This window comes from Pristiophorus japonicus, unplaced genomic scaffold (assembly GCF_044704955.1).
Source record: "Pristiophorus japonicus isolate sPriJap1 unplaced genomic scaffold, sPriJap1.hap1 HAP1_SCAFFOLD_839, whole genome shotgun sequence".
In the NCBI taxonomy this organism is placed as follows: Eukaryota; Metazoa; Chordata; class Chondrichthyes; family Pristiophoridae; genus Pristiophorus; species Pristiophorus japonicus.
This window is the reverse complement of record NW_027254761.1, coordinates 34581-178759: the sequence shown is the minus strand read 5'-3', so window position 1 is coordinate 178759 and position 144179 is coordinate 34581. Positions and strand designations below refer to the sequence as shown.

The following is a 144179-nucleotide window of genomic DNA, read 5'->3' as shown; positions in this document are numbered from 1 at the left end:
ACAATGGCATTACATTCGCTGCTTTCCAATCCACTGGTACCTCCCCAGAGTCCAGAGAATTTTGGTAAATTATAACGAATGCATCTGCTATAACTTCTGCCATCTCTTTTAATACCCTGGGATGCATTTCATCAGGACCAGGGGACTTGTCTACCTTGAGTCCCATTAGCCTATCCAGCACTATCTCGCTAGTGATCGTGATTGTCTCAAGGTCCTCCCTTCCCACATTCCCGTGACCAGCAATTTTTGGCATGGTTTTTGTGTCTTCCACTGTGAAGACCGAAGCAAAATAATTGTTTAAGGTCTCAGCCATTTCCACATCTCCCATTATTAAATCCCCCTTCTCATCTTCTAAGGGACCAACATTTACTTTAGTCACTCTCTTCCGTTTTATATATCGGTAAAAGCTTTTACTATCTGTTTTTATGTTTTGCGCAAGTTTACTTTCGTAATCTATCTTTCCTTTCTTTATTGCTTTCTTAGTCATTCTTTGCTGTCATTTAAAATTTTCCCAATCTTCTAGTTTCCCACTAACATTGGCCACCTTATACGCATTGGTTTTTAATTTAATACTCTTCTTTATTTCCTTGGTTATCCACGGCTGGTTATCCCTTCTCTTACCGCCCTTCTTTTTCACTGAAATATGTTTTTGTTGAGCATTATGAAAGAGCTCCTTAAAAGTCCTCCTCAATTGTGCCACTGTTTAGTCTGTGTTCCCAGTCTACTTTAGCTGACTCTGCCCTCATCCTACTCTAGTCCCCTTTGTTTAAGCATAGTACGCTCGTTTGAGACACTACTTCCTCACCCTCAATCTGTATTACAAATTCAACCATACTGTGATCACTCATTCCGAGAGGATCTTTTACTAGGAGATCGTTTATTATTCCTGTCTCATTACACAGGACCAGATCGAAGATAGCTTGCTCCCTTGTAGGTTCTGTGACATACTGTTCTAAGAAACATTCCCGTATGCATTCTATGAATTCCTCCTCAAGGCTTCCCCGTGCGATTTGATTTGACCAATCGATATGTAGGTTAAAATCCCCCATGATCACTGCCGTTCCTTTTTCACATGCCTCTATTATTCAGTGTCGAGTAGTGAGCTACAGATCTCATCCTAGTCCTATGCATTTGTGTCATCACGGCTCCATAGAAGCCTCCCTGGTTCTCACAATATACATGGAACGGGAGATCCATGTTTGGGAGTCCCAGCCCTGGAGCTGACATTAGGGCTTCCTTCAGATTACCGTATGCTGCTTCTTGTTCAGGGCCCCACTCTATAGTTTCTAAGGATGGTCTTCCCCCTTTCATTAGCCGCTGTATTGGTTCTGCAATTGCCGTGGTTCGGTACAAAATTCCTGCAATAGTTAAAGAGCCCCAGTACCTGACACAACCCTCGGACTGATTTTGGTTGGGGAATAACCTTAAAGGCCTCCTTCCTGTCATTGGACATGGTCCTAGTTCCTTGGGATATTTCGTGCTCCAGGTACTGTACCACAGCTCGTCCGATTTGTGCCTTTTTGGGATTTACTTTAAATCCTGCTTTCCGTTATCTCAAATGTCTTTTCCATAACTAGAACAGTGTCTAGCATGTCGGCTTTGAAAGCTGCTTTCCGTTTTCTCAAATGTTCCAGTTTCAAGGCCATTACATCTCTCTTTCTATGGTTCTTCAACCATCGTATCTGAAGTCACAAGTTCAACTTATATTGTCCTTTGTTCTAAACTGCTGAAGCCTGCCGTTTTAACGTTTTAGTTTTTCCAAAGTCCCTTTTACACTTTCGCAGATAGCTCCCCACTTGCCCAGGAGTTTGACCTGATCCCTGAAGGTATTTCTAGATTGTTTCCAAACCTTTTAGTTTTATTTCTTTTTTTTTAAGAGATCAGATTTAACTTTTTATTTTAAATGTATCTCATTTTGTTGTGCCTTTTCTTAACCAGTGGTACTTGAAACCTTCACAACAAAATTAACTCTTCACTGTTCCCATCCTAATTTCTGCTCCCCTTTTGTAGTATTTGTATTTATTGTTGGATTACAAAATGTCAAATATGGTAATACTGTTTTTTTTTATATCGGACTTCTCATTTATGCTTATAGTGATTCACAGATCACAGAATGCAAAGTACTTGTTTTATAATTACATGCCTAACTTCTGTTTTAGAAGCTGAACATCAAACACTCTAATCTTTTGCTCTGTAACTTCAATTTTGTGATACAGTATCTCATAAATTACATTTTTTTAAGCTCCAGCTTCTGACGCAATATGTGTACTTTTATTAAAAGGCGTTCAAACCCAAGATTTTCCAATAAAACCAAAATGTTTATCAAGGAGATTCACCTGAAATATATCAAAATCTCAATTCAAATATTGTACTGCCAATCTTTTATTTAAAACTTTTTTTACTGAGCTAGAAGCTTTCGCGTTAAGGTTTTACACAAAGGAAAATGGGGGCATACTTCCCCAGCCTGCATCCTCGAGAGACCCACGCAGGCTTTTTTAAAAGGCATTACAACTTCCCTTCTCCATTCTTTATCTCATTCCTAGACTAAATTTATTGTCTTTCAACCCAATGTAATCAATGATTACGTGTTTTCTTTTGACAAATAAGTGAGCATGTCTAAATGTTTTTTAAAAAACCAATGGGACCACGCATTTTTTATCTTTTGCTCAACAAACCTATCCTTTGTCCATTTCCTAGCTCCGTAACTTATCATCCGAATAAATCCGCATCTTAAAATGTAATTCAATTCTAGGTTCACACTTTCTTAAAACTTCCCACATACAGGACAACACTGCAAAGGGTTAAAAAAAATCTTCCACTCTGTCTGAAAAAGTGGGTGGAGCTAAAACAAACAGACAGCTCCACCATTTTTTCCAACAGGCTTTCAGACACATGAAAAATCTTTAATTCCCACCTCAAATATTCCGCAGTCAAAAATCACACAAGCACTTTCATTCAAAGACAGACATTCACAAAAGTCTCTCTTCATTCAACAAAACTTATTGTTTGGCTGGCTCCATTTTTGGATCCACACGTCACTTAAGATAGTCACTATCAGGTTTTTTTTAATGGTCGTCCAAAATATATCTACTAAGCGAGCCGTCCGGCCCCCAATCTAGTGTATCTTTACATGCCATACTTAATTTGGTACGTCTACCCTTATATCAGTTTCACTATATTCTCAGATACTGACCGTCTTCCCACTTATATCATTTAACTCCGGTGTTTACGGTCCCACCGACTTCTTATCGATTTAAACTGTATCTCTAGATACTGATTGTCCCTCGAATTGGTTTCCCCTACCCCTAGAGCCTGCAATCCCATCGACACCCTTATTGATTTATGGTTCCTCTACCCGGTTCCCCTTTCTTTGTAACCACCAGTTGAGTTTCCAGGGTATTTTTTTCCCTTCATCATATCTTGCCTTAACCATTTTCTTCTTAACCTTTTCAAATTTATCTCTCAGAAACTCTTCTGGTAGTTTATACCTCACCCCTCCAAGGGCCTTGGCGCTTTCCTTTGTCATTTCTTACACCGGGGCTTTTTCCCCAGTTCCCGTTTTTCCACCTTTACTGATGTGGAACCTCGTTTTTTGGCTGGATAGCTAGTCCACCCTCACCGGGGATTCCCCGCTATCCCGTATACATACTTATTCTCCCGACACATGTATTTACTTACAGGGTCCTGACACGCCCCTCAACTGGATTTACCGGCTGCACGGACTCCGCTTCAGATTCGTTGGATCTGTGGCCGGGACTTTGGGAGGAGAATTTCTCAAGGTAATTCTCTACTCACTCGGTTTTAGGTTGGTTCGGCTTTTTGAGTCGAATCTTCCGTCCAGTAGATCCTGCCCGACTACGCCAAGTTGTTAGGTTTAACTTCAAACCATCACTCGGAGTCGGTTAGCCTTAAAGTAAATGCAGTTTTTATTAATAAAAGATACAAGCCGGCAGGGGAGCTATCCTTGAAGGAATGCTCAAAGAAACTGCCAGAGACATCTTATTTTATACAGTTTCAGATTATAGCATTACATAATTATGCAAGTTACAATTAATACATGCTGATTGATTAATACATGATTGATTGGTCCAGCGCTTCCTCCAATCTGGCTTCTATATGCCTTAATTGGTCATTCCGGATACATGTTGTTATGATTCTTTTTATTTAACTCTTATCTTGTTATACAATTCAAATTCTATGTTATCTGTGTCTGTGCCCGGCTCCCAAGGCCTTTGGTCTATGAATTGGAACATCTGCTCCTCTGTGGAAGGCATCCCACACATGCTTCCCACAGTCTGAAAAACAGGCTGTGGGATCCATTATAAAAACCTGTTAACTCCATTTTAAAACATCCCAATTATTATTATGAATTGTAATTACGATTTGTAATCTGCCCTTTCATCGTGTTGAAATTAATTCATGCCCTAGCCTTTTCCTATTTCTGTATCCTATTTAAGCCCTAAAACCTGTGCATTTACGATGTCCTCCTCATAATTGTGTTGTGTGTTCAGAACTCTCAAAGGAATACACATCCTCACCTCGTGTAAGAGACAACATCAAAGTCAACAGCCAGCAAGAATAATGATGACGATGAAGAAGGAAAGACTTATATTTATAAAGTGCCTTTCAAGCGCTTTACAGTAAATGAAGTACTTTTTGAGTGCAGTCACTGTTGTAATGTGGGAAACATGGCAGCCAATTTGCGCACAGCAAGCTCCCACAAACAGCAATGAGATAATGTCCCGGGGGTAACATTTGCTAATGCAGTTCGGGAGTGTTTAAACTAATATGGCAGGGGGATGGGAACCTATGCAGCGAGACAGGGCGAAGTAATATGGAGTCAGAAACAGATGGTAGAAAGGTAAAAAGCAATAGTGGAAGGCCGAGTTAACAAAGGCAAGAAACAAAAAGGGCCACACTACATCATAATTCTAAAAGGACAAAGGGTGTTAAAAAAACAACCCTGAAGGCTTTGTGTCTTAATGCAAGGAGTATCCATAATAAGGTGGATGAATTAACTGTGCAAATAGATGTTAACAGATATGATGTGATTGGGATTACAGAGATGTGGCTCCAGGATGATCAGGGCTGGGAACTCAACATCCAAGGGTATTCAACATTCAGGAAGGATAGAATAAAAGGAAAAGGAGGTGGGGTAGCATTGTTGGTTAAAGAGGAGATTAATGCAATAGTTAGGAAGGACATTAGCTTGGATGATGTGGAATCTATATGGGTAGAGCTGCAGAACACCAAAGGGCAAAAAACGTTTGTGGGAATTGTGTACAGACCTCCAAAGAGTAGTAGTGATGTTGGGGAGGGCATCAAACAGGAAATTAGGGGTGCATGCAATAAAGGTGCAGCAGTTATCATGGGTGACTTTAATATGCATATAGATTGTGCTAACCAAACTGGAAGCAATATGGTGGAGGAGGATTTCCTGGAGTGCATAAGGGATGGTTTTCCAGACCAATATGTCGAGGAACCAACTAGGGGGGAGGCCATCTTAGACTGGGTGTTGTGTAATGAGAGAGGATTAATTAGCAATCTCGTTGTGCGAGGCCCCTTGGGGAAGAGTGACCATAATATGATGGAATTCTACATTCGGATGGAGAATGAAACAGTTAATTCAGAGACCATGGTCCAGAAATTAAAGAAGGGTAACTTTGAAGGTATGAGGCGTGAATTGGCTAGGATAGATTTGCGAATGATACTTAAGGGGTTGACAGTGGATGGGCAATGGCAGACATTTAGAGACCGCATGGATGAACTACAACAATAGTACATTCCTGTCTGGCGTAAAAATAAAAAAGGGAAGGTGGCTCAACCGTGGCTATCAAGGGAAATCAGGGATAGTATTAAAGCCAAGGAAGTGGCATACAAATTGGCCAGAAATAGCAGCAAACCCGGGGACTGGGAGAAATTTAGAACTCAGCAGAGGAGGACAAAGGGTTTGATTAGAATATGAAAGGAAGCTTGCAGGGAACATTAAAACGGACTGCAAAAGCTACTATAGATATGAAAAGAGAAAAAGGTTAGTAAAGACAAACGTAGGTCCCCTGCAGTCAGAATCAGGGGAAGTCATAACGGGGAACAAAGAAATGGCAGACCAATTGAACAAGTACTTTGATTCGGTATTCACTAAGGAGGACACAAACAACCTTCCGGATATGAAAGGGGTCAGAGGGTCCACTAAGAAGGAGGAACTGAGGGAAATCCTTATTAGTCGGGAAATTGTGTTGGGGAAATTGATGGGATTAAGGGCCGATAAATCCCCAGGTTGATGGACTGCATCCCAGAGTACTTAAGGAGGTGGCCTTGGAAATAGCGGATGCATTGGCAGTCATTTTCCAATATTCCATAGACTCTGGATCAGTTCCTATGGAGTGGAGGGTAGCCAATGTAAAGCCACTTTTTAAAAAAGGAGGGAGAGAGAAAATAGGGAATTATAGACCGGTCAGCCTGACATTGGTAGTGGGTAAAATGATGGAATCAATTATTAAGGATGTCATAGCAGCGCATTCGGAAAGAGGTGACATTATAGGTCCAAGTCAGCATGAATTTGTGAAAAGGAAATCATGCTTGACAAATCTTCTGAAATTGTTTGAGGATGTTTCCAGCAGAGTGGACAAGGGAGAACCAGTTGATGTGGTGTATTTGGACTTTCAGAAGGCTTTTGACAAGGTCCCACACAAGAGATTAATGTGTAAAGTTAACGCACATGGGATTGGGGGTAGTGTGCTGACGTGGATTGAGAACTGGTTGTCAGACAGGAAGCAAAGAGTAGGAGTAAATGGGTACTTTTCAGAATGGCAGGCAGTGACTAGTGGGCTACCGCAAGGTTCTGTGCTGGGGCCCCAGCTGTTTACGTTGTACATTAATGATTTAGACGAGGGGATTAAATGTAGTATCTCCAAATTTGCGGATGACACTAAGTTGGGTGGCAGTGTGAGCTGCGAGGAGGATGCTATGAGGCTGCAGAGTGACTTGGATAGGTTCGGTGAGTGGGCAAATGCATGGCAGATGAAGTATAATGTGGAGAAATGTGAGGTTATCCACTTTGGTGGTAAAAACAGAGAGACAGACTATTATCTGAATGGTGACAGATTAGGAAAAGGCGGGGTGCAACGAGACCTGGGTGTCATGGTACATCAGTCATTGAAAGGTGACATGCAGGTGCAGCAGGCGGTTAAGAAAGCAAATGGCATGTTGGCCTTCATAGCGAGGGATTTGAGTACAGGGGCAGGGAGGTGTTACTACAGTTGTACAGGGCTTTGGTGAGGCCACACCTGGAGTATTGTGTACAGTTCTGGTCTCCTAACTTGAGGAAGGACATTCTTGCGATTGAGGGAGTGCAGCGAAGGTTCACCAGACTGATTCCAGGGATGGCGGGACTGATATATCAAGAAACACTGGATCAACTGGGCTTGTATTCACTGGAGTTCAGAAGAATGAGAGGGGACCTCATAGAAACGTTTAAAATTCTGATGGGTCCAGACAGGTTAGATGCAGGAAGAATGTTCCCAATATTGGGGAAGTCCAGAACCAGGGGTCACAGTCTAAGGATAAGGGGTAAGACATTTAGGATCGAGATGAGGAGAAACTTCTTCACCCAGAGAGTGGTGAACCTGTGGAATTCTCTACCACAGAAAGTTGTTGAGGCCAATTCACTAAATATATTCAAAAAGGAGTTAGATGTAGTCCTTATTACTAGGGGGATCAAGGGATATGGTGAGAAAGCAGGAATGGGGTACTGAAGTTGCATGTTCAGCCATGAACTCATTGAATGGTGGTGCAGGCTCGAAGGGCCGAATAGCCTACTCCTGCACCTATTTTCTATGTTTCTATGTTTCTATGACCAGAGAAGCTGTTTTAATGATGTTGATCGAGGGATAAATATTGGCCAGGTCACCGGGGATAACTCTACTGCTCTTCTTCGAAATAGCACCATGGGATCTTTTACTTCCACCTGAGAGAGCAAACAGATCCTCGGTTTGAAGACGGCACCTCCGACAGTGCAGCACTCCATCAGCACTGCACTGGAGTGTCAGCCTAGATTTACGTCTTCAAGTCCCTGGAGTAGGACTTGAAACCACAACCTTTTGACTCAGAGGCGAGTGTGCTGCGCACTGAGACTGATGGGACCATTCGTATATTTACAATATCACTAAATTCCATTCTGGCACCAGAACAGCCTCTTCGCTGCCATTTGTGTGCAAACTATTCTAACCTGTGCCACGGTCTATTTCTGAGTTGAGATCTAAAGCTTTTCTTCCATTCGAGTTCCACAGATGTTTAGTGAATTGAAAGCATCAAATGTTGATTTCAAGATGGAACTTTCCCAGATAAAGAATGACAGAAAGTGTTTAATGATAATTAGGATCTCCACGTCAAAGGGGTCTCTAGTTTTTCAGACGGTCTGCTCATTCTTCAAGGATTGATCTTCAGTGCAGTGTATTTTGATTGGTTCAAAATTTGAACCAATGAAGTACATGTAGATTTGATTGGTTTGCGTTTCCCAATAACCGATTATAAAAGCACGACAGATTTTTATGCTGTGAACACATTGGGGGAATTTCCAGAGAAGAAAATAAGAACATAAGAACATCAGAAATAGAAGCAAGAGTAGGTTTACGGCCCCTCCAGCCTGCTCCGCCATTTAATACGATCATGGCTGATCCGATCATGGACTCAGCTCCACTTCCCTGCCTGCTCCCCATAACCCCTTATTCTCTTATCGGTTAAGAAACTGTCTATCTCAGTCTTAAATTTATTCAATGTCCCAGCTTCCACAGCTCTTTGAGGCAGCGAATTCTACAGATTTACAATCCTCTGAGAGAAGAAATTCTTCCTCATCTCAGTTTTAAATGGGCGGCCCAGATTATGCCCCCTAGTTCTAGTCTCCCCCATCAGTGGAAACATCTCTACATCCACCTAGTCAAGCCTCCTCATAATCTTACACGTTTCGATAAGATCACCTCTCAATCTTCTGAATTCCAATGAGTAGAGGCTCTTCCTCCTCAACCTTTCCTCATAAATCAAACCCCTCATAAGAACATAAAAAATAGGAACAAGAGTAGGCCATACAGCCCCTCGAGCCTGCTCCGCCATTCAATAAGATCATGGCTGATCTGATCATGGACTCAGCTTCACTTCCCCGTCCGCTCCCCAAAACCCCTTATCATTTAAGAAACTGTCTATTTCTGTCTTAAATTTATTCAATGTCCCAGCTTTCACAGCTCTCTGAGGCAGATAATTCCACAGATTTACAACCCTCTGAGAGAAGAAATTTCTCCTCATCTCAGTTTTAAATGGGCGTCCCCTTATTCTAAGATCATGCCCTCTAGTTCTAGTCTCCCCCATCAGTAGAAACATCCTCTCTGCATCCACCCTATCAATCCCTCTCATAATCTTACACATTGCGATAAGATCACCTCTCATTCTTCTGAATTCCAATTAGTAGAGGCCCAACCTCCTCAACCTTTCCTCATAAGTCAATCCCCTCATCCCCGGAACCAACCTAGTGATCCTTCTCTGAACTATCCAAAGCAAGGTTATCCTTTCGTAAATATGGAAACCAAAACTGCTCGCAGTATTCCAGGTGTGGCCTCACCAATACCTTATGTACCTGTTTTTCCCTGCAATATTTCTCTGCTTTTATACTCCATCCCCTTTGCAATAAAGGCCAAGAAACCATTGGCCTTCCTGATCAGTTGCTGTAACTGCATACTATCCTTTCGTGTTTCATGCACAAGTATTCCCAGATCTTTGTTTTCTGTTAATTAGCCAATCCTCTATCCATGCTAATATATTACCCTGTAGGCTGTGGTCTCAGAGGTCAGGTCCACCTCTGACCTTCTGAGCAGTTCGAATGGCTCCCACTCCCTGAGTTCTAGACTTTGGATTTATTTGGGGATGTGACAAAGTGCAATAGACAACTGGTTTTGGTGCAAAGAACTTTGATTTTATTAAGGGCAAGAACGTACAATGTCAAGCTTGTAATTACTAGAATAAAGAACACTTTATCACACATTCAAAGGGGTTACAGAAAAAATATACACCTCCCACCTCCCAATGCCTAACTCTGACTAGGTTGAACTCCAGGGCAAACAGGGATCATGCTCACTAGTCCTGAGATTGTCAGTTGCCGCGGTTCACGATTTCAGGGTTCGCTGGACTCTGTAGGTTCTGCTCGCCGTACCCCGAATGTTGTAGAAGACTACTTGCTGCGTAATCTTTAGTTGGGTGATGTCCGCTGATGAGGTAGGGCGTATATTGGACTTGTGGGGTGAGTACTCACTTTTCTTCTGTCAGCAATAGGTTTTAAAGTTCTTTAGGTAATGTTTCACCTGTTGGTAGCTAGGAACAGATTGTAGAGTGGAAACGTTCAAATCTTCGGTTTCTTCTTGAGGAGTTTTGTTCTTGGAGTTCATCGATCGCGGTGGTTTCGATGTTACCACGTTGGCTGTGGTCAGTTGCTGCCGCGATGGTGATGTGGGAAATTACTGGAACTGCTTTTCTCTGCCTTGGTGATGTTCTTCCTTCTTCTTCGATAGCAGAGCAGTGTAGCCCAGGAGTGTCGTCGAGGCAGAAGAGCTGCATAGAAGGCTGTGTAGCAAACTCTCTGGAAGTCTTGTTAAAACTGCTGCGGTGGTCTCTCTCCTCTTTCCCTTCTTCCCCTCTCCTTTCGTTAAAAAACAGGGCCCCAGTTATACTTTGGGAGTCGTTCTAATCTGTGCGCCAAATCAGCCCCGAGTCTTTGTTTTTATTTTGGCGGGCTTGATATCTCTTAGTTTTAATTTTGGTGGGCCTGTTAATGGTAATCTGTCTCGGATGTGTCGATCTTTCGAATTTGTTTCATGATCGGAAAAATTAGTTTTTGGTATTTGCAATGTCTGCCTAGGCCTGGGTTTTCCATTCGGACTGGATGGGCCATTATCATTATGTATGCGCTGGATGGGTTTCCTGCTCAGAGTGATGGCTGGCTATCTCTGGGTTGATTGTTGCTATGTTAATGTCTCCTGGGGAGAAGGCTTTTCGAGTTTACACAATTCCCCTGACAATTTGTTCAGCTTCAATACCCCAGACAGCTTCAATACCCAAAACTGGTTTCCTTGAAGGATAGTTATCCTTTAGTTCCCCTTTCCACACGGACCCAATTTGCCTTGTAATATCCCAAATTCAATTAAAACTCGTAGTTTCTTCCATGTGGATTTTAGGATCACAAACTTTCTGGTTGATAGTTCCAAATTAAATTTCCTTTCCAATGAGTCCAAACACTGGGATGGTTTTCCCACAAATTTTGCAATCCGACAACCACCAACCCCATGAACTTTTATCTTGTTCAGTAACTTTTTTTGTGGCACCTTGTCAAATGCCTTCTGGAAGTCCAAATACACCATATGCACTGGTTCCCCTCTATCCACCCAGTTCGTTACATCCTCAAAGAACTCCAGCAAACTTGTCAAATATGATTTCACCTGCATAAATCCATGCTGACTCTGCCTGACCGAATTTTGCTTTTCCAAATGTCCTGCTATTGCTTCTTTAATAATGGACTCCAACATTTTCCCAATCACAGATGTTAGGCTTACTGGTCTATAGTTTCCTGCTTCAACTCTGCCTCCTTTTTTAAATAGGGGCGTTACATTTGCAGTTTTCCAATCTGTTGGGACCTCCCCAGAATCCAGGGAATTTTGGTAAATTACAACCAATGAATCCACAATCCCTGCCGCTACTTCTCTTAAGACGCTAGGAAGCAAGCCATCTCCGGAACCTAGTGAACCTTCTCTGAACTGCCCCCAAAGCAAGTATATCCTTTCGTAAATATGGAAACCAAAACTGCACTCAGTATTCCAGGTGTGGCCTCACCAATACCCTGTATAACTGTAGCGAGACTTCCCTGTTTTTATATTCCATCCCCTTTGCAATAAAGGCCACGATTCCATTGAATAGATAATAAATGCATGTCCATGTACTGTACAATTTAAAAACAATAGAATTTTACAGCACAGGAGGAGACCATTCAGCCCACGACGTGAGCTGGTTCTCAGAGAGAGCTGTTCACTCTGTCTCATTCACCTGTCCCTTCTCCATACCCTTCGAAATATTATTTTTGTAAAATCTAACCAAGTCCCTTTTAAAAGCTGAATTCTGATCTGGTTTCAGCTTCCATCACTATTTCTGGTCGGGAATTCCATGTCTTAAAAACAGTTTGCACAAAACAGTTCCTAACCTCTCCCTCAACTTTGTCGGTGATCATCTTCAATTGAGGCCCTCGAGTTCCCAACTCACCAACCAGCGGAAATAGTTTTGCCTGTTTTCTCTGTGAAAATCTGTCATAATTCAAAAGCAAAATTGATCTTGCTCTACAAACAGTGCCACATGATCTAAAGTCTTGTTCCTCTTTCAGTTGCAGGATTGTCTGGGCAGACAGGAAGCTCACTCACTGAACTCAGGACTGACACTTCACAGCTGAAGGAGAGTAAGTTTAATAACCATCAGAGAGACCTTTGATCTCCAATTATTCATGCTGGAAACTATCTGAATGGTGACACTGAGATCAGGTGATTGATAATACTGCACAGCTACTTATCACCGGCTCCGGTTACTAAATACATTTGGATCAGGTGTGATCATCAAACGATTCTGAACAGCGAAAAGGAGATGTGGATTCTGATCTCTAAAACACCAGACATTTACAGTTTTACATAGCGGTACAGTTGCTGTACCTTTTGTTGAGAATGTACTAGAGGGGCTGACACTGGTGCAGGGAGGGTGTGTGTTGGTATGGCTGTACATTCTGGTATTGTAGTGCTGCTGATACACATTTCAGCACATTGGGTTTGGCTGACAGTGGGCACAGACAGGGTCTGGCTATGTAGGGGGCACTTGGGACCACACTACCTTGTCCTGACTTATTGCTGTTGCACTTGTGACACATCTGACTGTGGGCCTTTACATTGTTGAGATGGAATGGTGTCAGGATCAGCTGCACTCCCTATCAGATAAGATATAAGTAGCAGAGTTTTCGACGAACTGAAGGTTATGCAGGGTGGAAGGCCGGCCAGGAAAGCATTGGGATAATGGATGGTGGAGGTGACAAAGTCATGGATGAGGGGTTCAGTAGCAGGTGGGCTGAGGTGGGGATGGAGGTGGCAATGTTGAATTCGGCAGTCTATGTGATGGAGAGGATACGGGGTCAGAGACTCAGCTCAGGGTCGAATTGGATGTTGAGGGTGTATTGGCTGGTGACCCTGCAATGTTAGTTGGCAGGATTATCAGTGTTGGTCTTCAGCTGCATGTAGTTTAATTGATGGTGGAAAGGCTGGGAGAAATGATTGTTCCTTTCCCACCTTTCAGTGCCTCTGCTGCTTGACAGACTCCAGTTGTCGCCCTTGTGCTGAGTCTGCACATTCCTTCTCCTTTCCCACTGCCACCAATCAATCTAATGTTGGATCTCCACCATGTCTATCTGAACCCCTCCCTCTGTCCTCTTACATTCTCTAGATCTCTTCATTGCAAACTGCCGACGGGACATTGGCCATCTCAATTTCTCTGCTCCACTCACTCACTCCAAACTACCTCCCTCTGAACTTGCAGCACTCCGCTCTGTCAGATCCAATACCAACTTCGACATTAAACCTGCTGACTACCAATGCATTCACTATTTCTAGGGCCACTTCCTTAAGTACTCTTGGATGCAGACTATCAGGCCCCGGGGATTTATCGGCCTTCAATCCCATCAATTTCCCGAACACAATTTCCCGCCTAATAAGGATATCCTTCAGTTCCTCCTTCTCACAAGACCCACTGTCCCCTAGTACATTCGGAAGGTTATTTGTTTCTTCCCTCGTGAAGACAGAACCGAAGTATTTGTTCAATTGGTCTGCCATTTCCTTGTTCCCCATTATAAATTCACCTGAATCCGACTGCAAGCGACCTACGTTTGTCTTCACTAATCTTCTTCACTTCACATATTTATAGAAGCTTTTGCAATCAGTTTTTGTGTTCCCGGCAAGCTTCCTCTCAAACTCTATTTTCCCACTCTTTATTAAACCCTTTATCCTCCTCTGTTGAATTCTAAATTTCTCCCAGTCATCAGGTTTGTTGCTTTTTCTAGCCAATTTATATGCCTCTTCCTTGGTTTTAACACTATCCTTAATTTCCCTTGTTAGCCACGGTTGAGCCACCTTCCCCCATTTTATTTTTACTCCAGACAGGGATGTACAATTGCTGAAGTTCATCCATGTGATCTTTAAATATTTGACATTCTCAACCCTTTAAGTATCCTGTGACAGTCTATTCTAGCCAATTTACGCCTCATAGCGTCGAAGTTACCTTTCCTTAAGTTTAGGACCCTAGTTTCCGAATTAACTGTGTCACTCTCCATCTTAATAAAGAATTCTACCATATTATGGTCACTCTTCCCCAAGGGGCCTCACACAACAAGATTGCTAATTAGTCCCTTCTCATTACACATCACCCAGTCTAGGATGGCCAGCTCGCTAGTTAGTTCCTCGACATATTGGTCTAGAAAACCATTCCTAATACACTCCAGGAAATCCTCCTCCACCGCATTGCTACCAGTTTGGTTAGCCCAATCAATATGTAGATTAAAGTCGCCCATGATAACTGCTGTACCTTTATTGCACACATCCCTTATTTCTTGTTTGATGCTGTCCCCAACCTCACTATTACTGTTTGGTGGTCTGTACACAACTTCCACTCGCGTTTTCTGCCCTTTGGTATTCCGCAGCTCCACCCGTGCCGATTCCACATCATCCAGGCTCATGTCCCTCCTTACTTTTGCATTAATTTCATCTTAAACCAGCAACGCCGCCCCGATTCCTTTTCCTCTCTGCCTATCCTATCCTTCCTAAATGTTGAATACCCCTGGATGTACGGTAGCACTGCCGATTACAGGAATCAGTTCTTTTGTGTAATTTCTTAGTTTCGTGCGAACTGGAGTTAAGACTGGTCTTGAGGCCTTGTTGCACCACAACCTTTGAAAGTCTTTTTGCCCGTGTCCAGCTCCATTGACACTGGGAGTCCATTGAATTCAACATTCAGCATTATCGGGGGACAATTCGTGGTGAATGTGTGCACCTCATGTACCTCTTCCTCCTCTATCTGAGGCTCTGGTTTGTTGTGATCCTCCATGGATCTGTCCTCCTCTGCAACATGGTGGTTTGCAGATTTAACAGGCTTAGCAGCTCACCTGCAAACTCATTGGAGGTGTCTCATTATTCCACAGTCCTTGCAAACATACTCTTTGAATCGGCATGAATGGAAATGATGATCACCCCCGCAGGGCCAACAAGGTGTTAATGACCTTGCATTCTACGCCCTTGATGTTGGACTCTGAGTCATCAGCGGACATGTAGCTGCAGGTATGTGTGACCTGCTCTGTACGTTACGATTCGAAAACAACATTGCTTTGTTCACAGTAATTGTAGCAGCACTTGTGTGCTGAGAGATTTGTTTCATATTGTCACTAGTGGCAATGAATGCCTAGACTGTCGCTATAGCCTGACTCAAGGTTGGGGTCTCTACAGTCAAAAACTTGCGATGTATGGTTTTGTAGCCAATGCCAAGTACGAAAAAGTCTCTGAGCATGTGCTCCAAATGTCCTTCAAATTCGCAATGTCCTGCAAGGCGTCTTCGCTCAGCGACATAACTCGCCACTTCCTGACCTTCAGAACTTTTGTAGCTGTAGAACCGGTACCTCACCATCAGAACGCTTTCCTTCGGGTTCATATGCTCTCGGACCAGTGTGCACAAATTGTCGTACGATTTCTCCGTGGGTTTCGCTGGAGTGAGAAGATTCTTCATGAGGTCATACGTTGGTGGCCCACAGACAGTGAGGAGGATCGCCCTTCATTTGGCAGCGTTCTGTTCCCCATCTAGCTTGTTGACCACGAAGTATTGGTCAAGTCGCTCAACAAAAGTTTCCCAATCATCTCCCTCTGAGAATTTCTCCAGGATGCCCACTGTTCTCTGCATCTTTGGGTTCGCTATCTATATCTCGTCGCCAGTTGTTGTGTATGGAGAAAGAATCAGACTGAATACTGTGAGCTCAAAGTAAAGTGTCTTTTATTGCAGGTCTCCAGAGTGCCTCTCCAACCTGTGAAGCCTCCTTAAATACCTGTGCTCCCAAGGGTTTATGGGATCCCTTGGGACTCCAGGGAATGAGCCCTCTGGTGGCTGTACAGAGTAAATACAAGTCAACATATATAACAGGGGGCAAAGACAGGATCTAGCTATGTAGGGGACCCTAGGTGCTATACTACCTTGTCCTGACTTGTTCCTGTGACACGTGTAGCTAATCCGACTGTAGTCCTTTACATTGTTGTTAAGGAGGCCCTGGCTTCATTGGAGCCAGAACTACATGGAGTGTGGATAAAGAGAAACCAGCATGGTAAAATTTCAAATTTAGTTTGAGGATGAGAAAGCTAGGTCTCAAACTAGTGTCCTAATTACAACGGTATGAAGGCAGAGTTGGTTAAAGTGGACTGGCAAGATATATTAAAAAGAAAGAAAGACTTGGATTTATATAGCACCTTTCACAACCACCAGACGTTTCAAAGCACTTTACAGCCAATTAAGTACTTTTGGCGTGCCGTCACTGTTGTAATGTGGGAAACGCGGCAGCCAATTTGCGCACAAGCAAGCTCCTACAAACAGCAATGTGATAATGATCAGTTAATCTGTTTTATGTTGATTGAGGGATAAATATTGGCCAGGACACCAGGGATACATCCCCTGCTTTTCTTTGAAATAGTCAAGGGATCTTTTACGCCCACTTGAGAGAGCAGATGGGGTCTCGGTTTAGCATTTCATCCGAATGACGGCACCTCCGACAGTGCAGTGCTCCCTCAGTACTACACTGGAGTGTCAGCCGAGTTTTTTTGTGCTCAAGTCCCTGGAGTGGTAAGATTGTAGAAAAGCAGTGGCAAACATTTAACGAGATATTTTATAACTCTCAGCAAAGATATAGTTCAGTGAACCATCCGTGACTAACTCAGGAAGTAAAATATGGTATCAGATTGAAAACAAAGGCATACAATGTTGTGAAGAACAGTGGAAGGCCAGAGGTTTGAGCAAAGGAACACTAAAAAATTGATAAAGGGAGAGAAGATAGCTTATGAGTGTAAACTAGCAAAAAATGTAAAAACAGACAATAAAAGCTTCTACAGATATCTAGAAAGAAAATGAGTAGCTAAAATAAATGTTGGTCATTTAGAGGAACCAATAATGGGAAACAGGGAAATGGCAGAGTCTTTGAACAAATATTTTGTATCAGTCTTCATGGCAGAAGACACTAAAAGCATCCCAATAATTGATCATTAAGGGGCTATTGGGGGGGAACTTAAAACAATCACTATCACAAGAGCAAAAGTACCCGGCAAACTAATGGGACAAAAGTTGGACAAGCCCCCTGGACCTGATGGCTTACATCCTAGGATCTAAAAAGAGGTGGCTGCAGAGATAGTGGATGCATTGATTGTAATCTACCAAAATTCCCTGGATTCTGGAGAGGTCCCAGCGGACTGTAAAACCGCAAAAGTAATGTCCCTATTAAAGAAAGGAGGGAGACAGAAAGCAGGAAACTATAGACCAGTTAGCCTAACATCTGTCATTGGGAAAATGCTGGAATTCATTATTGAGGAATTAGTGGCAGGACATTTAGAAAATCATAATGCAGTCAAAACAGAGTCAGTATGAATTTATGAAAGAGAAATCTTGTTTGACAAATTTGCTGGAGTTCCTTGAGGAAATAACGAGCAGGGTGGATAAAAGGGAATCAGTAGATGTCGTGTATAATATTTGGATTTCCAGAAAGCATTCGATAAGATGCCACATAAAAGGTTACTGCACAAGATAAGAGCTCACGGGGTTGGGGATAATATATTCGTGTGGATAGAGGATTGGCTAACTGTAACTAGTGAGGTGCCACAGGGATCACTGCTGGGACTTCCACTAATTACAATTTATATGAATGACTTGGATGAAGCGGAGACAGATTTGCTGATGATACAAAGATAGGTGGGAAAACAAGAATCTACAAAGGGATATAGATAGACCAAGTGAGTGGACAAAAATTTGGCAGATGGAGTATAATGTGGGACAATGTGAGGTTATCCACTTTGGAAGGAAAAATAAAAAAGGGAATTATTATTTAAATTGGGAAAGATTACAAAATGCTGTGATACAGAAGGATCTGAGGGTCCTTGTACATGAAACAGAAATACTTAGTATACGGTTACAGCAAGTAATTAGGAATGCAAATGGAATGTTGGTCTTTATTGCAAGGGGATGGAGTATAAAAGTAGGGAAATCCTGCTACTACTGCAGAGGGATTGGTCAGACCACAACTGGAGTACTGCGTACAGTTTTGGTCTCCTTATTTAAGGAAGGATATACTTGCATTGGTGACAGTTCAGAGAAGGTTCTCGAGGTTGATTCCTCAGATGAAGGGGTTGTCATAGGAAGAAAGGTTGAGCAGGTTGGGTCTATACTCATTGGAGTTTAGAAGTTTGAGAGGTGATCTTATTGAAACATCAGATTCTGAGGGGTCATGGCATGACCGGGTAGATGCAGAGAGGATGTTTCCCCTCGTGGGATAATCTAGAACTACGAGGCATAGTTTCAGAATAAGGGGCCGCCCATTTAAAACGGAAATGAAGAGGAATTTCTTCTCTCAGAGGGTCATGAATCTTTGGAATTCTTTAACCCAGGGAGCTGTGGAGGCTGTGTCACTGAATATATTTAAGGTGGCGATAGACAGATTTTTGAACGATCAGTGAGTCAAGGGTTATGGGAGCGGGCGGGGAAGTGGAGTTGAGGCCAGGAAGAAATCAGCCATGATCTTATTGAATGGTGGAGCAGGCTCGAGGGGCCAAATGGCCCACCCCAGCTCCTATTTCTTATGTTCTTCTCACGATGACATGCACTCAGAGGACTCCTCAATGACTGCTGCAAAAAGCATCAGAGAACAGCTCATCACTGAAGCCCTCTCTTCTGTATAACACTGTCTACCATTGAGACCAGGGCCTGACCTCCTTCTCTCACACTTTCAGATTAAGGAACATTCCCTCAATCCACTACCCATCTACAGCATGACAAAACATTAGTCCTCTTTGCCCCAACAGCAGCATGTCAATACTCGTCACATGAGTGAATGTCAGCACCAAATGAGTGTAAGCTGAGGGCCAGTATTGGAAGAGGTGATTGGTTGCTCCTGCTCTACTGAAGGATCATGGGACTGAGATGACCCTCCTGTTGTGGTGGCTTGTTCCTGGAATGGAGCCTCTGCTGGCTGTATCTCTGGAGCTTGTTCCTGGAATGGAGTCACTGCTGGCTGTATCTCTGGAGCTTGTTCCTGGATTGGAGCCTCTGCTGGCTGTATCTCTGGAGCTTGTTCCTGGAATGGAGCCGCTGCTGGCTGTATCTCTGGAGCTTGTTCCTGGGGAGCCTCTGCTGGCTGTATCTCTGGAGCTTGTTCCTGGGGAGCCTCTGCTGGCTGTATCTCTGGAGCTTGTTCCTGGAATGGAGCCTCTGCTGGCTGTATCTCTGCAGCTTGTTCCTGGAATGGAGTCACTGCTGGCTGTATCTCTGGAGCTTGTTCCTGGATTGGAGCCGCTGCTGGCTGTATCTCTGGAGCTTGTTCCTGGGGAGCCTCTGCTGGCTGTATCTCTGGAGCTTGTTCCTGGGGAGCCTCTGCTGGCTGTATCTCTGGAGCTTGTTCCTGGAATGGAGCCTCTGCTGGCTGTATCTCTGCAGCTTGTTCCTGGAATGGAGTCACTGCTGGCTGTATCTCTGGAGCTTGTTCCTGGATTGGAGCCTCTGCTGGCTGTATCTCTGGAGCTTGTTCCTGGATTGGAGCCTCTGCTGGCTGTATCTCTGGAGCTTGTTCCTGGGGAGCCTCTGCTGGCTGTATCTCTGGAGCTTGTTCCTGGGGAGCCTCTGCTGGCTGTATCTCTGGAGCTTGTTCCTGGAATGGAGCCTCTGCTGGCTGTATCTCTGCAGCTTGTTCCTGGAATGGAGTCACTGCTGGCTGTATCTCTGGAGCTTGTTCCTGGATTGGAGCCTCTGCTGGCTGTATCTCTGGAGCTTGTTCCTGGATTGGAGCCTCTGCTGGCTGTATCTCTGGAGCTTGTTCCTGGAATGGAGCCTCTGCTGGCTGTATCTCTGGAGCTTGTTCCTGGAATGGAGTCGCTGCTGGCTGTATCTCTGGAGCTTGTTCCTGGAATGGAGCCTCTGCTGGCTGTATCTCTGGAGCTTGTTCCTGGGATGGAGTCGCTGCTGGCTGTATCTCTGGAGCTTGTTCCTGGGGAGCCTGGTCTCACCTCCCATGTCTGGCCTGGTGCTCTGAGGGGGAAGGCCGGAGGCCTGGCATGTGTTGCTGTCCTGAGTCGAGTAAATGGAGTAGAGGTACAGACCAGAGAAGACCACCATTGACTGCAGTGAAACTATTGATGAGGCAGCCAATAAAAGTGCAAGACGAGCTGCAGCTTGCTCTGTTTACAGAAACAGAACTTTCCAATTCTGGATGAACAACTTGAGATGGCAAACCAGCAAGTAACATGTGAGTACTGCATGATCCATTGAAATAGTGCTGGTGAGGGGTCCTCCCTGCTGGTTATCGCCATGTTGTGCTGTGTGAGGGCAGCATGTGGTGAGTGAAGCGCTGGGACAATCGAGAACAGAAAACGGGTCCTTCAAACTGTGCAGGGCCTAATTTAAATAACACATTTTGTCCCTTTAGTAATCTGAACGGGAGCTCCTGATGCCAGTGCATCCACCTGAACCAATATGGCTGAAAATGTGCCTGCGCTTCCTGCCCGCCATATTGGGACCTTAGTCGGCCGGTTAGCGCCCAAAAACTGTGCTGCGCAGACAAATTTCCAGGCCCTCGTCTTTAATTTAAATGTCTGAACAATTTTCAAGCACTTTTAGCGAAAGCACAAAAGTCATTTCCAATTTCTAACCTTTCTTACCCGGCAGCACCACAGGTACAACGTGTAACTAAATAAGTAGAAGAGTTCCAAGACTTACATCCTCATAAAAAGCAAAACTCTTCAAAGAAGTTGAAACCATTTGATTGATTACGTTATCGGCATTGTTAATCTTCATTGTGTAACACAGTACTGTTGGGGCAGACAGAATTAAAGGTTGTTCATCTCATTTAAAATGTAAAGTGTTGTTTCCTAACCCTGTCTTATGTGTGCACAAGGATCTGAGACAGACCTTATGGTTTTGGGGAATGATATTAAGTTGAAATTAATATCTTGCACCTCAACTAGTTTTTCTTAAATCTCACATATATATTCACGTTCCCCAATAATTAACGTAACAACCCCAGATACAGGTTGAACTTCTCTTATCCGACACCCTTGGGACCTGGCCTGTGCTGGATAAGGGATTTTGCCGGATATGGGGAGGTCACGTTAAATTGGATGATACAGGTACTGAGTAAGGGGATATCAGGACTGGTTGGCTTGGGGCTAGGAGTGCGGCAGAGAGATCGTGGAGGGGACGGGGTTGGGGATGGCGGTGGATCGCGGGGTCAGGCCAGCGATTGCGGGAGTCAACAGCGAGGAAGGACTTCAACCTGTTCATGTCGGAGTTCTGCGCATGCGCCACCTGGTGGCCGGGAATGGTGCCGGACGAGGGGTAGTGCCGGATAAGGGAGTTCTGGACAAGGAAGGTTCGACCTGTACCTTAATTGCTGTCAACATTCATTCCTTATTGCAAAGTCCTGACCCTGCAGTACAGACTTACACGAGGCATATGTTGAAGTCAAGGTCAGTCTGGACCTGCTTATTTCACAGCTCTCGAGTGCCACACTTGCCTGAGACCTGCCTTTATATACCTGTGTGGAACAGGTATGCAGTGTCTCCTGCAAGTGCACCCCTGGTGGTAAAGTATGCTTGTGGTTACAGGTTATATCTAGTTACAGTCATGTATAGCATGTTAAGATACAGTTATATAGAGTCGTGTGAGATACATGACACTTATTTACTCTCATACCCCTTAAAGCATCAATTCCCTGTTATGGGTGATGAGCTCGGCAGTGCCAATTGCCACGTGACAATCACGTGTTGTGAACTCAGGAATGTTGACATCATTTACTGCAGTAGTTTACTGCAGTGGCCACTGTAGAAAACCAGTTTCATAATTTAATCAGACCCTCGGCTGTAAATTCAGGTGAGTTGGCCTCAGTTCCACCAATTCAGTTCAAACCCAAAAACGGAGAAAGTCAATGAGGCAGAAATTGCTGGAGTGGGGCATCTCGCGTGCTCCATTTGTGAGACTTTGTCCTCACCCTTCAGTTTGTGAACTGCTGGAAGTGCGAGTTGATAACGGTGAGTTAAATGTACACGGCATTATTAGCGTGTTGTGAGGACAATGAGCGTCTCGAGCCTCAGTGAATGATGGGACCAATAATCTGTCTCCTTAAACAATGAGATTTAAGGATTGGGAAAGAAACAGGGACAACAGAGTAGGAGAGCGAATTAGAGCCAAATTAGGCCCAGAAATAGATAGAGAGGGAAAAAAAAGACTGGATTAAAGAAAGAGAGATAAAAAGTGACAAAGGAAAAGTAAGAAAATAAAATTAAAATTTTTAATTTTCAAAATCTCTGAGGACAATTTACTCCCTGCAGGAATGAGAATCCACAGTTTAAATGTTTGCCTTTCTGGGCTGGATGGGTTGAGTGGTATTGCAGGAACATAAATCTCATCATTAAAAGGGTCCTTATGTTGTTAGTTCTTACTGCCCTAATGCAGCAATTTCTTGACCCACACGGGGCCGTGGTTTCTCCTGAGACAGGCACATCACACTTTAAAAAATCACTTTCGATTCCTGGTTTCGCTCGCCACTAAGATTCTGTGTAAGATTCAAGCTGATCCCTTGTCTTACTAATTACGAGATCCCAGAGTCTAGTGTCAGCAAAATTAACACTTTATTTATACAAGACGTATCTTGTCCACCAATTATAGTAAAATGCAAGTCCTGCACATCCACGGTAACTTATATCAGATCAGGTCAGCTCGCTGCATGAAACCTTGGTGTCCCACGTTCAATCTGCCCCCTGACACCAAGACTCTCACTATTTATACCCTTCAGTGAACAATCCATGTCACCGGTCCGACCCCTGACCTCACGCATGGTCACAGTGAAAAACTACAGCTCGTCCCCTTTCCTATCTGTGCTTCACAAGGACACATTCCTTGGTACCTTGCAGCTTCCGTTACATTCCTCATTCCTTCAGTCATTTTCTCATTACCCTGAAACTAACTTCCTGACTGTTTAGTTATTATTGATTATAATTTCACAAACATAAGTATAAACAACCACGTTATAATCTAATCTATTCGATTAGCCACTCTTGCTGAAGCAAATATTTCCTTATCTTGTTACAACAATTGTTTTATCCGTGGTGCCGTGATAAACTATCTGCATCTTTCTATCCAGCTCAGGCTTGCTTCTCTTTTCCATAATGCTGATTATATCAACCACTTTATATCAATGTATTTAGCCTTTTTATGTTAATGTACATATATACTCAATGGAATGGGAGTGCACACTCAATGGAATGAGAGTACACATTCAATGGAATGAGAGTACACACTCAACGGAATGGGAGTACACAGTCAATGGAATGGGAGTACACAGTCAACGGAATAGGAGTACACAGTCAATGGAATTGGAGTCACAGTCAATGGAATGGGAGTGCACACTCAATAGAATGGGAGTGCACAGTCAATGGAATGGGAGTGCACACTCAATGGAATGGGAGTGCACACTCAATGGAATGGGAGTGCACACTCAATGGAATGGGAGTGCACACTCAATGGAATGGGAGTGCACACTCAATGGAATGGGAGTACACACTCAATGGAATGGGAGTGCACAGTCAATGGAATGGGAGTACACACTCAATGGAATGGGAGTGCACACTCAATGGAATGGGAGTGCACAGTCAATGGAATGGGAGTACACACTCAATGGAATGGGAGTGCACACTCAATGGAATGGGAGTGCACACTCAATGGAATGGGAGTGCACAGTCAATGGAATGGGAGTACACACTCAATGGAATGGGAGTGCACACTCAATGGAATGGGAGTACACACTCAATGGAATGGGAGTGCACACTCAATGGAATGGGAGTACACACTCAATGGAATGGGAGTATACACTCAATGGAATGGGAGTACACACTCAATGGAATGGGAGTACACACTCAATGGAATGGGAGTGCACAGTCAATGGAATGGGAGTACACACTCAATGGAATGGGAGTGCACACTCAATGGAATGGGAGTGCACACTCAATGGAATGGGAGTACACAGTCAATGGAATGGGAGTACACACTCAATGGAATGGGAGTGCACACTCAATGGAATGGGAGTACAGAATTAATAGAAAGATGCTGAAAGGTTGTGGATGAATGGAAAGACTTGGGGATTCAGATTCAAATACAGAATTCTGTGAAAATCTGAGTGCAGGTAAGTCAAGCTACAAAAAAGGCCAATAGCATTTGGGGCAAAACCCATTATTGAAGAGACGGTAAGGCCATAGAGAGAGTGAAGAGATTCACCAGGGTCACCGGTGGTGGAGGCGGTGGATACGAGTCCAGTGGCAGAGGCAGCAATCACCAAACTACTGTGTCCTGGATGGTGTTGAGCTTCTTGAGTGTTGTTGTACTGCACCCATCCGAGTGAGTGGTGAATATTCCGCCACACTCCTGACTTGAGCCTTGTAGATGGTGGAGGCTTTAAAGGCTGAGCAGGTGATCCCTCGTCCTAGACAATCCAGCCTCTGTCCGCGCAGCACTCTGGGTTGGTTCAGGTTTGAGACCAATGCCGAAGTTAATGGACACATCTTATCTTAGAGTTCTGCAAAGTTGGGAAGTTAAATGTATGGTAAAGTGACACTGGGTTTAATAGGACTTGATGCAAATCCACTACCCATTTGCCACATATATGAGGGACTGAAGTTTGTGGTGTGTAACTGGTTACACTGCACTGAGAAACTAAACAACACCTGAACTAACTCTCTTTATTGGCACACTTAATGTACCCAATAGGTCCAGGGAGCTGAAGGCCACTTTCACCCATGGGCTCCTGCCGACAGCAGGAAATATTTACAGTTGTGGTTTTTCAGAGAAACAGAGAGCGCAGGAAGAGGAACTGTGTGAGATAAAAGGTCGCATTTCGCTAACTGCCTCTCACATGTTCTTCAAAGACCAGAAGTTCTTCCAGCTGATGACATGGAGCTCGACGATTATCAAACTCTCGACAATTTTCGTCCTGACCGACTGAGAGGAGACAGAGGAACACAGGAAGCGTTGAAGCCAGGTACCCATCAGTGATCTGATCATTATTGTATCATTTATTCAGTTTGAGTTAATCAGCTCAAATTCACTAACAGCCTCAGATCAATTAACAACAGCGAAAAGGTCATTTCTCATTGGTTGAGAGAGCATGTTGTCAGGAAATTCAATTTCTTCAGAAAAACTGATGGATTTTAGAGCTGAATAGTGAATAAAGCAGTGGGGTCATAAATCCCTGTGACCATCCCTTTAACTGATGGTGTTAACACACAGTGAATAAAGCAGTGGATTCATAAACCCCTGTGACCATCCCTTTAACTGATGGTGTTAACACACAGTGAATAAAGCAGTGGAGTCAGAAACCCCCTGTGACTATCCCTTTAACTGATAGTGTTAACACACAGTGAATAAAGCAGTGGGGTCAGAAACCCACTGTGACCATCCCTTTAACTGATGGTGTTGTTGGCTCACACTGAAATCTGTGAGGAAGGTTTTGAAGTAAAGATGCTGGATGAGGGATGGTGAAAAGTTGAAGAAATGATGAGGATAGAGGTGTGAGCTGAACGAATGGTCTTTATTCCTTGTACCTTGCAGATTACCCGAGTCAATGATACTTTGTGACTGCTATTTGTAACTGTCCGTAACTTGTGTCACTTCAATTTCCTGCCCAGTTTAGGGGCCGAAGTTGTCCCTCCCGACAAGGCCTCTGGCCACCTGAAAGTGTCTGCCACGGGGCAGCGCTGTATAGCCGCCGAAACCCTCCCTTGTGGGCCGGTGGACCGAACTTAAAATATACAGAGCTCGCAGCGGCTCTCCCCTTTAACTGAAGGGCACCTCCGCTGCGGTGAAAAACTTATAAAAACAGAAGGTGCACCTCGTTTCGGGTGGAGGTGAATTTTTAACCCCTCGATCTCTAACCTGCTGTTGATGAATGTTCTTGAATAGACGAAATATGTGTTCGATCGGCCCAATCATGCAAAGTTTAAAAAATTCTCGTGTTGACAACAAGACTCGGCTCCTCTGCCTCTTCTCCAGGTCCAAATGAGAAAAGGTTTGGAGCCTTTTCCACAAGATGGTTCCCTCTCATCCTTTCAGTGATGACTTGCACTTACACTTTGCAGAACATGGTGTGCGATCAGCAGAGCCTGTCCGAGGAAAACAGTCATCTCTGGTCATCTACATTCTCCTGGGTCTCTCCATCCTGCTGTCTGTAGTGATTCTTGGCACTGCAGTTATACTGTGTAAGTTTTGTGAAATTTTAAACTTTGGAACTTATTGTTGTGAATTCTGCAATGACAGTTAACAAAGCTAATACAGCGATGTGCATGAAGCAGCATGTATTAATAATGTAGATACTGGGCCGGAATTTGCTGAAACAGTAACTGTGTGAATGCCGCACGCCACTATTAATGTACAAATCGGCCAATAACTTGTGGCGGGGAAGGGACACCCTGGATGATTTGCGCTGCTCTGACGTTACCTTCGCAAAAAACGATATCTCGCCCTTAATCTCCCCGTGAGTTTCCTGAGGTTACTTCATAGGTACCCTGTTAACAATGTGATATTTGTGAATGAGTGCTCGTCAACCTCCCTGGCCTATAAAGTGAACAATTAAATGTCTGGAATCTTATTCCGTCAATTAGTGAATTGTTGTTGGAGATTTTAAAAATGTCAAATTTAAAATTTTATTTTTTTCCTACTTTTCCTTCCTGTCTCCTTCCTCTGTCTCTCTTAAACCGATCTTTTGCTGACATTGAATTCACTCTCAGTCATTCCTAGTTCACTTCTCTGTGTTTAAATCTCATTAGTTAAGGAGTTAGCCTGTTGTTCCCGTCCTTCACTCAGGTCCTAGATGCCCCTTTGCCCTCGCCACGCTGCTATGAGCTTGAACTTCCAGCAAGTTACAGCACAAAAACCCTTTGAGCTGAAGGGGGCAGGAAAAGTCCAACTAACGGCACATGGTGCGAGTTGCCCCACTCCAGCAAAATTTGGCCCAATATTAATTCAGTAGTGGGACCGGGGACCAGTAACAGTAAAGGTGATCCTACTCGACAGTGTGGGGCAGGACACATAACCACACCTTGCAGTAAATACAAGCTCACTGGTCGAACAGGGAATTGGTCACATCCTTACACTCCTGGGTTGAACTTCCTTACAGCATTAGAGCAAAGATACACACATAGGGCTAGATTTTCGGTTCTGCTCATTTCAGAGTGGTAATGGCGGCAGGGCGGTAAAGTGAGCCTGGGTACAGTTTGCGTCTCAGTTAGCAAAATTCATCAGCTGGGCCCTGAGTGTGAGGCAGAGCGATAAGGGAGGCGTTACACCTCTTTTAAGCCGGCTGACCAACTGAAAATCCATTGCCAAAGAGCCGGCCTCGGAGTGCTCCAGGAGAGGATTCTGTGGCAAAAAAAAAATCACACCTGAAAGCACAACAAACATTCCCAATACCTTAAACATCCCACAATAAGCTACATCACAAAAATAGAACAAAACAAAACCATCACACTTACCTCATTCACCAATTCCAGCACTCACCGCTGCTGGGACAGCTCTGATCACCTGGTTTTCCAGGCCGTCCCACCGTGGCACACTACGGGACGCTATACGGTGAGCACACAGCAAATTTCAATGTACGAGCAAAATACTGTGGATGCTGGAATCTGAAATAAAACCAGAGAATGCTGGAAATCTCAGCGGGTCAAGCAGCATCTGTGGAAAGAAAAACAAAGTTAACATTTCAGGTCGACGACCTTTCGTCAGAACTGCCAAATGTTCGAAAAGAACAGGTTCTCAAGCACTGAAAGGGGGAGAGTGAGAAAGAACAAAAGGGAAGGTCTGTGATAGGGTGGAAGGCAGGAGAGATTAGAGAGACAAAGGGGATGTTGGGTCGAATTGAAATGGTAATGGTAGAAGTTAGAAAAAAGTCAATCTGGATCATCATATGCAGTCTCTCGAAATCGAGGAAGACTTGCTTCCACTCTAAAAGTGAATTCTTGGGTGACTGAACAGTCCAATATGGGAATTACAGTCTCTGTCACAGGTGGGACAGACAGTCGCTGAAAGAAAGGGTGGGCGGGACAGGTTTGCCGCACGCTCCTTCCATTGCCTGCGCTTGATTTCTGTATGCTCTCGGCGACGAGACTCGAGGTGCTCAGCGCGCTCCCAGATGCACTTCCTCCACTTAGGGCGGTCTTTGGCCAGGGACTCCCAGGTGTCGGTGGGGATGTTGCATTTTATGAAGGAAGCTTTGGGTGTGTCCTTGAAACGTTTCCTCTGCCCACCTGGGGCTCGCTTGCCCTATAGGAGTTCCGAGTAGAGCCTTGCTTTGGGAGTCTTGTGTCAGGCATGCCAACAATGTGGCTTGCCCAACGGAGCTGGTCGAGTGTGGTCAGTGCTTCGATGCTGGGGATGTTGGCCTGATCGAGGACGCTAACGTTGGTGCGTCTGTCCTCCCAGGGGATTTGCAGGATCTTGTGGAGACATCATTGGTGGTATTTCTCCAGCGATTTGAGGTGTCTACTGTGTATGGTCCACATCTCTGAGCCATACAGGAGGGCGGGATTGGTGTGAATGGCAGAGTAATGACCAGCTGCCATTAGAGACAAAGATTAAAAAAACGGAGAAGAACAAAACATAAGATGGGGGGGGAAGACAGCCAAAGATGGCCAGAGGTTATGCTCTGAAATTGTTGAACTTGATCTTGAGCTCAGAAGGCGGTAAAGTGCCTAAACGAAAGATGAGGTGCTGTTCCTCGAGCTTGCATTGAGCTTCACTGGAACAGTGGAGGAGTCCGAGGATGGAGATATCAGAGTGGGAGTGGAGTGGAGGATTAAAGTGACAGGCGACCGGAAGCTCAGGGTCACACTGAACGGAGGTGTTCAGCAAAGCGGTCACCCAATCTTCGCTTGGTCTTCCCAGTGTAGAGGAGACCACATTATGAGCAACGAATACAGTATACGAAATTGAAAGAAGTGCACGTAAATCGGTTTCACCTGGAAGGAGTATTTGGGACCCTGGATAGTGGGAAGGGAGGAGGTAAAAGGTCAGGTGTTACATCTCCTGCACTTGCACGGGAAGGTGCTGTGGGATGGGGAGGGGCTGCAGGGGGTGACTGCGGTGTGGACCAAGGTGTCCCGGAGGGAGCGGTCCCTTCAGAGCGCTGAGAGGGGAGGGGAGGGGAAGATGTGATTGGTAGTGGGATCACACTGGAGGTGGCGGAAATGGCGGAGGATGATCCGTTGAACGTGCAGGCTGATGGCATGAAAGGTGAGGACAAGGGGAATCCTGTCATGGTTCTGAGGGGAAGGGGTGAGAGTAGAGATGCAGGAAATAGAACGGGCACGGTCGAGGGCCATCTTAACCACGGCGGAGGGGAATCCTCGGCTGAGGAAAAAGACATATCAGAGGCACGAGTGTGAAAGGTGGCGTCATCAGAGCAGATGCAACGGAGACGGAGAAACTGGGAGAATGGAATGGAGTCCTTATAAGATGTGGGGTGGGAGGAAGTATAGTCCAGGCAGCTGTGGGAGTCAGTGGGCTTCTAGTGGATACTGGTCGAAAGTCTATCCCCAGAAATAGAGACAGAAAAGTCGAGGAAGGGAAGGGAAGAGTCGGAGATGGATTATGTGAAGGTGAGGGAAGGGTGGAAATTGGATGCAAAGTGAATAACATTTTCTAGTTCAGGGCGAGAGCAGGAAACGGCACCGATACAGTCATCAATGTACCGGAAAAAGAGGTGAGGGAGGGGACCCGAGTAGGACTGGAACAAAGAATGTTCCACATATCCCACAAAAAGGCATAGATAGGACCCATGCGGGTTCCCATAGCAACACCTTTAATTTGGAGAAAGTGAGTGGAGTTAAAGGAGAAGTTGTTCAATGTGAGAACAAGTTCAGCCAGACGGAGGAGGGTGGTGATGGATGGGGACTGGTTGGGCCTCTGCTCGAGGAAGAATCGGAGCGCCCTCAGGCCATCCTGGTGGGGGATGGAAATGTAGAGGGATTGGACGTCCATAGTGAAAAGGAGATGGTTGGGGCCAGGATACTGGAAACTGTTAAAATGACGAAGGGCGTCGAAGAGAGTGGACAAGGGGAGAAGAAAATAGAGTCGAGATAAGAAGAAATAAGTTCTGTGTGGCAAGAACAGGCTGAAACGATGGGTCTACCGGGGCAGTCCTGTTTGTGGATCTTAGGCAGGAGGTAGAAGTGGGCTGTGTGGTGTTGGGGAACTATGAGGTTGGTGGCTGTGGAGGGAAGATCTCCAGAGGAGATGAGGTCAGTGACAGTCTGGGAAATGATGGCTTGACGATCGGCAGTGGGGTCATGGTTCAGGGGGTGGTCGGAGGAGGTGTCAGAGAGTTGGCGATCAGCCTCTGCAAGGTAGAGGTCGGTTTGCCAAACAACAGCGCCGCCCTTGTCAGCAGGTTTATTCACAAGGTTGAAGTTGGATCTGAGCGAGCGGATTGCTGCAAGTTCAGATAGAGGTAGGTTGGAGTGAGTGAGTGAGGGGAGCAGAGAAATTAAGATGGCCGATGTATCATCGGCAATTTGCAATGAAGAGGTCTAGAGAGGGTTCGAGGCCAGAGGGAGAGGTCCAGGTAGAGCGAGATTTCTGAAAGCGTGAGAAAGGGTCGGCTGTGTGGGGGGAAGACTCCTGGCCGAAGAAGTGGGCAAGAAGGCGAAGGTGGCGGAAAAAGAGCTCAGCATTGTGCCGAGCTCGGAATTCATTGAGGTAGGGGCGTAAGGGGATGAAGCTCTGACCTTTGCTGAGGACTGATCGTTCGGGGTCAGAGAGAGGAAGGTCAGAGGCGATAGTGAAAACATGGCAGGGGATGAGATTGGAAGAAGGGATGGGATCAGGGGGAAGTGTCGGGGAGAAGGTTTCGGAGGGGCATTGGTGTCCAAGAGTTGTTGGAGTTTACAATCCTTGATACCTGAAAGGAAGGAAAAAAGTTTTTGGTGAAAGCGCCAGATTTCAAAGGATGCCGGTTTAATGCTCCCAGGCAGTGCTGCTCTGTGCCCCCGGCGGGACACTGGGATCTGGCCGGCCGCCCGGAAACCATCCCCGCCTCCATTACCGCCCCCTGGGGCACAAACATAGGCGGCAACATAGTGAAAATCCAGCCCCTACTAGGGAGACTCTTACCTCCTTCTGCCTGACAGTAACTGGACGGAATGGGACTGAAAAAAAAGACCTGGATTTATATCACGTCTTTCAGACCACCGAACCTCTCAAAGTGCTTTTCAGCCAATGAAGTACTTTTTGGACTGTTATAAACACAAACAGTAAAGTTCCTGCTCGTTCACTGGCCCGCGGACATTTTAATGCTGATGTTTTCTTGGGTGGTTGAGGCACTTGTTTGACTCAGACGGGAGCCTCATGAATAAATGTAATTCGGAGTCCTGTGATGTACAAAAGAAGGCTAAACTATTTTAATAACTGACTGAGCAGAGCCTATTGAGCCACATCAGCCACCTGTTCTAATCCCATCGCTGTTTGCACCCCGCACTCTTTGCAATCTTACTCTTTTTCCCTAAAAGTCTAATTCCCTTTTAAAAGGATTTACGAGGGTAGATTCTGATCTGTGGAGATGTGAAGAACTGCAATGTGACTGCTGGCTGCTATTAGTGTGGAGGCCATTTCAACTTCCCTGGGAAACTGTGCTCAATGGAGGGGCTGCCCCGCTCAGACCTGCCCCGTTACATCGCACTGACTGGGGGCATGTCTGGGGCTTTCCAGGACACGCCCAGGAATTCTGCCCATTGTGCCCGATAGACCCAGTGATAGGCACACTGCTGAGAGCGGGCACGGGTCCAGTTGTGTCCTGAAGAAGTCCCATGAATAATGAACACGGAGGTGATTGATCCTGAAGGGACTTATTACCTTCACAGAGTTTACCCTCTGATCCCACACGGGCAGGACAACATTTTCAAACATTTATCTTTGCTTTTAGCCTCTGGGCCTTGTCATGGAGTTGCAGGGAGTTGCTCCTCAGTTCACCTGCTCAGTGCGGTGGACACCTCCATTGGGGAACTACAACTGTGTGTGCCCACCTTGGATATCCCAATGACCCCATCCACAGGATTTGGGAAAGGATCAAGGAGACAGAAAAAGAGCAGCGAGAAGTCCCACCCCGCTGCACTTCTGTCCCCTCAAAGGGTCAACGGGAGCTTTGGGCCAAGGACTCTCTCTCCATTCTCTTTGCAGCTCTTCACATCCCCACAGATCAAACCCAAGCCCATTACTTCCATCTCCATTTTTGTCTCTTCGCTCCTCTCTGCTCTCCTGTCTACTCCCCTTCCTATCACCCAGTCATGTCACCTTTCATTTTTCAAATGTCATTTGACCCCTCAATTCCTTCTCCAACCCAGCCTACTGTCCTGGCAGTGTCAGGTTTGATCCCCCTTTGGATAAGCCCACAGCTTTCCCCTGTGCCTCTGTCGAAGGGTCTATTGAGGAACCCGTCACTGCCTCCTTACAAGTAGCAGCCTTCGCTGCCGCATCCTTCTCTTCCTTCCCACCCAGGCCATCCCTCGGGGCAAAGCTCATGACCCACCTTCCCATCCCGATCACAACAACAACAACAATAACTTGTGTTTATATACTGCCTCAAACATAGTAAGACGGTCCGAGTTGCTTCACAGAAGCGTTATCAAACAACATTTGACTCTAAGCCACATAAGGAGATATTAGGGCAGATGACCAAAAACGTGGCCAAAAAGGTAGGTTTCAAGGAGCATCTTAACGGAAAAAGGAGATGTAGAGAGGCAAAGAGGTTTACGGAGGCAATTCCAGAGCTTAGGGCCGAGGCAACAGAAGGTACGGCTGCCAATAATTAAGCATTTAAAATTAGGGATGCCCAAGAGGACAGAAATAGAGGAGTGTAGATAGCTCGGGGAGTTGTGGGGCTGATGGAGATTATAGACATTGGGAGGGGCGAGGCCATGGAGGGATTTGAAAACAAGGATGAAAATTTTAAAATCGAGCTGTTGCTGAACTGGGAACCAATGTAGGTCAGCGAGCACAGGGGTGATGGGTGAGCAGGACTTGGTGTGAGTTAGGACACAGGCAGCCGACTTTTGGATGATCTCAAGTTTACGCAGGGTAGAATGTGGGAGGCCGACCAGGAGTGTGTTGGAATAGTCAAGTCTCCAGGTAACATAGGCATGGATGAGAGTTTCAGCATGGATGAGCTGAGGCAAGGGCGGAGACAGGCGATGTTACGGAGGTGGAAATCGGCTGTCTTAGTTACGGCGCAGATATGTGGTCGGAAGCTAATTTCAGGATGAAATATGACACCAAAGTTGCGAACAGTCTGGTTCAGCCTCTGACAGATGCTATGGAGAAGGATGGAGTCAGTGGCTAGCGAACGGAGATTGTGGCCGGAATTTTCTGTGGGAAGAGTGGGTGGGTTGGAAATGAAAGTTGAAACAAATGTAAAAGCCGACCCCAATCAGCCTCCAACCCGCCCACTTTCACCGAGGTGGGATAGGGGCATGGGGCCAACCCACTGCCAAGAGGAGGGTTGGCAATTTAAATATTATAATGAGGCCTGAAGCCTCTACTTTAACCAACTTGGCCAGTTTTACTGCAGACGGCTGAGATCCCGGGGCTTGGGATTCCGGGTGGCTGCAATGAGGCGGCCTCAGCCTCGGGGAGCAATGCTGATGGGATGGGAGGAGCAGGAATGCTTGCTCCTGGCCCCCCCCGCTCCCCCAGCATCAGCCCGCAACACCCCAACCCCGGGGTCAGGGATCCGACCTCCCGAGGGGTCATACCCTGGGCCTGGAACACACCCACCCCCCCGGGGTCAGCGATCCGACCTCCCGAGGGGTCATACCCTGGGCCTGGAACACACCCACCCCCCCGGGGTCAGGGATCCGACCTCCCGAGGGGTCATACCCTGGGCCTGGAACACACCCACCCCCCCGGGGTCAGCGATCCGACCTCCCGAGGGGTCATACCCTGGGCCTGGAACACTTACCGCCCCCCCCCCCGGGGTCAGGGATCCGACCTCCCGAGGGGTCATACCCTGGGCCTGGAACACTTCCCCCGGGGTCAGGGATCCGACCTCCTGAGGGATCATACCCTGCGCCAGGAACAATTACCGCCCGCACCCCCCACACCCCCGGACACAGGGATTGGAACCCCCGTCCCCACTATCCTGGGCCCACCTGTTGCTGCGGTCTCCTTCTCTGAGTTTCCCACACGACTGGAAGCCAGCCCACCACTCAGGGAACCCACCCCTGAAGTCGCTCACGATCTGTGAAGTCACTCCACACTTGCGGGTTTCCCACCATATCCCGGGTCTCTCCGCACTGTGTGGGTGGGACTCAGGAAAATCCAAATATTTAATTGCAGGAAATTTCAGCTGATTAAGTATTGGATGTCAGATAAGCAGTCTGACAACTTAGAGACCATGGAGGGGTCAAGAGAAGTGAGGTAGAGCTGGCTGTCACAGCATACATGTGGAAACTGATGCTGTGTTTTTGGATGATGTCGCTGAAGGGCAGCACAAGGATGAGAAATAGGAGGGGGCCAAGGATAGATCCTTGGAGGACACCAGAGGTAACGATGTGGGAACGGGAAGAGAATCCATTGCAGGTGACTCTCTGGCTACAATTAGCTGGATAAGAATGGAAGCAGGCGAGTGCAGTCCCACCCAGCTGGATGAAGGTGGGAAGGCGTTGGAGGAGGATGGAGTGGTCAACCGTGTCAAAATCTGCAGGCTGGTCAAGAAGGGAAAGTTTATCTTTGCCACCGTCACAAAGGCTGTCATTTGTAACTTTGATAAAAGCTGTTTTGGTTCTGTGGCAGTGGTGGAAACCTGATTGGAGGGATTCAAACCTGGAGCTCCGGGGGAGGCGACAACACGATGAAAGACTCTGGAAGGGAAAGGGAGGATGGAGATGGGCAGGAAGTTTGCAAGCTCGTTGAGTCCAGAATTGGTTTTTTTGAGGAAAGGGAGACAATACCCGAGGAGAACCGTTAACAATATCAGCTACATATTGATCCTGGAATAGTGATCAGTTTTGGAAGGCGAGAGCAAAACCCGATAATGCTTTATATGGCTCAGCCATATCGGACAGTGAATGGCTAAACCAGTTGTCTGCCATATCCATTCAAGTACCAGGCAGAACGGACAGGGTGGGAGTGTAATGGTTTTAACAGAGACGGGAGCATCAACGGTGGTGGTCAGGGTGTGGTTGAGCAGGTCGGTAGCTGCAGAAATGTCAGATTGAATCGAGGGCCAAAGGCTGGACAGTTTGGATTTTGTAAGTGCAGTTGTAAGTGATGTGGGTGAGAGTTTTTTTCCCGGGGCGGACACAGAAGGAAGTAGGGTCAGGGCGGGCCTGGGGCAGGGGGGGCAGGGGTCAGGGGGGGGAGGGGGTGATGTGGTGGAGAGCAATACAAGGAAGTGGTCAGAGATGGCCTTATCTGTGAGTGACACGATGGGAGTAGCGAGGCCACGAGAGATCAAGGTGAGACCAAGGACGTGGATATGTGTTGGGGAGTTTATGTGGAGAAAGAGATTAAGGGAGGAGGGTGGTGAAATCATAGGAGAGAAAACATGATGGATTGAGATGGAGGTTAAAATCATTGGGGATGAGAAATTGCTTGGTGCAGAGGCTGAGGGAGGGAGCACTAAAGATAATCTCGCTGATAAAATGTTTATGGTGCTTGGCTGGGTGGTGGAGAACGAGAATTTTAAATGAGATGTGAGGCGGGTGGAACGAGGTGAGATGCTCAAAGGAGGAGAAAGTACCAGAGGAGTAGGAGGACAGACCAAGGGGCACTTCCCTGCCCATTTACCATAATCTCTTATCCCCATATCATTCAAGAAACTGTCTATTTCTGTCTTAAATTTATTCAATGTCCCAGCTTCCACAGCTCTCTGAGGCAGCGAGTTCCACAGATTTACAAACCTCTGAGAGAAGAAATTTCTCCTCATCTCAGTTTTATATGAGCGGCCACTTATTCCAAGATTATGCCCTCTAGTTCTAGTCTCCCCCATCAGTGGAAACATCCTCTCTGCATCCACCCTGTCAAGCCCCCTCATAATCTTATATGTTTCGATAAGATCACCTCTCATTCTTCTGAATTCCAATGAGTAGAGGCCCAACCTACTCAACCTTTCCTCATAAGTCAACGACTCATCCCCGGAATCAACTGAGTGAACCTTCTCTCAACTGCCTCCAAAGCAAGTATATCCTTTCGTAAATATGGAAACCAAAACTGTACGCAGTATTCCAGGTGTGGCCTCAGCAATACCTTATATATCTGTAGCAAGACTTCCCTGCTTTTATACTCTATCCCCTTTGCAATAAAGGCCAAGATACCATTGGCCTTCCTGATCACTTGCTGTACCTGCATACTATCCTTTTGCGTTTCATGCACAAGTACCCCCAGGTTCCGCTGTACTGTGGCACTTTGCAATCTTTCTCCATTTAAATAATAACTTGATCTTTGATTTTTTTCTGCCAAAGTGCATGACCTCACACTTTCCAACATTATACTAATTCTGCCAAATTTTTGCCCACTCACTTAAACTGTCTCAGTCCTTTTGCAGATTTTTGTGTCCTCACACATTGCTTTTCCTCCCATAGAAACATAGAAGCATAGAAACATAGAAACATAGAAACATAGAAAATAGGCGCAGGAGTAGGCCATTCGGGCCCTCGAGCCTGCACCGCCATTCAATAAGGTCATGGCTGATCATTCCCTCAGTACCCCTTTCCTGCTTTCTCTCCATACTCATTGATCTCCTTAGCCGCAAGGGCCATATCTAACTCCCTCAAGGCCCTGTCCAACTGCAGTAAGACCTCCCTGCTCCTGTACTCAAATCCCCTAGCTATGAAGGCCAACATACCATTTGCTTTCTTCACCGCCTGCTGTACTTGCATGCAAACTTTCAATGACTGACGTACCATGACACCCAGGTCTCGTTGCACCTCCACTTTTCCTAATCTGCCGCCATTCAGCTAATATTCTGCCTTTGTGTTTTTGCCCCCAAAATGGATAACCTCACATTTATCCACATTATACTGCATCTGCCATGCATTTGCCCACTCACCTAACCTGTCCAAGTCACCCTGCAGCCTCTTAGTGTCCCCCTCACAGCTCACATCGCCACCCAGTTTAGTGTCATCTGCAAACATGGAGATATTACACTCAATTCCTTCATCCAAATCGTTAATGTATATAGTAAAGAGCTGGGGTCCCAGCACTGAGCCCTGCGGCACTCCACTAGTCACTGCCTGCCATTCTGAAAAGGACCCGTTTATCACAACTCTCTGTTTCCTGTCTGCCAACCATTTCTCTATCCACGTCAGTATATTACCCCCAATACCATGCGCTTTGACTTTGCACATCAATCTCTTGTGCGGGAACTTGTCAAAAGCCTTTTGAAAGTCCAAGTACACCACATCCACTGGTTCTCCCTTGTCTACTCTGCTGGTTACATCCTCAAAAAATTCAAGAAGATTTGTCAAGCATGATTTCCCTTTCATAAATCCACGCTGACTTGGACCGATCCTGTCACTGCTTTCCAAATGTGCTGCTATTTCATCCTTAATGATTGATTCCAACATTTTCCCCACGACTGATGTCAGGCTAACCAGTCTATAATTATCCATTTTCTCTCTCCCTCCTTTTTTAAAAAGTGGTGTTCCATTAGCTACCCTCCAGTCCATAGGAACTGATCCAGAGTCGATTGACTGTTGGAAAATGATCACCAATGCATCCACTATTCCTAGGGCCACTTCCTTAAGTACTCTGGGATGCAGACTATCAGGCCCCAGGGATTTATCAGCCTTCAATCCCATCAATTTCCTTCACACAATTTCCCGCCTTATAAGGATATCCTTCAGTTCCTCCTTCTCACTAGACCCACTGTCCCCTAGTACATTCGGAAGGTTATTCGTGTCTTCCTTCGTGAAGACCGAACCGAAGTATTTGTTCAATTGGTCTGCCATTTCTTTGTTACCCATTATAAATTCACCTGAATCCGACTGCAAGGGACCCACATTTTTCTTCACTAATTATTTTCTCTTCACATATTTATAGAAGCTTTTGCAGTTCTTTGTATCGTCAGCAAACTTGGCTTACACTCAGTCCCTTCTTCCAAGTCGCTAATATAGATTGTAAATAGTTGGAGTCCCAGCACTGATCCCTGCGGCACCCCACTAGTTACTGGTTGCCAACCCGAGAATGAACCATTTATCCTGACACTCTGTTTTCTGTTAGTTATCCAATCCTCTATCCATGCTAATATATTACTCCCAACCCCGTGATCTTTTATCTAGTGCAGTAACCTTTTATGTGGCACCTTGTCAAATGCCTTCTGGAAGTCCAAATACGCCACATCCACTGGTTCCCCTTTATCCACCCTGTTCGTTACATCTTCAAAGAACTCCAGCAAATTTGTCAAACATGACTTCCCCTTCATAAATCCATGCTGACTCTGCTTGACCGAATTTTGCTTTTCCAAATGTCCTGCTACTGCTTCTTTATTAATGGACTCCAACATTTTCCCAATCACAGATGTTAGGCTAACTGGTCTATAGTTTCCTGCTTTTTGTCTGCCTCCTTTTTTAAATAGGTGCGTTACATTTGCAGTTTTCCAATTTGTTGGGACTTTCCCAGAATCCAGAGAATTTTGGTAAATTACAACCAATGCATCCACAGTCCCTGTCGCTACTTCTCTTACGACCCAAGTGTTATATATGTATACTTGTATTTACTCTGTATAGCCACCAGAGGGCTCATCCCCTGGAGTCTCAAGGGATCCCATAATCCCTTGGGAGCACAGGTATTTAAGGAGGCTTCACAGGTTGGAGAGGCACTCTGGAGGCCTGCAATAAAAGACTAAGATCACACTTTACTTTGAGCTCACAGTGTTCAGTCTGACTCTTTCTCCATACACAACAACTGGCGATGAGATACAGATAACGAACCCAAAGATGCAGAGAACAGTGGGCATCCTGGAGAAATTCTCGGAGGGAGATGATTGGGAAACTTTTGTGCAGCGACTCAACCAATACTTCATGGCCAACGAGCTAGATGGGGAAGAGAGTGCTGCCAAATGAAGGGTGATCCTCCTCACCGTCTGTGGGGCACCAACGTATGGCCTCATGAAGAATCTGCTCACTCCAGCGAAACACATGAAGAAATTGTACATGAAGACTGGTCCGAGAGTATTTGAACCCAAAGGAAAGCGTTCTGATGGCGAAGTACTGGTTCTACACCTACAAAAGTTCTGAAGGCCAGGAAGTGGCGAGTTATGTCGCCGAGCTAAGATGCCTTGCAGGACATTGCGAATTTGAAGGACATTTGGAGCACATGCTCAGAGACTTTTTCGTACTTGGCATTGGCCACGAAACCATACTTCGCAAACTTTTGACTGTAGAGACCCCAACCTTGAGTAAGACCATCGCGATAGCCCAGGCGTTCATGACCACCAGTCACAATACGAAGCAAATCTCTCAGTACACAAGTGCTGCTCCAAGTACTGTGAACAAAGTGATGTTGTTTTCGAATCGTAACATACAGGGCAGGTCACACATACCTGCAGCTGCACGTCCGCAGATGTCTCAGAGTCCACCATCAAGGATGATGAATGCAAGGCCATTAACACCTTGTCGGCACTGCGGGGGTGATCATCGTTTCCATTCATGTTAATTCAAAGAGTATGTTTGCAAGGGCTGTGGAACAATGGGACACCTCCAACGAGTGTGCAGGCGAGCTGTAAAGCCTGTTAAACCTGAAAACCACCATGTTGCAGAGGAGGACAGATCCACGGAGGATCACAACGAACCAGAGCCTCAGATCGAGGAGGCAGAGGTACATGGAGTGCACATATTTACCACGAATTGTTCCCTGATAATGCTGAATGTTGAACTAAATGGACTTCCGGTGTCAATGGAGCTGGACACGGCACGAACCAGTCCATCATGGGCAAAAAAGATTGTGAAAGGTTGTGGTGCAACAAGGCCTCAAGGCCAGTCTTAACTCCAGTTCGCACAAAACTAAGAACTTACACAAAAGAACTGATTCCTGTAATCGGCAGTGCTACCGTAAAGGTCCCCTACGATGGAGCGGTGCACAAGCTACCACTCTGGGTTGTACCGGGTGATGGTCCCACGCTGCTCGGCAGGAACTGGCTGGGAAAGATACGCTGGAACTGAGAAAACATCAGAGCGCTATCGTTCGCTGACGAAACTTCATGTGCCCTGGTCTTAAACAAATTTCCTTTGCTGTTTGAACCAGGCATCGGGAAATTCGAAGGAGAAAAAGTGCAGATCCACCTAATTCCAGGGGCACGACCCATCCATCAAAAGGCGAGAGCAGTACCATTCATGATGAGAGAAACGGTAGAGATCGAGCTAGACCGGCTGCAAAGAGAGGGTGTCATTTCCCCGACCGAGTTCAACGAGTGGGCCAATCCTATCATCCCAGTCCTCAAGGGAGACGGCACCATCAGAATCTGTGGCGATTGCAAAGTAACTATCAATCGTTTCTCCCTGCATGACCAATACCCACTACCAAAGGCCGACGACCTCGTTGCAACGCTGGCAGGAGGAGAGACGTTCACGAAGCTGGATCTGACTTCAGCCTACATGACGCATGAACTAGAGGAATCATCGAAGGACCTCACCTGCATCAACACACATAAAGGTCTTTTTGTTTATAACAGATGCCCGTTTGGAATCCGATCGGCAGCGGCGATATTCCAGAGAAACATGGAAAACTTACTGAAGTCGGTCCCGCACACCGTGGTCTTCCAGGACGACATCTTGGTCACAGGTCGGAACACAGTCGAGCATCTGCAGAACCTGGAGGAGGTTCTGAGTCGACTCAACCGCATGGGGCTCAGGTTAAAATGCTCGAAGTGCGTTTGCTGGCACCTGAAATGGAGTTCCTGGGAAGGAGGATTGCGGCGGACAGCATCACGACCACCAACGCGAAAACGGAGGCAATCGAGAACGCACCGAGACCACAGAACGTGATGGAGCTGCGTTCGTTTCTGAGACTCCTGAACTACTTTGGTAACTTCTTACCGGGTCTCAGCACACTGTTTGAGCCACTGCATGTCTTACTATGAAAAGGGGATGAATGGGTTTGGAGCAAAAGCCAAGAAAATGCCTTTGTAAAAGCGAGAAAATTGTTATGCTCAAACAAATTGCTTGTGTTGTATGATCCATGTAAGCGTTTGATACGAGCATGTGATGCATCGTCATATGGCGTCGGGTGTGTATTGCAACAAGCTAATGATTTCGGGAAACTGCAACAGTTGCTTATGCATCCAGGAGTCGGTCCAAGGCTGAGAGAGCCTATAGCCTGATTGAGAAAGAAGCGTTAGCTTGTGTTTATGGTGTAAAGAAAATGCATCAATACTTTTTTGGGCGAAAATTCGAATTGGAAACGGACCATAAGCCACTTGTATCCCTGTTTTCCGAGAGTAAAGGGATAAATACCAACGCATTGGCCCGCATCCAGAGATGGGCGCTCACGATGTCCGCATACAACTACACCATCCGCCACAGGTCAGGCACAGAAAACTGCATCGATGCTCTCAGTAGGCTGCCATTGGTGGAAATGGCGCAGCCCGCAGATCTAACCATAGTTATAGAAGCATTTGAGAGTGAGCAATCACCCATCACTGCCCGGCAGATCAAAACCTGGACAAGCCAGGACCCCTTATTATCTCTAGTCAAAAGCTGTGTGCTTCACGGGAGCTGGTCCAGTGTCCCAGTGGAAATGCAGGAAGAGATAAAACCGTTCCAGCGGTGCAAGAATGAAATGTCTATACAGGCAGACTGCCTTCTGTGGGGCAATCGAGTAGTGGTCCCCAAGAAGGGCAGAGGTACCTTCATCAATGACCTCCACAATACCCACCCAGGCATCGTAATGATGAAAGCAATCGCCAGATCCCATGTGTGGTGGCCCGGTATCGATGCGGACTTAGAGTCCTGCGTTCACAGATGTAATACATGCTCGCAGTTAAGCAATGTACCCAGGGAAGCGCCACTAAGTTTATGGTCTTGGCCCTCCAAACCATGTTCTGGGTACACATCGACTGTACAGGCCCGTTCAATGTTCCTTGTGGTTGCAGATGCGTACTCCAAGTGGATTGAATGTGAGATAATGTTGGCTAGCACGTCCGCTGCCACTACGGAAAGCCTGCGGGCCATGTTTGCCACAAACGGCCTACCCGATGTCCTGGTGAGCCACAATGGGCCATGTTTTACCAGTGCTGAGTTCAAAGAATTCATGACCCGTAACGGGATTAAACATGTCACATCTGCCCCGTTTAACCAGCGTCTAATGGTCAGGCAGAGAGAGCAGTGCAAACCATCAAGCAAGGCTTGAAGAGGGTAACTGAAGGCTCACTGCAGACTCGCCTTTCCCGAGTCCTGCTTAGCTACCGCACGAGACCCCACTCGCTCACTGGGATCCCACCTGCTGGACTGCTCATGAAAAGAGCACTTAAGACAAGGCTCTTGTGAGTTCACCCTGATCTACATAAACAGGTAGAGAGCAGGTGGCTTCAACATAGTGCATACCATGATAGCGCAAATGTGTCATGCGAGATTGAAGTCAAAGATCCTGTATTTGTATTAAATTATGGACAAGGTCCCAAGTGGCTTCCCGGCACTGTCGTGGCCAAAGAGGGGAGCAGGGTGTTTCGGGTCAAACTTTCAAGTGGACTCATTCACCGGAAACACTTGGACCAAATCAAACTCAGATTCCCGTACTATCCTGAGCAACCCACCTTGTACCCTACCTTTTTTGATCCCCCTACACACCAGTGGCAACCAGCACCACGGTTGACCACAAAACAGAACCCATCATCCACAGCAGCCCAGTAGGGCCCAACACACCAGGCAGCCCAGCAAGGCCAGCTGCACAGCAGCCCAGCGAGGGCCCAAAAAATGATTCAACAACATCAGCTTTCACACCGAGACGATCAACCAGGACAAGAAGGGCTCAGATCGACTCACATTGTAAATAGTTACACTATTGACTTTGGCGGGGGTGGGGGCAGGGGGCGGAGTGGTGTTATTGTGTGTGTACTTGTATTTACTCTGTACAGCCACCAGAGGGCTCATCCCCTGGAGTCCCAAAGGATCCCATAATCCCGTGGGAGCACAGGTATTTTAGAAGGCTTCACAGGTTGGAGAGGCACTCAGGAGACCTGCAATAAAAGACTACGGTCACACTTTACTTTGAGCTCAGTGTTCAATCTGACTCTTTCTCCATGCACAACACCATAGATGCAAGCCATCTCCGGAACCTACTGAACCTTCTCTGAACTCTCCCCAAAGCAAGTGTATCCTTTCGTAAATATGGAAACCAAAACTGCACGCAGTATTCCAGGTGTGGCCTCACCAATACCCTGTATAACTGTAGCAAGATTTTCCTGCTTTTATACTCCATCCCCTTTGCAATAAAGGCCAAGGTTCCATTAAATAAATAATAAACGCATGTCCATGAACTGGACAATTTAAAAACAATAGATTTTTACAGCACAGAAGGAGGCCATTCAGCCCACGACGTGAGCTGGCTCTCAGAGAGAGCTGTTCACTCTGTCTCTTTCACCTGTCCCTTCTCCATACCCTTCGAAATATTATTTTTGTAAAATCTAACCAAGTCCCTTTTAAAAGCTGAATTCTGATCTGGATTCAGCTTCCACCACTATTTCTGGTCGGGAATTCTATGTCTTAAAAACAGTTTGCATGAAACAGTTCCGAACCTCTCCCTTCACTGTGTCGGTGATCATCTTCAATTGAGGCCCTCTCGATCCCAACTCACCAACCAGCGGAAATAGTTTTGTCTGTTTTCTCTGTGAAAATATCTCAAAATTCAAAAGCAAAATTGATCTTGCTCTACAAACACTGCCACACGATCTTAAGTCTTGTTCTTCTTTCAGTTAGAGGATCGTCTGGGCAGACAGAAAGCCCACTCGCTGAATTTTTTTTTTCTTCTTTTTTTCTTTTTTTCTTTTTTTCGTAGCCAATCTTTCCAATTCTTTGTCAGATCACAAACGCCAGAGGTCACCTTGCACACATCAAGGATCACCCTGCGCTAATGCTCTTAGCCAAAAGGCCTAGAGCCCAAGCACCGTTCCTGGAAGTACTGCAATACCAGGTTCGTGCCATGGAGGTGGATGGGTCAGCCACCCCACCCACCTCACACTTCACAGCTGAAGGACAGTAAGTTTAATAACCAGCAGAGAGACCTTTGATCTCCAATTATTCATACTGGAAACTATCTGAATGGTGACACTGGGATCAGGTGATTGATAATACTGCACAGCTACTTATCACCGGCTCCGGTTACTAAATACATTTGGATCAGGTGTGATCATCAAACGATTCTGAACAGCGATAAGGAGATGTGGATTCTGATCTCTAAAATACCAGACATTTACAGTTTTACATAGCGGTACAGTTGCTGTACCTTTTGTTGAGAATGTACTAGAGGGGCTGACACTGGTGCAGGGAGGGCGTGTGTTGGTATGGCTGTACATTCTGGTATTGTAGTGCTGCTGATACACATTTCAGCACATTGGGTTTGGCTGACAGTGGGCACAGACAGGGTCTGGCTATGAAGGGGGCACTTGGGACCACACTACCTTGTCCCGACTGATTGCTGTGACACTTGTGACACATCTGACTGTGGGCCTTTACATTGTTGAGATGGAATGGTGTCAGGATCAGCTGCACTCCCTATCAGATAAGATATAAGTAGCAGAGTTTTCGATGAACTGAAGGTTATGCAGGGTGGAAGTCGGCCAGGAAAGCATTGGGATAATGGATCCACAACCCTCAGAGAAGAAATTCCTCCTCATCTCAGTTTTAAATGGGCGGCCACTTATTTGAAGATTATGCTCTCTAGTTCTAGTCTCCCCTATCAGTGGAAACATCCTCTCTGCATCCACCTTGTCAAACCCCCTCATAATCTTATACGTTTTGATAAGATCATCTCTCATTCTTCTGAATTCGAAGAGTAGAGGCCCAACCTACTTAACTTTCCTCATGAGTCAATCTCCTCATCCCTGGAATCAACCTTGTGAACCTTCTCTGAACTGCCTCCAAAGCAAATATATCCTTTCGTAAACATGGCAATCAAAACTGCATGCAGTATTCCAGGTGTGGCCTCACCAATACCCTGTACAAATGTAGCAAGACTTCACTGCTTTTATACTCCTTCCCCTTTGCAATAAAGGCCAAGATACCATTTAAATAATAACTTGCTCTTTGATTTTTTTCTGCCCAAGTGCATGACCTCACACTTTCCAACATTATACTCCATCTGCCAAAATTTTTGCCCACACACTTAGCCTGTCTATGTCCTTTTGCAGATTTTGTGTGTCCTCCTCACACATTGCTTTTCCTCCCATCATTGTATCGTCAGCAAACTTGGCTACGATACACTCAATCCCTTCCTCCAAGTCGTTAATATAGATTGTAAATAGTTAGAGTCCCAGCACTGATTCCTGCGGCACCCCACTAGTTACTGATTGCCAACCCGAGAATGAACCATTTATCCTGACACTCTGTTTTCTGTTCGTTAGCCAATCCTCTATCCATGCTGATATATTACCCCCAACCCCGTGATCTTTTATCTTGTGCAGTAATCATTTTTATGGCACCTTATCAAATGCCTTCTGGAAGTCCAAATACACCACATCCACTGGTTCCCCTTTATCCACTCTGTTCGTTACATCCTCAAAGAATTCTAGCAAATTTGTCAAACATGACTTCCACTTCATAAATCCACACTGACTCTGCCTGACCGAATTTTGCTTTTCCAAATGTCCTGCTACTGCTTCTTTAATGGGTGTCCTCGCAAGGTAGGTCGGAGTGAGGAGTACAGTAATGGAGTAGGCTTGACAAGGTAGAGTGGGTTTGGGGGGGGGTGGGGGGGGGAGGGGGGGAGTTGGTGGGAGATAATGTGCACAACAGGGTGTCGGTGAATGTGGAACTGTACTCACCTTTCCTGACCTGGTTAGGTTATTATAGCACTTTCTGCACTGAATCCAGGAGCATGGCACAATGCTGCTGCTGCTGACCTCCTGGGCCACCTCCAGCCATGCCTCCTTTCTGCCAGCAGATGGTTTCTTCTGTCTGTTGCTGGCAAATGGGATCTCTCTCTGGCTCCTGACAGCATTCTCTGTACATCGAGTGATGCATCATTAAAGTGAGGCACAGCCTTTGAGGGTCCTGAGCCCATCTTGTACGATGGCCATCCCTCTGCAAAATCTCCCAACTTCTCCAAATTCCATCTTTGGATTGGATCTTTAAATACTGGAGTTGGGATAATGTCAGTTGGGCCCACACCACTCCCGGTACCGCACATTCAACCCCAAACCCGGAAGTAAAATGATAAAGAGGTGGCTATGTTAAAATGCCACAGACAGACGGACTGAAATTCCTTCTCGGTTTCCCACCCGATATTGCAGTCCCCGCTCCAAACACAAGTTATTATCAGGGTCATTGTCTCAGGGACCCAAAATATTCACAACCTCAGCATTCTATTGGACCCCGAGTTGAGCTTCCAACCCCATATCCTTTGCATCACGGAGACTGCCTACTTCCACTTCTGTAACATCACCCACCACCTGCTGCAGAGACCCTCATCCATGTCTCTGCCCCTCCAGACTCCGCTGTTCCCCTGCCCAGCCTCCAATGTTGCACTCTCGGTAACCTTCAGCTCATCTAAAACACTACTGCCCATATCATGTCCCACATCCCAAGTCTCACTTTCTTATCACCCCTGTCCTTGCTGAACTACATTGGCTCCAGGTCCCCCAATGCCTCCAATTTAAAATTCTCATATTCGTATTTTAATCCATTCATGACCTAGCCTTTCCTTATCTCTGTATCCGATTTAAGCCCGAAAACCTGTGCATTTACCATGTCCTCCTCACAATTGTGTTGTGCGTTCAGAACTCTCAAAGGAATACACATCCTGACTTTGTGGAAGAGGCAACATCAAAGTCAACTGCCAGCAAGAATAATTAGCCTATTAACGATATCATTAAACTCCAATCGAGCACCAGAACAGCCTCTTCGCTGCCATTTGTGTACAAGCTATTCTCGCCTGTGCTACAGTGTTTTTCTGGGTTGAGATCTAAAGCTTTTCTTCCATTTCAGTTCCACAGATGTTTAGTGAAATGAAAGCGTCAGTGGCTGATTTCAAGATGGAACTTTCCCAGATAAAGTGTAACAGTAAGTGTTAAATGACATTCAGGATCTCCAAGTCAAAGGGGGTCTCTAGTTTTTCAGATGGTCTGCTCGTTCTTCAAGGATTGATCTCCAGTGCATTTGACACTGACGTGTGTTTTGATTGGTTGACATTATGAACCAATCAAGTATAGGTGGATTTGATTGGTTCACATTTCCCAGGGACCAATTATAAAAGCACGACAGATTTTTATGCTGTGAACACATTGGGGGAATTTCCAGTGAAGAAAATGAATAAGATAATAAACCAGTGTCCATGTACTGTACAATTAAAATCAATAGAATGTTACAGCACAGGAGGCCATTCAGCCCACTGTGTGAGCTGGCTCTTTTACCTGCCCCATCTCCATACCCTTCTAAATTTTCTTTTTGAAATATCTAATCAAGTCCCTTTTAAAAGTTGGATTCTGATCTGGATTCAGCTTCCATCACTATTTCTGGTCGGGCATTCCATGTCTTCAAAACCGTTTGCATAAAACAGTTCCGAACCTCTCCCTTCATTGTGTCAGTGATCATTTTCAATTGACACTCTCTAGTTACCAAGTACCAGTGGAAATAGTTTTGCCTGTTTTCTCTGTGAAAATCTGTCATAATTCAAAAGTAAAATTGATCTTGCTCTACAAACAGTGCCACATGATCTAAAGTCTTTTTCCTCTTTCAGTTACAGGATCATCTGAGAAGACAAGAAGCTCACTCGCCGAACTCAGGACTGACATTTCACAGCTGAAGGAGGGTAAGTTTAATAACCAGCAGAGAGACCTTTGATCTCCAATTATTATACTGGAAACTATCTGAATGGTGACACTGGGATCAGGTGATTGATAATACTGCACAGCGACTTATCACCGGCTCCGGTTACTAAATACATTTGGATCAGGTGTGATCATCAAACGATTCTGAACAGCGATAAGGAGATATTAATTCTAATCTCTCAAACACCAGACATTTACAGTTTTACATATCGGTACCGTTGCTGTACTTTTTGTTTTGAATGTACTCGAGGGGCTGACACTGGTGCAGGGAGTGTGTCGGTATGGCTGTACATTCTGGTATTGTAGTGTTACTGCTACACCTTTCAGCACAGGGGGTTTGGGTGACACAGGGCACAGACAGGCTATGTAGAGGGCCCTAGGGGCTACACTACCTTGTCCCGACTTATTCCTGTAACATTTGTGGCCGATCCGACTGGGATCTGATGGACGGATCACTTGCACTCCCTATTGGATAAGATATAAGTAGCCGGCCAGGAAAGCATTGTATAATCAATAGTGGAGGTGACAAAGTCATGGATGAGGGGTTCAGTAGCAGGTGGGCTGAGGTGGAGATGGAGGTGGCAATGTTGAATTCGGCAGTCTGTGTGATGGAGAGGACACGGGGTCAGAGACTCAGCTCAGGGTTGGATTGGACGTTGAGGGTGTGCACACTTCAGTTGAGCCTGAGACAATGGCTGGGAGGGAGATAGAGTCGGTGGTGAGGGAGCGGAGTTTGTAATGGGGACCAAAGACATGCATAAAATCTTCAGAGTTTTGTTGTTGTAAGTTAACAATCATCCAAAACTGGATGTCAGACAAGCAGGCTGTCAACACAGAGGCAGTGGAGGGGTCAATAGAAGTGAGGGATAGAGAGATAGAGCTGATGTCAATTGGTTGCAACTATGCTGGAAAACTTCCAGTTCATGCCTCTCAACAGCTTTTGACAATATAAATTGAGCAAAGGCCTGGCCTTGTAAACATGTCCCACCGAGTTGCTGCAGTCTGCAGCCGGTCCCTCTTGGGATCCAGCTCCTAGAGGTCACCGACCACGAACATCTCAGGAACCCTTGAGTTTGCTTTGTTGCACAAACTTGGCTTCTATTCGCTTGAGCATATTGGATTGGGAGATGATCTGATCAAAGCATTTATGATGTTAAAAGGATTTGATAGGGTAGATGCAGAGAAACTAGTTACCCTGGTGGGTGAACCCAGAACAAGGGGGCAAAATCTTAAAATTACAGATAGGCCATTGAGGAGCAAAATCAAGAAAGACTTTTTTTACACAGTATTAATGGAAATCTGGAACTCCATCCCCAAATTGGAGCTTTCAAGACTCAGATCAATATATTTTTGTTAATTTAGTGTACTAAGGGATATGTTGCAAAGGTGAGTAAATGGAGTTGAGGTACAGAATAGCTATGATCTAATTGAGGGTCTGAATGGCCTACTCCTGTTCCCAATGTTCCTTTGGGTGACAGCAGCCTTCCACCTCCCATGCTGCGGCCACTGAGAGAGCACCTCGTAGGAGCACTATAGTAGGTCAGAGATCAATTAGGTCAGGCACTGGGGGCTGACACCATGATGATAATTAGTGTTGAGGCAGTTCTGGAAGCCAGGAAAATAATAAACCTTTTTGGAATCTTTCATATGCAGAATTCCTGTAGTGGCTGCTCATCCTGCAATGTTCGTTGGCAGGATTATCAGTGTTGGTCTTTGGCTGCATGCAGTTTAATTGATGGTGGAAAGGCTGGGAGAAATGACTGTTCCTTTCCAGCCTTTCACTGCCTCTGCTGCTTGACAGACTCCAGTTGTCGCCCTTGTGCCGAGTCTGCACATTCCTTCTCCTTTCCCACTGCCGCCAATCAATCTAATGTTGGATCTCCACCATGTCTATCTGAACCCTTGTCAACATCTTTAAACATTGCGGCTTGCTTCTGCTTGTTCAATTGATTTATTTAATTTCATTAATTTGTTTACAGTCTATTGGACTGGGTGCTGCCAATAACTGTTCCAATTCATGATTCCACCAGATTCCTGCACCCGACAGAAAAATCAGCTCCCACAATCAGGCATTCTCGCTGCCTGTCAAAGAATGAGCAAAGCCTTTCATGTCCACAGAACCTCACCAAATTAATTGATTTTTTTAAAAGCAGTCACTGTGCTTTAGGAAATAAACACAGCAGCCATTATACACACAGGGAGAGTTAATTTTTATTACGGGAATATCAAGCAGAAGCCATTTCCGCCATTTGGCAAATTTAACGAGTGATTTCTGCAGCTTGGAAATACTTGGTTTTACACTGGTCTCTCTTTTACCATTCAGTTTACACACGTCCATCTGGACCTGCGTCTCACTGATTCTGACAGGGTCGGCTCACAGGCAGATTGTCCCCTTCACCCACCCCCCGGCTCCCCCGCCCAAAAACCATACTCTATTTACAGGGAGACTTTTGAGGAGGAGGTTATGGTATTCCCTATGGGCATAACCTTGTCTCCCATTATCATGGAGGAGGAAGTAGCTAAGGAACAAAAGAGAATTAATAAGCACCAGATATTACCCTCTCAACACCCCCATTGAATATCCAGGCAGTACAGGTCATCTGAGAACCTTACTGAGGAGATTTATATAAGAAGGGTGCACGTCATCAAAGAGGCAATGCTGCAGTCCCTCTACTAAATTGGTCATCGTGAGAATCAACAGGGTTTTAAAGGCACATTTTCACTACCTGGACAGGTCAGGAGGGGTTCTCCGGGGGCTCCAGATCTTATGCTGGGCCCATCACAACTTCACCATTGAAAAAGGGCAGGACCCTGACATTGCTGGTGAGAAGGCCCTGGCCTCAGTGGAGCCAGAACTACATGGAGAAGAGCATCACGATAACCAGTAGTGCTACAAGAACGAAAGTCTTGTTCCTCTTTCAGTTCCAGGAATGTCTGAGGAGATAAGAAGCTCACTCGCTGAACTCAGGACTGAAATTTCACAGCTGAAGGAAAGTAAGTTTAATATCCATCAGAGAGACCATTGATCTCAAATTACTCATTCTCATCATCGCAGGCGGTCCCTCAAAACGAGGATGACTTGCTTCCACGCCAAAAAAGGATGAGTTCACAGGTGTCTCAATGAAGGACCCGAACTACATCCTCAAGGGTGGAAGATGCCTGTGCGTGGATTTTTTTAATGTGTGGTGGCCGTTGCACACCAGCCACCACACGGGCTTGACAGAGCCAGGTCTTGGTCCAGTGGCAAGAGTTAACCAAGACCACTGGAGACCAGCTCTGCTGCATGCACATCGCAGTGTGGGCTGGCCCGTGCTGCCCCTGGCCTATAACATCCCTCAACCCCCCCCGCACCTTATCACCCAATGCAAACCTGTTGCAGTTAAAGACAGTGAAGGGAGAAATGATGAGCCTCTGACCATTGTGAGGATACGCTCACAATCCTCACAATCACAACTAGATACACTACTTGGAGGGCAGGAACTAAACACAATAAATAGGTGCACTCAACATTAAAGAAAATGAGCATGCATCAATAATGCCTCACAAAATTCTACGAGACCCATAACCAATCATTCGAGGTTTACAAATAATTATACAGCTTACTGTATTGCAATATCTGTGGATCTAAACTAAGATTTAGTCTTTGCAGTTCAAGAAAAATCAGATGTATTAAAGCACCATGAATAATTGAAATCATTCTAATTCTTAACTTGCTCAACTGAGCAAATCCTGCATCAAATATAATTTAACTGGATTTATTCCAAGCATCATTCAACAGCCCACAATGATGCTGTGCCCTTTGTTCCACTTGTGAATAATGTTTGTGGGGGAAACAGAAAATGAAATCTTCTGCATTTGTCGGGGACACGCTGCATGAAACGCACGGAATTAACTATGAATGACAGAAGCAGAGTACAAGAGCAAATCCCCATCTGCACAGTCACCCAGGGCCTGGAGCACAGTTGCTGCCATTTACAGCGCTGAATGGGAATCCATATTAAGGCAATCAATTGAAAAGTTAAATGACTGTTCAATACAAACTCAAATAGATCCAGCAAACTTTCAGTGCTACGTGTTCAAACAAAGCTCATTCCAGCCCCTAAAGATCACCTTAACAGAATGTAGATCATCTCACACTTTAAAAATAGAAAGGCAGAGGTCAAACACTTGCATGATTTTAAAGCATATTGGAAAGATATTTCAGGTATTACCTTAATATGGTCATTCAGGATATTATTGCAGAGTAATTTATCGGAATAAACTTGGTTCCTTGGCCTGAGGAAACGCAGTATGGGATCTCCTTCACTTTCTCTCTCACTCTGCAAGCCATTGAAAATCATTACTTTGCAACTTATTCTAAAACTAATGCTATTCTATTGATGTCTAGCTCAATCTAGTCACCATATTGACAAGCACTGAAATTCAAAGTCATCTTTCAATAACCCTTACTTCCTACACCAGAAAAAAAAACAATAAAAGCAGTTCTGCAAGAGCTCCTTATCCGAGTGAATGCTTCACCAATGAAGGTGTCACCAAGACCAATAAACACAAAGGGCCAGACTTTGCTGAAAACAGAGCAGTGTGTGAGCGACGCACGCCATTATTAACACGCAAATCGGCCAGCAATTTGTGGCGAGGGAGCGATACCCTGTCAGTTGCGAATCGCCACAAATGTTTCGAAAACAACAACTCGCGTTTGACTTCTGTGATTTTCATGAAGTTGCTGGATTTGCACATCAATTGTCCATTAAACTCATCGCAGAAAGTCAAGTCTAGTCATTAACAGTACATAATCTCTGATAATTGGTAATGACTGCCAAACAACCTCTCTTCCCCAGAAAGTAAACAATTACAAGCACGGAGTCTCATTCCTTCAAACTGTGAATTTTGAGATTTTTTAAAATGTCATTTTTTTTTAATTCTTACTTTTCCTTTCTCTCTCTCTCTTAATCCAAACTTTCTTTCACTCTCCATTTCTCTTTTTGTACCTGATTTCACATTGAATTCACCCACTCTAATTCCCCCTCCCCAGTCCTTCCGCTGTTTATTTCTCAATCCTTAAATCTCATTGGTTGAGGAGATGCACTGTTGGTCCCTGCACTCACCAAGGCCCCAGATGCCCTGCTGCCCCTGTTATCAGCACGCACTTCCAGCAACATTGGGCAAAAAAATGTAAAAATCTAAACTTGCAGTTGTAAGTCCAACGGGACAGGCCACTCGATGCCCCACTCCAACAAAATCTGGCACAATGTAGTTATCATCATAGGCAGTCCCTCAGGGTCGAAGATGACTTGATTCCACGCTAAAAATGATCGTCATTTTAAACGGTGGAAGATGCCTGTATGTGAATTCTTTTAAACTACGTGACACGCCCATTCATTACAATACTCAAGGATCAGTTGTGGTGAAATTGTATTCAAAAGATACAGACACAAAAAAGTGTGTTATCACCGGGCTTACTCGGTATATTGGTAGCAGTGCACAATACCCCAAAAAAGGCCATGAGCCAACATATCTCAACCACTCCGTTCCATGGTTGAAAGCTCCATACTTGCGTCAGAACCAGTCCACGTTTGGTCGACCAAAATCTAGTGCCATAGTGCCGGGTTTTATTACAGCTCAAGTAGGAACAGCACAGAAAGTTCAAACATACGCCATTGCACATCGCAGACATTCTAATGACAGCACTGCAGTATCGTTACTACCTGGAAGTCTGTACAACTATACTGCAGCTGCTGTTACAGAAGATTGGAGCAGGGAAATCCAGCACACCTCTGTAAAATTCAAGGATTACTAAATGAAACACTGCTACAGTACTTGGGAGTTAGCACTGTATAAAACCGACATCACTTTAGTGACCCATACAAACACACCCAAGGGCACTTGCACACGTGCATGCACGCCCTAATGGAAAGCTTAAAGTTTGTGAAATGAGTATTCATATTGGAAACTATCTGAATGGTGACACTGGGATCAGGTGGATTGAAAATACTGCACAGCTACTTATCACTGGCTCTGGTTACTAAATATATTTGTATCAGGTGTGATACAGCAAATGATTCTGAACAGCGATAAGGAGATGTGGATTCTAATCTCTAACACACTCCAGATTTTTACAGATTTACATATCGGTGCAGTTACTGTACTTTTTGTTTAGAAGGTACTGGAGGAGCTGAAACTGGTGCAGAGAGTGTGTCGGTATGGCTGTACATTCTGGTATTGTAGTGCTACTGCTACACATTTCAGCACAGTGGGTTTGGGTGACAGCGGGCACAGACAGGGTCCAGCTATGTAGGAGGCTCTTGGGACTACACTACCTTATCCCGACTTGTTCCTCTGACACTTGTGGTTTATCTGACTGTGGGCCTTTACATTGCTGTTAAGGAGGCCCTGGCTTCATTGGAACCAGACCTACATGGAGGAGAGCATCACGATAACCTGCACTCAGAGAACTTCTCAGTGACTGCTGCAAAAAGCATCAGGGCACAATTCATCAGTGAAGCTCTCTCTTCTGTATAACACTGTCTACCTTTGAGACCAGGGCCTCACCTCCTTCTCACACACGTTCAGATTAAGGAACATTCCTTCAATCCACTACCCATCTGCAGCATGACAAAACAATAGTCCTCTTTGCCCCTACAGCAGCATGCCAAAACTCATCACATGAGTGAATGTCAGCACCAAATGAGTGTAAGCTGAGGGCCAGTATTGGAAGAGGTGATTGGTGTTCAGTCCTGACTCTAATGTACTGACTTACACGAGACATATGCTGAAGGTCACTCAGGACCTGCACCTTTAATTCCAGCTCTCCAGTGCTGCACTTGCCTGAGACCTCCCATTATATACCTCAGTGGGACAGGTATGGAGTGTCTCCTGCAAGTGCACCCCTGGTGGTAAGGTATGCTTATTGTTACAGGTCATATCCAGTTACAGTCATGTATAGCATGGTGAGATACAGTTATATACAGTAATGTGAGATACATGACATCACCCTCCCCCAAGGTCTTATTGCCTTTATAGATTCAGTCTCTCAGGTGGTCTGTGCTCTCGCGTGGAGCGTCTTAGTTGTGGTTCAGTTGTTTTCCTTGGTGCCTGTTTTTCGTTTGGTGTGATTGCTGGTATCTCGCCTGGGCTGTCTGTTTCATTTGGTGTGATTGCTGGTATCTCGCCTGGGCTGTCTGTTGAGACTGCCCTTTCCTCAGGTTGTTCCCCCTGTCTGTCCATCAGGTATGGTGTGAGTTCCACATTGTAGTCTGCCTCTGGTTCTTCAGTGTTATCGGTGAATCTACTTTTTACTTGGTCTACATGCCTCCGGTAGGTTTGGCCATTGTCCATTTGTACAACCAGTAGCCTGTTTCCCTCTTTGTCTGTTACTGTCCCTGCAAGCCATTTGGGACCCCGGCCATAGTTTAGCACAAACACTTTGTCCCCTATCTCATGCCACCTCCCCCTTGAATTTCGGTCATGTCCTCAGTTAGCTTTTGAAGCTTAGCCTCAACAATTTCATGCATGTCTGGGAGGATTGACGAGAGCCTGGTCTTTAAGGTTCGTTTCATCAATAGTTGCGCGGGGGGAACCCCAGTCAACGAATGCGGACGAGATCTGTATGCTAGCAGCAGTCGTGACAGGTGGCTCTGCAGCGTGGGACCTTGGATTCTAAGCATGCCTTGTTTCATGATCTGCACTGCTCGCTCCGCCTGGCCATTGGAGGCGGGCTTGAAAGGTGCCGTCTTAACGTGATTTATACCGTGGTCAACTATAAAATCGTGAAATTCTGCGCCGGTGAAGCACGGACCATTATCACTGACCAATATGTCAGGAATTCCGTGCGTTGCAAACATGGTTCTAAGGCTCTCCACAGTGGTGGAGGTGGTGCTCGAGTTTAAAATGGTGCACTCGATCCATTTTGAAAATGCATCAACGATTATGAGGAACATTTTGCCCATGAATGGGCCCGCATAGTCTACATGCACCCGCGACCAAGGTTTGGTGGGCCAGGGCCAGGGGCTCAGGGGGGCCTCCCTGGGGGCATTACTGAGTTGGGCACAAATGGTGCACCGACGGACGCAGAGCTCCAAGTCCGCGTCAATGCCAGGCCACCAGACGTGGGATCTGGTTATGGCCTTCAAAAGGACGAGCCCCGGGTGATCGCGGTGGAGCTCCCGGACAAACGCCTCTCTGCCTCGCAAGGGCATAACTACTCGGCTGCCCCACATCAGGCAGTCTGCCTGGAATGAGAGTTCATGCATGCGCCTATGGAAGGGTTTGACCTCCTCGGGGCAGGCATCGCGAGCCCCTGCCCAGTCACTGGTTAAAACGCATCTTTTAACTAGAGATAACGTGGGGTCGCTGGTCGTCCAGGCTCTGATTTGGCGAGCTGCCATGGGCGAACCTGTGGATTCAAAGGCATTGATTGCCATGACCATCCCACAGTCCTGTTCGTCGGACCCTTCTGTGGTTGCCAGGGGTAGCCTGCTAAGCATGTCGGCACAATTGTCTGTGCCTGGTCTGTGCCTTATCGTGTAGTCGTAAGCCGCCAGCATGAGTGCCCACCGCTGAATGCGCGCCGAGGCGTTGCCATTGATTGCCTTGCACTCGGATAGTAGGGACGTGAGGGGTTTGTGGTCGGTTTCTAACGCAAACTTGGCCCCGAAAAGATATTGGTGCATCATTTTGACACCGTATACGCACGCGAGCGCCTCCTTCTCAACCATACCGTACCCGCGCTCTGCCCAAGAAAGTGACCTGGGGGCATAAGCAACGGGCTGCAATTTACTCGCATCATTGATGTGCTGTAAAACGCACCCGACCCCGTACGCTGACGCATCACATGGAAGGACTAACTTTTTACCTGGGTCAAAAAAGGCTAAAACACTCTTGGAACATAGAAGGTTGCGTGCCTTATTGAAGGCACGTTCTTGGGCGTCCCCCCAGAACCAATCGCACCCCTTTCTGAGTAGCACGTGAAGGGGCTCCAGCAGCATGCTCAGGTTCTGCATAAAGTTCCCAAAGTAATTGAGTAGCCCAAGAAAGGCGTGCAGTTCCGAGACATTCCGGGGCCTGGGTGCTAGGCGAATCGCTTCAGTTTTGGATTCGGTTGGGCGGATTCCATCAGCGGCAATCCTTCTGCCCAAAAATTCAACCGCAGGCGCGAGAAACAGACACTTGGATTTCTTAACTCTTAGGCCTACGGGATCCAATCGACTTAGTACTTCCTCAAGATTGCAGAGATGAGAGTCAGTGTCCCTGCCCGTGATGAGTATGTCATCTTGAAACACAACCGTCCCCGGGATGGACTTGAGCAGACTCTCCATGTTGCGCTGGAATATAGTAGCTGCCGACCTGATGCCGAATGGGCATCGATTGTACACAAAAAGGCCTCGATTTGTGTTGATGGTGGTGAGTAACTTAGACTCTTCGGTCAGTTCTTGCGTCATATACGCGAGGTCAAGTTTCGAGAAAAGTTTTCCTCCAGCCAACGTGGCAAGTAGGTCCTCCGCTCTGGGCAGCGGGTATTGGTCCTGTAGGGAGACTCTGTTTATGGTAGACTTGTAATCATCACAGATTCGCACGGATCCATCAGGCTTCATGACGGGGACGATGGGGCTTGCCCAGTCGCTGAATTTCACGGGAGAAATTATGCCTTCCCGCAGAATCCGGTCCAGTTCGTTGTCAATCTTTTCCCTCATCACATAAGGCACAGCTCTCGCCTTGTGATGGACCGGCCTGGCATTCTTTGAAGGTGCCCACACCTGGCTGAAAGAGATGTTCAAAACGGCTTAGAACTGTTGAGCAGGAGGTCCGTTCCTCTGACGACATGGCGTGAACATCCCATTTCCAATTAAGTTCTGCTAGCCAGCTTCTCCCCAACAGGGCTGGGAGCTCCCTGGGGACAATCCACAGGGAAAGTCGGTTCACCATCCCTTTGTGCGTGACTGAGAGTATGGCGCTGCCAAGGACTGGGACGATTTCTTTAGTATAGGTCCTTGGTTTGGTGTCGATCTTTGTGAGTTTTGGTCTGTTGCTTTTGTGCGGCCACAGCTGTTCAAATTGTTGAATGCTCATGAGGGATTGACTGGCCCCCGTGTCCAGTTCCATGTTGATGGGTATCCCGTTGAGTAGAACCCTCATCATAATTGGAGGCGTCTTGGTGTAAGAACAGTGGACATTGATCGTGTTAACCCGCTGTCCCTCGGTGTGCCGTGCACTGTTCCAACCGTCTTCTGGTCCGCTTTCCGACCCTTCCGATTCATATACTAGCCGAGCTGCTGTATTTCTGCACATGCAAGTCAGATGCCCTGTGTAGTTTTAGTTTCTGCAAACGGCATGCTGAAATCAACACACCCTGGTTGAGTGCCTTCCCCCACATCTCCAACACAGACCGTTTCCATTGTTTCCGAAGGATGAGCTGCGTCTGGCTTCTCTCAATCTGTTGTTGATTGCTCGCATTGTGGGTTGATGAGGAATGATCCGCCGTTCATGTGACCCTTGATTTTGATGCCTTCTGGAGCCACTCTCTGCTGTTGAAGGCCTGCTCTGCTGCCTTTGTCTGTGTGTGGGGGTAGCGGTTTGTTTCACAATGTGAACCCCTTGTTCCGATGCCTCGTTGGTTGTCGTACCCGAAGTATAGATCAGCCTCGTTTCTTCTTCGCCTGCCAAGAACATCTGTGTGACCAGTGCTGCTGCCTCTAGAGTCAAGTTCTTAGTCTCTATAATCTTTCGGAATATGCCTGCGTGGCCTATTCCTTCAATAAAAAAGTCTCTCAGTACTTCTCTCCTTAGTTCATTGGGGAACTCACATGAACTAGCCGGCCTCCGAAGTTCCGCCATGAAGTCGGATATGCTCTGGCCCACATAGCGTCTGTAGTTGTAGAACCTGTGTCTGGCCATGTGTAGGCTGCTCGCTGGCTTGAGGTGGTCTCTCACCAGTGTGCTCAACTCCTCTAACGACTTGTTTGCTGGTTTCTCGGGTGCCAGCAGGTCTTTCATTAAAGCGTATGTTTTCGAGCTACAGCTGGTCAAGAGATGGGCTCTTCTCTTGTCTGCCTTATCGTCGCCCAGCCAGTCTTTGGTCACAAAGCGTTGCTGGAGCCTTTCTATAACGTCATCCCAATTGTCTCCAGCATTGTATTTCTCATCTGAGCTGTTGGTACCATTCTGTGGATTTTCTGATCCCGTAACTCGTCGCCACTGTAAAGTCCTGACTCTCATGTACTGACTTACACGAGACACATGCTGAAGTCAAGGTCACTCAGGACCTGCACCTTTAATTCCAGCTCTCCAGTGCTGCACTTGCCTGAGACCTCCCTTTATATACCTCAGTGGGACAGGTATGGAGTGTCTCCTGCAAGTGCACCCCTGGTGGTAAGGTATGCTTATTGTTACAGGTCATATCCAGTTACAGTCATGTATAGCATGGTGAGATACAGTTATATACAGTAATGAGAGATACGTGACAATTGGTTGCTCCTGCTCTACTGAAGGATCATGGGACTAAAGTGACCCTCCTGTTGTGGCGGCTTGTTCCTGGAATGGAGCCTCTGCTGGCTGTATCTCTGGAGCTTGTTCCTGGAATGGAGCCTCTGCTGGCTGTATCTCTGGAGCTTGTTCCTGGAATGGAGCCGCTGCTGGCTGTATCTCTGGAGCTTGTTCCTGGAATGGAGTCGCTGCTGGCTGTATCTCTGGAGCTTGTTCCTGGAATGGAGCCTCTGCTGGCTGTATCTCTGGAGCTTGTTCCTGGAATGGAGCCTCTGCTGGCTGTATCTCTGGAGCTTGTTCCTGGAACGGAGTCACTGCTGGCTGTATCTCTGGAGCTTGTTCCCGGAATGGAGTCGCTGCTGGCTGTATCCCTGGAGCTTGTTCCTGGAATGGAGTCACTGCTGGCTGTATCTCTGGAGCTAGTTCCTGGAATGGAGCCTGGGGTCCCCTCTCATGCCAGGCCTGGTGCTCTGAGGGGGAAGGCGAGAGGCCTGACATGTGCTGCTGTCCTGAGAGACAATAAGATCAGACACGTGGGTTCCAGCTGCCCCATTCCACAGGGGCCTGGGTCTGTCACCCCATTGATCAGTGGAATGACTGGTGTAATGGTAGCTCTCAGATCCTGAAAGCCCTGAGACAGCAGCCTGTATCGCAGACTCCATGGTCTGGAAGCTGCTTTGTGGGATGATGTCTATTCTCTCTCGTACTGCCGCCAGAGCTGCAGTCTCTGCCTCTGTAGAGGAGGAGGCACTGATTGGTCCCTGACTGCTTCTTAGCTGGGGATCTACTGCAGGATCCAGTGATGCTGCCACACACTCCACTGGTGCCTGCAACGAAAATAAAGCGTCCTTCCTGTTATAAAGCAGAGATTAGGAACTCTGGAGGAGTGAAGGGCTTTGGGTGTCCATGGTGTAAAGTTAGGATCACAGGTCACACACAGATACCCAAAGGAGTTATATGGCATTTTACTAAGAGAACAGTAGTTCAAATATAGTCAAACACAACACATAATCTGGACAGACATAGCGGGGCTGAAATTGAGCCCCGACCCAAACGGGCACACCGACCATTTTTTAAAGTTTTTCTCTGCCCCAATCCATGGGGTGGAGAATCTGAAGAAAAAAATCATCACAACGTCCCTCCCCTTCAGTTAAAGCGGGAGTCATTGCGAACTCTGCAAAGTTTTTAGTTAGGTCCACTGGGCCACCAGGGAAGGTTTTGACCAGGCCAGCGGCCAGGCACCAAGAGGATTTTGTGGCGCCCTCATTCCGACGTGTGTGCAATCGATGGCCCCCTACACCTGCAATCTGTACTAATCCAGCCTGCCGCTCCACCTGCTTCTCCCTGGTCTACGGGAAGGAGATATATTGCAGTCTTCTCTCATAGAGAGCATCGGTTACCTGCCGGATGGAACGAAGGGTGGAGAATTGTGATATATCAGAAATCAGACTGGAAAGAGCAGCAGCGTAGAAGTTGAGAGCTATGGTCACTTTTGTTTCACTGCTGAGCCTCAGCTGTCCTCAGCCTTATGTGAGGCTCCAGATCTGGCCGCAGTAAATTGCACAGCTCCCTCAGGGTGTCCTTCCTAAATCGGAGCCTTCGCACACATTGCTCATCACTGTGCTCCAGGAAGGAAAACTGATGGCGGTACACCCTTGCACTGTAGGTCCTCCTTGCCACAGGTCTGTGTTGGGCCACTCCGATGGCAGCTGGCTGAGCGCCTTCTCCCTCTTCCTGCTGATGTTCCTGAGCCTCTGTAGGCTGCTGCTGCCAAGGCTCCTCGCCCACTATCTGGTGCAGGGAGTCAGCATACCTGATCCTCCTCCTCACGCCATCTCCCTCCTGGCCAGCCTCTCGACGTTGAGGTCTGTGACTAGAAACATAGAAAATAGGTGCAGGAGTAGGCCATTCGGCCCTTCTAGCCTGCACCGCCATTCAATGAGTTCATGACTATGTGCAGGCCCTTCTCCATGTTGGGTTGCCATGGCTGCTGCCTCCCTTGCCCACTGCCTCTGGACACATTGCTGACGGTGCTGCCTTCTCCTGTGTGCCTCCCTGCTAACACTGAGCCCATTAAGCCTGCAGGCCCGATTCTCACTAGGAGGCCTCTGTGGAGCAGAGAATGACGCCCACAGGCCACGACTAATCACTGAGAACGAAAAACTTTTCCAAACTCTCCAAAACTTCTCAGAAATCCGCTGCTGTTTTTGCAAATCTCGACAAAGAACTCCGCAAAATTTTGGTCAACAAAAACCCGTTCCCAACACACCTCCTTTCTCCTCCGCTGGTGGTCTCGAGCTGCCCGGCAAAGTGCACCGACTTAAAAAGCTGGCGGGGGCAGTGTCAGTAAATAGGCAGCTTTTTTACTGAATATAGGAGCCGGAGCGGCAGTGCTGTGCATTCTGATTGCGTCATCATGGGCGCAAGCTCCATACCGCCGCGGGAGTCAGGTGATCGGGGCGGAAGTGGGTACCGCCCCAATAACTCCCGCGCTAAATATCGCTCGTGGCGGCCATTCGACTCCAAAGCGGCAGCCATTGATTCCGCCTCCTGGCCGCCACATTCCGGCGGGAACGGGCCTTATCGGGACCCTGAATTTCAGCCCCCTTTACTCTCATACTCAAATCCTCTTGTAAGAAAGGCTATCATACCATTTGTTTTCTTAATTGTCCCTGTCTGCTGTACCTGCTGTACCTGCATATTAACTTTCAATGATTCTTGTACAAGGACACCCAGGTCCCTCTGAATACCAACATTTCGCAATCTCTCACCGTTTATAAAATACTCTGGGCTGGACGTTTCTCTTCATTTTCAGCGGTTTTCTCGGTGGTACAGCTCTTTTTTGGTGAAAAACCGCCTGGCGAAAGTTTCCTCTTTATTTTATAAAGAGTTCCACTGACATTTTGAAAATACCGCTGGGGAGCAAACCGCCTCCGTGCATCTGTGTGCACCGTCGAGGAAACCGCCATGATCCAAGTTTTGCCTCAACGGGGACCATACACACCGCCGAGGAACCGCCCACGAAACGCTGTCGGAAACAGGGCGGTCGGTGAGTATCCTGCAAAGAAAGGGAAGTTACAGGTTTTTTATAATTAGTTTCAAAATTCTATAACGACGATTACATTAAAAAGGGTCTTGAGAATGTTTTCTAACTTTTTATTTTTTGTTTAATTAAAAAACTATTTTTGAGTTTTCCCCCCTCCCTCGGCCCAACTTCAGCCTTTGTCTAAATTTTAAGTACTTACCGTCCAGTCCGGTAAGAACCGTCTATTTTATCTAGTTTCGCCTTTAACCGCCGAGAATCTTGGTGAAAGATCCATTTTCTCGCCGGTGGTATTTTTTTACCTTTTTTATGGAAATTTTCACCAGTGGGGGGCTTTAAGGAAAGTCTAACCCTCTGCTTTTCTATTTTCCCTACCAAAGTGGATAACTTCACGTTTCTCCACCTTATATTCCATTTGCCACGTTCTTGCCCACTCACTTAGCCTGTCTGTATCCCCTTGAAGCCTCTTTGCATCCTCCTCACAACTTACATTCCCACCTAGCTTTGTATCACCAGCAAACTTGGAGAGATTACATTTGGTCCCCTCATCCAAATCATTGATATAGATTGTGAACAGCTGAGGCCCAAGCCTCCAGTGAGAAAGAAAGACTCTAAGAGAAGGATGAACCATCCGTGGCTAATTAAGGAAGTAAAGGATGGTATCAAATTGAAAGCAATGGCATACAACGTTGCAAAGAACAGAGGAAGGCCAGAGGGTTGGGAAATTTTTAGAAACCGGCAAAGGACGAATAAAAATAATGATAGAGAGAAGATAGCTTATGAGAGTAAACTAGCAAGAAATATAAAAACAGACAGTAATAGGTTCTACAGGTATCCTGCACAAGATAAGAGCTCACAGAATTGGCGGTAATATATTAGCATGGATAGAGGATTGGCTGACTAACAGAAAGCAGAGAGTCGGGATAAATGAGTCATTTTCAGGTTGGCAATCTATAAATAGCTGGGTGCCGCATGGATCAGTGCTGGGCCCTCAACCATTTACAATTTATATTAATGATTTGGATGAAGGGACTGAGTGTAATGTCGGCAAATTTGCTGATGATACAAAGGTCGGTAGGAAAGCAAGTTATGAGGAGGATGCAAAAAATCAACAAAGGGATATATAACAGGCTAAGTGAGTGAGCAAAAATTTGGCAGATGGAGTAAATTGTGGGAAAATGTGAGGTTATCAACTTTGGTAGGACAAATAAAAAGTAAATTATTATTTAAATGTGCAGAGATTACAAAATGCGGTGGTACAGTGGGATCTGGGGTCGTTGCACATGAAACACAAAAAGTTAGTTTGCAGGTACAGCAAGTAATTAGGAAGGCAACTAGAATGTTGGCCTTTATTGCAAGGGGGATGGAGTATAAAAGTAGGGAAGTCCTGCTACAAATGTACAGGGCATTGGTAAGACCACACCTGGAGTATTGCATGCAGTTTTGGTCTCCTTATTTAAGAAGGGATATATTTGCATTGGAGGCTGTACAGAGAAGTTATTGTACATCCTTGTCTGGAGTAAAATTAAAACAGAGAAGGTGGTTCAACCGTGGCTAACAAGGGAAATTAGGGATAGCATTAAATCCAAGGAAGAGGCATATAAATTGACCAGAAAAAGCAGCAAACCTGAGGACTGGGAGAAATTTAGAATTCAGCAGAGGAGGACAAAGGGTTTAATTAGGAGGGGGAAAATAGAGTATGAGCATAAGGTTGCAGGGAACATAAAAACTGACTGCAAAAGCTTCTATTGATATGTGAAGAGAAAAAGATTAGTGAAAACAAATGTAGGTCCCTTGCAGTCAGAATCAGGTGAATTTATAATGGGGAACAAAGAAATGGCAGATCAATTGAACAAATACTTTGGTTCTGTCTTCACGAAGGAAGACACAAATAACCTTCCGGAAATACTAGGGGACCAAGGTTCTAGCGAGAAGGAGGAACTGAAGGAAATCCTTATTAGTCGGGAAATTTTATTCGGAAAATTGATGGGATTGAAGGCCGATAAATCCCTAGGGCCTGATAGTATGCATCCCAGAGTAATTAAGGAAGTGGCCCGAGAAATAGTGGATGCATTGGTGGTCATTTTCCAACATTCTATAGACTCTGGATCAGTTGCTATGGATTGGAGGGTAGCTAATGTAACCCCACTTTTTAAAAACAGGGAATTATAGACCGGTTAGCCTGACATCGGTAGTGTGGAAAATATTGGAATCAATTATTAAAGATGTACTAACAGCGCATTTGGAAAGCAGTGACAAGATCGGTCCAAGTCAGCATGGATTTATGAAAGGGAAACCATGCTTGACAAATTTTCTAGAATTTTTTGAGGATGTAACTAGTAGCGTGGACAAGGGAGAACCAGTGGATATGGTATATTTGGACTTTCAAAAGTCTTTTGACAAAGTCCCACACAAGAGAGTGTGCAAAATTAAAGCACATTGTATTGGGGTAATGTATTGATGTGGATAGAGAACTGGTTGGCAGACAGGAAGCAAAGAGTAGGAATAAACGGGTCCTTTTCAGAATGGCAGGCAGTGACTAGTGGGGTACCACAAGGTTCAGTGCTGCGACACCAGCTATGTACAATATACATTAACGATTTGGACGAAGGAATTGAATGTAATATCTCCAAGTTTGCAGATGACACTAAGCTGGGTGGCAGTGTGAGCTGTGAGGAGGATGCTACGAGGCTGCAGGTTGACTTGGACAGGGTAGGTGAGTGGGCAAATGCATGGTAGATGCAGTATAATGTAGATAAATGTGAGGTTATCCACTTTGGTAGCAAAAACAGGAAGGCAGAATATTATCTGAATGGTGATAGATTCGGAAAAGGGGAGGTGCAACGTGACCTGGGTGTCACAGTACATCAGTCATTGAAAGTTGGCATGCAGGTACAGCGGGCAGTAAAGAAGGCAAATGGCATGTTGGTCTTCATAGTGAGAGGAATTGAGTATAGGAGCAGGGAGGTCTTACTGCAGTTGTATAGGGCCTTGGTGAGGCCACACCTTGAATATTGTGTACAGTTTTGATCTCCTATTCTGAGGAAGAACATTCTTGCTATTGAGGGAGTGCAGCGAAGGTTCACCAGACTTATTCCCGGGATGGCAGAACTGACATATGAAGAAAGACTGGATCGACTGGGCTTATATTCACTGGAATTTAGAAGAATGAGAGGGGATCTCATAGAAACATATAAAATTCTGACGGGATTGGATAGGTTAGCTACAGGAAGAATGTTCCCAATGTTGGGGAAGTCCAGAACCAGGGGTCACAGTCTAAGGATAAGGGGTAAGCCGTTTAGGACCAAGATGAGGAGAAACTTCTTTACTCAGAGAATTGTGAACCTGTGGAACTCTCGACCACAGAAAGTTGTTGAGGCCAGTTCGTTCGATATATTCAAAAGGGAGTTAGATGTGGCCCTTATGGCTAAAGGGATCAAGGGGTATGGAGAGAAAGCAGGAATGGGGTACTGAGGTTGCATGATCAGCCATGATCGTTTTGAATGGTGGTGCAGGCTCGAAGGGCCGAATGGCCTACTCCTGCACCTATTTTCTATGTTTCTGTGTTCACGAGGTTGATTCCTGAGATGAAGGGGTTGTGATATGAAGAAAGGTTGAGCAGGTTGGGCCTATACCCATTGGAATTTAGAAGACTTAGAAATGATCTTATTGAAATGTATAAGATTTTGAGGGGGCTTGGCAGGGTCGATGCAGAGAGGATGTTTCCTCTCATGGGGGAATATCGAACTAGGGGGTATAGTTTCAGAATAATTGGTCGCCCATTTAAATGGAAATAAGGAGGAATTTCTTCTCTCAGAGGGTCGTGAATCTCTGGCATTCTCTGTCTTAGAGAGCTGTGGAGGCTGGGTCATTGAATATATTTAAGGTGGAGATAGACAGATTTTTGAAAGATAAGGGAGTCAAGGGTTATGGGGATGCAGACAGGAAAGGCAAGGATCAGATCAGTCATAGACATAGAAACTAGGAGCAGTAGTAGGCCATTCGGCCCTTCGAGTCTGCACCGCCATTCAATACGATCATGGCTAATCCTCTATCTCAACACCATGTTCCCGCTTTTTCCCCATACCCCTTGATGCCTTTTGTTTCTAGAAATCTATCTATCTCCCTCTCAAATATATTCAGTGACTTGGCTTCCACAGCTTTCTGTGGTAGAGAATTCCACAGGTTCACCACCCTCTGAGAGAAAAAGTTTCTCCTCATCTCGGTCCTAAATTTCCTACCCGGCATCCTGAGACTGTGACCCCTTGTTCGAGACTTCCCAGCCAGGGGAAACATCCTCCCCGCATCCAGTCTGTCCAACCCAGTCAGAATTTTATACGTCTCAATGAGATCCCCTCTCATTCTTCTAAACTCCAGTGAATACAGGCTTAGTCGACCCAATCTCTCCTCAAACGACAGTCCTGCCACCCCAGGAATCAGTCTGGTGAACCTTCGCTGCACTCCCTCTATGGCAAGTATATCCCTTCTGAGGCAAGGAGACAAATGTGTCTCTGCTTATCTGTAGAATGTCTCCACGAGGCCTAGTGCTGTGCTTGAACTGCTGTGACCATAGTCTCTTTAATGTAACCCAGAGTGAGGCAGCAATATGGTGACTAGCCTTTTTTTACAGCTGCTGCCTGGGCCTCCCACAGTTGCACCCTCTAGTGGTACCAGCATAGTATGTACAGAGTATACATATATGACAGAGACTAAAACTGCACACAATACTACAGGTATGGTCTTACCAAGGCCCTGACTAACTGTTGTGAAACATCCTTGCTCCTATACTCAAATTCTCTTGCAATGAAGGCCAACATACCATTTGCCTTCCTAACTGCTTGCTGCACCTGCATGTTTGCTTTCAATGACTGGTGTGCAAGGACACACAGGTCCCTCTGTACATCGACACTTCCCAAGCCATCACCATTTAAATAATACTTTGTCCTTATGTTTTTCCTACCAAAGTGGACATTTATCCACGTTATACTGCATCTGCCATGTGTTTGCCCACTCACTCAACCTATCTAAATCGCCTTGCAGCGTCTTTGCATCCTCCTCACAACTCACAATCCCACCTAGTTTGGTGTTGTCAGCAAACTTAGAAATATTACATTTGTTTCCTTCATCCAAATCATTTATATATATTGTGAATAGCTGGGGCCCAAGCACTGATCCCTGTGGTACCCCACTAGTCACTGCTCGCTACCCCGAAAAAGACCCGTTTATTCCTACTCTCTGTTTCCTGTCAGTTAACCAATTTTCAATCCATGCCAATACATTACCCCCAATCTTATGTGCTTTAATTTTGCACACTAACCTCTTATGTGGGACTTTATCAAAGGCTTTCTGAAAGTCCAGATACACTACATCCACTGGTTCTCCCTTATCTATTCTATCAGTTATTCATCAAAAATCCAGTTAGTTTGTCAAACATGATTTTCCTTTCATAAATCCAAGTTGACTTTTTTAATCGCGTTGATATTATCTAATTGTGCCGTTATCACATCCTTTATAATAGACTCCAGCATTTTCCCTACTACTGATGTCAGGCTAACCGATCTGTAGTTCCCTGTTTTCTCTCTCCCTATTGTTTGAAATCCCCTATTGCTTTTGCACTTCTCAGAAACTAGCCTACATATTTGCTCTTCTAACTCCCTCTGATTATTTGGGGGTTTATAGTATACTCCCAGGAGTGTGATTGTCCCTTTTTTATTCTTCATTTCAACCCATATGGCCTCATTTGAGGATCCTTCTAACATATCATCCCTCCCTCCTCACAGCTGTAATTGTTTCTTTAGCCAATATTGTGACCCCCACCTTCTTTTTATACCCCTTGGTGGTCGGAAAATTATTGGAAAAATTCCTGAGGGACAGGATAAACCTTCATTTGGAAGGACACGGATTAATTAAGAGCAGTCAGCATGGGTTTGTCAAGGAAAGGTGGTGTCTGACTAACTTGATTGAATTTTTCAAGGAGGTAACCAGGAGGGACAATAAGGGCAGTATATATGATGTAGTGTATATGGATTTTAGCAAAGCGTTTGACAAGGTCCCACATGGCAGACGGGCCACCAAAGTAGTAGCACATGAGATCGAGGGGAAAGTGGCAAGTTGGATCCAAAATTGGCCAGAGGCAGGAAGCAGAGGGTAAAGTTTGATGGGTGTTTTTGTAACTGGAAGGCTGAATCCTGTGGGGTTCCGCAGGGTTCAGTGCTGGGTCCTGAAAGGTCAAAATTCACAGGAACCCGCCAGTGTTTAGACTCATTGGAAAGGAAATTTAATTTTGGACTATCTACCAGAAAGTTTGAAATCCTAAAGTGCTTATGGAAGAAACTACGAACTTCAATCGAACTTTGAACTTTTACAAGACAAATTCATGTCTGTGGGCGGGCCTAAGGATCTGAAGGAGCCAGCTTGATTATTGGAACTGTCTGGGTGTTGTGACTAAGGTAAATTGTATGGAGAAATGGATATTCGAAAACCCTTCTCCACAAGAGGTATTAACATTTCAACAATAACTCAGAGATGGCCAGCCATCAAACTAAACTGAGAAAAGCCATCTTCAACATGAATAAGAACAAAGGGCCCATTTCAGCCTGTATGCAAAAACCAAGCACAAAAGGACATTACCAAGCTAATATTTCCATCAGGAAACAGAATTAGAAGAACCACCCACCCAAGACATTAACTTTTAATGAGCCCTCCAAAATATTACAAAGAAATGTCAAGCCTGCCAAATTTAAACAAAGAATTTGAGACTGATTTGGTGCGAAGATTCGGACAAGTCAAACCGTATAACTGGCCTCCTGTTTTAACAAAGGGTATGCCATACTACGCCAGGTGCCATACTACGCATGTGCCATACTGTGCCTATGTCATCAAGAAAGGAGAGAAACCAACGCGACAGTTCTCCAGCCTTGAAGTCCTGAAGTCCAAAAGGAAGGAAGAACATCACCATCGCGACAGCAACCAACCAGAGCCAACTTGGTACCACCGAAAAACCACAGCGATTGACCAAAATCGAAACAAAACTCCAACAGAAAGAAACCGAAAAATCGAAAGTTTCCACTCTACAATCTAAGTCCTGACTACCAATAGATGAAAACATTACCGAAAGAGACTTTGAACCTATTTCTAACGAAGGAAACCAGATTATTACCCCATAAGTCCAAAACGCGCCTTACCGCATCAGCGGACTCAACCCAACTGAAGATTGCACAGTAAGAAGTCTTCTCCGACATTCGGGGTACGGCAAGCAGCACCTACAGAATTCAACGAACCCCGAAATTGCGAACTACCGCTAACTGACCAGAAAGGATTGGTAAGCATAGTCCCTGCCTGCCCTGGAGTCTAACCAAGCTAGGATTAGGTATTGGGAGGTGAGAGGTGTAATTTTTACTGTAACCCCCTTTGAATGTGTAATGTATTGTTCTTTATTAGAGTGATTATAAGTTTGACATTGTATTTTCTTGTCTGTAATAAAATCAAAGTTCTTTGCATCAAACCTGTTGTCCTTTGCACTTTATCACAGCCCCCAAATAAACCCGGAGTCAAGAACCCAAGGGAGTGGGAGCGATTCGAACCGCTCAAGTAGGTCAGAGGTGAACCTGACCCCTGGGACCATCCCTTACAGTCCCCTGCCTTTTGTGATATATATCAATGACCTGCACTGGAATGATGGGGGTATGATTATGAAGTTTTCAGATGACACTAAAATAGAGTGTGTGGTTGATAATGAAGATGAAAGCTGTGGACTGCAGGAAGACATCAATGTACTGGTCAGGTGGGCAGAACAGTGGCAAATGGAATTCATTCCGGATAAGTGCGATCTAATGCATTTGGGGAGATCTAACAAGGCAAGGGAATACACAATAAATGGTATGACACTAAAAAATGTAGATGAACAAAGGGACCTTGGAGTGCAGGTCCATAGATCCCTGAAGGTAGCAGGCCAGGTAGATAAGATGGTTAAGATGGCATATGGAATACTTGCCTTTATTAGTTGAGGCCTTGAGTACAACAGCAAGGACGTCATGTTGGAACTGTATACAACACTGGTTAGGCCACAGCTGGAGTACTGCGTGCAGTTCTGGTCTCCACATTACAGGAAAGGCTGCAGAGGAGATTTACAAGAATGTTGCCTGGATTAGAGAATTTTGGCTATGAGGAATGATTGGAAATGCTGGGTCTGTTTTCTTTGGAACAGAGGAGGCTGAGGGGAAATCTGATTGATGTGTATAAAATTATGAGGGGCCTGGATAGAATGGATAGGAAGGACCTGTTTCTCTTGGCTGAGGGGGTCAACAACCAGGGGGCATAGATTTAAAGTAATTGGAGGGAGGTCTAGAGGAAATATGTGGGGAAATTTCTTCACACAGAGGGTGTTGGGGGTCTGGAACTAACTGCCTGAAAGGGTGGTAGAGGCAGAAACCCTCACCACTTTAAAAAAATACTTGGATGTGTACTTAAAGTGGCATAACCTGCAGAGCTACGGACCAAGAACTGGAAAGTGGGATTAGGCTGGATTGCTCTTGGTCGGCTGGCGTGGACACAATTAGCCGAAATGGCCTCCTTCCGTGCTGTAAATGTCTTTGATTCTATCTCATCTGAAAACCCTGTAACCAGGAATGTTGAGCTGCCATTCCTGCCCTTCTTTCAGTCATGTTTCAGTAATAACTACAATATCATCCTTCTACATGTCTGTCTGTGCTCTCATCCGACTTATTTACTAGACTCCTTAAAGCACTGCCAAACTTCTTATCTATTTTCTAGCCTTTGTTTCCTTTGCCGTCCAAACCCACATGCTAATTTACTGCTTCCATTTCCATCTTGCATTCTCTCCCTCTGAATCTATGCCCAGGTTTGCACCCCTCTGCCAAGCTAGTTTAAACCCTCCGCAGCAGCAATAACAAATCTCCCTGCGAGGATATTGGTCCCAGCGTTGTTGAGGTGGAACCCGTCGACTTGTACAGGTCCCGACTCCCCAGAAGGAGGTGGGACCTCGGGAATCTAAAGCCCTCTCTCCTGCAACATCTCTCCTGCTCTGCATTGATCTGTTCTATCCTATTTCTGTACTTCGCAGAGACTCGTTCCCAGGGTCCCAACCAATGGAGCCTGTTCAATCAAAAACTTTATTACTTTTCAACAAGTAAAAAAACTTGGAATGAAGCCCAGGAATCCTGTAAATCAATGGATGCCAATCTTGTTGTCATTAACAGTGCTGAGGAGCAGGTAGGAGCTATCTTTTTATTATATTCACTGGCTGTCAAATTTCAGTCTCATTTACGGCAGATTGTTTGTTACAGTTTTTACTCCTACATTATAAATAAGGGGCTGAAATTGTTGGGGACTTGCACTAGTAATGATACATTCATGGAGTGCGCTATTACGTCAACCTCAAGAATCCAGTAAATAATAGCGCGACCGAGATTTGTCATCCTACATAATTTGCTGGATCATTTGTGCCACGACATTGACAGATTCTCCTCAGCCGTTAAAGTTTTGTTGATGCCACTCAGCCAGCCAGCCTTTGAAGGCAATGGCGATCGCCAATTTGTTGGATTGATATCTGGATCTCTATTCTGGTCCAATACTTCAAATATATTCCCATTTATCCCATAATCTACATCAACCAATGGCATTGGGCGAAATCTTACCTTACATTTCCCTGTATTAAACTGCATCTGCCATTTCTCTGCCAACTGATCGAGCTTGGCAAGATATTTTTGAATTTGTGCGCATTGATATTAATTTTCCTTCACGTAATTTGGTATTGGCTGAAAATTTGAACACGTTGGACACAATTCCTTCCTCAAAATTATTTAGAAAACTTACAAACAACCGTGGCCCCAACACTGAACCCGCTGGCACTCCACTGGTAACTGGTCACCGACCAGATACTTGCCCATCCTCTACTACTTGTTGTTGTCTATCCACCATTTGCCAATCCATTTTAATACATTCCCATCCATCCCTTGGGCTTTATGTAGTTGCCTATTATGTATCAAAGGCCTTTATAATATCCAAGTAGATAACATCCATGGTCTCTCCTATCTACTAGGTCTGTTATCTGCTAAAAGAATGCTAATTAACTCATCAAGCAGAACATCCCATTCCTAAAACCATGCTGACCATCTCGGATTGTTTTCTGCCCCTCAAGATATTCGCTTATATTATCACTCATAAAACTTTCAATTTCCCAACAATGGATGTAGGACTTATACTTAGGAGTCACGCTTCAGCCCATTGTTTGGAAATGGAAGCCACATTTGCTATTTCCCAGTCCTCTGGGATTTAGCCTTTATCCAGCAAACTCTGAAAAATGTTTAGAGAACACTCAGAAATGTGCGAGCCAATTCCCGTGTGCGAGACATATTGGCCCTGATATTAGCTCGGAGGAGGATAGGGAATGGGGAGTAGGGGATGCTGTTTTGCTTTCGGGAAATAAGAAAGAATGAATTTCCCCCCGGGATTTGCAAAATTTAATGGCAAGGCCTAATAAACATTTTTTGTTTCCGTTTCCTGGCGGCATCCAGCAAAATTGAGAGGCTGGCTGGCTGTCAATGGGAAGGCCTGACGGGGAGTGGAGAGGAGGGAAGGTGAAATCATGGGCTGGTGGCCGTGGATCGATCGGAGAGTCGGAGACATGGCGGGTGGGTGGGCAGAGACACATCGGCGGAGGGGGGTGGGGGAGAATGGTGGGGGGAGTGCGGCGAGGGGCGGAGGTGGGGTAGAGACATATCTGTGGGCGGGCCTCAGGCGGGTGCAGTCACATCAGGCAGGGTGTCTCAGGACACATCGAGGGGCCGGAGGCAACGATCAGAAAGGCTGGGGGATTACAGATCAGGGGTTGGAGGGGTAATCACGGGGGTTGGAGAAATCGGAAGGATCGGGTTGGTGGGAGATAGTGGCTGTGTGGGAGTTCAACCGTAGGGGTGGGGTAGGTGTCGGAAGGAAGTAGTAGCAGGACATTTAGAAAATCAAAATGCAGTCAAGCATGGTATTATGAAAGGGAAATCATGTTTGACAAATTTGCTGGAGTTCTTTGAGGATGTAACGGACAGCGTGGATAAAGGGGAACCAGTAGATGGCATGTATTTGGATTTCCAGAAAGCATTCGATAAGGTGCTACATAAAAGATTACGGCACAATATGAGCTCACGGGGTTGGGGGTAATATGTTGACATGGATAGAGGATTGGCTAACTAACAGAAAACAGAGATTCGGGATAAATGGGTCATTTTCCAGTTAGCAAACTGTAACTAGTGGGGTGCCACAGGGATCAGTGCTGGGACCTCAACTATTTATAATTTAAAGTGATGACTTAGATGAAGAGACCGAGTGTAACATAGCCAAATTTGCTGACAATACAAAGATAGGTGGGAAAACAAGTTGTGAAGAGGCCGTAAAGAATCTCCAAAGGGCTATAGTGAGTGGGCAAAAATTTGGCAGACGGAGTATAATGTTGGAAAATGTGAGCTTATCCACTTTGGTTGGAAAAATAAAAAAGCAAATTACGATTTAAATGGGGAGAGATTACAAAATGCTGCAGTACAGAGAGATCTGGGGGTCCTTGTACATGAAACACAAAAAGTTAGCATGCAGGTATAGCAACTAATCAGAAAGGCAAATAGAATGTTGGCCTTTATTGCAAGGTGGATGGAGTATAAAAGCAGGGAAGTCCTGCTCCAACTGTACAGGGTGTTGGTAAGACCACACCTGGAGTACTGCGTACAGTTTTGGTCTCCTCATTTCAGAAAGGATATACTTGCATTGGAGGCAGTTCAGAAAAGGTTCACGAGATTGATTCCTGAGATGAAGGGGTTGTGATATGAAGAAAGGTTGAGCAGGTTGGGCCTATGCTCATTGGAGTTTAGAAGAGTGAGAGGTGATCTTATTGAAATATATAAGATTCTGAGGGGGCTTGACAGGGTAGATGCAGAGAGGATGTTTCCCCTCATGGGGGAATCTAGAACATAGGGTGTTATGTATGTAAACCTATAAATACCTTGTCTAACCACCAGAGGGCTTATCCCCTGGAGTCCCAAGGGAGCCCACAATCCCTTGGGAGCACCTGTATATAAGGAGGCCTCGCAGGCTGGAGAGGCACTCTGAGATCTGTAATAAAGGACTACGGTCACACCTTACTTTGAGCTTGCAGCATCTAGTCTGACTCTTTATTCAAGACATAACATAGGGGACATAGTTTCAGAATAATGGGTCGTCCATTTAAGACAGAAATAAGGAGGAATTTCTTCTCTCAGAGGGTCGTGAATCTTTGAAATTCTCTACACCAGGTTGCTGTGGAGGCTGGGTCATTGAATATATTTAAGGTGTAGGTAGACAGATTTATGAATGATAAGGGAGTCAAGGGTTATGGGGTGCAGGCGGGGAAGTGGAGTTGAGGCCAGGATGAGATCAGCCATGATCTTATTGAATGGCCTACTCCTGCTGCTATTTCTTATGTATGTGTGGGGTCGTAGTTGAGCTGGATCCAGTCGGTAAATAGAAAGATACTTGTAAGGCATTTACCAGCTGGATCCAGTAGTCCTCGCCTCCCTTTAACTACCATGTTAATTTTAAAATGGTGATTAAATCTAAGGCACGCAGCCTCATTATAATATCTAAATGGCCAACCCACCTCCTGGGAGCCTCTAATCAACCCGGAAGTGGGCGGGTTCGAGGTGTGTTTGGTTTGGGTTTGAGATTTGTAACATTTTAACATCCCATCCAAGAGATGCATAGGACACTTGGAGTAATAGCTATAATGATAAAGGATGGGATAAAGACAGTCAAGAGAAAGGATCTTAGCTTGGAAATTTAAGATATAGAATCACTTTGACTGGAGCTAAGAAACAACAAGGGGCAGAAAACATTGGTGGGAGTAGTTTATAGTCCCCTAACAGCAGGTGCACTGTTATGCAGATTATAAATCAGGAAATTAGAGGTTCATGCAACAAGGTTAATACAAGAATCATGGGGACTTTAATTTTCAAATAGGCTGGGCAAACCGAATTTGCAGTAACTACGGAAGATGAGTTCATGAAATGCATTCCAGATAGTTTTCTAGATTGGTATGTTGAGGAACCAATTAGGGAACAGGTATTTTAGATCTAGTATTGTGCAATGAGAGAGGGTTAATTAATAACCTTGTAGTAAAGGAGCCTCTGGGGAAGAGTGATCATACTATGATAGAATTTATAAAACGCTGGTTCGGCCTCAACTAGAGTATTGTGTCCAATTCTAGGCACTGCACGTTAGGAAGGATGAGAAGGCCTTCGAGAGGGTGCAGAAAAGATTTACAAGAATGATTCCAGGGATGAGGGGTTTCAATTATGTGGATAGCCTGGAGAAGCTGGGGTTGTTCTCCTTAGAGCAGAGAAGATTGAGAGGAGATTTGAAAGAGGTGTTCAAAATCATGAGGGATTTGGACAGATAGAGAGAAACTGTTCCCATATGCAGAAGGGTTGAGAACCAGAGGACACAGATTTAAGGTGATTGGCAAAAGAACCAAAGGCGACATTCGAAAAAACATTTTTACATGGCGAGTGGTTTGGATCTGGAATGCACTGCCTGAAAGAAATCATAGAATGGTTACAGCACAGAAAAAGGTTATTTGGCCCGTCAAGCCTGTGCCAACTCTCTGCAAGAATACCTCAGCTAGTCCCACTCCCCCACCCTTTTCCCATAACCCTGGAGGCAAACTCAATCGCAGCTTTTAAAAGGGAGTTCGATAAGAACCTAAAATAAAAAAATTAGCAGTGTTACGGAAAAAGGGTGGTGGGGTGGGACTAGCTGAGGTATTCTTGCAGAGAGTTGGCACAGGCTCGACGGGCTGAATAGTCTTTTTCTGTGCTGTAACCATTCTATGATTCCTTTTAGCATTTTTAGTTGTAGAGAAAGGGGAAATCTTAATCATGTCTCTATATATGAATAACATGGAAAACATAGAAAACATAGAAAATAGGTGCAGGAGTAGGCCAATCAGCCCTTCAAGCCTGCACCACCATTCAATATGATCATGGCTGACCATGCATTTCAGTACCCTATTCCTGCTTTCTCTCCATAACCCTTGATCCCTTTAGCCGTGAGGGCCACATCTGACTCCCGAACGAACTGGCCCCAACAACTTTCTGTGGTGGAGAATTTCACATGCCCACAACTCTCTGAGAGAAGAAGTTTCTCCTCATCTCGGTCTTAAATGGCTTACCCCTTATCCTGAGACTGTGACCCCTGCTTCTGGACTTCCCCAACATCGGGAACATTCTTCCTGCATCTAACCTGTTTCTCTGAGATCCCCTCTTATTCTTCTAAATTCCATTGAATACAAGCCTAGTTGATTCAGTCTTTCTTCATATGTCAGTCCTGTCATCCCGGGAATCAGTCTGGTGAACTTTCGCTGCACTCGCTCAATAGCAAGAATGTCCTTCCTCAGATTAGGAGACCATAACTGTACACAATATTCAAGGTGTGGCCTCACCAATGCTCTGTACAACTGTAGTAGGACCTCCCTGCTCCGATCCTCAAATCCTCTCGCTATGAAGGCCAACATGCCTTCTTCACTGCCTGCTGTACCTGCATGCCAACCTTCAATGACTGATGTACCATGACACTCAGGTCTTGTTGCACCTCCCCCTTTACCAATCTGTCACCATTCAGATAATAATCAGCCCTCCTGTTTTTACCACCAAAGTGGATAACCTTACATTTATCCACATTATACCGCATCTGCCATGTATTTGCCCACTCACCAAACCTGTCCAAGTCACCCTGCAGCCTCTTAGCATCCTCCTCACAGCTCACACTGCCACCCAGCTTGGTGTCATCTACAAACTTGGAAATATTACATTAAATTCCTTTGTCTAAATCATTAATGTATATTATAAATAGCTGGGGTCCCAGCACTGAACCTTGTGGTACCCCACTAGTCACTGCCTGCCATTCTGAGAAGGACCTGTTTATTCCGACTCTCTGCTTCCTGTCTGCCAACCAGTTCTCTATCCACGTCAGTACATTACCCTCAATACCATGTGCTTTCATTTTGCAGACTAATCTCTTATGTGGGACCTTGTCAAAAGCCTTTTGAAAGTCTAAATACACCACATTCACTGGCTCTCCCTTGTCCACTCTACTAGTTACATCCTCAAAAATTTCTAGAAGATTTGGCAAGCATGATTTCCCTTTCATAAATCCATGCTGACTTAGACTGATCCTGTCACTGATTTCCAAATGTGCTGCCATTACATATGTAATAATTGATTCCAATATTTTTCCCACCACTGATGTCAGGCTGACCGGGCAATAAATCCCTGTTTTCTCTCTCCCTCCTTTTTTAAAAAGTCGGGTTACTTTAGCTACCCTCCAGTCCATAGGAACTGATCCAGAGTGTTGGAAAATGACCACCAATGTATCCACTATTTCTAGGGCCACTTCCTTAAGTACTCTGGGATGCAGACTAACAGACCCTGGGGATTTATCGGCCTTCAATCCCATCAATTTCCCTAACACAATTTCCTGACTAATAAGGATTTCCTTTAGTTCCTCCTTCTCGCTAGACCTTTGTTCCCCTCGTATTTCCGGAAGGTTATTTGTGTCTTCCTTAGTGAAGACAGAACCAAAGTATTTGTTCAATTGGTCTGCCATTTCTTTGTTCCCCATTATGACTTCACCTGATTCTGACTGTAAAGGACCTACTTTTGTCTTCACTAATCTTTTTCTCTTCATGTATCTGTCGAAGCTTCGGCAGTCAGTTTTTATGTTCCCTGCAAGCTTACTCTTATATTCTATTTTCCCTCTCCTCATTAAACCCTTTGTCTTCCTCTGCTGAATTCGAAATTTCTCCCAGTCCTCAGGTTTGCTGCTTTTTCTGGCCAATTTATATGCCTCTTCCTTGGATTTAACACTATCCCTAATTTCCCTTGTAAGCCACGGTTGAGCCACCTTCCAGACAGGATGTACAATTATTTTTATGCCAGACAGGATGTAGAATTGTTGAAGTTTATCCATGTGATCTTTAAATGTCTGCCATTGCCTATCCACCGTCAACCCTTTAAGTATCGTTCACCAGTCTATCCTCGCCAATTCATGTGTCACACCGTCAAAGTTACCTTACAGGCAGTTTGAAAACACAAATGCAGAGAATGAAAACATCCAGGTCTAGGGTACGGGATAAACATTTGGCCTAAGCACTTGCTGTGCTATAAACAAAACTGGTTGCGCAAAGGTGAAGGTCTGAAAGAGATAAGCTGGGCAAACAACTAAAAATGCAGCCTGAGCTAAACCTGCAAACTACATATTGGTACCCACGTATTATGTAGGCACAGGCCAAAGTTGCATTATAGTATAAGAATAGAACCTAGTTCCCTTTAACGTCAGAATGTTCTTGAGGGTCAGGAGTCAGGACCTGGTGGGCAGGAGCTGGTCGCTCCAGGACTTGTGTTGTTCTCTAGGGTCGGAGCGTGCTCTCAAGGTGGTCGGAGCCTGGGAACCAGGTTGCATTACTTGCATGTTATTTAATATAAATGGAAAGACCAAATCAATCAGTGTAATAAAGCTCATTATAAAAAATCCTCATGAGTGAATCATAAGCAGTTATTGTCACCGAACTAACAACCCCTTCTTGTGATGGTAACGGCTAAGACATCCGTTAACACAGCTACATCGTTATTTACCCGACAGGAATATTTACAACAGAGTAAACTGGATAGTCTTTGGATTGGACTCGATGACCGTGTTGAAGAAGGGAAGTGGCGCTGGGTGGATGGTACAGATTATGCTTCAACTGTCAAGTGAGTATGGGTTTTGTATCACACAGTAAGGTCATTTTCACTTTCACTGTCTGGACAGTAATCTGACAGAGTGCATCGCCCAACATATTGAACCCACTCATAAATTTTATCTCCTGCGGTAACCGGGTCCAAGTATACTGTTGTCCTTGGACTGTGAAAGCAAAACACTGTCGAACCTCCGGTGCCAGAGGCACTGACCAAAATCCGTTGGCCAGATCTATAACCGAGAAATATTTATGTTCCGGTTTGAGGGCATTAAAAATGGTGGAGAGATCTGCGACCAAAGGAGCTTTTTGATCAATACACTGGTTAGCTTTCCTATAATCGACAGTCAAACGCCAAGTCTCATTAGATTTCTGTACCGGCCACACGGGGCTATTGGAGGAGCTATGCGTTTTAATAAGCACCCCTTGTTTCTCCAATTGCTGAATAACCGGTAAGATTCCCGCGATGGCAGTTGGACTGATGGGATAGTGTTTAGTGCATGGAGGCTTGGTCCCGGTAAATTCCGCAGGCTCCATCTGGAGTAGGCCACAATCGTTCTTATCTTTAGCCCATATCGGGTGTTCCTTCAATTCTTCTTTCTTCAAAGTTCTCATTGACCATGCCACCTGACCATCCTCGAAATGCAACGATGAATCTACTTGGATTAGAACATCCATTCCCAAAAAGGGGTTGATCTACTGGGCCTATCCAGACCGGCGTGGTTAGTTCATGTGGACCCAGCCCTATAAGTATTGGTGTTGTCCTTTTAATTTCCATTTTATGGCCCCCAACTCCAAGGCTGTACGTGCCCTACCATCCAACGGCATATTGTAGGGGTAAGCATGTTAATTCCGCCCCTGTGTCGAAAAGACAGTCCACATCCTTATCGTCCACCCTCAGTTATATATAGCCCATCTCCCCTTTGTTGTATTAGTGTGAGGAGGGGGGCCAGGGCGGGCTCTAATCGTTTTTTGCTGTCCCAAGTAACTCCTTCTGTTGTTGTATTGTCAGTCACTTAAGTGCTTCTATGAGGTCATTATCTTGTGACAAGCCGAGTTTGTTGGCTGAATTGTATCCCTGGCTGCGTCCTCTTCCCCGGCCACGACCTTGCTGTTTTGCCCTGCACGTCTTGGCCTAGTGACCTTCTTTCCCACAATAATGACATTTTCCGGGTAATTTTCCTAATAACTGTTTATCGGAATCCTGGGATTTCCATCCCATAGCCTGTACAGCTTTAGCTCCCATATCCCTGTCGAATTGGTTACATCGATCCACCAATGCTGCAAAGGTAGTTCCTCTACCTTCCCAGTCCGGTAACACTACCTTAAGCATTTTGGACAGTTCTGGCTTTAGACCTGCCACGAAAGCTGCTTTCAGGGGTCCAAACACTTGTTCATCCATTTCCTCATCTGTATTATTCATACCCGAATGTTCAAGCCACGTGCATCGAAACCGCTCGTCATACTCTAGGACCTCCTCTGTTGGCAGGCTGCAATTTTTCCCCAGTCTGTTTTAGCTGGACTAAAGGCTTGCAGCCAGTGTTTAATCGCCTCCCATCCTGCGTTTAATTCTTGCTCATCCTGCCCCAAAGCTTCTTCTACCTTGTCGTGCAATTTTCTTCCCTGTGTTTTTGACACCATTATGGTCAAAATTTGCACTCCGTCCCAGGGATGAAGTTGATATATGTTTCTTAAGCGGTCCAATTGGTCCCACGTTTTCACTCCCCCTTTCTTTGGATTGGGCAATTTCTTGGACCATTTATCAATTTTCTCTGGGTCTGCCGGATCATGCAATAAGTATTCTGCATACACGCTTTTCCTCGTTTTTTTGGTTCCGCCCTCATCCGCAGTCTCTTCTGATTTGACTACAACTCGTCTTTTTTTAAATGGGGCAAAGCGCACCCCTAATTCTTCATCCTCCGACCCTGTATCGTCAGAGAATTCAGAATCCGTATCTATTCCTCGGCCGTGTCCTCGGGTTTGCACTTTTAATTTATCCAAACATGGGTACCCTGGGAATTGACCGATACATTTTCCTTTTCCTATTACTGTCTCTTGACCGAATTATTTTTTCCATTCTTTAATTTCACCTTTAAGATCTTTAACTTCCACTTCCGACTTTTCAAGTTCAAGTCTTTTCTGTTGCAGCTGTGCACAAACAGCTTGCAATTGGTCCTTTGTACTGGTCAGGTCCCTATCATGTTGGGAACACATTATAATTTCATTCTGCTTTCGGATCTGTCCCATAATGGCTAGGGACCATCGGATTCGCTCTTTATTTTTCATACAGGTCGTTTTTCCCCAGACCCTTTTAATCTCGTCCAAGGACCATTGTCCTTTGGAGGTTCCGTACTTTTGTTCGATCTTAACACAGGTTTTAGATAAGTCGAATTGTTGCTCTATGTATTCTTTCAACTGTTGGAGGATTTCATCCATCGAAACCTCAAGTGGTGCCTGCCCACCTTTAACAGTTGTAGGCAATTCTTTGCTCTTATCTCCTGCTGCCATAATACTTATTTCTTTACTGGGGTCTCGAGTCGTAGGCTTTCCAGCCGATCAGTGGGTCGGTGATTAATTAACTAACACACCGCCGAAGTTAGAGGTCTATGGGACCTCGAGCCGACTACCAACCGGAGGGTTCGCAAACCGGATGCTTTCGGAATCGCGTAGAAGGAGAGGCCAATTTAGACTTTTGACTGAGGACTTTTATAAAGAGGAGTCCTGACCTCAGTATGTAGGTCCGATGTCCAAAATTCAGTTTCTTTCCTCAGCGATCGTGTTCGTGATGCCAAAATTGTTAGATCTCTTAATTTTCAATGAAATGCGAACTCCGGTTGCAGTTTTAATGTCATTTTATTCTGGCAGCAGCAACAAGCGTCTGGTTGATTGCCAGTTCCTTTGTCTTTGTGAGGCCACATGGCCAAAATGGCTGTTCTTATACCTGACACAGTTTACAGAAAAGAACGCGCCTTCTTTGACCTATTGGCTCAATTGATATACTGTTAACCTTTAATTGGCTCGCTACCAAAGGTCCTAAAATGTCAAGTTGATTAATGACTTAATGCAACATGCTGAGTTGCACATAGCAGCTTTGGCTTGGGGTCTGTGAATTCTCACATCCTGTCTGAATGCAGCCTGTTTGAATTCTCTATCAGTCTGATCCCGTCTGCTGCTACCCTCCTCCCCAGGAATTCTACCTCTGGAGCTAAGAAGATGCACTTCGCCTTTTTTAGTCGCAGCCCGACCCGGTCCAGTCTGCGTAGCACCTCCTCCAGGTTGTGGAGGTGTTCTTCAGTATTGCGACCCGTGATGAGGGTGTCGTCTTGAAAAACCACTGTCCTTGGAATCGACTTGAGGAGGCTTTCCATATTTTGCTGAAAGATCGCACTGGCCAAACGAATCCCAAACGGACTCAATCCCAAATATACTCAAACAATCCCTTGCATGTCGTCATGGTGGTCAGCTTCTTCAATTAACTTGCCAGCTCCTGGGTCATGTAAGCTGAGGTCAGGTCCAATTTTGAAAAAAGTTTGCCATCAAATAGCGTCGCAAAGAGGTCTCGGTAGCAGTTACTGGTCTTGGAGTGACACCCGATTGATGGTGGTCTTGTCATCGCCATATATCCTGACCGACCCATCCGCCTTGAGCACTGGCACGATTGGGCTCACCCAGTCACTGAATTCGACTGACGAGATGATGCCTTCCCTCAGCAGGCAGTCCAATTCGCATTCTATCTTTTCCCGCATCACGTATGGCACCGTTCTGGCCTTGTGGTGTACTGGCCTGGCGTCCGGGTTGATGTGAATCACTACCTTGGCCCCCATGAAAGTGCCGGTACCAGTTGAAATAATGAGTCAAATGTGTCCAGGATCTGTGAGCATGATACTCGCTCCACAGAAGAAATTGCATTGACATCGCCCCATTTCCAGTTCATGACAGCAAGCCAACTCCTCCCCAGTAGTGTGGGACCGTCCGCTGGGACAATCCAGAGTGGCAACCTGTTCTCTGAATCTTTGTGGGTCATGACTCCCGTGGCCCTGCCGAGCACCGGAATGATCTCCTTTGTATATGTCCGCAGCTGTGCGTCAATCGGCAATAATTTTGGCCTCCTGGTCTTGGAAACCCACAACCTTTCGAACTGTTTGATACTCATCAGGGACTGGCTGGCCCCCATGTCTAGCTTCATTAATACTGGGATGCCATTGAGGAGCACTTTCATCATTATTGGTGGTGTCCTGGTATATGAACTCTATATGTGCTCCACATGAACTCGCTGAACTTCAGCTTCCAGCGATTTCCCCCAGTATTCATTTGGCCTCGTAGGGCTGACATCAGGCCCGTCCTCCTCGTACATCAACCTGGCTGCAGGCTTCCTGCACATACGCACCAAGTGACCGTTGACATTGCAGTTTCTGCAGGCATATTGCTGACACCTACAAGCTCTGGCTGGGCCTCCACCCCCGCTATTGGAAACAAAAGGTCCATTACCAGTCGATCGTCTCTGACTGTCTCTGTAAATGTCCTTAAGTGCACCATTAACAGGTGTTGCTGGCCCCATTACTGGCCACATTGTCTATTGCGATGGCATGAATCGCCGTTCAGCTAGCCATTGTCTCTGTTGAATTCCCCCTTTGGATTCGACTACATGCTGGGGCATGTCCGATTGCCCTTGTCTGCCTAGAGAACTGTGTGCCGCGTCAACAATGTTGACTCCCTGGTTGTTTGCCGCATTTGAGCCAAGATTTTTGACATACATCATTCTGGTCTCTTCCTCCCCTGAGATAAATGTCTGGGCTATCAGAGTCACCGCCTCCAAGGTCAAGTCTTTGGTCTCAATCAGTTTCCTGAAAACCCCAGCGTGCCCGATGCCCTCAATAAAAAAGTCTCGCAGAATCTCCGCCCTGCATGCATCTGGGAACTTACATAGGCTCGCCAGTCGCCGGGAATCTGCCACGATGTCTGGAACGCTTTGCCCTTCTCGCCGCTGGTGTGTGTAAAACTGGTGTCTCGCCATGTGCATGCTGCTCGACGGTTTAAAGTGTTCCCCGATCAACTTACTGAGCTCTTCGAATGTCTTGTCCGCCGGCTTCTCTGGCGCCAGAAGGTTCATCATCAGGGAGCACGCCCTGGATCCACAAACCATCAGGAGATGAGCCCTGCATTTGTCGGCCGAATCCTGTCCCAGCCATTCCTCAGTGACAAAAAACTTTGCTGTAGTCTCTCAATAAAGTCGTCCCAATCATCACCAACACAGTACTTCTCTTCTGTGCTGCTAATGGCCATGTTCGCATGGTTTAGATCCCAGTTTCTTGTCGCCAATGATATGTCCTTACTATACAGTATAAATGCACATGAGGCCCATACTTGATAGAAGGTCACTCTGTGACCAGTTACCTTTATTACCAAGATCTCAAGTGATGAAGGTGGGTGGAGTCTCCCCTTTTATACCTAAAAGTTCAGGTGAGGAGTGTCTCCCACAAGTTCACGCCCTTGTGGTCAATGTTCTCAAGGTGTACAACTTAGGTCAGCTTTCCATGGGTTACACTGACAGTTGAATACATGACATAAAGATCCACCTGAAGCTGTTGAGCAGTGTCTTCCTAACACTCGCACACATCTTGGTATCATCTGCGAATTTGCAGATCAAGCCTGACGGGATATTTTCAGATGGGATAGAGAGGGGAAAAGAAAGGAGGGGCGGTCACAGTATTGATTAAAGAAACAACTCCAGCTGTGAGGAGGGGTGATATGTTGGAAGGATCATTAAATGAGGCCCTATGGATTGACCTGAAGGACAAAAAGGGACGATCACACAGCTGGAGTGTACTATAGACCCCCAAACAGGGGGAGATAGAAGAGGGAGATAGAAGAGCAAATATGTAGGCAAATTTCTGAGAACTGCAAAAACTATCATCTATCATCATCATCATCATAGGACTTGCTTCCACTCTTAACATGAGTTCTTCGGTGGCTGTACAGTCCAATACGAGAACCACAGTCCCTGTCACAGGTGGGACAGATAGTCGTTGAGGAAAGGGGTGGGTGGGACTGGTTTACCGCACGCTCCTTCCGCTGTCTGCGCTTGATTTCTGTATGCTCTCGGCGATGAGACTCGAGGTGCTCAGCGCCCTCCCGGATGCACTTTCTCCACTTAGGGCGGTCTTTGGCCAGGGACTCCCAGGTGTCGGTGGGGATGTCGCACTTTATCAGGGAGACTTTGAGGGTGTCCTTATAACGTTTCCGCTGCCCACCTTTGGCTCGTTTGCCGTGAAGGGATTCTGAGTAGAGTGCTTGCTTTGGGAATCTCGTGTCTGGCATGCAAACTATGTGGCCTGCCCAGCGGAGCTGATCAAGTGTGGTCAGTGCTTCAATGCTGGGGATGTTGGCCTGGTCAAGGACACTAATGTTGGTGCGTCTGTCCTCGCAGGGGATTTGTAGGATCTTGCGGAGACATCGTTGGTGGTATTTCTCCAGCGATTTGAGGTGTCTACTGTACATGGTCCACGTTTCTGAGCCATACAGGAGGGTGGGTAGCACTACAGCCTTGCAGACCATGAGCTTGGTGGTGACTGGGCCTCCCGACTGGGCCTCCTGCGACGGTGACTGGGCCTCCTGCAGCGACTGGACTTGGCTATCGGGCCTCCACCCTCCCTACAGCGGTGACCGGAACACTTCCAGCTGCGGCAGATGGGCAAAAATAGGGCAGTAATAGCAGGGGATTTCAAATACCCTAATATTAACTGGGATAAAATTAGTGTGAAGAGTATAGAGGACGCAGAATTCCTAAAATGCATTCAGGAGAACTTTTTAGTCAGTACGTAGCAAGCCCAACAAGGGAGGGGCGATTCTGGACTTAGTCTTAGGGAATGAAGCTGGGCATGTGGAAGGGGTACCTGTGGGAGAATATTTTTGTGCTGGTGATCATAATTCAGTTCGATTCAGTGTAGTTATGGATAGACCAGGAATATAAGTCCTCAATTGGGGAAAAGCCAATTTTACTGAACTGAGATATGATTTAGCCAAAGTGGACTGGAAATAGCTACTTGAAGGTAAATCGGTGTCAGAGCAGTGGGAGGCATTCAAAGAGGAGATCCTGAGGGTTTAGAGCAAGTATGTTCCCATAAAGAAAAAGGGTGGGACTAACAAACCGAGAAGCCCTGGATATCAAGGGGCATACATGGTGGGATAAAGGAAAAAAAAGGGAGGCTTATGAGGGCTCAATACTGCAGAAACCCAAGGAGTTTCGAAACTGCAGGGGTGAAATTAAAAAGGAAATTCGGAAAGCGAAGAGAGTGCATAAAAAAATATTGACAAGTAAAATCAAGGAAAACCTAAAGATGTTTTACAAATACATTAAGAGCAAGAGGATGACTGCATAAAGAGTAGGGCCTATTGCAGACCACAAAGGTCATCTGTGTTTGGAGTTGGAAGATGTGAGTATGGCTCTGATTAAGTATTTTACATCATTTTTCACAAAAGAGAAGGCGATGCAATCAGGGAGGAGGTGCGTGAAATATTAGGTGAAATAAACATAGTGAGAGAGGAAGTATTAAAGGGTTTAGCATCTTTGAAAGTGGATAATCCCCAGGCCCGAATGAAATATATCGCAGGCTGTTAAGAGAAGCAAGCGAGGAAATAGCAGAGGCTCTGACCATCATTTTTCAATCCTCTCTGGCTGCAGGTATGGTGCCAGAGGACTGGAGGACTGTTAAAATTGTACCGTTGTTTAAAAAGGGAGAAAGGGACAGACCGAGTAATTACAGGCCAGTCAGCCTAAACTTGGTGGTAGGAAAATTATTGGAACAAATTCTGAGGGACAGGATAAATCTTCATTTAGAAAAACAGGGATTAATCCAAGTACAGTTATAAAGGTCATGTCTGACTAACTTGATTGAATTTTTTGAGAAGGTAACAAGAAGGGTCAATGAGGTTAGTGCGTTTGATGTACTGTATATGGATTTTAGCAAAGCTTTTGCTAAGTTCCCACACGGCAGACTGGTCACGAAGGTAAAAGCCCATGGAATCCAAGGCAAAGTGGTAAGTTAGATCCAAAATTGGGTCAGAAGCAGGAAGCAAAGGGTAATGTCGATGGGTGTTTTGTGACTGGAAGGCTGTTTCCAGTGGCTTTCTGCAGGGCTCAGTACTTGGTCTCTTGTTTTTTGTGGTATATATCAATGATTTAGACTTGAATGTAGTGGTATGATTAAGAAGTTTGCAGATGATACAAAAATTGGCCATGTAGTTGATAATGTGGAAGAAAGTTGCAGACTGCAGGAATGGACTGGTCAGGTGGGCAGAACAGTGGCAAATGGAATTCAATCCAGAGAAGTGTGAGGTAATTGGGGAGGGCTAACAAGCTCAGAGAATAGTATAGTATTAGGCAGTCCCTCGTACCGAGGGTGACCCACTTCCTCACCAAAAAGGATGAGTTCACAGGTTTTTCAATGAGGGACCTGATAAGAGAATACACAATAAAGGATAGTACACTGAGAAGTGTAGAGGAACAGAGTGACCTTGGAGTGCATGTCCACAGATCCCTGAAGGTAGCAGGACAGGTCGACAAGGTGATTAAGAAGGCATACGGGATACTTGCCTTTATTAGCCGAGGCATAGAATATAAAAGCAGAGAGGTCATGCTTGAACTGTATAAAACACTAGTTAGGCCACAGCGAGAGTACTGCGTGCAGTTCTGGTCACCACATTACAGGAAAGATGTGATTGCACTCATCATCGTCATAGACAGTCCCTCGGAATCGAGGAAGACTTGCTTCCACTCTAAAAGTGAGTTCTGAGGTGACTGAACAGTCCAATACGGGAATTACAGTCTCGGTCACAGGTGAAGGAAAGGTTGGGTGGGACTGGTTTGCCGCACGCTCCTTCCGTTGCCTGCACTTGTTTTCTGCATGCTCTTGGCGACGAGACTTGAGGTGCTCAGCGCCCTCCTGGATGTTCTTCCTCCACTTAGGGCGGTCTTTGGCCAGGGACTCCCAGGTGTCGGTGGGGATGTTGCATTTTATCAAGGAGGCTTTGAGGGTGTCATTGAAATGTTTCCTCTGCCCATCTGGGGCCCGTTTGCCTGTAGGAGTTCCGAGAAGAGCGCTTGCTTTGGGAGTCTTATGTCAGGCATGCAAAGAATGTGGCCCTCCCAACGGAGCTGGTCGAGTGTGGTCAGTGATTCGATGCTGGGGATATTGGCCTGATCGAGAACACGAACGTTGGTGCATCTGTCCTCCCAGGGGATTTGCAGGATCTTGCGGTGACATTGTTGCTGGTATTTCTCTAGCGATTTGAGGTGTCTATTCTATATGGTCCACGTTTCTGAGCCATACAGGAGGGCGGGTATCACTACCGCCGTAAACCATAAGCTTGGTGACAGATTTGAGGGCCTGATCTTCGAACACTTTCTTCCTCAGGTGGCCGAAGGCTGCGCTGGTGCACTGGAGGCGGAGTTGAACCTCGTCGTCGATGTCTGCCCTTGCTGATAATAGGCTCCCGAGATATGGCAAGTGGTCCACGCTGTCCAGGGCCATGTCATGGATCTTGATGACTGGGTGGGGGGGCAGTGCTGTCTGGTAGGAGTTCCGAGGAGAGCGCTTGCTTTGGGAGTCTTGTGTCAGGCATGCAAAGAATGTGGTCCTCCCAACGGAGCTGGTCGAGTGTGGTCAGTGATTCTGATACGTCCTTACTATATAGTATAAATATACACGAGGCCCATTCTTGAGAGAAGGTCAGTCTGTGACCTGTCCTTTATTCCTTGGCACTCAAGTGATGAAAGTGGGTGGAGCTTCCCCTTTTATACCTGAAGGTCCAGGTTAGGAGTGTCTCCCACCTAGTGGTCATTGTTCTCACAGTGTACAACTTAGGTCAGATTATACATGGGTTACAATGCTGGTTGAATACATGACATCACCTCCCCGCCAAAGTCTTATTGGGATCACAGGTTGAGTCTCTCTGGTGGTTTACGCTCCCTTGTAGAGCGCCTGAGTTGGGGCTCCGATTGTTGGGCGCTGGCCTGAGTGTCTGCTGTTTGCGGTGCCTCAGGCCTGTCCGGACTGCCCACAGTGACTGGGCTCTCCTCCCTTTGGTTCCGGTGTTCGGTCACCTGTGGTGGAGTGAACTCTATGTCGTGTTCTTCCTCTGCTTCTTCTATGGGGTTGCTGAACCTTCTTTTTGTTTGATCCACGTGTTTGCGGTAGATTTGTCCATTGGTAAGTTTAACTACCAGAATCCTATTTCCCTCTTTGGCCTGCGAGCCATTTGGGCCCTGCAGCGTAGTTGAGGACAAAAACAGGATCATTTACATCAATACATCGCGCCCTCGCATTCCTGTCATGGTAGTCATATTGTGGCTAGCGCCTGCTCTCGACAATTTCTTTCATGTTGGGGTGTATAAGGGATAGCCGGGTTTTGAGCGTCCTTTTCATGAGCAGCTCTGCGGGTGGAACCCCTGTGAGCGAGTGTGGTCGGGATCGAAAGGCCAACAGGAGGCGTGATTAGCGCCATTGTAGGGAACCCCCTTGGATTCTGAGCATCCCCTGTTTGATTATCTGCTCTGCTCGTTCCACCTGGCGGTTTGAGCCCGGCTTGAACAGTGGGGTTCTGACATGGTTAATTCCATTGCCTGCCATGAAGTCCTGGAATTCAGTGCTTGTGAAGCAAGGGCCATTGTCGCTGACCAAGACGTCCGGTAGACCGTGGGCGGTGAACATTGTCCGTAGACTTTCTACCGTGGCAGAGGATGTGCTTGAATTTAAAATGTCACACTCGATCCATTTGGAGTAGGCGTCTATACAACCAAAAACATTTTCCCCATGAAAGGACCTACGTAGTCCACATGGATGCGTGACCAAGGCTTGGCGGGCCATGGCCAGGGGCTAAGGGGGGCTTCCCTGGGCGCATTGCCCAGCTGGGCACACGTGTTGCACCTGCGAACACAAAGTTCCAGATCTGCGTCTATCCCTGGCCACCAAACGTGTGACCTGGCAATTGCCTTCATCATGACAATGCCCGGGTGCTCATTGTGGAGTTCTCTGATGAACGCCTCTCTTCCCATCTGGGGCATGACTACGCGGTTTCCCCACACTAGGCAATCGGCCTGAATCGAGAGTTCATCCCTGTGCCTGTGAAATGGTTTAAATTCCTCAGGGCATGCCCTGTACGTGGCTGCCCAGTCCCCATTCAGGACACATTTCTTGACGAGACAATAGCGGGTCTCTATTTGTCCAGTCTTTAATCTGATGGGCTGTCACGGGTGAGCATTCGCTTCCAAAAGCTTCAACAGCCATGACCATCTCAGCACCATGCTTGGTAGCCCCCTCAGTGGTGGCTAGTGGGAGCCTGCTGAGTGCATCGGCGTAGTTTTCAGTGCCCGGTCTGTGCCGAATTGTATAGTCATCGGCGGCTAACGTGAGTGCCCACCTCTGTATGCGGGCCGATGCGTTTCCATTTATGGCCTTGTTGTCGACCAAAAGGGACATTAGGGGTTTAGGATCTGTCTCCGGCTCAAATTTCCTGCCAAACACGTACTGGTGCATTTTCTTTACTGCATATACACATGCGATGGCCTCCTTTTCTACCATCTCGTAGCCCCTTTCTGCCTGGGACAGACTTCTGGAGGCATAAGCGACCGGCTGTAACTGACACTTGGCATTAACATGCTGCAACACACACCCAACACCATAGGATGACGCATCGCACGTTCACACAAGTTTCTTACGTGGGTCGTATTGTGTTAACAGAGTGTTGGAACATAACAAATTGCGTGCTCGATTAAAAGCCCTTTCCTGGCTGTCCGCCCAGACCCATTCGCGACCTTTGCGTAGGAGCACGTGTAGCGGCTCGAGCAGCGTGCTCAATTTGGGAAGAAAGTTACCAAAATAGTTCAGGAGCTCCAGGAACGAACGCAGCTCCGTCGTGTTACGAGGTCTGGGTGCTCTCTGGATCGCTTCCGTCTTGGACGCAGTCGGGCTGATCCCGTCTGCTGCTACCCTCATCCCCAGGAATTCTATCTCTGGAGCTAGGAAGACGCACTTTGCCTTTTCAGTCGCAGCCCTACCCGGTCCAGTCTGCGTAGCACCTCCTCCAGGTTGTGGAGGTGTTCTTCAGTATCGTAACCCGTGATGAGGATGTCGTCCTGAAAAACCACCGTCCCTGGAATCGACTTGAGGAGGCTTTCCATATTTCGTTGGAAGATCGCGGCGGCCGAGCAAATCCCGAACGGACATCTGTTGTACTCAAACAACCCCTTGTGTGTCGTGATGGTGGTCAGCTTCTTCGACTCACTCGCCAGCTCCTGGGTCATGTCAGCTGAGGTCAGGTCCAACTTTGAAAAAAGTTTGCCACCGGATAGCGTCGCAAATAGGTCCTCCACTCTCGGTAGCAGGTACTGGTCTTGGAATGACACCCGATTGATGGTGGCCTTGTAATCACCACATATCCTGACCGACCCATCCGCCTTGAGCACCGGCACGATCGTGCTCGCCCAGTCACTGAATTCGACTGGCGAGATGATGCCTTCCCTCAGCAGGCGGTCCAATTCGCCTTCTATCTTTTCCCGCATCATGTACAGCACCGCTCTGGCCTTGTGGTGTACTGGCCTGGCGTCCGGGTTTATGTGAATCACTACCTTGGCCCCCATGAAAGTGCCGATGCCGGGTTGAAATTATGAGTCAAATTTGTCCAGGATCTGTGAGCATGATACTCGCTCCGCAGAGGAAATTGCATTGACATCGCCCCATTTCCAGTTCATGACAGCAAGCCAACTCCTCCCCAGTAGTGCGGGACTGTCCCCTGGGACAATCCAGAGTTGCAACCTGTTCTTCGAATCTTTGTGGGTCATGACTACCGTGGCGCTGCCTAGCACCGGAATGATCTGCTTTGTGTAAGTCCGTAGCTGTGCGTCAATTGGCGATAATTTTGGCCTCCTGGCCTTGGACGCCCACGACTTTTCGAACTGTTTGATACCCATCAGGGACTGGCTGGCCCCTGTATTTAGCTCCATTGATACTGGGATGCCATTGAGGAGCACTTTCATCATTATCGGTGGCGTCCTGGTGTATGAACTGTATACGTGCTCCACATGAACTCGCTGAACTTTAGCTTCCAGCAATTTCCCCCAGCGTTCATTTCTGCAATTTCTGCAGGTAATTTGCTCATCTCTGCAAACTCCGGCTGAGTGTGTGCCTCCACGCTTCCAACATGATCTGCTGTTGGAAACAAAAGGTCCCTTGCCAGTCGATCGTCCCTGACTGCCCCTGTGACTGTCCTTGAGTGTGCCATTAACAGGTGTTGATGGCCCCATTACTGGCCGCATTGTCCCTTGCAATGGCGTGAATCACCGTTCAGCTTGCCATTTTCTCTGTCGAACTCCCCCTCTGGGTTCGATTACATGTTGGGGCATGCCCGACTGCCCTTGTCTGCCTGGAGAACTGTGTGCTGCTTTAACAATATTGAATCTCTGTCCCAACCATTCCTTAACACAGTACCTCTCGTCTGTTCGACAAGTGGCCATGCTTGCGTGGTTTAAATCCCAGTTTCTTGTCGCCATTGATACGTCCTTACTATATAGTATAAATGCACACGAGGCCCATACTTGAGAGAAGGTCAATCTGTGACCTGTCCTTTATTCTTCAGCACTCAAGTGATGAAGGTGGGTGGAGCTTCCCCTTTTATATCTGAAGGTTCAGGTTAGGAGTGTCTCCCACCTGGTGGTCATTGTTCTCACAGTGTACAACTTAGGTCAGATTATACATGGGTTACAATGCTGGTTGAATACATGACAGATTCGATGCTGGGGATGTTGGCCTGATCCAGAACACTAACGTTGGTGCATCTGTCCTCCCAGGGGATTTGCAGAATCTTGCGGTGACATTGTTGCTGGTATTTCTCCAGCGATTTGAGGTGTCTACTGTATATGGTCCACGTTTCTGAGCCATACAGGAGGGTGGGTATCACTACAGCCCGTAAACCATAAGCTTGATGACAGATTTGAGGGCCTGATCTTCGAACACTTTCTTCCTCAGGTGGCCGAAGGCTGCGCTGGTGCACTGGAGGCGGAGTTGAACCTCGTTGTCGATGTCTGCCCTTGCTGATAATAGGCTCCCAAGATATGGAAAGTGGTCCACGTTGTCCAGGGCCGCACCGTGGATCTTGATGACTGGGTGGGGGGGCAGTGCTGTATGGTGGGGTCAGATTGGTCGAGGAACTTTGTCTTACAGATGTTTAGTGTAAGGCCCATGCTTTCATATGCCTCGGTGATTGCACTAGAGAGGGTGCAAAGGAGATTTACGAGGATGTTGCCTGGACTGGAGAATTTTCAGCTATGAGGAAAGATTGGATAGGCTGGGATTGTTTTCTTTGGAGCAGAGGAGGCGGAAGTGTATAAAATTATATTCCTTATTGAGGTGTCTTCTTCTTCTCAGGCAGTCCCTCAAATCGAGGAAGACTTGCTTCCACACCAAAAAGGGATTCGTTCGATGAGTTCACAGATGTTTCAATGAAGACCTAATATTCCAGGTCCCGAACTGCATATTGAAAGGTGGAAGCTACATGTGCGTGGATTTTTTTAACGTGTGATGGACGTTGCACACCAGCCACCACACGGGCTTGACAGAGCTGGGTCTTGGTCCAATGGCAAGGATTAACCAAGTCGAATGGAGACTAGCTCTGCTGCAGACCGAGGACGTGCACATATCGCACTGGGAGCAGCGTGGCAGCTCCGAGGTGTATAAAATTATCAGAGGCCTAGATCCTCATAGGCGGTCCCTCGAACGAGGATGACTTGCTTCCACGAGAGTTCACAGATGTTTCGATGAAGGACCCGATGTTCAAGTCCTGAACTCCAGTTGAGGGAGTGGAAGATGCCTGTGCGTGAATTTTTTTTAACGTTTGGTGATCGTTGCACATCAGCCACCACACGGGCTTGACAGAGCTCGGCCTTTATACAGTGGCAAGGATTAACTAGGACAACTGGAGACCTGCTCTGCTGCATGGACCTAGTGCGCACACATATCGCAGTGTGGACACAGATAGAGTGGATAGGAAGGACCTATTTCCTTTAGCAGGGGGGTCAATAACCAGGGGGCATAGTGTCATGTATTAACCAGCATTGTAACCCATGTCTAAACTGACCTAAGTTGTACACCGTGAGAACACTGACCACTAGGTGGGAGACACTCCTAACCTGGACCTTCAGGTATAAAAGGGGAAGCTCCACCCACCTTCATCACTTGAGTGCGAAGGAATAAAGGACAGGTCACAGACTGACCTTCGCTCAAGCATGGGCCTTGTGTGCATTTATACTGTGTAGTAACGACGTATCACATAGATTTAAAGAGAATTGATAGGAGGTTTTGAGGGGATTTAAGGGGACATTTTTTCACCCAGAGGGTGGTGAACATCTGGAACTCACTGCCTGAAAGTGTGGTAGAGGCAGAAACCTTCACCACATTTAAAAAGTACTTGTATATACACTTGAAGTGTCAAAATCTACTACAGACCAAGAGCTGGAAAGTGGGATTATGCTGGAAAGCTCTTTGTCGGCTGGCATGGACACGATGGGCCGAATGGCCTTCTTCTGTGCTGTAAATTTCTATGATTCTACTCCTGTACTTCCATACTCACACCGACTTACCTTACACCTCCACCCATCCTTCTCTATCTACGTTATCACCTCCCCATCTCACTACCCACCCCTCACACATACCCTCATCCTTGTCCAATCATTCAAACTAACAATACACAAGGGGAGACACTTGGGTGCTTTAGCGAATGTATGAGTAAAGTTTCTGTTAATTGCTGTCAAGCATTGAAATCTTTATTTTCACCACTTTGCCTTCTTGGACAGATTTGTGTGCATTTTTCAATGTGTCTTCGTGAGTTCCAGTGAATGGTACCCCTCTCGCCCCCACCCCCAATCGTGATGAGTGTGAAAGGAATGACTTGGACATTGTAGGGATGCTTTATGGTGCTGGTATGGGGTGGTCCCAACTGGGCATATGTGGCAGCCAGGGTGCAGTGTTAAGTGAAGCAAATCTGGACATAGTGCAGCATCAGTTGATTGTGGAGAAGGCTGGTGTGGATGTTTGTGCTGCTAGTGTGCCTGGTGATGCTGGTGTTGGGAATCTGAGGACCAAGGTGAGATTATTTTCAAGGGCACCGATGCTGATGGAATAGATGGCAGGTGAGGTTGAGATGACAGAAGCGATCCGTCAATGGTGAGAGCTTGTTCCAATGAAGTGCAACTGGATATAGAGTTTACTCCAACACTTGCTAGCTGCATAAAGGTCAATCTATCTTCTAACTGCAGTAAGCAACTGCTTCTAACCTTGGAAAGTGAAGACCTATGAAATGGGAGCTTTCATGGACCATTTGCAGCTGTCAGGTTAGTGAATTATTCACAACACCCAACCCTACTTACCTGACGTGATAACTGTGCTGCGGGAAACTCATTAAAAACCTGCTAAAATGGTAAGTACATGGTAAAATCCTGCTTAACTATCGTTTAACTATCTTTTAACTATCTAACTTGGCTAACCAGCCGCTTGGTGTTGGGTCTGTTCAGGAATGACAGACCCAACACTTGGGAAACCGACAAGGAGACCGGTTTACAGCAGGATACCGACCCGCTGTCAATCTTTTTGATTTGGACAGTGGACCCGCCTCCAAACCCGCACTCTGAGCGTCGGCAAAATTCCAGCCTTTGTGTCCAACCGTCCATTCATTCTGTTCTATTCATCTCTTTTCTCATTCAGGTTTTGGGCGAGTGGACAGCCCAATCAAAATGGAGATGAAGACTGTGCCGTGGCCTATAAAACTCACGGATGGCACGATTGGCCGTGCAGTTCCAGACATTCCTCCATCTGTGAGAAATCACCATAATGCTATTTTCCTTAACGTTACAGTCAGTGCGAAGTGGAAAGTGAATCTATTTTTAAATGTTCAGTACGTGTACATTGGGCACGCAGCCCTGAGCTAGTATTGGGTGGGTGTGTGGCCAGGGCTCTCAGATTCAAGAGTCACATTCTAAAATGAATTGGATAAATACTTCAAGGGAAAATATTTACAGGGCTGTGGGGATAGAGCAGGGGAGTGGGATTAATTGCATAGCTCTATCAAAGAGCCGGCACAGGCACGATGGACCGAACAGCCTCCTTATGTGCTGGATCATTCTATGATTGTATGATTGCATGAAATCTGATCCTAGACAGGCAAGCTGCCAGCCCAGGTCCATCCCCCTCCACGTCTACTGCCGCGCTGCCCATTCCTCCCCTCGCCCCTCCCTGCTCCCCCTCTGCCCCCCACCGTCCTCTCCTCCAACCAACTTCCTCCTCACAGCTCTCCCTCCGGGCCCCTCCGCCCCACCTCTGCCCCACCCCTTCCCCCTGCCCAGGAGCCGTGGGCCGACTGAGTGTCGGAGGCTGACGGGATTGGTCAGGCCGCGACTGGCGAGCTGACTGACGTCCCCAGCTCACCGTGTTAGAGCCAGTGAGGCCAGAGTTCCAATTCTGATTGAGCCACAGGACGCCGAGACCAGCTCACCAACCAACCACTTCACCATTTTTTGCCAGTTTCTCAGCCGTGTCTCTCTTTGCAGCTGATGGGCACTGCCCATATTAAACCACACGGCTGGTACAATGTGATCCCTTGACCCTCTGACACACAGCAATGCAGTAAATATAAGAACAAAAACATCGGACAAGTGCAGGCCATACCACACATCGAGCTGCTCCGCCATTCAAAAAGATCACGGCTGAACTTCTACATTAAATCCACTTTTCCGCACTATCCCTATACAGGTATCTCTTGATTCCATTTGTGCCCAAAAACCTATCAATCTGAGACAAGTATATCGTTCTTTAGGTAACGAGACAAAAACTATACACAGTATTCCAGGTGTGGTCTCACCAATGCCTATATAATTGCAGCAGGACCTCCTTACTCTTATAGTGCAACCCCCTTGCAATAAGCGCTAACATACCATTTACCTTCCTAATTGCTGCTGTACCTGCAAATTAACGTGATTCGTGTACAAGGACCCCCAAATCCCTCTGAATATCAACATTCACTTGTCTCCCACCTGATAAAAAATATTCTGCTTTTCCATTCTTCCCACCAAAGTGGATAATGTCACAGTTCCCCACATGTGACAGGTTAAAGATCTGTCCATCTCCAGATTTTGCGAATCAACAATGATTCTCTGCCGTGGCTGGTGAGAAGCACCTGCCCAGTGAGGGAGTGAGGTAGAGATTTGAGCAGATCCATGTCCCTGCTCAGTATGTTCATGCTATGTCCTGGGGAACTGTCACACCTCTGTTTATGTCGGTCGATTTACAAATGATAAAGACACAAAGTCCAACCTCATTAAAGAAATGTTCAATATTGAGCGCTGGGCAATGCATCACCCATCCTTCTGCTTGTGGCATTTGCAATCATCTCATCAGGAATCCTGCAGTGAGACTCTCGCAGTTTGTGCCTTGAAGGTGTGTGAGCTGCTCGCCTGGTTTCTGGGAGACTACCTGGTACCTGGGCCATCTAATTAGATTGATGGGCCTGTAACGGCAAGTTCGTGTTCTAGTTCTTTAGGTATTATAATCTTTGTGAAATCTGCTGCTTGCTTTATCTTGTTTCTGATAACCTTAATTCTTAATAAAAAGTGATTTGCATTTCTGAATTGGTGTGTTGTTTATCAGCAGTCAGAGGGTTCACGGAGGTATGGTGAGATTTTTGCTATTGCTAATGTCCATCTTAATCGTATAAGAGGTTCGTTGTTCACCCTGAGGCCTGTAACCCCAGAATAATTTGTACACCAGGCCATGTTTCAGTCCAGAAGGAGTAAACAATATATTTTGAATTGAGTACGAGAAAAATTGTCTGGAGCAAGTTTGAATCAGAACAGAAACCACTTCCTGTCCGCTTTTGTGATTATATTTCTTTTAAGGTGCATAATGGGAATTCTCAGTTAACAGTGCAGTGCATCATGGGAATTGTTATTAGGTGTCTAGTGCATCATGGGAATTCTTTAGTAAGTCTGGTATCACTGTAGTGTCATCAGTGCGTGCACCCCTACACTCGATGCAACGGATGAGGCTGAAGAGGGTTTTTATTCCAACCTCGAGGCATCCTTGTCCCGCGTCTCCACGGGTGACAAATTGATCCTCTTGGGTGATTTTAATGCCAGGGTCGGCAAAGACACATCCCTCTGGGGAGGCGTGATTGGCAGAGAGGGAGTAGGGAAAGCCAACTCCAGCGGTCCCCTACTCCTGACAAAATGTCTAGAACATGAACTCCTCATCACCAACACCCTGTTCCGCCAGAGGGACAAATACAAGGCATCGTAGCAACACCCTCGCTCCAAACACTGGCACTTGCTTGACTATGTCATCGTCCGAGCCAGGGATCGCAAGGATGTGCGCATCAGCCGTGCCATGACAGGAGCTGAGGACTGCTGGAAGGACCAGCGCCTAATCCGATCCATCATCAACATTAACATTGCCCCAAAGCAGAGGGGACAGCAGAAGCAGTTCCGTAAAAAAGTTAATGCCAGGCCACTTAGAGACCCAGCTAAGAGAGCCCGATACAGCCAGCGCCTCACAGCCAATCTGGCGTGCCTTGATGACCCTGAGATGCTGAATGCCCATAGTGCTTGGTCTGCCTTCCAGGCCTCTATAACCAATGCCTGTGAAGAGACACTTGGTCACTCAACCAGAAAATATCAGGACTGGTTTGATGAAAATGATCAGGAGATCGAAGAACTAATAGATCACAAGCACAAAGTATTTCTGAGCCTCAAGCAACAACCCAACTCGAGAGCTGCAAAACAACATTACAGAGGGCTCAAGGCTCAGGTCCAACAAAAAACTCGGGACCTAAAGAACAGATGGTGGATGGAGAAAACACAGGAGATACAACAACTGGCCGACAGCCATATGATGCGAGGATTCTTCGCTGCAATCAAGGCCACCCACGGTCCAAACTCCCAAGGCCCGACCCCACTCCTGGCCAAGAATGGGGAAACACTCATCAAGGACACTGAGGCTGTCAGGGCCTGATGGAAGGAGCACTTTGAAGATCTCCTCAATCCAGACTCTGCCTTTGACTCGAGTGTTCTCGATTCCATCCTGCAGCACGCGACCTGCCACCAACTCAGTGAAACCCCAACGCTGCACGAGGTAGGCAAAGCCAAAAAACAGCTCAAGAATAACAAGGCTACGGGTGCGGATGGAATCCCTGCTGAGGCGCTAAAGTATGGCGGAGAGGCGCTGTTGGTGCGGATACATGATCTCATCTCTCTCTCATCTGGAGGGAGGAGAGCATGCTGGGAGATCTCAGAGATGCAGTGATTGTGACCATTTTTTAAAAAGGGGACAAGTCCGACTGCGGCAACTACAGGAGAATCACCCTGCTTTCAGACACTGGGAAAGTTGTCGCTAGAGTTCTCCTCAATCGTCTTCTCCCTGTGACCGAGGAGCTCCTCTCAGAATCACAATGCGGATTTTGTCCCCAACGGGGCACAACAGACATGATCATTGCAGCGCGACAGTTGCAGGAAAAATGCAGGGAGCAGTGCCAGCCCTTAATCATGGCCTTTTTCAATCCGACAAAGGCCTTTGACACTGTCAACCATGTGGATCTCTGGAGCGTCTGCCTCCGTTTCAGATGCCCCCAAAAATTTATCAACATCCTTCGCCTGCTTCACGATGACATGCAGGCCGTGATCCTTACCAACGGATCCATTACAGACCCAATCCACGTCCGGACCGGGGTCAAACAGGGCTGCGTCATCGCTCCAACCCTCTTCCTTGCTGCCATGCTCCATCTCACAATCAACAAGCTCCCTGCTGGAGTGGAACTAAACTACAGAACCAGTGGGAAGCTGTTTAAGCATGGATGAATTACAACAATTGTACATTCCTGTCTGGCGTAAAAATAAAAAAGGGAAGGTGGCTCAACCGTGGCTATCTAGGGAAATCAGGGATAGTATTAAAGCCAAGGAAGTGGCATACAAATTGGCCAGAAATAGCAGCGAACCTGGGGACTGGGAGAAATTTAGAACTCAGCAGAGGAGGACAAAGGGTTTGATTAGGGCAGGGAAAATGGAGTACGAGAAGAAGCTTGCAGGGAACATTAAGGCGGATTGCAAAAGTTTCTATAGGTATGTAAAGAGAAAAAGGTTAGTAAAGACAAACGTAGGTCCCCTGCAGTCAGAATCAGGGGAAGTCATAACGGGGAACAAAGAAATGGCAGACCAATTGAACAAGTACTTTGGTTCGGTATTCACTAAGGAGGATACAAACAACCTTCCGGATATAAAAGGGGTCAGAGGGTCTAGTAAGGAGGGGGAACTGAGGGAAATCTTTATTAGTCGGGAAATTGTGTTGGGGAAATTGATGGGATTGAAGGCCGATAAATCCCCAGGGCCTGAGTACTTAAGGAGGTGGCCTTGGAAATAGCGGATGCATTGACAGTCATTTTCCAACATTCCATTGACTCTGGATCAGTTCCTATGGAGTGGAGGGTAGCCAATGTAACCCCACTTTTTAAAAAAGGTGGGAGAGAGAAAACAGGGAATTATAGACCGGTCAGCCTGACCTCAGTAGTGGGTAAAATGATGGAATCAATTATTAAGGATGTCATAGCAGTGCATCTGGAAAATGGTGACATGATAGGTCCAAGTCAGCATGGATTTGTGAAAGGAAAATCATGCTTGACAAATCTTCTGGAATTTTTTGAGGATGTTTCCAGTAAAGTGGACAAAGGAGAACCAGTTGATGTGGTATATTTGGACTTTCAGAAGGCTTTCGACAAGGTCCCACACAAGAGATTAATGTGCAAAGTTAAAGCACATGGGATTGGGGGTAGTGTGCTGACGTGGATTGAGAACTGGTTGTCAGACAGGAAGCAAAGAGTAGGAGTAAACGGGTACTTTTCAGAATGGCAGGCAGTGACTAGTGGGGTGCCGCAAGATTCTGTGCTGGGGCCCCAGCTGTTTACATTGTACATTAATGATTTAGACGAGGGGATTAAATGCAGTATCTCCAAATTTGCGGATGACACTAAGTTGGGTGGCAGTGTGAGCTGCGAGGAGGATGCTATTAGGCTGTAGAGTGACTTGGATAGGTTAGGTGAGTGGGCAAATGCATGGCAGATGAAGTATAATGTGGATAAATGTGAGGTTATCCACTTTGGTGGTAAAAACAGAGAGACAGAATATTATCTGAATGGTGACAGATTAGGAAAAGGGAAGGTACAATGAGACCTGGGTGTCATGGTACATCAGTCATTGAAGGTTAGCATGCAGGTACAGCAGGCGGTTAAGAAAGCAAATGGCATGTTGGCCTTCATAGCGAGGGGATTTGAATACAGGGGCAGGGAGGTGTTGCTACAGTTGTACAGGGCCTTGGTGAGGCCACACCTGGAGTATTGTGTACAGTTTTGGTCTCCTAACTTGAGGAAGGACATTCTTGCTATTGAGGGAGTGCAGCGAAGATTCACCAGACTGATTCCCGGGATGGCGGGACTGACCAATCAAGAAAGACTGGATCAACTGGGCTCGTATTCACTGGAGTTCAGAAGAATGAGAGGGGACCTCATGGAAACGTTTAAAATTCTGACGGGTTTAGACCGGTTAGATGCAGGAAGAATGTTCCCAATGTTGGGGAAGTCCAGAACCAGGGGTCACAGGCTGAGGATAAGGGGTAAGCCATTTAGGACCGAGATGAGGAGAAACTTCTTCACCCAGAGAGTGGTGAACCTGTGGAATTCTCTACCACAGAAAGTAGTTGAGGCCAATTCACTAAGTATATTCAAAAGGGAGTTAGATGAAGTCCTTACTACTCGGGGGATCAAGGGTTATGGCGAGAAAGCAGGAAGGGGGTACTGAAGTTTCATGTTCAGCCGTGAACTCATTGAATGGCGGTGCAGGCTAGAAGGGCTGAATGGCCTGCTCCTGCACCTATTTTCTATGTTTCTAACCTATGCCGCCTCCAGGCCAGGTCCACGATCACCCCAACCTCTGACGTTGAGCTGCAGTATGCGGACGACGCCAGCGTCAGCGCACATTCAGAGGCTGAACTCCAGGATATAGTCAATGTATTCACTGAGGCATATGAAAGCATGGGCCTTGCACTTAACATCCGTAAGACAAAGGTCCTCCACCAGCCTGTTACCGCCGCACAGCACTGCCCTCCAATCATCAAGATCCACGGCGCGGCCCTGCACAACAGAGACCATTTCCCATATCGCAGGAGCCTCTTAACAACAAAGGCAGACATTGGTGCGGAGATTCAACATCGCCTCCAGTGCGCCAGAGCAGCCTTCGGTCGTCTGAGGAAAAGAGTGTTTGAAGACCAGGCCCTCAAACCTGCCACCAAGCTCATGGTCTACAGGGCTGTAGTAATACCCGCCCTTCTGTATGGATCTGAGGCATGGACGATGTATAGAAGGCACCTCAAGTCGCTGGAGACATATCACCAACGATGTCTCCGCAAAATCCTGCAAATCCCCTGGGAGGACAGGCGCACCAACATCAGTGTCCTCGACCAGGCTAACATCCCCAGCATTGAAGCACTGACCACACTCTATCAGCTTCGCTGGGCAGGCCACATAGTTCGCATGCCAGATACGAGACTCCCTAAGCAAATGATTTATGCGGAGCTCCTTTGTGTTAAACGAGCCAAAGGGGGACAGCGGAAATGTTATAGGGACAGCCTCAAAGCCTCCCTGGTAAAGTGCGACATCACCACTGACACATGGGAGACCCTGGCCGAAGACTGCCCGAGGTGGAGAAAGTACATCCGGGAGGGCGTTGAGCTCGTCGACTCCCAACGCAAAGAGAATGATGAGTCCAAGCGCAGGCAGCGGAAGGAGCGCGCGGCAAACCAGCCCCACCCACCCCTTCCCTCGACAAGTATCTGTCCCACCTGTAACAGGGTCTGTGACTCTCGTATCGGACTGTTCAGCCATCAAAGCACTCAATTTGGGAATGGAAGCAAGTCTTCCTCGATTCTGAGGGACTACCTATGATGAGTAGCTTTCTCGCCTCCAAGTCAGAAGGTCATGGGTTCCAGCCCCACACCAGAGACTTGAGCACAAAAATCTAGGCTGACACTCTAGTGCAGAACTGAGGGAGCACTGCATTGTCGGAGGTGCTGACTTTCGGATGAGACATTAAACCGAGGCTCCGTCTGCTCTCTTGTGTTGATCCCATGGCACTATTTTGAAGAAGAGCAGGAGAGTTATCCCCAATATTTATCCCTCAACATAACAAAGACAGATGATTTGGTCATATCACATTGCTGTTTGAGTGAGCTAGCTGTGGGCAAATTGGCTGCTGCGTTTCCCACATTGCAACAGTGACTACTTTGTACGTCATTGGCTGTAAAGCACTTTGGAATGTCCGGGTGATCATAAAAGGTGCTCTATAGACAGGCACAATGATAAAGGAGGGGGCGGGGGGGTTAGCCCTGATAATAAAGGATGACATAAGGACAGTAGAGAGAAAGGATCTGGGCTCAGAAGATCAGAAGTAGAATCAGTATGGATGTAGATAAGGAATAACAAGGGGCAGAAAACACTGGTGGGAGTAGTGTATCAGCCCCCTAACAGTAGCTATGCTGTTGAACAGAATATTAATTAAGAAATAGCAGGAGCTTGTAACAAAGGTAATGCAATAATCTTGGGGGCTTTAATCTTCATATGGACTGGACAAAACAAATTGGCAAAAGTAGTCTGGAGGCTGAGTTCATGGAATGCATTCAGGACAGTTTCCGAGAACAATCCTTCATGGAACCAACCAGGGAACAGGCTATTTTAGATCTTGTATTGTGTAATGAGACACGGTTAATTGGCAATCTCATAGTAAAGGATCCTGTCGGGCAGAGTGATCATAATACGTTGAATTTCACATTACGTTTGAGAGTGACTTGCCCAAGTCCGAAACTAGAGTCTTAAAATTAATTAAGGCCAATTACAGAGGTATGAAGTGTGAGTTGGCTAAGGTAATTGGAACAATAGATAACAAGGTATGGCAGTAGATAAGCAGTGGCTAGCGTTTAAAGAAATATTTCATCATTCTCAACAAAAATACATTCCATTGAGAAACAAAAACTACACAGGAAAAGTGATCCATCCGTGGCTAAGCTTATCAGGTTGCAAAGAATATCAGTAAGGCTGAGGATTGAGAGGGTTTCAGAAACCAGCAAAGGATGACCAAAACATTGATAAAAAGGAAAAAATAGACTATGAGACAAAACTAGAAAGAAATATAAAAACAGATTGTAAGAGCTTCTACAAGTATGTAAAGAGGAAGAGAGTAGCAAAAGTAAACATTGGCCCCTTAGAGGCTGAGGCAGGAGAAATTATTCTGGGGAATGAGGAAATGGCAGAAACGTTAAACAAATATTTTGTGTCTGTTTTCACAGTAGAAGATGCAAAAACCATACCTAAAATGGTGGGGAACCAAGGGTCTAATGAGGGTGAGGAACTTAATGTAATTCATATAAGTAGAAAAACGTACCAGAAAAACTAATGGGACTATAAGCCGACAAATCCCCTGGACCTGACTGCCTACATCCTGCAGTTCTAAAAGAGGTAGCTGCAGAGATAGTGGATGCATTGGTTTTGAACTTTAATAATTCCTGAGATTTTACAATGGTCCCAGCAGATTGGAAGGCAGCAAATGTACACTGCTATTCAAAAAAGGAGGGCGAGAGAAAACAGGCCACTTAGCCTGACATCAGTCATTGGGAAAATGCTGGAATCCATTGTTAAGGAAGTGGTATCAGGGTACTTAGAGAGTCAACATGATTTTATGAAAGCGAAATCGTGCTTGACAAATTTATTCGAGTATTTTGAGGATGTAACTGGCAGGGTAAATAAAGCTGAACCAGTGAATGTAGTATATTTGGTTTACAAAAGGCATTTGAAAAGATGCCACATAAAATGTTCTTACACAAGATTATGGGATTGGAGGTTGTGTATTATCATGGATTGAGGTTTGGTTAACGGACAGAAAATAGAGAGTTTGGATAAACAGATCTTTTTCAGGCTAGTAGGCTGCAAATAGTGGGGTGCCGCAAGGATCAGTGCTGGGGCCCCAGCAATTTATAATCTATATTAATGACCTGGATTAAGGGACCGAGTGTCATGTATCCAAGTTTGCTGACCATACAAAGCTCGGTGGGACAGTAAGTTGTGAGGAGAACACAAAGTGTCTCCAAAGGATATAGATAGATTTATGTGAGTGGGCATTAAGGTGGAAGATGAAGTATAATGTAGAGAAATGTGAGGTTATTTACTTTGGTAGAATAGAAAAAGAGAATATTTTTTAAATCACGAGAAACTTTTAAATGTTAGTGTTCAGACAGATTTGGGTGTCCTTGTGCAAGAAACATAGAAAGCTAGCGAGCAGGTAGCGAGCAGCGAGAAGAAACATAGAAACATAGAAAATAGGTGCAGGAGCAGGCCATTCAGCCCTTCTAGCCTGCACCGCCATTCAATGAGTTCATGGCTGAACATGAAACTTCAGTACCCCCTTCCTGCTTTCTCGCCATAACCCTTGATCCCCCGAGTAGTAAGGACTTCATCTAACTCCCTTTTGAATATATTTAGTGAATTGGCCTCAACTACTTTCTGTGGTAGAGAATTCCACAGGTTCACCACTCTCTGGGTGAAGAAGTTTCTCCTCATCTCGGTCCTAAATGGCTTACCCCTTATCCTCAGACTGTGACCCCTGGTTCTGGACCTCCCCAACATTGGGAACATTCTTTCTGCATCTAACCTGTCTAAACCCGTCAGAATTTTAAACGTTTCTATGAGGTCCCCTCTCATTCTTCTGAACTCCAGTGAATACAAGCCCAATTGATCCAATCTTTCTTGATAGGTCAGTCCCGCCATCCCGGGAATCAGTCTGGTGAACCTTCGCTGCACTCCCTCAATAGCAAGAATGTCCTTCCTCAAGTTAGGAGACCAAAACTGTACACAATACTCCAGGTGTGGCCTCACCAAGGCCCTGTACAACTGTAGCAACACCTCCCTGCCCCTGTATTCAAATCCCCTCGCTATGAAGGCCAACATGCCATTTGCTTTCTTAACCGCCTGCTGTACCTGCATGCCAACCTTCAATGACTGATGTACCATGACACCCAGGTCTCGTTGCACCTTCCCTTTTCCTAATCTGTCACCATTCAGATAATAGTCTGTCTCTCTGTTTTTACCACCAAAGTGGATAACCTCACATTTATCCACATTATACTTCATCTGCCATGCATTTGCCCACTCACCTAACCTATCCAAGTCACTCTGCAGCCTAATAGCATCCTCCTCGCAGCTCACACTGCCACCCAACTTAGTATCATCCGCAAATTTGGAGATACTGCATTTAATCCCCTCGTCTAAATCATTAATGTACAATGTAAACAGCTGGGGCCCCAGCACAGAACCTTGCGGCACTCCACTAGTCACTGCCTGCCATTCTGAAAAGTACCCGTTTACTCCTACTCTTTGCTTCCTGTCTGACAACCAGTTCTCAATCCACGTCAGCACACTACCCCCAATCCCATGTGCTTTAACTTTGCACATTAATCTCTTGTGTGGGACCTTGTCGAAAGCCTTCTGAAAGTCCAAATATACCACATCAACTGGTTCTCCTTTGTCCACTTTACTGGAAACATCCTCAAAAAATTCCAGAAGATTTGTCAAGCATGATTTCCCTTTCACAAATCCATGCTGACTTCGACCTATCATGTCACCATTTTCCAGATGCACTGCTATGACATCCTTAATAATTGATTCCATCATTTTACCCACTACTGAGGTCAGGCTGACCGGTCTATAATTCCCTGTTTTCTCTCTCCCTCCTTTTTTAAAAAGTGGGGTTACATTGGCTACCCTCCACTCCATAGGAACTGATCCAGAGTCAATGGAATGTTGGAAAATGACTGTCAATGCATCCGCTATTTCCAAGGCCACCTCCTTAAGTACTCTAGGATGCAGGCCATCAGGCCCTGGGGATTTATCGGCCTTCAATCCCATCAATTTCCCCAACACAATTTCCCGACTAATAAAGATTTCCCTCAGTTCCTCTTCCTTACTAGACCCTCTGACCCCTTTTATATCCGGAAGGTTGTTTGTATCCTCCTTAGTGAATACCGAACCAAAGTACTTGTTCAATTGATCCGCCATTTCTTTGTTCCCCGTTATGACTTCCCCTGATTCTGACTGCAGGGGACCTACGTTTGTCTTCACCAACCTTTTTCTCTTTACATACCTATAGAAACTTTTGCAATCCGCCTTAATGTTCCCTGCAAGCTTCTTCTCGTACTCCATTTTCCCTGTCCTAATCAAACCCTTTGTCCTCCTCTGCTGAGTTCTAAATTTCTCCCAGTCCCCAGGTTCGCTGCTATTTCTGGCCAATTTGTATGCCACTTCCTTGGCTTTAATACTATCCCTGATTTCCCTAGATAGCCACGGTTGAGCCACCTTCCCCTTTTTATTTTTACGCCAGACAGGAATGTACAATTGTTGTACTTCATCCATGCGGTCTCTAAATGTCTGCCATTGCCCATCCACAGTCAACCCCCTAAGTATCATTCGCCAATCTATCCTAGCCAATTCACGCCTCATACCTTCAAAGTTACCCTTCTTTAAGTTCTGGACCATGGTCTCTGAAATTACTGTTTCATTCTCCATCCTAATGCAGAATTCCACCATATTATGGTCACTCTTCCCCAAGGGGCCTCGCACAATGAGATTGCTAATTAATCCTCTCTCATTACACAACACCCAGTCTAAGATGGCCTCCCCCCTAGTTGGTTCCTCAACATATTGGTCTAGAAAACCATCCCTTATGCACTCCAGGAAATCCTCCTCCACCGTATTGCTTCCAGTTTGGCTAGCCCAATCTATGTGCATATTAAAGTCACCCATTATAACTGCTACACCTTTATTGCATGCACCCCTAATTTCCTGTTTGATGCCCTCCCCAACATCCCTACTACTGTTTGGAGGTCTGTACACAACTCCTACTAACGTTTTTTGCCCTTTGGTGTTCTGCAGCTCTACCCATATAGATTCCACATCATCCAAGCTAATGTCTTTCCTAACTATTGCATTAATCTCCTCTTTAACCAGCAATGCTACCCCACCTCCTTTTCCTTTTATTCTATCCTTCCTGAATGTTGAATACCCCTGAATGTTGAGTTCCCAGCCCTGATCATCCTGGAGCCACGTCTCCGTAATCCCAATCACATCATATTTGTTAACATCTATTTGCACAATTAATTCATCCACCTTATTGCGGATACTCCTTGCATTAAGACACAAAGCCTTCAGGCTTGTTTTATTAACACCCTTTGTCCTTTTAGAATTTTGCTGTACAGTGGCCCTTTTTGTTCTTTGCCTTGGGTTTCTCTGCCCTACACTTTTCCTCATCTCCTTTCTGTCTTTTGCTTTTGGCTCCTTTTTGTTTCCCTCTGTCTCCCTGCATTGGTTCCCATCCCCCTGCCATATTAGTTTAAATCCTCCCCAACAGCACTAGCAAACACTCCCCCTAGGACATTGGTTCCAGTCCTGCCCAGGTGCAGACCGTCCGGTTTGTACTGGTCCCACCTCCCCCAGAACCGGTCCCAATGCCCCAGGAATTTGAATCCCTCCCTGCTGCACCACTGCTCAAGCCACGTATTCATCTGCGCTATCCTGCGATTCCTACTCTGACTATCACGTGGCACTGGTAGCAATCCCGAGATTACTACTTTTGAGGTCCTACTTTTTAATTTAGCTCCTAGCTCCTTAAATTCGTTTCGTAGGACCTCATCCCTTTTTTTGCCTATGTCGTTGGTACCAATGTGCACCACGACAACTGGCTGTTCTCCCTCCCATTTCAGAATGTCCTGCACCCGCTCCGAGACATCCTTGACCCTTGCACCAGGGAGGCAACATACCATCCTGGAGTCTCGGTTGCGGCCGCAGAAACGCCTATCTATTCCCCTCACAATTGAATCCCCTATCACTATCGCTCTCCCACTCTTTTTCTTGCCCTCCTGTGCAGCAGAGCCAGCCACGGTGCCATGAACTTGGCTGCTGCTGCCCTCCCCTGATGAGTCATTCCCCTCAACAGTACCCAAAGCGGTGTATCTGTTTTGCAGGGGGATGACCGCAGGGGACCCCTGCACTACCTTCCTTGCTCTACTCTTCCTGTTGGTCTTCCATTCCCTATCTGGCTGTGGACCCTTTCCCTGCGGTAAGACCAACTCACTACACGTGATACTCACGTCATTCTCAGCATCGTGGATGCTCCAGAGTAAATCCACCCTCAGCTCCAATTCCGTAACGCGGACCGTCAGGAGCTGGAGGCGGATACACTTCCCGCACACATAGTCGTCAGGGACACCGGAAGCGTCCCTGAGTTCCCACATGGTACAGGAGGAGCATAACACCCGACCGAGCTCTCCTGCCATGTCTTAACCCTTAGATACACTTAAACTGGTAATAACAATGTTAAAAGTTACTGACCAATATAAGAAGAAAAAGAAAAACTACTCACCAATCACCAGCCAATCACTTACCCCCTAGGCTGTGACGTCACCTTTGTTTTTTTGCCTTCTCCCTGTAGCTGCACCGGTACGCCTCTCGCCGACCCCGGACTCACGCTGCTCCGAGCTCCCGCCTCCTCGACTGACTGCTCGAACTGCCTGACTCCCGCTGGCCTTTATAGGCCTCTCGCCGACCCCGGACTCGCGCTGCTCCGAGCTCCCGCCTCCTCGACTGACTGCTCGACTCCCGCTGGCCTTTATAGGCCTCTCGCCGACCCCGGACTCGCGCTGCTCCGAGCTCCCGCCTCCTCGACTGACTGCTCGACTCCCGCTGGCCTTTATAGGCCTCTCGCCGACCCCGGACTCGCGCTGCTCCGAGCTCCCGCCTCCTCGACTGACTGCTCGACTCCCGCTGGCCTTTATAGGCCTCTCGCCGACCCCGGACTCGCGCTGCTCCGAGCTCCCGCCTCCTCGGTAAGGAAGGGTAAGGAAGTCATTCTTCAATTGTACACAGGGCCTTGGTGTGTGGAAATATATTTTTATCTAAGCTGTACCACACTGTATTTTTGTGCCCTTTTAATATAAAACAAAATGAAGTCCTGGTCCTTCCAGAAATTTCTGCAACAGACAGTCTGCTTGCATAAACAGTTAAACCTGGCTTGAAAGAGCTGAGAACTCATAAATGGCCACCAGACTGCTAGGATACAAGTCCTGCTGAGACAGGTACCACCCATGGTGCTCTCCTATTGTCCATACAACACCAGTTCCACTCCGCCCCACCCTTTTCGAGATACTCAAACCACCAGCCATTATCTCTTGTACAGACCTCATCCATTTGATGCAAAAAGATAACTGACCAGGAAAATGGACAATCCTGACACAATGCAATGCCAGTAATAGCTCATTACCACACTCTCATCGAGTAATGGCCGACGAGCCAACTGATAACCCTGACAAAAGGAAATATTTGGAAACCATGTCAGGACAAGGATGTAGTAATTAACTCTTTATCTGTATTCACTGACTGCAAGACAGAGCCAATAGACAGGAAGAGGTAAAAAGAGCGCTATTCGATCGACGGTTCTTATGTGATAAGAGTTAAGGTAATGGGACCATAAGTTTTATAAGTTTTATTGGGATAAGTTAAGGACTCGGTCTGTAGTGACGTACAACGCAGACTGAGAATTGATTATTTATTTAGATAGAGTTTGAGGTTAAGATTTGGATACTTGCGTGAATATTGTTTGTCCTAGTTGTCCTTGTTATACTGTTGTGTTCAATACCTTTGTGCGACATTGCAATTGAAGAAACGGGAAGAGTCACTCGGGAAAATTGTGATTCAGAAAAACAAGGATTGATTGAGAAAAGAAACAGTAACTGATTGATCAACTACGGTTGGTTCATGCCAACATATCTCACACACCCAGACTGAGCCCGAATTAAGAGCCTTTTCAGGCCACGTAACGGCCAGGAGAAATGGGCGTAGAGAACTCGTTGACCGAAAGGATTGTGAGATCAGGAACTGTGGAAAATCTTAATCATCCAGAATGGGTGCCGGAGCAAGTAAACCACCACAAAAGGGCACACCAGCCGATGTTATGCTCCAGAATTGTGGTCAGTCTTCAATTGACCACCCAAAAAAAAATGGGTAAAGTGGACTAAGGGTGAAAACAGGCCATTTCCACCAGATGGTTCATTTAATTTAGAGAGAAGAACATGTCCAGAGGAGTGTCTTATAAACAGAGACCCAGGTAAAAGAGGTAAAGAAAAAAAGGGAAAGAAATAGAAAAGGCCTGGGTTCCGATTCTTCGAGCTCACATAAAATTAACAGAGGAAGTAAATCAATAAGTGAGAAAAAAAAAGAGAACCTGATAGTGACTTATGGATCCAAATATTCAAACAATAAGCTTTATTGAATGAAGAGAGACTTTTGTGAATGTCTGTCTTTGAATGAGAGTGCTTGTGTTTTTTTTTTGACTGCGGAATTTTTCATGTGTCTGAAAGCCTGTTTGGAAAGGTGATGGAACTGCCTGTTTGTTTTAGCTTCACCCACTTTTTCAAACAGAGTGAAGGTTTTTTTTAACCCTTCGTAGTGTTGTCCTGTATGTGGGAAGTTTAAGACATTTTAAGTTAGAAACGCAGGTGTGGATTTATTCGGATGAGAAGTTACGGAGCTTGGAAATGTACAAAGGATAGGTTTGTTGAGACATGGTCCCGGTGGCTAAAAAAAAAGAGAATTTATTTGACATGCTCACTTACTTGTCGAAAGAAGACACGCAATCATTAATTACATTGGATTGAAAGACATAAATTTAATCTAGGAGTGAGATAAAGAACGGAGAAGGGAAGTTGTCATGCCTTTTTTTTAAAAAGCCTTTGTGGGTATCTCGAGGCTGCAAGCTGGGGGAGTACGCTCCCATTGTCCTTTGTGTAAAACCTTGATGCGAAAGCTTCTAGCTCAGTAAGAAGATTTTTAAATAAAGATTGGCAGTACAATATTTGAATTGGGATTTTGAGATATTTCAGGTGATTCTCCTTGATCAACATTTTGGGTGCATTGGAAAAACCTTGGGTTTGAAAGCCTTTTAATAAAATTATAAAACAAGTACTTTGCATTCTGTGATCTGTGAATCACTATAAGCATAAATGAGAAGTCCGTGTAACACACCAATTCTTCCGGTTCAGAAGCCCAATAGTGACAAATGGAGGTTTGTCCAAGACCTACGAGCTGTGAATGAATCTACTATATTCTCACAGTGCTAAAAGAAGGATTGGAATGAAGTATCCCGGAATGCTTTCCAGAGTCTTAAGCAGTCCCTCACTTCAGCACCAGCCTTGGGATTACCAGATTACACGAAGACATTCAACTTATTTGTTCATCACAAGTCGGGTTTTGCACAATCGGTTTTGACTCAGTTACATGGGGACAGGCAGCGACCGATAGCGTATTTCAGCACCCAACTAGACCCAGTGGCACGCGGACTACCAGGATGTCTTCCTTCGTTGGCAGCAGCTTATTACGCTGTACAACAGGCTCAGACAATAACTCTAAATCATCAAACCGCTTTATATATCCCACACTCTGTCGAGATTTTACTTACTAAATGTGCCACCCCACACCGAACTTCTGCAAGAACCACTAAATATGAAGTCGAACTGTTATCAAAATCCGAACCTTATCATTAAAAGATGTACTACCTTAAATCCAGCCACTCTACTCCCCACGGAAGACGACGGCGAACCCCATTCATGTGAAATGGTAACCGAATTAGTGACTAAACCACGTATCAATTTAACAGATGTACCAATGTGTAACCCTGATCTAGTGTACTCTGTTGACGGATCAGCCTTACGAAATGATCGGGGCCAACCTAAAGCGGCTTATTCAATTGTAACCCAGTTTAATGTTGTTGAAACAGCCTCTCTTCCAGACTCCTTTTCAGCCCAACAAGCCGAATTGTTTGCGTTAACTCGAACCTGTAGCCTGGCTGAAGGACAAACAGTTAATATCTACACCGACTCCAGGTATGCTTTTGGGGTATCACATGACTATGGACAAATTTGGAAAATTCGCAGGTACCTGACTTCTTCAGGAACCACTATCAAAAATGCAGAACAAGTGGAAAATCTCCTGCGAGCCATTCAATGCCCCTTGAAACTTGCCATTATCAAATGCCAAGCACATACAGGCCAGTCGAATGAAGTGGCACTTGGGAATGCCAGAGCTGATAATGCAGCTAAGTCAGCAGCTCTATCAAAAGGGGGGATGCAGGTGTCATTGTTCCCACTAAGGAAAAATAATTGCTCAGACCCGCCACCCACTATTAATGATGTGCTGGCCTTTCAGACACAGGCCAGTACGGAGGAGGTGTTGACCTGGACGAAGGATCAATGTTATAAAAATCCAGAAGGAATATGGGTTCACCACGACGGCCATGTGGTGGCCCCCAGATCCTTACTTCCATGGATTGCCCGATGTGTTCATACATTCACGCATACGGGCAAAGGGAGGGTGGCAGATTATATTTTGGCAACTTGGTATGCACCAGGTATTTCGGCAATTGCAAAACGAATCTGTGAAAATTGTGTTACCTGTCAGACAATGAATCCGGGTAAGACGGAAAAAGTAGAATCTGCCTCCCACCCAAATCCAGTGGGGCCTTTTGTACATTTACAAATGGATTTTATTGAATTACCTATGTGTATGGGATTTAAGTATGTATTAGTTATTGTAGATGTGTTCTCTAGATGGATTGAAGCCTTTCCATGTAAAAAGGCCGATGCCACTACTGTTGCTAAATGTTTGTTAAAAGAAAACGTACCGCGCTTCGGAATCCCTGCTAAGCTTTCTATGATAATGGATCACATTTCACGGGAAATGTTATAAGAGAAATGTGTAAAGCTTTACAGATTAACCAACGTTTTCATTGCAGTTATCATCCACAATCAGCTGGACTTGTTGAAAGATATAATGGAATGCTAAAAAAATAAGCTGGCAAAATTATGTATTGACTGGACTGAAATGGATAGAACTGCTGCCCTTAGCCTTGATGGTAATGCGATCTGCAACCAACAGAACAACAGGCCTGTCACCGCATGAGAAAGTTATGGGACATCCCCAACGATTACCTTTTACAGCACCATTTACTGCAAAACAAATGGACATCCACAAAATGGAGGAAAGTATGTTGAATTATTGTATTGCACTAATCAAATGTATTTCCAGCTTTCATTCACAGTTAAAAGAAGCTCAAGTCAAGCCAGCGGAAGGGAAGTGTCATAACCTGGAGCCCAGGGAATTCGTTTACATCAAAAGAAAAAGCAGTCTACAGCCAAGATTTGAAGGACCATACCAGGTCTTGCTGGAGACTAATACTGCAATCAAGGTAAAGGAAGACCAACATGGATCCATACGTCCCATTGCAAAAGGGCACCCGACCAGTAGGAAGGGAAGAAGGAACCAAAGGAACAGAAAAGGAAAGACTGAATAAAGAACTGTACGGACTATGGGGACTGATGGTGCTGGGCTTGACAGGGTTTTGCTTTGCATTCTTGATTATACCAGGGGTACAGACACGCCACCGAAGGGAACTGCAAGTAAACGTATTTATGGCACTGAGTCATAAGTATGCTCAAGAAAGAAACTTATCTAGTTGTTGGATATGTTCCCATGTACCTGTCCACTCCGAAGGGGGTATTCACCTCAGATCCGTCCCCTTTAACGAATCAGAAATGGTAGAATGGTTGATAGTGCAAAATAGGACAAACCTAACCAAGGTGTCAGAAACGAAGGATCTAACAGAATGGAAGTCAGCGGGGCATAAACTTACAGCCTTCCAGGGATGGTACGAGCCAAATTATAATAATAACCGTCAGCCACCCTTCCTAAGTATTACTCCCAGAATAGGAAATCCTGAAGGTATAATATACCTAGTGAGTAATGAGACTAAAGGACCAGAAATGGGACGCAGCAAGTGTTCCCAAATGACTAAATGGCAAGCCACAGCAAATCTCACTGATAGGAGAAAGATAGCAACCGTTGGCTGGACAATGGGTCATAACAAAGCTCCAGGTGAGACCACTCGAGTATGGATGGCACGAAAGGACCAGGAGCTGACGTCCTGTAATTGCACCTACTTTATTTGTGGCCATAAAGCCAATCCATGGTTACCAGCCAACTGGACAGGGTTCTGTTACTTAGGATATGTGGTACCCTTTATTAGATCGACAAAGACTCTAAGGGATGCCTCTGGAAGTCATAGATTTAAACGGGATTTGACATGACTAAATAGGTGGAGGATGCTGTACATATATCCCGGATAAGTCAGAAGAAATCGGCAGTCTAGCTGAAGACATTAGGAGCAAGGTAATAGAGTATAAACAGACAGTTGGCCAGGACAGTATCACCTTGTGGGATTGGGCATCGGGATGGGTGGGATCCCTAGGGAGATCTATGGTACAGGGTTTGATCATATTCCTGCTGATAGTCTTCACCCTATATCTTTTATTTGTCTTGGTTAAGTGTTACTGTGCCAGGCTGGGAAAAACCGTGTTACCTACCGAGACCACGGCTAGAGTTATGGTAGCGACAACTACTGAAGGCTCTTGTGTGGAAATGGAAATAGAGAGACTGTGCAAGATCAGAATGGATTAAGTTGTCCTTGTGAAGGACAAAATGGGGGAATGTGGAAAGGTATTTTTATCTAAGCTGTACCACACTGTATTTTTGTGCCCTTTTAATATAAAACAAAATGGAGTCCTGGTACTTCCAGAAATTTCTGCAACAGACAGTCTGTTTGCATAAACAGCTAAACCTGGCTTGAAATGGCTGATAACAAATCAATGGCCACCAGACAGCTCGGAAACAAGTCCTGCTGAGTACCCCCGCCATGGTGCTCTCCTATTGTCCATACAACACCAGTTGCACTCCGCCCTAATCTTTTCGAGATACTCAAACCACCAGCCATTATCTCTTGTGCAGACCTCATCCATATGATGCAAAAAGGTAACTGACCAGGAAACTGAACAATCATGACACAATGCAATACCAGTAATAGCTCATTACCACACTCTCACCGAGTAATGGCCGACGAGCCAACTGATAACCCTGACAAAAGGAAATATTTGGAAACCATGTCAGGACAAGGATGTAGTAATTAACTCTTTATCTGTATTCACTGACTGCAAGACAGAGCCAATACACAGGAAGAGGCCATAACTTGGGTTATTACTGTATAAATATCTTGTGAAATTGTACCATTTCGAAGGTGTTCACTTAGCCGTTGACTGAGTGTGACCTTTCCCTTGCTAGCAAGTAAAATTAAAGAAACATCTGCCGGGCTGAAGGTATCTGAGTCATATATTGTGAGTCGAGTTTCGACAGGAGGGAGAGGAGGGGTGGGAGACGGAGGGAAAGGAGGGAGGGGAGGGGAGGGACAGAAGGGAAGTGGAGGGGAGGGGAGAAATAATTGAGGAGTCCCAGGAATGACTGCAGCTCCGTCACGTTCTGTGGTCTCGGCACATTCTTGATCGCCACCGTCTTGGCGTCGGTGGGTCTGATGCCGTCTGCCTCGATTCTTCTCCCTAAGAACTCGACCTCTGGTGCCAAAAAAACACACTTCGAGCGTTTCAACCTGAGTCCCACACGATCTAGCCGACTTAGAACCTCTTCCAGGTTCTGCAAGTGTTCGATGGTGTCCCGACCTGTGATAAATATGTCATCCTGGAAAACCATGGTGCGCGGAACCAACTTTAGCAGACTCTCCGTGTTTCTTTGAAAAATAGCCGCGGCCGATCGAATCCCAAAATGGGCATCTATTGCAGATGAACAGACCTTTGTGCGTGTTGATGCAGGTGATGCCTTTCAAAGATTCCGGCAGCTACTGCGTCATGTAGGCCGAGGTCAGGTCCAACTTGGTAAACGTCTTCCCTCCTACCAGCGTCACAAAAAGGTCATCTGCCTTTGGGAGCGGGTACTGGTCCTGCAGCGAAAAACGGTTAATCGTTACTTTACAGTCCGCACAAATTCTGACCGTGCCATTGCCCTTGAGAATCGGAACAATCGGACTGGCCCACTCGTTGAACTCAACCGGCGCGATGATTACCTCACGTTGCAGCCTGTCCAGCTTGATCTCCACTTTCTCTCACATCATGTATGGCACCACACGTGCCTTGTGGTGGATGGGCCATGTACCGAGAACCAAGTGGATCTGCACCTTAGCCCCAGAGAAATTTCCGATGCCTGGCTCAAACAAAGACAGGAATTTGCTCAAAACCTGGGCACATGTGGCGTTGTCAATGGACGAAAACACTCGGATGTCATCCCAGTTCCAGCGGAGTTTTCCCAGCCAGCTTCTGCCAAACAGTGTGGGTCCATCTCCTGGTACAATCCATAGCGGTAATTCGTGCACTGCTCCATCATAGGAGACTTTTACTGCTGTGCTGCCAATTAAAGGGATCAACTCTTCAGTGTAAGTTCTCAGCTTGGTATGAATAGGGCTCAGCGTGGGCCTTTGTGCCTTGTTGCACCACAGCCTCTCGAAGGCCTTTTTACTCATGATAGACTGACTCGCACCCATGTCCAATTCCATGGATACTGGAATTCCGTTCAGTTCATCTTTTAACATGATCGGTTGACATTTCGTGGTGAAGGTGTGTACCCTGTACACTTCCGAGTCTCTAGTTGGTTTTATCTGCCATGGATCGGTCTTCCTCTGTGATGTGGTGATTTGCAGGGTTTGCAGCTCGTCTGCACATTCGCTGGAGGTGTCCCATTGTTCCACAGCCTTTGCACGCATAGTGTTTGAAGCGGCATTGATGGGCTCGATGATCACCTCCGCAGCGCCAACAAGTTGTTAATTGCCTCGCATTCACACTTGGTGGCAGACTCTGAGTCATCTGAGGTCATGCGGCTGCAGGCATGTACGTTCTGCCATATGCATTCCTGCCTGAAAACATCGTTACTTTGTGTACAGTACTTGCCGATGCATCTTTATGCTGTGAAATTTGTTTGGTGTTATTGCTGGTGGACATAAATGCCTGGGCTATCGTTATGACTTTGCTCAGGTTCGGTGTTTCAACAGTCAATAGTTTGCGAAGGATAACCTCAAGGCCAATGCCAAGCACAAAAGTCTCTTAGCATTTGGTCCAGGAATCCACCGAATTCGCAATGTCCTGCAAGGTGCCTTAGTTCGGCGACGTAGCTCGCCACTTCCTGGCCTTCAGGTCGTTGACATGTATAAAATCGATACCTTGCCATCAGAACGCTCTCCTTCGGATTGAGGTGCTCCCGGACCAGCGTACACAGTTCTTCATATGATTTGGTTATTGGTTTCACCGGAGTAAGAAGATTCTTCATGAGGCCATAGGCTGTTGCCCCGCAGACAGTGAGGAGGATTCACCTTCGTTTGGCAGCGTTCTCATTCCCTTCCAGCTCATTGGCCACGAAGTATTGGTCGAGTCGCTCCACGAAGGCTTCCCAATCGTCACCTTCTGAGAATTTCTCCAGGATACCAACAGTTCCCTGCATTTTCACGTGATGGTTTGTTCTCTATTACTCATCGCCAGTTGTTATGTCTCAAATAAAGCAATGTAACTGAGTACTGTAGATTTGAGTCCCTGTAGATTTGATGCTGGGATCCCTTGGGACTCCAACAAATGCGCCCTCTGGTGGCGGTTGAATGTTGGTTACAAGGTGTTGCATACATAACTGACAATCACCTTTATCAGTTCTTTGGTGTACGTGCGCAGCTTGGCGTTAACAGGGCTCAGCCTGGACCTCACAGTCTGAGTATCCCACAGCTTATAAAATGCCCTCTCGTTCATGATCGATTGACTTGCCCCCATGTCCCATTTCATCGATGCCGGTTGATCAAAATTGGTTTGCTCTTGGTGATGAAGGAGGACAGTCCATACACTTCCTCCTCTGGCATCTCGGATTGCGTATCCGGTTCCGTGCTGGTCTGACTCTCATCCTCAGTGTGGTGTGTCGCAGCTCGCTTGCCCACCTCGGACACTTGTGCTGGAGATGCCCCACTCTCAGGCAGCCTTTGCAACTATATTGCTCAAATCGGCACTGCTGGTGCCGGTGATTTCCCCCACAACGCCAACATGGAGAAGTCGGATACATTCCCGCTGGCAGACTTTGGGTAGCCACAGGTTTCGTGAACACAGCTGGGTAGGCCCTGCCATGTGCCGCTCTGCCGAACGCTAAATCAATCGCATTTACAGTATTTGCCGAGGTTCGGTTCTTCACCGCTATTTGCTTTAGACTCCTGTCCGTCGTCACACATGATTGAGCGATCTGGATGGCCTTTTTTAAATCCAACTCCTCCACTGCCAGAGGTTTGCACAGGATCACCTCGTGGTTGATACCGATAACAAAGAAGTCCCGCAGCATGTCTGCCAACACCGTCCCGAACTTACACGGCCCCGCTAGACGTCTCAGGTCGGCAACGAATTCCGCCGCGCTCTGGCCCTCTGATCGAACGTGTGTATCAAACCTGTATCTCGAGATGATGATGCCGTCATCTGGCTTCAGGTGCTCCCGTACCAATGTACACAACTCCTGTACGTTTTCTCTGTTGGATCACTAGACATGAGTAGATTCTTTATTGGACCATAGATCTTCGAACCGCACACAGTGAGGAACACGGCCCGGCGACGATCTGCATCGTCGACCCCCTTCATTTTGTTGGCCACGAAGTACTGGTTCAAATGGCTCACAAAGTCTGCCCAATCTTCTCCCTCCACGAATCGCTCTAAAAATCCAATCGTGCTCATTTTGCAAACAAAGGTTCTTGTATTCTCGTCGCCAAATGTTATGCATGCAAGAAAGGTTCACAGTGAATACTGTTTAACTAAGCAAGGTACAACCTTGCTCTGCTTTATTTAGGCCCAAAGTGGCTGACTCTTAAAATGGCTGGCCTTTTATACCTGAGCAGCACCATGTGCATGCTGCTCAGTGGCCTCCAACAATGATGCCATCTGGTGGCTACAAACAGAATGTACATACAAGACAAAAAGTATATTAGGAATGCTAAGAGAGAGCATGAAAAATTGGCTTGTAAAGTTAAGGAAAACCCAGAGCTGTTCCATAAATATATTAAGTGCAAGAGGGTAACTAAAGAAAGGGTAAGGCCTTTTAGAGACCATGAGGGTAATCATTGTGTGGAGGCAGAAGATGTTGGTATGTCCTTAATGAATACTTTGCATCTATTTTCACAAAGGAAAGGGGCATTACAGATAATGCTATCGAGGAGGAGTGTGATACTCTGGCTGAAATAAACATAGTGAGAGAGGAAGTATTAAGGGGTTTAGCAGCTTTGAAAGTAATTAAGTCCCCAGGTCTGGATGAAATGCATCCCAGGCTGTTGAGCAAAGTAAAAGAGGAACTAGCAGAGGCCTTGACCATCATTTTCCAGTCCTCTTTGGATTTGGGCATGGTGCCGGAGGACTGCTAATGTGGTACCCTTGTTTAAGAAGGGAGAAAGAGATCGGCCGAGTAATTACAGGCCTATCAGCCTAACCTCAGTGGTGGGAAAATTATTGGAAAAAATCCTGAAAGACAGGATAAATCTACATTTGGAAAGGCAAGGATTAATTAGGGACAGTCAGCACGGATTTGTTAACGGAAGATCATGTTCGACTAACCTGATTGAATTTTTTGAAGAGGTAACCAAGAGGGTCGATGAGGGTAGTGTGTACGATGCAGGAAGCAAAGGGTAATGGTTGATGGATATTTTTGTGACTGTAAGGATGTTTCCAGTGGGGTTCTGCAGGGCTCAGTACTGGGTCGCTTACTTTTTGTGGTATATATCAATGATTTAGATTTAAATATAGGGAGTATGATTCAGAAGTTTGCAGATGACACTAAAATTAGCCGTGTGGTTGATAATGAAGAGGAAAGTCATGGACTGCAGGAGAATATCAATCTACTGGTCAGGTGGGCAGAGCAGTGGCAAATGGAATTTAATTCAGAGAAGTGTGAGGTGATGCAGTTTGGGAGGGCTAATAAGGAAAGGGTACATACATTAAGTGGTAGGCCACTTAATAGTGTGGATGAACAAAGGGACCTTGGAGTGCTTGTCCACAGATCTCTTTTTGGGAGAAAATTAAAACATTAAATCATTAAATCGTGGCCCCCCGATCTGGGGGGCGCACCAAACATTTCCAAGGCTCTTTTTTTGTGTATTTTTGGGGGGGGGGTTTTGTTTTTTTGTTTTTTATTAAAGTTTTTTTTTTGGGCACTAAAATCATATTTTTTTTCCTCCAAGTGCCCCCTATAAAAGGGGAGGGGGAACACTAAAAACACCGGCAATTAAAACAAATTAAACTTTAAAACATAAAATCAAATTAAAATTTGGTTGCCGGGGGTGCCGATGCACTCCAGTCCCTTCGGCGCCCACCTCTCGCGGAAGGCCGCGAGCGTACCGGTGGACACCGCGTGCTCCATCTCCAAGGACACCCTGGCGCGGATGTACACGCGGAAGAGAGGCAGGAAGTCAGGCTGAACGACCCCCTCGACCGCCCGCTGCCTGGACCGGCTGATGGCACCTTTGGCCGTGCCCAGGAGCAGTCCTACGAGGAGGCTCTCGGACCTACCCGCTCCCCTCCGCACAGGGTGCCCAAAGATCAGGAGTGTGGGACTGAAGTGCAGCCAGAATTTCAGGAGCAGCCCCTTTAAATAATAAAACAGGGGCTGCAACCTCGTGCATTCAGTAAAAACATGGAACACGGACTCTTCCAGACTGCAGAAATTGCAGGCGGCCTGGGAGCCCGTGAACCGGCTTAAAAATTTATTGCACGGGACTGCTCCGTGCACCACCCTCCAGGCCAAGCCCCCGATAAATACTGGGAGGACTCCCGCGTAGAGTGCCCTCCATCGGGGAACCCCGCCCCCTCCGGACGGCAAGATGGTACGCAATGGCATGTCCGGATGGCAGGCGAGGATGGCAAAGTTGAGAGTGTGCAGGAGCAGCCTGTACAGGAAACCCCTCCGCGCGGAACTGAAAGGCACGGAGGGAATTTCCTCGAGGCGGCTCAAGTTGTGAGGCGCCGGCTCCCGAGGGAGGTTCCGGGGTTTGGCGCCGATGAGGAATTCCGTCCGGACGGGGGTCAGTTCGGACGGGATTTCCCCACGTGCTTGAGCCTCCACGATGCACCAAACGGATTCGGGGCCCAGAGCTGTTTTTAGCGACTCGATGGCTTCGGCCGCGCGGCGGACATTGGAGGAATTTAGGCGCCGCGCCAGCCTGTCTGGCGCCATCCAGCCCGCTCCTCCGCCATCGAGCAGGTCCCTGACCCTGGTCACCTCACCAGCCACAGCCCTCTCGTCCGACCGCCACCTAAAACCTCGGTCGTGGAGGTACGGATTCCCGAGCAGCGGCTCCTGCAGGACAGCCGCCACTCCAGCCGGTGGAGAGCTGCGCTTGGTGGAGACTTTGTTCCAGACCCTGGTGAGTTCCTTGTAAAAGACAGGCAGCTCCTGGACGCCGGTCCTGACGCCCCCCAAGCTCACAAACAGGAGCTGCATGTCGTAGTTGAGGCCGTGCTGGTGGTGGAAGAAATACGTCGCCAGAGCACGCCACCTAGGAGGGGGCTCGACGTAAAGGTATCTCTGCAGGGTCTGAAGATGGAAAGTCGCGAGCTGGGTGCTGACGCACACCAACGACTGACCGCCCTCCCCAAGCGGGACCCTCAAAACCGCGGCAGAGACCCAGTGCTTCCTGTTGTTCCAGAAGAAGTCCACCAGCTTCTTCTTTATCTTGGTGACAAACGCAGGGAGAGGGGTCAAAGTGACCAGCCGGTACCACAACATAGCGGCCACCAGCTGGTTTATGACGAGCGCTCGACCCCTGTAGGACAGCACTCGGAGCAGTCCTGTCCAGCGCCCTAGGCGAGCGGCGACCTTGGCCTCCAGCTCTTGCCAGTTCGCCTGCCAGGCTTCCTCGTCGGGGCTAAGGTAGACTCGAAGATAGAGGAGATGGGTCGTGCTCCAGGCAAAAGGCCTGAGCTCCTCCGGCAGGGAGTCCACCCGCCACTGACCCACCAGGAATCCGGAACATTTCTCCCAGTTGATCCTGGCGGAGGATGCGGCCGAGTAAATCTCCTGGCACTCACGCATCCTCCGCAGGTCAGCGGGATCCTCTACGGCGAGGAGCACGTCATCGGCGTAAGCCGAGAGGACGACCTCCACGCCCGGCCCTTGCAGAGCCAGTCCCGTCAACCTCGTCCGCAGGAGGCGCAGGAAAGGCTCCACGCAGATGGCATATAACTGGCCGGACATGGGGCATCCCTGGCGCACCCCTCTCCCAAAGTGAAGGGGCGCTGTCAAGGACCTGTTAACCTTTATCAGACACTCCGCGGCGGCGTACAAAAGTCGGATCCGGGCGACGAAATGCATCCCGAACCCGAAAGCGCGCAGAGTTCCGAACAGATAGTCGTGATCCACCCTGTCGAACGCCTTCCCTTGGTCGAGAGATAGGAAGGCCAGACCAGCCTCCTGGGAATGATGGATGAGGTCCCGGACCAGATGGATGTTATCGTGGATTGTCCGGCCCGGGACCGTGTAGGACTGGTCGGGGTGGATCATGTGGTCCAGCACGGCGCCAAGGCGAGCAGACATCGCCCTGGCGAAGATTTTGTAGTCCGTGCTGAGGAGGGAGACCGGGCGCCAGTTCTTAAGGAGGTGGAGATCGCCCTTCTTAGGCAGCAGGACGATGACTGACCTGCGCCAAGAGAGGGGCATCTCCCCGGTCGCCAGACTTTCTCCCAGGACCTGCGCATAGCCGTCCCCCAGGACGTCCCAGAATGCCCTGTGGAACTCCACGGTCAGCCCGTCCAGCCCTGGGGCTTTTCCCCTCGAGAGCCGGTCAAGGGCGCCGGTCAGCTCCGCCAGGCTTAGCGGAGCTTCCAGATTTTCGGCGCCCTCCGGGCCGACCTTCAGCAGGTCCTCCCACAAAACTCTACGCGGTTCCTCGCTGGACAGCTCCGGAGAGAACAGAGCCCCGTAATATTCACGGGCCCTGTTGTTGACGCCCTCCGGATCCGAGACGAGAGAGCCGTCGTCGGCCAGCAGCGTCAAGAGCTGCTTACGGATACTCTGTCTTTTTTCCAGCGAGTAGAAGAAGGGGGAGCCGCGGTCCAGATCCCGCAGGAACCGGATCCGCGACCTCACGAACGCGACTCGGGACCCGACGAGCTGCAGGTCCTTCAGCGCGGCCTTCTTCGCTTCGTACACCATCCGCAGGGCTGGGTCCTCGACGACTTGACCGAGACGGGACTCCAGGTCGAGCACCTCTTTTTCTAGGAAGAATACAGCCTTCCCAGACATCTTGGACGCTGCGACAATGGCCGAGGGGCTGACTACCCCAGCCATCGCCCGCACGTACTCCTCGATGTTCATTGTGGGGTGAGTGTAGCTCTTGACCCCGTGTTTTCTTGTTATAAGTCTAAATAGTGGCAGGGCAGCAGGAGGCGCAGGAGGCGCCGTGGATGTGGACGCCGCCTGCGCGTACGTCTTAGCTGGCCCTGCCACCGGTGTGGATGGGGTCGCCATTACGGGGTCCCTTTAAGGGCTACACCCACCCCAAAGTCACAGGCCTTAATGGTCTTTAATTGGCCTCATTGGTGTTTTGAGCAGAGGGAGCTCTTAATGGGGCACACCTCTCCCCTAGTTAACGAATGGGGAGGGGCCTTGCTCCCTCTGCTCAGTTGTCTTAATTAACTTTAATTTAAGGAGGAAAGGGGCTCTCAGTGAGAGAGGGGAGAGACAGAGAGAGTGACAGAGCGAGAGAGAGTGGAGGGGGGGGTGGGAAAGAGGGAAGCTGCGAGGGCAGGTCTCCCCTCACAGCGATGGGTGGGCGTTTTTCTGGGGTGCACTCCCCAGATGATGGAAAAAAAAACAAGACACAGTCCTTGTAGATGGTCTTCGGGTGGGGGGAGAAGATGTCTTCACCTGGGGCAGCTGGAGCCACCTAGGCACACACTCCCAACGATGTTAAATAGGGTTATTAGTAATACTTCAGCCAGGTAGCTCCAGCTATCCCAGGCTAGGCAATGGGGGAGGGGTGCTTCAGTGGTGTGTGGGGCCTAGCTGTAAGCAAGACCCCCACACACACTTCCACACACACACCCCCCCCGCGATGTTCCGGCCCTCTAGCAAGTCTTCTTTCCTCCCCCCACCGATGCAATAAAGTCTTTCGGGGAATGCACCAAAACACACCCACCTGTCGAAGATTGAAGAAATGGCTCTCCCTCCTTCCACACTGGATGGTGTTTTCTCAGGTTGTTGTTCTTTTCCCCCTCTCTCCAACTCTCTGTAGTCGTAATAAGTTGATAAATTTTCTGCTCTCCTCCTCTCCCTCTGGACGTTGAATTGTAGTAAGCCAGCCCCTTCCTCCTCTTCCTGGGCTGGTCTCAGGGTTCACTCTAGGCCTTCCAGGCAGGAGCAAAGCAGATAGCTCCTTCTCTCACTGCTCCAGGCTCCAACTGAATAGGCCACGCCTCCAAAGCTCCACCATTGGTCCACAGATTTCTGAAAGTTGCAGGCCAGGTGGATAAGTTGGTTCAGAAGGCATATGGAATGCTTGCCTCTATTGGCCGAGGCATAGAATGCAAGAGCAGGGAAGTTATGCTTAAATTGTATAATACTCTGGTTCAGCCACAGCTGGAGTACTGCGGCAGTTCTGGTTGCCGTATTATAGGAAGGACGTGATTGAACGCGAGAGGGTGCAGAGGAGATTTACGAGGATGCTGCCTGGAATGGAGAATCTTAGCTATGAGGACTGATTGGATCGGACTGATTGGATAGGATCAACCGGGACCTTTTCGTGAAGAAAATCCTGCTGGGAACATGTGGCATGAAAGTCGGCGACATCTTGGCCTTGCAGGACCTCCCGAAGAGAGGTTACTTTGATGTGACCTTCAGAACCGTCGCCCTCTGCCTGAAGTTCCTGAGGGGACTGAAGGAGGCGAGTGAACCGCTGCGCTCAGTGCTGACTTGGGAGCCACTGTTCACCCTACCGCTGCAGAGAAGACGCACTATCACAGTGCAGATGTACAACCCCCACATCCCAGTCATTGATGTGCTGACTTTCCCGCCAGGTATGTCGATGGGGCAGGAAACAGCAGCGACCTGAAAGACTTGCACGGGATATGGACCAGCAAGCACCAGATCCAGGTCACCATGAAGGTGGACGCCAGCGGAACCATCCTGCACCCCCCCTCCAGCTTCGCCATCGGAGGAAGTCGGGGCTACATGGTGTACGCTGGCCAGCCCAATGTGTGCCGGACCTACGGGAAGGCAGGCCATGTGGCGGCAAGCTGCAAAACTGTCATCTGCTGAAACTGCAAGAACGAAGGCCACCAGACAAAGGACTGTAAGGAGACCAAGTGCTGCAACCTCTGTGGTCTGGCTGGGCACCTTTACAAAAACTGCCCCAAACGCAACTTCAGCTATGTGCAGGCAGCAAAGTACATTACACCAGAGGAGGAGGAAGCTGAGGAACACAACGCTCCAGAGGAGACCCACACCCTCCCCCCGACCAACGCCCTGGGCAAAGAAGCAACCGCCCTCGTGGACTCGGAACAAGTCGGTGAGGAAGAGAAGCCTGCCATGGTGAGCTGCGAGACACCAGCAGCCAGCAGCGAAGCTCTCCCCCATCGCACCGAGTCCAGGAACGAGGAGACAGCGGACGATGAAGCGGGATGGGAGACCGTCAAGAAAAAGGCCCGCAAGTGTAAGGAGAACAGGCGAGCAAGGGCCCCTGCGGGAACGACAGGGAAGAGGCGGCTAACGTCCACGACAGACAGCAGCGACGGCAGCTCGTCTGATGAGGAAAGGCGAGACAAAGCCCCTCAATACCGCCACCAAAACAAGAGTCAATACGCCAACCCACAGCCACAGGCGACCGGGAGCAGTGAAGTGACCGGCACAGCCTCGCTCCGGGAACCCGGGAGCAGCGAAGCGCTCAGCGCACACGAGCTCCGGAACACCGGGAGCGAAGAAGCGACCAATGCAGACCAGCTCCGGGACAACGGGAGCAGCGAAGTGCCCAGCACACCCCACCTCCGGAATACCGGGAGCGACACAGCGATCGAAGCACACCAGCTCGAGATCGCTGCGACTGATGAAAAGAGGGAACCACCAACACCAGGCGAGGACAGTGCAGAGGACATATCGGACTTTCTGACAACACGACACCAGTCCCCTGGTCGAAACACTCCCACGGCAGAGGACGACCAGTATGCCAGCCCAGGTGAAGTAGACTTTTACAGTGAAAATCTATGTATGCAGGAACCGGCCACTGGGCAGGTCTCCAACGTAAAGGACAGTTTATTTAAAATGTAAATGTTTTGAACTGCAACCTGTAACTTAAACATGGATTTAAAAATAGCATCTATTGACGTGCGCAGCGTAAAATCCACTACACGATGTGTTTCCACCTTGGGGAACCTCGCCAAGGTCAAAGCAGACCTGCTGTTCTTGCAGGAGTGCGGGCTGCCACACTTCAGCAGTTACCGGCAGTGGTCACGATGGTGGGCCCATGGACCATCCATATGGTCAGGAGGCAACGACAGCCGGTCTTCCGGCCTGGGCATTCTGCTGTGGGGAGGCAACTTCACCATCACCGAAGTTAAGGAGGTGGTGGGCGGCCGCCTCCTCGTAGCAGACGTAATGTACAAAAATTCCCCTCTAAGGCTAATTAACGTGTATGCCTCGCCTCTCAGAAGCGAGCGGCTGGCCCTCTTCCAGCAGCTCCCACTGCTGCTGGCAACGTCCAGACCGGTCATTCTGGGCGGTGACTTCAACTGCATCATCGATGCGGCTGGACGATCCAGCAGAGCCGACAGCAAGCTGGGCACCACGTCCAGACTCCTGATGGACGCGGTAAAAGACGCCAAGCTGTGCGACGTCTTCAGCAACCCTGCAGTCGGAGCACCGCTCAGATACACCTGGTCGAGACCAGACGGGTCCGTCCGTTCCAGAATAGACTTCCTGTTTGTGTCCCACACGCTCAAGGTCAGATCCACCGACGTCACGCCGGTGTTCTTCTCTGACCACTGCCTCCTACTGGCCGACTGTCGCCCACAGGAAAACCAGAAAGTTGGCAGAGGGATATGGAAGCTGAACGTGAAACTGTTGACTCCGGAAAACGTGGAGGAACTCAAGAGGGATTACAAAGGTTGGAGAACCGTAAAACCCCTCTGCGATTCCCCGATGCACTGGTGGGAAACAATCAAGACAAACATCAAGAGGTTCTTCATCCTCAAAGGTGTTCAGGAGGCGAGAGGGAGACAGAGGGAATTGTCCCAACTCCAGAAGAGCATGCAAAACCTGCTCCTGCTGCAGTCGATGGGGGTCGATGTCACGGAGGAACTCGAAGAGGTGAAGGGCCAGCAAGCCTCGCTCTTTGCCTCAGAGTCCTCCAAAATCATCTTCCGCTCCAGAGTCTGCTCCGTCTAGCAGGATGAGACGTGTTCGCGCTTCTTCTTCCAAAAGGTACACAGGGTGAGCTCTGTGATCACCAGCCTAAAGGAAGAAGACGGTTCTGTGACGTCTTCGCAGCCTGACATGCTGAGGATCAGCAAATCCTTCTATGCCAGGCTGTATGACGTCAAGCCCACAGACCACGCGGCCTTCCAGTCGTTCCTGTCGTCTATTTCGGAGGTCCTAAACGACAGTGAGCAGGAGAGTCTGGACCACTCGCTAACCCTGGACAAAATGACAAAGACCGTCCGGTCCCTTGCGACGATTAAAACTCCCGGAAGCGACGGCTTACCGGTCGAGTTGTATTCGCTCTGTGGGACTGGATGGGCCCAGACCTGCTGGAAGTGTACGGAGGTATGCTTCTGGCTGGTAGTATGTCAGAATCAATGAGGAAAGGCATCATCACCCTCATCTACAAGCAGAAGGGGGAGAGGGAGGAAATCAAAAGCTGGCGACCTATTTCGCTGCTCAATGTGGACTACAAGATCCTGTCAAAGGTCATCGCCAACAGGGTCAAGCCTGCTCCTGAGCTGGTGATTCACCCGGACCAGACCTGCGCTGTCCCCGGCAGGAAGCTCTCTGATAGCCTGGCGCTACTCAGGAATACGATCGCCTACGTGCGGGACAGGAGGGTGGACACCTGCTAAATCAGCTTAGACCAGGAGAAGGCCTTTGACAGGATATCGCACACGTACCTGATGGACGTGCTCTCCAAAATGGGGTTTGGGGAGGGTATCCACAATTGGATCCAACTGCTCTACACAGACATCAGTCGTGCAGTTCTAATCAACGGGTGGGAAACTGAAAGCTTTTCGGTCAGATCTGGAGTCAGGCAAGGCTGTCCTCTCTCGTCTCTCTTGTTTGTGTGTTGTATTGAGTCCTTTGCCGGGTCCATCTGGAAGGATGCGGGCATTAGAGGGGTGATGATCCCAGGCAGCAGAGGCGCTCAGGTCAAGACCTCCCGATACATGGACGACGTAGCCATCTTTTGCTCGGATCCGCAGATTGCTCACAATCTGCGACCAGTTTGAACTTGCCTCGGGTGCAAAGGTCAATCGCAGCAAGAGCAAGGCCATGCTCTTTGGCAACTAGGCCGACCGATCCTTTATTCCCTTCACCGTTAAGCCAGATTACCTGAAGGTGTTGGGAATATGGTTCGGAGTGGACGGGGCGTGCGCCAAAAACTGGGAAGAGCGTATCGCCAAAGTGAAGTGAAAACTGGGATGGTGGAAGCTGCGCTTCCTCTCCATGGCAGGAAAGAACCTGGTCATCAGGAGTGAGGTGCTCTCGGGGTTGCTGCACGTGGCACAGGTCTGGCCCATCTCACGCTCCTGCGCCGCGGTAGTCACCCGGGCCGTCTTCCACTTTGTCTGGAGGTCCAAAATGGACCGTGTCCGCAGAGACACAATGTATAAATCTCTGGACAGTGGAGGAAAGGACGTTCCGAACGTGGCCCTCATCCTGAGGGCCACCTTTGTGTGCGGCTGCATCAAGCTGTGCACAGACCCCCGGTACACAAACACCAATTGTCACGACGTGCTGAGGTTCTACCTGTCCCCGGTGTTGCGAAGGATGAGTCTGGCCACGCTGCCGCGAAACGTCCCCACCAGCTGGACCATACCTGTCCACCTGTCCTTCGTGGAAAAGTTTTTTTAAAAAAACCCTTTGACCACAAAGCCATAAAACAGTGGTCAGCACGTAAGGTCCTGGACGCCCTACGAAAGAAGGAGAGGGTGGACCCTGTCGGGTGGTTCCCTGAGCAGATTGTCGAACTCGTTTGGCAGAACGTCTCATCGCCAGAGCTTTCACACAAGCACCAAGACGTAGCTTGGTTGGCGGTGAGGAGGGCCCTACCCGTCAGTGCGTTCATGCACAGCCGGCGTCTCAGCAACACGGCACGGTGCCCCCGGGCCGGCTGCGGGGCGGACGAGACTGTCACCCACCTACTTCAGGATTGCGCCTTTGCAAGGCAGGTCTGGAAAGAGATGCAGTGGTTGCTGTCGAGGTTCTTCCCGAGCAGCTCCGTAACACAGGACTCTGTGCTCCACAGGCTGTTCCCAGGGACACACACCGAGACTGACATCACCTGCTGCTGGAGGGCCATCAACTCGATGAAAGACGCACTTTGGTCTTGCCGAAACTTGCTGGTCTTCCAGAGCAAGGAGATGTCCACGTCTGCGTGTTGCAGACTGGCGCAATCCAAGATCCAGGATTACGTGCTGAGGGACGCACTAAAAATTGGTGCAGTCGCCGCAAAGGGAAGGGCCACAGTTTAAAGCCCTTCCGCCACGGTAAACCAAGGGGATGGAATCTGTATAAAACTCCCCTCGGGCTGCAATGGTAAACCTTTTGTACACATCGAGCACCATGATCTGCAAACACCTATGTAGTGCCATGTATAATGCAAGTTCTGTTGCGTAATGCATGTTGGAAACAAATGTAACTGTACCCTCACTGTGTACCGTATGGTGACACATGTAATGTAACTTGATGAACGTACCACAATGTATCCTGGATTGTATGAATCGTACCTTGAAATGTAAAGTAAAGAAATGTATTGAACGGAACTGCAGTCAGCATCCAAATGTAATGTATGGAATTGCTGACCGCATCCAAATGTACTGAACTGCTTTCGAATGTATTGTGCAAATTTTTATATGAATAAATTATATTTTGAAATTAAAAAAAAAGATTGGATCGGCTGGGTTTGTTCAGCAAGGGCCTTTTTCCATTGGTGGAGGGTCTATTACGAGGGGGCATAGTTTTCAGGTGGTTGGTGGAAGGTTTCGAGGGGATTTGAGGGGGGCTTCTTCAAGCAGAGAGTTGTGGGGTTCTGGAACTCGCTGCCTGGAAGGGTGGTGGATGCAAAAACCCTCACCATATTTAAAAGGATGGGCACTTAATGTGCCGTAATCTGCAGGGTTACGGACCTAGAGCTGTTATTTGGGATTCGACTGGATAACCTCTTGTTGGTTGGTGCAGATATGATGGTAAGTACTGCAGGAATCGAATTCGGCCAGGGTGATCTCCTGGACTCGTTTCAATCGCCTGGATGGGTCGGAGAGGAATTTTCCCAGATTCTTTTCCCCAATTGGCCTGGGTTTTATCTGGTTTTTGCCTCTCCCAGGAGATTGCATGGCTCCGGTTGGGGTGGAGTGCAGAATATTTCAGTGTAAGGGGTGTCGCAGTTATGTGTGGCGGACTGGTTGGGCTGGGTGCTCTTTACCTTTCTACCATTGTTCATTGTTCATAGGTTTATTATATGTCACCTTCAGTGCTGCTGACCGAGGGCCATGTGGCTCTTTGTCGGCCGGTGCGGACACGATGGGCCGAAATAGCCTCCTTCTGCGCTGTAAATTTCTGTTTCTAAATAGTTTTTTGGGGTACTCCAGAGGTAATGGTGCAGGAGTGGGAAGAGAAGCCATTGCAGGAGGTTCTCTATCTACATCTGGACAATTAGGAATTAAACCAGGTGAGGGCAGTCCTGCCCAGCTGGACGATGGAGGAGAGGCATTGGAGGAGGATGGTGTCAGCTGTGGCTCAGTGGGCAGCACACTCACCTGTGAGTCAGAAAGTTGTGGGTTCAAGTCCCACTCCAGGGACTTCACCACAAAAAATCTAGGCTGACAATACAGTGCAGTACTGAGGCATTTCCTTGCTTTTCAGTTCAAGTACAATTCGGTACAATACGGGATACATTGTAGTACATTCAACAAATTACATTACATGTGTCACTATACAGTACACGGAATGGGTGACGGTACATTTACATTTTTCTTTTCAACGTGCATTACGAAACAGACCTTGCATTGTACATGGCACTACACAGGTGTTTACTGATCATAGTGCTCCATGTTCACAAAAAAGAAGTTACAAGTACGGCCCGAGGGGGGTTTGTACAGATTCCATCCCCCGGGTTTACCGTGGCAGAAGGGATTTAAACTGTGGCCCTTCCCCACCATGCCTTTGCGGCGACTGCACCAATTTTTAGTGCGTCCCTCAGCACGTAATCCTGGATCTTGGATTGCGCCAGTCTGCAACACGCAGACGTGGACATCTCCTTGCTCTGGAAGACCAGCAAGTTTCGGCAAGACCAAAGAGCGTCTTTGACCAAGTTGATGGCCCTCCAGCAGCAGGTGATGTCTGTCTCGGTGTGTGTCCCTGGGAACAGCCCGTAGAGCACAGAGTCCTGTGTTACAGAGCTGCTCGGGATGAACCTCGACAGCAACCACTGCATCTCTTTCCAAACCTGCCTTGCAAAGGCGCAATCCTGAAGGAGATGAGTGACAGTCTCGTCCGCCCCGCAGCCGACTCGGGAGCACCGTGCCGTGTTGGTGAGACGCCGGCTGTGCATGAACGCTCTGACGGGTAAGGCCCTCCTCACCGCCAACCAAGCTACGTCTTGGTGCTTGTGTGACAGCTCTGGCGATGAGACGTTCTGCCAAACGAGTTCGACAATCCGCTCAGGGAACCAGCCTCGAGAAAGTTGTGAGGTCAAGGCTGGGCAGGGGGAACATTGTGGAAGTTTGGGTTGAGGTAAGGAGGGAAGAGGTAGATACAGCTAATAAGATGATCTCAGTCCATGAGTTCCTCACACTTGTTGGAGGGGAGGGTGAAAGGGCTGAGGGGTTTTAGAAGATCGTTGGTAATGGAGAAGAGAAGCCGGAGTTTAACTTTGCATTCCAGGCTGATTCTGGGGTAGTGACCAGTTTGGGCACAGGAGAGCAGGACCCAATAGTGCTTTATGTGGCCAGAGCAGGCGATAAATGGCGAAACCAGTTGTGCACCAAAAACAGTCAAGTCTGTATCTCTTGGATTTAAGGGAGCGAAGATGAGGGCCGTAACTGGGGGAATGTCCAGGGTGAGAGAGAGTAATGGTTTTAATGGGGACAAGGGCAGCAAAGGTGAGGGTGGGATTAGATATTTTGTGGATTAGAATGGAGGGCCAATGGCTAGACAGTTGGGAATTTGATAGTGCATTGTAAATGACGGGGAGACTTTTTTCAGGGGTGGACACAGAAGGAAGTGGGGGGTGGGAAGGGGGATGTGAGTGGAGAGCGATACAAGGGAGTGATCAGAGATGGTCTCCAACAGCAGTGGCTCACTGATGACCAACAGGGTTGGGGACAGTACTGAGACAGGGGGAGGCTGGTGTTGGTAGTGCCCCTGCGTGTGACTACAAATCCTTACCTGCTCCTCTTTACTGTCAATGACTATGAGGTGAGACCGGGTGGAGAAGTAATGCATGTTAGCTGCATTCCAGTCCTTCACAGATGCCTCCGAAATACTTCCAGCCGGTGGCACAATGTGTACATTGGGAATCTGTAAACACACTACAAATAGTTTTTTTTTTCTTTCTTTTTCCGTTGCCAATCTTTCCAATTCTTTGTCAAATTACAAACGCCAGAGGTCACCTTGCACACATCAAGGATCACTCTGCGCCAATGCTCTTAGCCAAAAGGCCTAGAGCCACTGCACCGTTCTTGGAAGTAACTGCAATACCAGGTTCGTGCCATGGAGGTGGATGGGTCAAGCCACCCCGCCCGAAACACACTACAAATAGTTACTCTGTGAAACATAAATTCCACGGCTTGTTCATTTCATTCCCCGTTATTACACGGGAGAAAGCAGTGTGCTGTGCAGCTCGGTGGTATCGCTGGTGTCCTAAACTCACTCAGGTTTCTCAATAGAAAACGATCCCCTATAACCCCACACAGAGGGTGCTGATGTCATCGTGGCACTGACACCGCACGAACCCAACTTCCGCCCCTAAGTTACTGTCACTGCCACGTATCCACCCCTCAGGTGTTGTCACTGCTCCCATTTTGATCGACTTCCGAATCCATGGAATAAAAAGAGCCGAATGTCGCTCAAGAGGCGACCTGACCCGCAGCTGTGGTAAAAACCATGGAAACGAGCCCCGTTTCGGGCAGGGGGCAATTTCTCCCCCTTAGGGTGTTACCCACTGAGCCACAGCTGACACTAGAGGGCGATATGGTACATTCAGGGGGCAAAATTGCCCCTATTTGAGAGACCCATTAGCACCTCCGGGGGGTGCTAACGCGGCAGAAGAAACCGCCCGGGAGTTTGCGGAGGTGCTGCCCCTCACCGTCCTGTGCCGACCTCAATGCCCCGCGGGGGAAATTGCCTCACAGGCCCCGGGGTTGGTGTGAGCAGCTTCGCTCTCGAGGCCATACCTAAAGGGGAGGGTGTCAGCGCCCCACATCGCCATCTTTACTGGTTTGCCGACTCTCGGTTTGGGTGCCGGGCTACAGGCCCAGTCGCATGCAGCCCTGGTGGCCTAGTGGAGGACATCAGAAGCCTTGCAGAGTGCGCAGTGTCCTCCCCTTTAAGCGAAGGGGAATGGCGTTGAATCATGTCAGTGCTACGTGGAGCATTCACGTAGCAATTCACTCGCCGCCCCATTGCGCCCCACCAACTGCCCCTAATGGAAGTGGAGTGGCGAGATTGTGCCTCACTTCCTTTGAGGAACGGGAAGCCCAATTCAATGACAGGAGTGGGATTTATGTGCCAGGCACAGAAAGTCACAGCTCCAGCTGGTTACCGCCCCCAATCGGGGCAGAGGGCAATTTCACAAGTGACTGTCACAATGTGGACCACCAGGAACAAGTGAATGTCACAATGTGGAACACCAGGAACAAGTGAATGTCACAACGTGGAAGACCAGGAACAAGGGAATGTCACAACGTGGAACACCAGGAACAAGTGAATGTCACAATGTGGAACACCAGGAACAAGGGAATGTCACAATGTGGAACAAGGGAATGTTTAAGCCAATAGGGGAGCACCTTGTATGGGTCTTCGAATGAAGAAACCCTCAAGCACTTTGGTATCAAAAATTGTTGGTTTATTCTTCTGTTTGTAAATATATTCATCAGCTTTTGCACATTTGAAAGTTGTTTTCTTTCGTGGATTGTCAGAATGTCGCTGATAGCGGGCGGCTGAATGGGTTCTCTGTTCTTTAATGAAGGGAGCAGATTCCATCGGACTTGCAGCACAGAAAAAGGCTATTCGGCTCAACCAGTCCATGCCGCAGTTTATACTCCACGTGAGACTCCTCCCATCTTTCCTCATCTAACCCTCTGTTCCCTTCTCCCTCATACGCTTATCTTGCCTCTCCTTAAATGCATCGATACTATTCACCTCAACTACTCCCTATAGTAGCGAGTTCTACATTCTCACCCTCTCTGGGTAGAGAAGTTTCTTCTGAACTCCCTATTTGATTTATTGGTAACTATCGTGTATTGATGGCCTCAAGTTTTGTTCCTACCCACAAGTGGAAACAGTCCCTCTGTGTCCACTCCATCAAAACCTTTCATAATTGTAAAGACCTCTATTAGGTCACCCCTCAGCCTTCTCCTTTCAAGAGAAAACAGACCCAGCCTGTTCATCCTTTCCTCATGGGTATAACCTCGCATTTCTGGTATCATCCTTGTAAAGTTAGGTAGTTACTGCTTCAGCAAGCTACAATCTGGCATGGAGCAAGATCTCCTCAAACAGTAACGTACCTATTCCCTGCCTGACTAAATTCTCATTGGGTTTCACATGACTGAAAGGCAGCAAAATAAAAACAATGAGTTGCCCGTTGAATTTGCTGACACTCAAAAAAAACTTGCTGGTTAAATATGTTTTTTAAATGTACAGAACGACGACAAATGAATGATTTGGATGTAAATGTCGGGGACATGATAAAGAAATTTGCAGATGATACAAGAATTGACCATGTGGTTGACATTGAGGAGGAAAGCTTTAGACTGCAGGAAGATATCGATGAACTGGTCATTTGGGCAGAAAAGTGACAAATGGAAATCAACCCAGAAAAGTGAGGCAATGCATTTAGGGAGCATTAACAAGGCAAGGGAATACACAATACATGGGGGGATACTGAGTGGTGTGGAGAAAGAGAGGGACCTTGGAGTACATGTCCACAGATCCTTAAATGTAGCCGGACAGGTCGATAAGGTAGTTATAAAGGCATATGGAATGCTTTGCTTTATTAGCCGAGACACAGAATACAAGAGCAGGGAAGTTATGCTAGAACTGTTTACAACACTAGTTAGGCCACAGCTTGAGTACTACATGCAGTTCTGGTCACCACATTACAGGAAGGATGGAATTGCACTAGAAAGTGTGCAGAGGAGATTTACGAGGATGTTGCCAGGACTGGAAAACTTTCGCTATGAGGAAAGATTGGATAGGCTGGAGTTGTTTTCCTTGGAACAGAGGAGGTTGAGGGGAGATTTAATTGAGGTGTATAAAATTATGAGGGGCCTAGATAGAGTGGATAGGAAGGACCTATTTCCCTTGGCGGAGGGGGTCAATAACCAGGGGGCATAGATTTAAAGTAGTTGGACTCGCGGGGAGATGAGGGAACATTTCTTCACCCAGAAGGTAGTGGGGGTCTGGAACTCACTGCCTGAAAGGGTGATAGAGACAGAAACCCTTATCACATTTAAAAAGTACTTGGGTGTGCACTTGAAGAGTCGTAACCTACGAAAGGAGAGGGTGGACCCTGTCGGGTGGTTCCCTGAGCGGACTGTCGAACTTGTTGGGCAGAACGTCTCATCGCCAGAGCTTTCACACAAGCACCAAGACGTAGCTTGGTTGGCGGTGAGGAGGGCCCTACCCGTCAGAGCGTTCACGCACAGCCGACGCCTCAACAGCACGGCACGGTGCTCCCGGGCCGGCTGCGGGGCGGACGAGACTGCCACCCATCTCCTTCAGGATTGCGCCTTTGCGACGCAGGTCTGGAAAGAGATGCAGTGGTTGCTGTCAAGGTTCATCCCGAGCAGCACCGTAACACAGGACTCTGTGCTCTACGGGCTGTTCCCAGGGACACACACCGAGACAGACATCACCTGCTGCTGGAGGGCCATCAACTCGGTCAAAGACGCTCTTTGGTCTTGCCGAAACTTGCTGGTTTTCCAGAACAAGGAGATGACCACGTCTGCGTGTTGCAGACTGGCGCAATCCAAGATCCAGGATTACGTGCTGAGGGACGCACTAAAAATTGGTGCAGTCGCCACAAAGGCACGGTGGGGAAGGGCCACAGTTTAAAGCCCTTCTGCCACGGTAAACCCAGGGGACGGAATCAGTACAAACCCCCCTCGGGCTGTACTTGTAATTTACTTTTTGTGTGCATAGAGCACCAAATCTGTAAACACCGATGTCGTGCCATGTACAATGCAAGGTGTGTTACGAAATGCATGTTTGAAAAGAAAAATGTAAATGTACCGTCACCCATTCCGGGCACTGGATTGTGACACATGAAACGTAATTTGTGTGAATGTACCACAATGTATCCCGTTTATTGGACCGAATTGCACTTGAACTGAAAAACAAAAAATGTAACGAACGGAACTGCCGTCAGCACCCAGATGTATTGTATGGGATTGCTGACCGCAGCTAAATGTACTGAAATGCCATTGAATGTACTGTACAGATTTTTTTATGAATAAAATATACTTTGAAATTTTAAAAAATGCCTTGGGACGTTTCACTGCGTTAAAGGCGCTATATAAATACAAGTTTTTGTTGTTGCTGTTGTTGTGACGAAGACTCCCGGCCACAAGCTCACACCTCCCTATTGATCTTCCCCTGTGCAAAACTGGAACATTGCTTTTTCAAACACGTCAGATTCTGAATTAGTTTTCATGTGAAGATTTGACAAACATTTACTTCACAGGCAATAAATATACATCGCGATTATATTTGCGGAAAACTTTCCCTGGCCCGAAAGCATGTGACTGAGGGAGCTTTGATTTCCTTTTAAGGGCAATATGCAAATAAGGACGGTATCTTCTGTATTAATGCAGTGTTTTCACAAGGCATATATCATTAGACATTGCAATATTTTAGCAGAATGGACATGTCAAAGCAGCAGCACTTTGTGAAAAGGGACATTGTGATTTTTTATACATGAGTCGTTGAGACGTTAAGAGGCAGCGGATGATGTCGGGAGGCAGTTGTGTGCGCAAATCAAGCATACTTACCTGGCAGGGGAGTAACCATGATCAAGAAGGTGGTTCTCCCAGGACGAGGCTAGTCCATTGCACTTCGGGTGTGCTGACGCCTGCGATGTCCCCAAATGCGGGATACTCGACTGCAAAATTTGTGGTAGTGGGGGACTGCGTTCGCGCTCTCCCCTGGCTTTACAATTAATATCAGAATTTGCAACATATGCATTTGTAACTTCAGTGTTTCTTCATCAATCTCAATCTATACTTTATTTCCAACACAGGCACTGACAAAAATAGCCCCTAACTAACCCTGCAAAGCATTTACTGACAAGAGGTTATCACAAAACTCTCGGAGTCCAAGCCGACGAACTGCCTTTCATCATGCACAGACAATCCAACAGGGAACGACGGTGTGGGACTGTGCTATCATACACACACAATCCAACAGGGGGACCATATTTCAGGTTTAAGAAATCACATTTCAGTGCCTTAAATATCTCACTTGGATCTCGGGGACCACAATTCCACACAGTACGGAAGCTATGGTCTCAGCAGAACATCACGCACTTTCACTTGCTTTAGCCACATAGTTCATTCAGCTTTCTTCACTGCTACTTTGGACAAATTGCGTGGGCATTTTCAGCGTTAAATCAACTCCAACCCACAAATCTCTTTCAATTCATCTGGAGCTATCTCAGCACACTTATTTTGGATCAGCTCGCTGATTGGCGCGTGGGCACACACAGCGGGAGCGACGAGGTCGGGGCGAAGGAGCGGTAAGAGACTGTGGAGGGACGTGATCGGGGACCAGGAGAGGCCTGAGTTCAGGGACAGGGGCCCAGGGACAGCACGGGGCCAGCTCACACTGCAATATAAAAAGGGAGGGAGAGACAAAGAGGGGAATTATAGACCGGTTAGCCTGACATCAGTGGTGGGGAAAATGTTGCAATCATTTATTCAGGATGAAATAGCAGCGCATTTGGAAAGCAGTGACAGGATCGGTCCAAGTCAGCGTGGATTTAGGAAAGGGAAATCATGCTTGACAAATCTTACGGAATTTTTTGAGGATGTAACTCGTAGAGTGGACAAGGCAGAACCAGTGGATGTGGTGTATTTGGACTTTCAAAAGGCTTTTGACAAGGTCCCATTGGTGTGCAAAATCAAAGCACGTGGTATTGGAGCGTCTTTGACCGAGTTGATGGCCCTCCAGCAGCAGGTGATGTCAGTCTCGGTGTGTGTCCCTGGGAACAGCCCGTAGAGCACAGAGTCCTGTGTTACGGAGCTGCTCGGGATGAACCTCGACAGCAACCACTGCATCTCTTTCCAGACCTGCCTTGTGAAGGCGCAATCCTGAAGGAGATGGGTGACAGTCTCGTCCGCCCCGCAGCCGACTTGGGAGCACCGTGCCGTGCTGCTGAGATGCCGGCTGTGCATGAACGCTCTGACGGGTAGGGCCCTCCTCACCGCCAACCAAGCTACATCTTGGTGCTTGTGTGAAAGCTCTGGCGATGAGACGTTCTGCCAAATGAGTTCGACAGTCCGCTCAGGGAACCACCCGACAGGGTCCACCGTCTCCTTCTTTCGTAGGGCGTCCAGGACCTTACGTGCTGACCACTGTTTTATGGCTTTGTGGTCAAAGGGGTTTTTTTGTGAAAAACTTTTCCACGAAGGACAGGTGGACAGGCATGGTCCAGCTGGTGGGGCGTTTCGCGGCAGCGTGGCCAGACCCATCCTTCGCAACACCGGGGACAGGTAGAACCTCAGCACGTAGTGACACTTGGTGTTTGTGTACTGGGGGTCTGTGCACAGCTTAATGCAGCCGCACACAAAGGTGGCCGTCAGGATGAGGGCCACGTTCGGAACGTCCTTTCCTCCACTGTCCAGAGATTTGTAGATCGTGTGTCTGCGGACACGGTGCATTTTGGACCTCCAGATTACGAGCAATCTGCGGATCCGAGCAAAAGATGGCTACGTCCATGTACAAAAAAAAAGAGGGCTGGTATAAGTGTCTGGAGTGTCCCCCAGATCGGGGGGCACCTGATCTAATGTTTGCCTATTTTAAAAGAGTTGCAGGCGATCGTATCCCTGAGTAGCGCCAGGCTATCAGAGATCTTCCTGCCGGGGACAGCGCAGGTCTGGTCCGGGTGAATCACCAGCTCAAGAGCAGGCTTGACCCTGTTGGCGATGACCTTTGACAGGATCTTGTAGTCCACATTGAGCAGCGAAATGGGCTGCCAGTTTTTGATTTCCTCCCTCTCCCTCTTCTGCTTGTAGATGAGGGTGATGATGCCTTTCCTCATTGATTCTGACATACTACCAGCCAGAAGCATACCCCCGTACACTTCCAGCAGGTCTGGGCCCATCCAGTCCCACAGAGCGAATACAACTCGACCGGTAAGCCGTCGCTTCCGGGAGTTTTAATCGTCACAAGGGACCGGACGGTCTTTGTCATCTTGTCCAGAGTTAGCAGGTGGTCCAGACTCTCCTGCTCACTGTCGTTTAGGACCTCCAAAATAGATGACAGGAACGACTGGGAGGCCGTGCGGTCTGTGGGCTTGACGTCATACAGCCTGGCATAGAAGGATTTGCTGATCCTCAGCATGTCGGGCTGCGAAGACGTCACAGAACCATCTTCTTCCTTTAGGCTGGTGATCACAGAACTCCCCCTGTGTACCTTTTAGAAGAAGAAGCGCGAACACGTCTCATCCTACTAGACGGAGCAGACTCTGGAGAGGAAGATAATTTTGGAGGACTCTGAGGCAAAGAGCGAGGCTTGCTGACCCTTCACCTCTTCGAGTTCCTCCGTGATATCGTCCCCATCGACTGCAGCAGGAGCAGGTTTTGCATGCTCTTCTGGAGTTGGGACAATTCCTTCTGTCTCCCTCTCACCTCCTGAACACCTTTGAGGATGAAGAACCTCTTGATGTTTGTCTTGATTGTTTCCCACCAGTGCATCGGGGAATCGCAGAGGGGTTTTACGGTTCTCCAACCTTTGTAATCCCTCTTGAGTTCCTCCACGTTTTCCGGAGTCAACATTTTCACGTTCAGCTTCCATATCCCTCTGCCAACTTTCTGGTTTTCCTGTGGGCGACAGTCGGCCAGTCGGAGGCAGTGGTCAGAGAAGAACACCGGCGTGACGTCGGTGGATCTGACCTTGAGCGTGTGGGACACAAACAGGAAGTCTATTCTGGAACGTAACGGACCCGTCTGGTCTCGACCAGGTGTATCTGAGCGGTCGTCATCCTCATCTACAAGGGGCCATTTTTGTCAGTGCCTGTGTTGGAAATAAAGTATAGATTGAGATTGATGAAGAAACACTGAAGTCACAAATGCATATGTTGCAAATTCTGATATTAATTGTAAAGCCAGGGGAGAGCGCGAACGCAGTCCCCCACTACCACAAATTTTGCAGTCGAGTATCCCGCATTTGGGGACATCGCAGGCGTCAGCACACCCGAAGTGCAATGGACTAGCCTCGTCCTGGGAAAACCACCTTCTTGATCATGGTTACTCCCCTGCCAGGTAAGTATGTTTGATTTGCGCACACAACTGCCTCCCGACATCATCCGCTGCCTCTTAACGTCTCAACGACTCATGTATAAAAAATCACAATGTCCCTTTTCACAAAGTGCTACTGCTTTGACATGTCCATTCTGCTAAAATATTGCAATGTCTAATGATATATGCCTTGTGAAAACACTGCAGTAACACAGAAGATACCGTCCTTATTTGCATATTGCCCTTAAAAGGAAATCAAAGCTCCCTCAGTCACATGCTTTCGGGCCAGGGAAAGTTTTCCGCAAATATAATCGCGATGTATATTTATTGCCTGTGAAGTAAATGTTTGTCAAATCTTCACATGAAAACTAATTCAGAATCTGACGTGTTTGAAAAAGCAATGTTCCAGTTTTGCACAGGGGAAGATCAATAGGGAGGTGTGAGCTTGTGGCCGGGAGTCTTCGTCACAACAACAGCAACAACAAAAACTTGTATTTATATAGCGCCTTTAACGCAGTGAAACGTCCCAAGGCATTTTTTTAAATTTCAAAGTATACTTTATTCATAAAACAATCTGTACAGTACATTCAATGGCATTTCAGTACATTTCGCTGCGGTCAGCAATCCCATACAATACATCTGGGTGCTGACGGCAGTTCCGTTCGTTACATTTCTTGTGCGATTCGGTCCAATAAACGGGATACATTGTGGTACATTCACACAAATTACGTTTCATGTGTTACAATCCAGTGCCCGGAATGGGTGACGGTACATTTACATTTTTCTTTTCAAACATGCATTTCGTAACACACCTTGCATTGTACATGGCACGACATCGGTGTTTACAGATTTGGCGCTCTATGTACACAAAAAGTAAATTACAAGTACAGCCCGAGGGGGGTTTGTACTGATTCCATCCCCTGGGTTGACCGTGGCGGAAGGGCTTTAAACTGTGGCCCTTCCCCACCGTGCCTTTGCGGCGACTGCACCAATTTTTAGTGCGTCCCTCAGCACGTAATCCTGGATCTTGGATTGCGCCAGTCTGCAACACGCAGACGTGGTCATCTCCTTGTTCTGGAAAACCAGCAAGTTTCGGCAAGACCAAAGAGCGTCTTTGACCGAGTTGATGGCCCTCCAGCAGCAGGTGATGTCTGTCTCGGTGTGTGTCCCTGGGAACAGCCCGTAGAGCACAGAGTCCTGTGTTACGGAGCTGCTCGGGATGAACCTCGATAGCAACCACTGCATCTCTTTCCAGACCTGCGTCGCAAAGGTGCAATCCTGAAGGAGATGGGTGACAGTCTCGTCCTCCCCGCAGCCGGCCCGGGGGCACTGTGCCGTGCTGTTGAGGCATCGGCTGTGCATGAACGCTCTGACGGGTAGGGCCCTCCTCACCGCCAACCAAGCTACGTCTTGGTGCTTGTGTGAAAGCTCTGGCGATGAGACGTTCTGCCAAACAAGTTCGACAGTCCGCTCAGGGAACCACCCGACAGGGTCCACCCTCTCCTTCTTTCGTAGGTTACGACTCTTCAAGTGCACACCCAA

At 47.1% G+C, this 144179-nt stretch overlaps 1 protein-coding gene and 2 non-coding genes across 3 annotated transcripts; 2 read left to right on the top strand and 1 right to left on the bottom strand.

The window, feature by feature from the left end:
• The first annotated feature begins 29567 nt into the window (after positions 1–29567).
• On the top strand, positions 29568–97034 carry LOC139257430 (CD209 antigen-like protein C). The gene is made up of 6 exons (XM_070874488.1): positions 29568–29613; positions 47508–47582; positions 48259–48330; positions 71953–72101; positions 79548–79657; positions 96393–97034. The coding sequence occupies exons 1-6, from the start codon at positions 29568–29570 to the stop codon at positions 96517–96519; spliced, it is 579 nt and encodes a 192-aa protein (XP_070730589.1). The 3' UTR covers positions 96520–97034.
• Positions 97035–139164: 42130 nt separating this feature from the next.
• On the top strand, positions 139165–139328 carry LOC139257431 (U1 spliceosomal RNA). The gene has a single exon (XR_011592300.1). It is a non-coding gene; the product is annotated as a U1 spliceosomal RNA (small nuclear RNA).
• A 3177-nt stretch (positions 139329–142505) lies between these two features.
• Positions 142506–142669, bottom strand: LOC139257432 (U1 spliceosomal RNA). Its single transcript, XR_011592301.1, has one exon. It is a non-coding gene; the product is annotated as a U1 spliceosomal RNA (small nuclear RNA).
• Between the last annotated feature and the right edge of the window lie 1510 nt (positions 142670–144179).

Bases quoted from the DNA above. Each gene is read 5' to 3' on its own strand.
- LOC139257430 (XM_070874488.1), top strand. From the start codon at position 29,568: ATGGCGGAGGATGATCCGTTGAACGTGCAGGCTGATGGCATGAAAG. The intron at 47,583-48,258 runs GTAAGTGTTAAA...TTCCTCTTTCAG, and splicing joins TTCCCAGATAAAGTGTAACA to TTACAGGATCATCTGAGAAG. The intron at 48,331-71,952 runs GTAAGTTTAATA...TGTACTTCGCAG, and splicing joins CATTTCACAGCTGAAGGAGG to AGACTCGTTCCCAGGGTCCC.